General features: G+C 37.6%; 2 protein-coding genes across 13 annotated transcripts in view; one reads left to right on the top strand and one right to left on the bottom strand.

Moving 5' to 3' along the window:
- Nucleotides 1-44,948, bottom strand: part of LOC140163729 (E3 ubiquitin-protein ligase rnf213-alpha-like) — a 175,020-nt gene extending 130,072 nt beyond the window's left edge. Inside the window, exons 1-35 of the mRNA XM_072187044.1 lie at nt 44,843-44,948; nt 41,781-41,902; nt 38,088-41,048; nt 37,288-37,361; nt 35,051-35,139; nt 34,310-34,534; nt 33,858-34,054; nt 32,585-32,946; nt 31,637-31,890; nt 28,591-28,803; nt 28,115-28,328; nt 27,363-27,421; nt 25,168-25,495; nt 24,237-24,338; nt 23,084-23,200; nt 22,166-22,343; nt 21,434-21,781; nt 20,384-20,991; nt 19,465-19,624; nt 17,966-18,195; nt 16,417-16,554; nt 15,193-15,402; nt 13,378-14,186; nt 11,633-11,760; nt 11,112-11,186; nt 10,495-10,598; nt 9,719-9,854; nt 8,720-8,924; nt 7,750-7,990; nt 6,731-6,877; nt 5,995-6,115; nt 3,789-3,957; nt 2,010-2,187; nt 1,045-1,190; nt 1-114 (exon numbers count right to left, since the gene is read on the bottom strand). The exon at nt 1-114 is cut by the window's left edge and continues 81 nt beyond it. Of these exons, the coding sequence (XP_072043145.1) occupies nt 1-114; nt 1,045-1,190; nt 2,010-2,187; nt 3,789-3,957; nt 5,995-6,115; nt 6,731-6,877; nt 7,750-7,990; nt 8,720-8,924; nt 9,719-9,854; nt 10,495-10,598; nt 11,112-11,186; nt 11,633-11,760; nt 13,378-14,186; nt 15,193-15,402; nt 16,417-16,554; nt 17,966-18,195; nt 19,465-19,624; nt 20,384-20,991; nt 21,434-21,781; nt 22,166-22,343; nt 23,084-23,200; nt 24,237-24,338; nt 25,168-25,495; nt 27,363-27,421; nt 28,115-28,328; nt 28,591-28,803; nt 31,637-31,890; nt 32,585-32,946; nt 33,858-34,054; nt 34,310-34,534; nt 35,051-35,139; nt 37,288-37,361; nt 38,088-41,048; nt 41,781-41,883 (9,743 nt within the window). The 5' untranslated portion in view covers nt 41,884-41,902; nt 44,843-44,948. The remainder of the gene's footprint in view (nt 115-1,044; nt 1,191-2,009; nt 2,188-3,788; nt 3,958-5,994; nt 6,116-6,730; nt 6,878-7,749; nt 7,991-8,719; nt 8,925-9,718; nt 9,855-10,494; nt 10,599-11,111; nt 11,187-11,632; nt 11,761-13,377; nt 14,187-15,192; nt 15,403-16,416; nt 16,555-17,965; nt 18,196-19,464; nt 19,625-20,383; nt 20,992-21,433; nt 21,782-22,165; nt 22,344-23,083; nt 23,201-24,236; nt 24,339-25,167; nt 25,496-27,362; nt 27,422-28,114; nt 28,329-28,590; nt 28,804-31,636; nt 31,891-32,584; nt 32,947-33,857; nt 34,055-34,309; nt 34,535-35,050; nt 35,140-37,287; nt 37,362-38,087; nt 41,049-41,780; nt 41,903-44,842) is intronic.
- A 15,452-nt stretch (nt 44,949-60,400) lies between these two features.
- Nucleotides 60,401-142,691, top strand: LOC140164908 (zinc finger Y-chromosomal protein-like). 12 transcript variants are annotated; one of them, XM_072188292.1, is made up of 4 exons: nt 60,407-60,605; nt 92,526-92,708; nt 98,178-99,823; nt 101,685-105,378. In XM_072188292.1, the coding sequence occupies exon 4, from the start codon at nt 101,817-101,819 to the stop codon at nt 103,335-103,337; it is 1,521 nt and encodes a 506-aa protein (XP_072044393.1). In that variant the 5' UTR covers nt 60,407-60,605; nt 92,526-92,708; nt 98,178-99,823; nt 101,685-101,816; the 3' UTR covers nt 103,338-105,378. The 12 variants fall into 11 exon arrangements, with proteins under 12 accessions (XP_072044391.1, XP_072044398.1, XP_072044400.1 ...); XM_072188290.1 differs by lacking the exons at nt 92,526-92,708; nt 98,178-99,823; nt 101,685-105,378 and adding exons at nt 130,691-132,318; nt 140,557-142,691 and having other exon boundaries at nt 60,401-60,605; XM_072188299.1 differs by lacking the exons at nt 98,178-99,823; nt 101,685-105,378 and adding an exon at nt 118,063-120,228 and having other exon boundaries at nt 60,401-60,605.
- Nucleotides 142,692-144,179: the final 1,488 nt, after the last annotated feature.

The raw sequence follows: 144,179 nt of genomic DNA, 5'->3' as shown, positions 1-144,179 counted from the left end.
GCTTCAATGATGTTCCGTGTGCTGGGGTCTTTTAAGGAGCCATTAATGTCAATGTAAAAACCCATGAAGGTCATCGACACACGGTCATGGTTGAAGAAGATGTAAGGATGAAGGCTGTAAAAATAAATTGTGTAAGTATAGTTTGTCAAAATAAGATAGGTAGTATGATTAGTTGACTCAAGTTTGGTTTGGGTAGGATCCATCATAATACCGATAGGCCGAATCCTAGTTTACCAAATTTGTCAAATGTTGTTGCAGATTTCACCAATTTGGATAAATAAATGTTGGTATTTATACAGCGCCTTTCACATGTGAACAGGTACCAAAGCGCTTTACATTTATTCCGCCGTCATTAGAATATGTCACCTGCCATACAATGCCCAAGGTATGCTCATACCTTTGGGCGGCGCTCAATGGACAATATTCATAACAGCTCCCCATTTCACACCTGGGTGGAGAGGAGTAATCGAGATAAAGTGCCTTACTCAAGGGCACAACACGATGGCGTTGCCGGGGCTCGAACCCGCAACCTTCAGATTATGAGTCCTAGCCCGTTCCGCTCGGCCACCGTGCTCCCACAATTATACTGTGGTATTCTTTCCACAAAAAAAGTAAACATTTTGAAACAAAATAACCCACACAAACACCAAAAAACTCAATGATATACCAATATGCATACAATGATAGTGGCTGGCTAGAATGTCCACAAAAAAGTGAACATTTTGAAGAAAAAAAAGGCCCATCCATGCACCAAAAAAACAAGAACATTGAAAATATATACCAGACAACAGAAAAATTACCAATTTTTATAGTGTGTCCCTGTATGGCTATTTAAACTCTCCACAGATTTTAATTTGAAACTCTGGCACTGAAAATCACACTGGAATCTCACGAGCTACATAAAGAATTATATTATAGAAAGTAGCACTGAAATAATGCTGAAAATGTTCTTCTTTTTTAATCAGGCAGGATATATTAATGACTAATTGCCCATGCACACTGAAAATGGAATAAAACACCTCAATGTTATTTGCAAGATCCTACCTTGTTTCCCATCTTCTCCTCAGCTGGAATGCCTCCAACTCTTGTGGTAAATCATCTTCATCAGACTCTGCATCTTCTGATGTCTTGGTTCCAATGGCACATGATGGGTTTTCTTCACTCATATTCAGTGAGGGAGTTGCAAAGTCCTGTCAGTGGAAGAAAAATAAACAGGTTATTTTTGCACATTTATACAGATTAAAATTCTTGAAAGGTTTGTACATAAAGAAGCACTTTTTTACGTTCTAGTAAATAATAACAAGCATAAAAACAGAAGCCAACATTTATAAAAACAAATGAAGAACCTGTGAGCCATTAAGATGCAGAAGGACTACAAAGATTAGTTTTGAGTTTGAATTTTTAAATTATCAATTTGAATATCATACTGTGCCTAATTTGTTCAAGATGGTATCGGAGCGATTAATGCTCTGCATGCTAGCCATAGGCTTCAACATAAAAAGTCCAAGTTTTCAGATATTTTCTCAAAATATCAAAAGCTATCTTAAGAACCACTGAACCAATATTAGGCTTGTTTGTACTCATTTTAATGCATTTTTCATGCTGATTCCAAATATGGTCATGAAAATTAACATTTCTGAAATTTTTGACTTTTTAAAAAAAAATCGAAACTTGTCGTCTGCAGTCGACACTCGCGTGAAGAGAGTTAAGGCACACTGATAAATTTGAGGGTATGAGTCTCCACCACTGGGTTGATAGATTGTACACCGAACTCCCCCGGCACAAGGCGACCGCAAATAAATCTATGACACTTCCCACCTGGTGACTGACTTTCCCCAAATGGCCCCCTCAAAAGTCTAGTTACCACCACCATCTTGGAGAGGGCACTCTTCCTCTTGCCCCCTACATTATACCCCAATGTTGTCATCAAATTATTATAAACATCACAGATTAATAACTTTGCCATCTTTAGATCTTGCACAAGAATTCACTATGTAAATATTACATACCATTGCCATTTTAATCATAAATCTGACAACAAATGTCTTGAAACCCCTGAAGCCAGACTCTACATCATGGTAGGCAGGATTGCAGAACACTGAACTCTGACAGTCTTCCAGCTGGATGCTGAGGAAATGTGCAAAGTGACGAAGCTCTGACCATGACGGATCCTCTACCCCACAATGGCTGAAATCAAATAGAGAGAATCATATATTTGGTTGAGATCCATACCGCTCATTCTACAAAATCCGGTGCCAATCCACTGTAAAAATTGAAAAAAATAAAGTTGTTCAAAAAGACCTGATTTTTGTGTTTTTAAGCAAATGTATCACTACTTTCAGATGTAAAAGATTGTCAACACCACTTGTATATTTTTCTTTCAGGAAGTCATGATGTTTTTAACACTAAAACTCAATGTAATGTGAGCTACGTTACGGCTACAAAATGGGCTGGTTTTACTTAATCCAAGGTCATAAAAAGCAAACGAAAGATCACTTGAGTGAAATGTAACACCGATTTCACCATTTCATAGAAGTTTTGAAGATGCATAAATGAGTGCGTAACGTAGCTCACAGTAACGTAGTTCACGGGTTTTTAATGTTTTTGATGTGATTTGCGAACGTTAGAATGTTATGTCGGTTAATTCTAATATAAATGGGGTTCGATCACTGGTACCTATCACATATTATTAGGAAGTACTTGTTATACAAGTGCATACTATGGAATTCTGGTAACGTAGCTCACCAATCTTAACATGGTCGGTCGAAATTTCAATGTTTACAACATGTCTATGCCAAAAATGCTACAGCATCACGATTTTTACTGTTATTTTTAAAAACCTATGAATGTTTCCTTTCAAAAACCGTAAACTACGTTGGTACCTCTGTTTTACGTCTTTCCAATAACGTGTGTTAAAAAGGGGTAACGTAGCTCACAGCGTTTTGGTGGAAAGTGCAATTTATTTTAGAATTACACAAAGACGTTTTAATCACTAAAAAATAATGTTGATATGCAATATGATGGTGCCTTATCTAATTAAAAAACAACAAATATGTAAAGATATCGCATTTATTCAAAGAAAATATTAAGGATCAGATTTGACACTTGAGCAGTGGAAACGCAATTTTAGCGATTTTCGAGCCTTTGCAAGGGTTAATCAGGCTGAAGAAAGCATTTAAAGTATGGACAACTATATATGTCTGTGTAGATCTCGTTTAGATCTACCAGAAAAACAACATATTTGATGCCCTAAATGCTCGACAAAGTATTTGTGGACCAAAGAATGGAAAAAGGGCTATTGGCACCGGATTTTGTAGAATGAGCGATACACCCCCTGTGGAAAACATGACCTTAAACTTCCACACAGGAAAATGTCAAGTAGAGTTACCTATTTGGGAAACTCCATTTAAAAATCTACACCCCTTGTGCAGAAGATTCTGGTCAGTTTCCATAAGGGGGGTGTATGGATTTCAACTGGAATTGCAGAATGTCCAAATCTTTCATTCATATTCAATTAAGATGCAGAAGCCAAGTGTGAGTTGAATATTCAACTGGAGGGGCAATTATCCAATTTGAGAGCAATAATGATACAGATATTTATAAACTTCAGGGACTGCCTTTTGAAAATGATAAAAGAGCTGTAGAATGCTCTTCTGGTCTCTTCATGAAGAGGAGAATTTAACGAGTCATCTATAGGAGCTATAAATCGCTCTTACAAATGCTACTTAAGAAGAGCTGTAGAGGAGTGATTGCTCTCACTCCTCTCAAAAGGCAGTCCCTGAACTTACTTCAAGAGTGTAGTTAAGAATGACTTGTCATCACCCTCTGTGTTTCCTTTGAATAGGAAAGCATCCAAGTCAGATCCCTGGGAATGGCGTACCAAGTACTGATAGGCTCGTTGGAATGCAGCTCCTCTGAACTCTTCATCATCTACTTTTGGATCACAATCTTGCCAACCTAGGATTGAGGAATTAATATGAAAAATATATCAATGCTGCAACTCTTGATCAGACACATAATTCAACTTAATTACAACTATCCAACCTCTTCTATGAGTCAACAATCCAAGCGAAGAAAATTTGAATTTCCAAAGCTATATGGATGCACTTTCCAGTATCTATAATAAATTACTGAGTTTGGCGACTTGGTAAGGCTGCGACTTGGTAAGGCTAAAAACTCCTACGTTTTACATTATTTCGAAAACGGATTTTTTGCGTTATGTGAGAGTAAAGTTGTCCGCACCCCAATAAAACGTCCAATTTTGTTTTTGTTTACGTTAAGGGTGTCAAATAATGATAATTAGTTTCAAAGGCACTACCAAGGAACCTGCGAGCTAAGCACTGAGTAAATGCTGTTTAATATGAACACCCGCAAATCCTATGTCTGATCTGATCAATGCTGAGATTGGGTCACTCATACCATTACACAGGAGAATCTGACTTGAGTAATTAACATGCATTGTTTATTCAACTAATTTGTCAACATTATCATGTCAGTGTTCAAACTAGAACCTATTGTCAACAGTTAAATGTTTGTTTATTGAATTAGGAGTCTCCAAATCACCCAAATTAAACAGGGTTGCCAAACTTTGATTTAGTAGCCCAAATGCGTGACTTTTTAAGATCCCCCAACTTTTGACAATTTCCTGTCCCATAGAGACAGATGGTTAAGAAAAATGGGTGACTTTTTAGCAATGCAGGTACAGCTTGGTTAGGCTCACCGTAACTCACAGGTTAGCGGCATAATCAGTGAATTAGGTCAAAGTCTCCAAATCGCCCAAATTAAACAGGGTTGCCAAACTGTGATTTAGTAGTTAGTAGCCCAAATGGGTGACTTTTGAAGATCCCCCCAACTTTTGACAATTTCCTGTCCCATAGAGACAGATGGTTACTGAATTTTACCATGCTATGTTATATGAAACGGAGTGTAAGGATATGTGAATAAAATTGTTTCATCTGCACAGTGGTGTAGCCAGGACTTTTTCAGTGTGAGTGAGGGGGAGAAGGCAAATTTCATGGGGGGGGCAAATTGTCACAAATGGGCTAAAAAGTAAAAGGTACAACAAAATTTATCCAAAATGGGCTAACAAATAAAAAGTACAACAAAATGCATACAAATGCATACAAATCTTAAATATCAGTAGCCAGCATACCATAGGGGCCCAAGAGGGAAGTAAATAAAATTGTGTTCATCTGCTCAGTGATGTAGCCAGGACTTTTGCAGGGGGCAGCAAGGTACATCAAGGTTGGGGATGGACAAACTTAGCTAAACTTGGACGAAAATGGTAACAAATGGGCTAAAAGGTACAACAAATTTGTCCAAAATGGGCGAAAAATTAATGTATTTAACAAATGCATAAAAATGTTAAATATCAGGAGGCCCAGCATCCCACAGGGGCAAGACTTCTCACGGTGGATATGATATGGTGGCAAGAAGACTTCGATCATGATCTAATTGCAATTTCAAGCCATTGATTTATATGGAAAAGATACTAAATATTATATTTCTAAATGATAATCTCCTCTCATACCATTAATCACATTAACTAAAACATTTACATGTACAAAAAATATACAAAATTTACCAACCGCGAAAGACTCTGACCGCGAAAGACGGGTGACCGCTAGTTACACTAACAATAAAATCACAAAGCTTAGAGAATTTTTTTTCTTTGCACTCTTGAATTAGAACCACTTTATATGCATCCAGCAATTGGAGGTTAATGGCTATAATGGCAGCAACACATCAAGGTCACATAATAGAGATATCTGCTTCTAATAAAAAAAAAATGCAATATCATAAATTGAATTAAATTCCACATTCATATTCAGAGATAAAGAATTCTGGAATATCAGCTAAGATTTGATTGGCAAAGCTAACACCCTGCTGATGACATAGAAATTCTGTAGTGTAAATGTCTGAATAAAAAATATCCTCTTGAACATTTTTTTTTTACATGCTTGATGTATACTAATGGTATAACAATCCACTTACCATGTGGTAGTGTTCCATTTTCTTCCTCCAATTGACAGGCAGACAGTACTTCCTGTGGTGCTCTACAGGTGACACAGGGAAGGATGGAGTAGAATGGTAGAGAACCATGACTCTTGGAAACCTGAATAAAAAATCATCACACATATACAATTATTATAAATAGTGGTAAACTATCACCTAGTGAATATTATTCAATTAGGTGTAAAAAACGTTTTATTGGCATAACCCAACCAACCCTAAAAACAGGCGCTGCAGGTCTTGACACTAAGGGAGTACATATGCAGATAACTGTGCCCAGTATAAGGAGCAACACAACATTTCCCCTGTCAATGCTGGAAAAATGCAGGAGCAAAGTCATTATTGATGTGTTACAAAGAATTGATAGTGCTGTGCTCAAGGTGTCCATGATGAATATTCCAGCAAATCTACGGACATGTGTAATGTGGTGAAAAAAATTATATGTTTGAATGAGCTTTAAGAAATTAAAAAAATCAAAATTCCTACTTAATTTATTTTTGATCAACCCAATACTCTAATAAATAACAATAGGCCTATTTTGACTGCTTCGAATAGTTTGGCTAAATTATCAGCCAATAGTGTGATTGTGAATCAACTACATACAAACATTCTCCAACCCAAGCAACCGAGGGTTATATCATGCTGTGAACATTGATAAACATGTGTTGAAATTGAAAGCATAACACATATCAGGAAACATAAATTGAGAATAGCTTACAATCTTATTCCTATGTTGCAAAGCAAAGTCTGTGATTTCTACCACATAGAGGTCTTGTGGTTTACAACTCCAGACTTGTCCATGGCTATCACAGAGTCCTCCAAGGATGAGTAGATTGAACAGCAAGTGATCCAGGCCTTCATGAACCTGAAATCATTCAATATGGGGCAGAAATAATAATTATAATATGTTGTACTATATATTACAGTAATTTCTCCATTGTTGTCCCATGCCTTACAATATAGCACCCTTTACAAGTCAATTGTTATATTTCCCATTTGGCCATAGACCCAAAGTTTTCCACACTTCAATTTTTGTTATTATCAGTATTTTTGCATGTTTACCTGTTCGTTTCCATCACTGGCATAATTGAATACCTGAGAGGAAGAAGGGCCCAACTCCATCAAAATTGATTTTGATATATTAAGAAAAAACTTAAATATTTGGAAATCTTTCAGAGACATGTTTTCATCTTTAGGGGGCCTTTACATTATTACATACATGTGAAATGATGTATGTTTCCATAGCAAAAGTACAGGTCTTTTAAAATACGAGGTGGAGTTGGGCACTTCTTCCACTAATACAAGTCATGTGCCAGTTCCCTAAGCAGATGTGTTTAATGAATAGCTATATAAATTTGTTAACTATTTATTACTTGCGCAAGTAGAACCAAGTAATATGTTAACAAGAAAGTTTATCGCAGTGAAATGTAGATTTCATAGATAAACAAAACTCCACCATATTTACCCAATATTTGTGGAAGAAAGGCCCAACTCCATTTTTTTCCACAAATATTGGGTAAATGTACTTTGAAGACTATTTGGATAATGAATTTGGGTCCTTCTTTCAAACATAAGGAAGAAGAGTCTGCTTGCAATAAAATGCTGTGTATAACTAATTTTTGTAAAAATGTTGGGGGCTTCTTCCACTAAGGTATTCATTTTATTCTTTTTTCAGCTAGGGTGGATAACTGAAAGATAATATCTTTGTATGTCTGTGTTGTACATATTGAGACTTACCATTGGTGCAACATCCAAGTGATAAATTCTTGGTTGAGATGAAATGGATTCATCCTGGTGTGGTAACAGAGCTCTAACAATGGCATTCTTGTCTACAGCTGCTTCTTGTAGTGGTATTGTAACACATGCATCCATTTCTTCATCAAATATGGTATCTTGACACAGTTGCTCTCTGTATCGTTTGACCTTCAATGTCTTCCCTACACCTGGACGACTTGACACGATGACTTCTACATTGCATCTATAAAAAACAAGATTTTAAAGCAAAAAAATTTTAGAGCGAAAAAGTGATGAGTTTGTGATAAATGGACAGCAGATTGAGGTGAAGCAATTTGAATACCTGAGTGCTATGGTTAACAACACCTGTAATAGCACAACTGAAATTAAGAGAAGACTGGCTATTGCAAGGACAAAGTGTGCAAGGCAAGTCATTCATATGGAAAAGCCGAGGCCTATCCATTGACCTCAAGGTATGCCTACTTTGTGCAACCGTGTTTTCCATTGCTAATTATGGAAGCGAGTCTTGGACTATGACCAAGAATGACAGGAAGAGAGTTGGAGATGTAGTGTTCCAAGAGGCTTCTGTAAGTGATATGTAAGTAGACAGGAGAACAAATTCCTCGATCCTCTATAAGATAGGTACAAGTTAAACCATCAGAAATGGCATAATGGGAGAAAGCTGAAGTACTTTGGCCATATTGTCAGGAAACATGGAGGTGTAGAAAAACTAATTTTGCAAGGGGCTATGAAAGGCCGACGAGAAGGGGACATCCACCAACATCTTGGACTAATGATGTGAAACTTGTTTCTAATCAAGGAATGCATACTGAAACCCACTTGGCATCAGATAGAGCAAGATGGCGTCATCTATGAAAAATGGTACATTGGAAAATCAGAGACAGAGTACATGGCGAATCAACATTTTGAGCATTGCCCTTGGGAATTGTGAGACTTCAAATTTTCAACCTACCCATGATGTGTCAAAGATGCTGCAGTCTCAACTCCTTCTTCATTTTGCACATCATCAGCTTGCATCTTGAACTGTTCCTTCAGGTATTCCTGGATACAATGTCTGCTGCTACTAGCTGGCATCTCCCTTCTATACTGATCTAAGGCAGTCATGATGTGAGAACTGTCTTCCTTATCACTGCTACACACTATCACAAGGCGATAACCTGTCCAATATAAATTATCAAGAAACATACATTTCATGAGTTTTATATCTTCTTTTAGGAAAAATAAGTTCCTGAGACCTCTTTGTGGAGTAGAAATCAGTTCTTGTGCCCTTAATTTTCAGTTTGTGTGTGCTGGGGGAGGGGATGGATGCAGTTCCCAAGCCCCCATTGTTTTTGAGAATATCAATTCCAAGACATACTAGTGAAAATAATGAGTAGCAACATCATCAAAATAATACAGGTTAATGTCATTTTGGTCTATTTTACTGTGACACTTTTGTTAAACCATTGGCAAAAATATTGCTTGTATAACTACTTATTTCATAACAAAAAATACACTTGGGTCCTAATGGGACCAGGTCCAAGCATCTTGAGCAAGCTATGCTTGTCAATTATTTGGTTCACTTCAAGTTTGGTAGTGGCGTATGTGCATATTTCACTGGCCGCAGTAGTGAATGGTGCGCGTAAATTCAATCACACAGAGAGTACACTCACACATACAAGAGCAGTTTGTTGGCACGCTTGCGGATAAACTGCGTAAAAGCATTGACGTTAAACAAACTTGAAGTGAATCAATGTATATATGAAAAGGAAAGAAGCAGGACTAAATAGGTCTAAAAATAGTAGACTCTGGTACTCTTGACAAATGAATTTTATTATATGATCCCACTTTCACATCCACTAAATTTTAAGTATGTCTAACATTCATCTAATCTCCTGAATTCTAGTCTTAGATTTTACACTTTGAAATAACATGTTTTTATAACTATACTTTGATTTACTAATAGGCATACCTGTTTGTCCTTTCATGAGTTTTGCCAACTCTTGCTCAGCTTTGACACTGACATCATAGTTCAATAGATCTGCCCTGACCAAGCAGAATACTCTGCCTAGTTTATCACCAATAGCGCGACGCCATAGCAACACAACCTGAAAAAATATGAATAAAGCTTATTATTTATGTAAAAAGTATAATGTAAAGAAAGTATCATTATGTTTCACTTCCTGGAGAGAATTGATCAAAATTGAATTCCCTCCTGAGGTTCGTATCTGTCAATGAGTTGACCAGATCACAAGGATGTCATTATAGCTAGAGGCAGTATATAACACAAATGGGTCAATGAGTTACATAAAAATGACCTTGTGTGGTATTTGGTTCCCAGGAAGTGAGTTTTGCCTGAGGCAATTTGTGGTTAAATGTTGATCCCTCAGTACAAGAGTTATCACCGTTGATTTGGTTGAAAAAGGAGGTTAGACATGATCAAATCTCTCCAGGTAACAAAACATAATGTATCTCAACAAAATAGATGTTTGCTTCCTTGTAATTCCCCGTATCATTATTCAAATCATCCACTTAAGCATAAGTGGATTGGCCACTGTGGCAGTTTCCGTTTGGCCGCTTGATTTTGGTGCTATAACCAGGGCTGCAAAATAGAAGAAGTTAATAAAATGAGCCAGTTAATTGCAATTCCCAAGAGCAGGCTCAAAATGCCAATCCACCTTTGCACCCAAGAATGATTAAAACAATCACAAAACAAAATATTTAAATTCTACTTAGGCTTATTCTTACCTCTTCCAGGCTGGTATCAGGTGAGCAGACTAAGACTTCTTCAAATGATGGCAATTCACCAGCTTCATGCATGTACAGTGAAATGACAGTCATCAGTACATCACCTACAAAGAAATTTCATATATATTAAACTGCTAGAAACTTGACAAATTTGACTCTGCTATGTAAACTTAGCTGAACATTTATGTTGTATAGACAGTTCAAAATTGTTAAGGCTTCCCCCAATGCTATACAACCCTATAGGCCAGATTCATCCCCTTCACTGGGTGGGCAGGGCAGGAAACACATAGGACATGTCCCACCAAACCCTTCTAAAAGCTCCTTAAGGGTGTTAGGGTTAACTTAGCACCTATATGATCAAAAAGGTACATTTACATGAAGAGGCTGACATGATGCCGCTGGTCCAACCATGACAGAAATGACAACCAGCAACCCCTCCCTGCTGCGTATGGGCTGCAAGTCCCGTTAAAAAATTTCATCTGTGCATGCAGGCACCTCCCTTTTTTGCCCTGTGTCCATGCAAGGGGGCAGAGCCTTGCAACCTGGCTCAATTTGTCATCTTTATGAAAGGAAGTGCAGAAATAATGCAAGTCTTATGTTTGCAAACTTGTACCTACCTGGAGCCCTCACAACAAGATTGGGAACACCCTCCTCAAGTGGCTTTGGAAATGACCTTTCTGTGTGATCTTCATCTATTGGAAATAAAATTACAGAATTGTTTGATTATTCCCAATACAAGCACTGCACTTTTATACATTAGTCAGTACAAAATAGGTAAGCCTATAATAAGACATCAAGACTGGTTGATTAAATCATATAACAACTCATTTGCTGAACAAGCTGCACTGAGGACATCGCATGACCCTGGCCTGATCAGGTTCTCTTTACATGATAAACGGGCAAGTACCGGTAGTACTTCTCCGGTTGACACAGTGTAATTCCATTTTTTTTCCTTAAAAACTATTGTCTATGCAGCCAGTGCTGTCAACACATCGAGGCTGTTAGGCCTAAAAATATTGTTTGATTGGCGTAACCTGACCTACGCCAATCAAACAATTTTTTTAGGCCTTATTTCAAACATGTATAATTTATGTGGCATCTTTAAATGCGCCTGTGTGTACAACAGTCCTTAACTTACTGGCTTCAGCAAGGTGATGGAGTACAAGGCCCAGATGTTCCAAACTCAAGCAGTCTTCTACATCAAAAGCTTTCATCGAGTCCAGATATTGATTCCACAAATCAGTCAATTGTTTTTCCAATGTTTTCCTAATAAAGATATAAACCAATGTGAACACAACTTGTACCATATGGACAGAACATTTAATGATAACACTATGGTTTATAAAGATACGTGGAACAATGAAGAATGTACTTCCCAAAATGCTAAAACTTGTGTTCTTTCCTATTTGTTTTTCACTTCATAATATATTGTTTGGATCCTGTGTTCGCTCAGCCTGATTAACCTAACACACACTATTCAATACTGCGACCAGCGAAGTATTCCTGTGTCACTTCTGAACTTGAGGCAAAACAATGTATCGGCCTGGGTGTATCGTGACATTGGAAGCCATAATCAAATAGCAACTGTACATGTTTCCACTATACTTGGCACTGTATGCAACAGTTGTGACTTTTTCCTACTTTAAACAGGGTCTACGTCAAATATTAAGACTTTACTGCATTTTAAAATGACGATTTTACACAGGGGCGTAACCAGACCTGACCTTCCGGGGGGGGGGCAAGATTGAAAAATTTCCCAATTCTTGACCAAAAGTTGCGAGCGGCTTGTCGCGAAGCGTTAAACTCGTGGGGTCCAGGGGCCCGCCTTCTGACCAAGCAGAATACTCTGCCTAGTTTATCACCGATAGCACGACGCCATAGCAACACAACCTGAAAAAACATGAATAAAGGTTATTATTTATGTACGCTACAAGGAAAAGTATGAAACTCAATAAAATTTGTAAACGCTTTCTTCCTTACAATTATCAGTATCTTTATTCATATCATCCACTCAAGCAGTCAACATTAATAGGTAAATTTTCACGGGAAAATTTTCTGGACACATGACCAATGCATATCAATGTGAGTGTAACCTAGAGCCTGATCTCTGACCCCCGGCGGTGACCTCGCTATTCAAGTCTTAGTAATTTTGAATTGGAATAGTATTTTTGACCGCAATTTTGATAGAAATTTGTGCATTGCAAATTTATTGAATATTATGTTATCTTAATTTTTTCACAATATCATCAAAACGTAATTTCAAAAATATCTATCTACGGAAAAAAATACTAATAATATTATTAACTTACGACAAGTAACTTATTTTGCCTCAAAGGAAGAATTCTTCCTATTCAAATACATTGGAAGAACACCCGCTGTGCTCGGGTCACATTCCATAATGCTAATATATGTCTGCGCCCATGGGTGTCACGGGTCCAGAAAATTTTCCCGTGAAAATTTACCTATTAATTCTGACTGTCAAGCACTTAACTGTGGCAGTTGCGATAATAATAAAAAACAATCACAATGCAAACATTTTGAAATCTACTTATTCTTACCTCTTCCAGGCTGGTATCAGGTGAACAGAAGCTAAAAAATCAGTGTTTCAGAGTACAAATTTCAAATTCCCTCTTTCTTTCCCTTTTCTCTTCTCCCTTCCCTTTTCTCTTCTCCTTCCCTTTTCCCCTCTTTTTCTTTTCTTCTTTCCCTTTCTCTTCTTTCCTCTTTTCCCCTTTTTCTCTTCTCCTTCCCTTTTTTCTTCCCTCTTTTCTCTCCTTCCCCCTTTTCCCCTTCCCAATTTTTTGGTCTTCTTCCCAGTTTTTTGTGTCCGGGGCAGCTTGCCCCCGCCACCCCACTGGTTACGCCACTGATTTTACATCTTACCTTTTGCTGGTAACACTTGCTAGTAAGCTGTGAGTAAATTCATTAAGCTTCTGTGTCATACTCGGAAAACTCTTGAAATCCTCATCAGCTGCCATCAGGTCTTCATCTTGAAACAAATATGGTTCTGAAACATTCAGCTCTGAAAACAGCCTGTCAATTTCATCATCATCTTCGACATGAGCTAAACACCACTCCGTGTACGTATCAATGGATTCATCCAGGTCTTCATCTTGAATAGCAGCCCATGCAACTTTCTTCTCAAATCCAAATTCTTCACTCAGTTCTTTCACAATCTCAAGAGCCTTCTCTCTTCGTTCTGCTTCCTGACGTTCAGCAACACCTGCATCACCTGATGAAGATCTCATGATATCCTTGCTGGCTTCTTTCAGAGCATTTCTGACATCATCTGCATTACACCATGGGGTGACTGCAGATAATAGCACAAACACCTGCGATGGTACATCGTCTTCATCATCAGATATGGCGAAGTTGGCAAGATAGCGACGCAGCAACACCAGCTGCTCTGTCGTGAAGTAGTTTAGATGGTAGCACTCTGCTCTTCTTTCACTGACATATTGGTACCACTCTTGAAGGCATTTGTTCATGAATACCCGAAGGAAATTCAGCTCTGTAAGTAGAGATCTGGTGCCTGTAAGGACACTTTTCTTGCCTCCTTCAAAGTCTATATGTACAGACACATGATCCTGGTAGCCACAGTAGAGGTATGCCTTCCATTCAGAGTACAGGATATTTCCAGCTTGAGCCAGTTTCTTATATGTTGCTGCAAGTTGTTGAGCTGCAGTGAACACCTGTAAATGAAGGATGAAATTAGTAAACACCAAGATGTTGAGACAGCTAGTCAAGGAAATATGCTTTGAAAAAACAAAATCACCTGAGATGAAAATTCTCATCTCAGGTTTGTGAAGAAATAGACGGACGAATATTGATTTTGCTGCACAAATCATTTATTCTATTTCTACAATGTTCTACTACGATAGCCTCACGGCACGTTGGTTTATTGGTTTATATGAATCCTGGGGATTCATTCACGCGCGTACTCATACCCAATCAGGACCTAATCACTCACTCAGCCAATAAACCAACGTGCCGTGAGGCTATCGTAGTAGAACATTGAAGAAATAGACGGACGAATATTGATTTTGCTGCACAAATCATTTATTCTATTTCTACAATGTTCTACTACGATAGCCTCACGGCACGTTGGTTTATTGGCTGAGTGAGTGATTAGGTCCTGATTGGGTATGAGTACGCGCGGTGAATGAATCCCCAGGATTCATATCACAACAGTTTGCACCAAGGTTGGCCCTGCTACAGAGTATGAATGAGGGCTTCATACGTAATCTCCAAAGATATAAGCCATCACTGGCCATAAAGCTTGCAATTTAGTTGGTTTTTTTTAATTTGATATTGGCTATACATTATCTGGTGGTAGCATGGTACAAAATACATGTATGCCTATGTTTTGACCACCCATGTCACAATGTAACCATAACTTATATAAAGCCAACAAACAATGCTATGTGTCAATGCCCTTATACCAAATGTGAGTTTTCTTTTCTCTTAAGATTCTGTTTTTAAAGATTTTGAAATAATATGTCATTTGTGAGTATAAAGGTACACAGCATGCGAGTATCGATTCAAGTTCATTCACTTCAAAATATTTCTCAGAATTTCATGATTTTACGGAAAAAACTTTTTAAAAATGAAAAAAATGAATTTGCCGTTTCAGCTGAAAAGGACGCGCTAAGAAAAATGAATGTGTGTGGGTGCTTATCACAACCATTTTACACATACCTCCACAAAGTTGTCTACTTCATTCTGGCCTTCTCTCTCTTGCCTTATCTTGCCTGCTACAAGGGTAAGCTTACTCTGCAGATCTTTCAATTCATCTATGGTAAATGTTTGTTTCTTCTTTTTCTCATCACCACTCTTGTCTGGTTTATTCGATTCTGGTTTATCTGATGCACTCACTTCCAGCACCAAAATGGGGGTTTCTGTACATCCCTGAAGCAGAAATAAAATATAATTAAAGACAGGGATAAAAAGAATTTATCGCGTCTGATGTCACTGTCAATTACGATCTTTGATTGGTTTACACAGGTTAATAGCGCGTAAAAGGAGGACCGATCTATCTGGTGCTGATCGGAGAAAAGGAATAGCAGCAAATGGCGAAAAATTACGTACTTTTACAAGGCAAAAAGCAGCTTTTCTAGGCATTGTTGTCAAGGTGCCTTTGCCAAAGAAAGTTTCCTACTATCAAGACCTAACCTTTGAGATGTTTTGCATGTTTGAAGGTGCAAAATTAACAATAAGGCGCCCGGTTGTACCACCGCGTTCAGCAAGTCATCATCACAACACTTGTAAACAAACCGTGCTCGAATTTGATTGACAGATGACGTCAGACGCGATAAATTCTTTTTATCTCTGTCTTTAATTATAACACAACAACTTCTAAGTGCTAAGCTGAATTTATACGATGCACCGTTTTTGGAAAGCGATATGCAATCACCAAATTTTGCGATGAATCGCTACATGCTTTTGCATTTATACTAATCACAGCGATCGCGATTGCAAACAATTAAAACATTCAAAAGGCCACAAAATACATTTTTGGAACATCAGTTGCTGTCAATAATTACTTTGAATTAATTCATCTCTGAATGTTAATGTTCGAGAAAGGTTAATTAATTAGCAAAATAATAGATCCAGTTGATAGGAAATGATTGTTTGATGCATTCACATGTCAAACAAATTCGCTCGGGAGTTGAGATTTCTTCAACTCGCAAAGCGACATCATTTTTGCTTCAGCAATTTGTATCGATTGATCGGCTTGACGGAAGTAAACACTGAGCATGCGTGAGAATCACTTTTCTGCAAAAACAATCAAGTGTAAATTCAGCTTTAAGAAAAATAAATCAAGAAGAATCAATACAATCCTATAACCAAGTAGCCATAGTGTTCACTGTTACACAGCTATTTAGAGTTCCTTAGAGTTAAGCTTAAGTAAAATTACTATACCTCTTCTGGTTCCAACTTCCCAATAGTGTAAATCCCCCTCCTGTTAATAGTTTCTGCCAGCATTAGGGAAGATGTCTCCACATCACCCTGAGAATTTCTCACATTACGGAACCAGTAGAGCTCCTTCTGTGTATCAATCTGCATTGCAAATATTTTGAGTTTAAGAAATAAACCAGAATATGCAATTGAGCATCGATCATAGCCTAATGGTGTTCTTGCACTCTCATATAAAGCTATTTTCACAAACAAAAATATATTTATGAGCATATGAATACATGCATTACAAAACCCACCCAAGTCCATACTTTGGCCAAATTGAGTTAAGCATGGGAAATTGTTGCTATACATAGGCCTGTCATATGTATGAAAGAACAAATCAAATTCATCCTCTGTGCAGCCCTTGAATTAAGGATCTGAAGGGGCATGGCAACTTTTTTAGGGCAAGAGGGCAAGTTGATAATTGCCTTGGATCTTCACTGAAAAGGCAAGGCAGCATGGCAGTTTGTAATATTTCAAAAGGGCATCATGGCAACTGTTGAAAATTTGAGAAGGGCACCAAGGCAAAGTGAACAAAACACACAAAAACAGTCTGATAGATGATTTTATAATGAAGGGGCAGGGCTGGGGCACAGACAGCAACTTCATTAGAGGGCACGGCAAGTGACTGCCTTGGGTGAAGGACATATCTAGGGCATTACGGCAGTGGGGATGGGCACCCATGGCAAAATGCCATGGGTGCCGTGGGTTAATTCGAGGGCTGCCTCTGTGTCTATTGAGCATGTGAAAAATAGCATATATGAAAGAACAACCCAAGTTCATGATTTGAGTCTTGTAACACATTGATTGAAATCCAGTATCTATAAAAAGAACAACTTAACACATTCATTGCTGGAGAGTGACTTTTGAAAAAAAAAAATGGGTTTAATCAAGGAAAGTGTGTGGTTTATATTACATGGCAGTTATATGCTTATCAACATACATACCCGTGTGCTTTATTTTGTATTATCTTACTAGTGGTAATCTCATTCCAACATTGTTGTCTTTGTATATGATTCAAAAAAATACCCAAGCCCAGCATTTAAAATGAACCCCCACGAAGTCCCTGAAATGCTAATCGTCATACCTAATACAGAGTAACCCACTCATTTGCACGTAAAACTTACCATATTGACCAGGTAAATCTAACTGAAGGAATTAAAATGATACACATGTTTTTTTCTCAAAATCACTTCCCATGGACTTGGGTGGGTTTTGTATTCATCATGTTCATGGGTTCATATATGTATAGTTACTTTGGTAAGAATTCAAATGAAAAATACATTAAATTAGAAATCCATGCTGAAATTGGATAAAAAAAATGTATTTTTCCATATTTTTCACTGCAGTTATAGCAAAAGAAACTTGCCAAACTAGTCTTTTCTTTATATTATCATGATTCTACCATTATGATACTATGCTTTTATAACATTTTTATATCAATTTGTGGGGAAATAGAAAAGGCTTTTCATTCTCATAAATAGCAGCATATCAAATAGAATGTGTATCTTACCAACTCTTGTGATAAATTCTTGTCTTTCTCCAAAGCTTTCCAAACCTTCTTGGACACTTCCAAGAGCTCTTTGTAGCCAGCTTCACTACGGGCTTCACTGTCAAGGTCAAAGATGAAAGACGCATATCCAGTGACTGCCCTATGGAAGCAGGTCACCTTATCAACATCCATGGCTGTCTCACCGGCACTGTTCATGGCTAACTCTACAAACACTCTCAGTTGTCTCTCATCTGAAAGTATAAAGCAACGTTCCTGTTATTTAAGGGAACTGGAATGAGTGTTTTGAGCGTTTCGAGAGCATTTTTTGTGGGACATGAGAGCACATCAGACCATCGAATTGCATTCTGAAATACGAAGAATGTCTTTCTGATATCAAATATAATTTTCATTTTATGAAATTCATGATATAATACAAATTTTATGACAAATTATTAAAATTTGATATTTTTCACATTTTGGAGATATAACAGTCCTCTAAGTAAATTTTATAAATTTAATGATATAGTCTTAAAGTGTATGTAGCTGGGAGGAAAAGCCGATGATCAATTGAAAATTTTGACCTTTCATATTGAAGATATGGATTTTTTCCCAAAAGACCTAATTTTTTTTTGGTGTTTTGGGGAAAAAATCCATATCTTCAATATGAAAGGTCAAAATTTTCAATTGATCGTCGCCTTTTCATCCCACCTACATGCACTTTAGGTAGAAATCATCAGATTTATAAAGTTTACTTCGAGTACTGTTAAATATCAAAAATATCAATTTTTAATGATTTGCCATAAAATGTGTATTACATTGCGAATTTCAAAAATCTAAATTATTTGATATCAGAAGGCCATTCTTCGTATTCAGAATGCAATTCGATATGTCTGATGTGCTCTAATGTCCCACAATAAATACTGTCCAAACGTTCATACCCCTTGCCTTAAATGTGTAATCTGTAGCCACAATCCACATGATTGGGACTACAAAGATATAATTTATTTATTCAGAGGGGTACCATTTTAAAATATAGTTGGGCTGTTGCCCAAACTCCAGAAATGTAATTTATTAGTGCAGGCCTCATATGTATTTAGCATTATCACACTGTGTACAGACAAGCTGTACTTATTTTCTACTTTGGAACCTCAGAGTAGATGAGTGTATTTTTGAAGTACAGTCAACAGTACCAGAATGATTCCCTGCTCTTTTCAAATAGCCTAACTTTCATTAATGTGCACACTGCACTAATGTCAGAAATACATGTACACGGGACTGATGGCTTAAAGTGCACTCCGAAGTGCTAAGCAAGTAGAGTAAAGTGCCTTGCTCAAGGACACAAAGAGCCAGCCAAGCTCAAATGGACCTACTCAGATTTTTAACCCGGGACCCTGGGATTCACAGTCCAATGCCTTAACCGCTCGGCTACGCTCCTCTGATTTGAAGCAACTATACTAGCTAGCTAGCTACCTGTCTATCTGTGTTTTGGACCGGCAGTTTTACTGTGCTACTAAACATACCTTTGATTTCTTTTCTAATCCAGTTAATCAGCTCATGACACTTGGCTAACTCCTTCAGACACTGTATCTGATCACTGTTTACTGCCTGCATCTCCCTTGCTGCATGTTCAACATCCTTGTTGATGGCTCGTAGAGGTTGTTTCTTGAATGCCTCTGAATTCTGTGAATTGAAATAAGTATCATTTAAATGCAGTAGCATTCACACAGGAGATTTCAGCCCCATGTTGTTCAACAGTCAAGGAAATTGCTGCCCACTTGAGGAAATTACTCCCCCCCCCCCAGTAAAATTGTGTGCAAATATTTGTTTCAAGTTCATAAAGTCAAACAGGGACTAAATTTCAGTACAATAGATATCATTGTCAAAATATTCTCAACAATCTCTTTTCATCTCTGAGCAGGATAGTGGAAATGAATGAGGGAAAAGGAATTCATAGTGAACCTTCTTATTTTCTCTTTTGTAATCATTTAAAACCAAATGTACAGACAACATGCAGTTATCCAGAGTCAGAAAGGCTGATTAACTCTATGTTCAGCAAATTCCACAGCTTGCATGCCTCCTGGAACAGGACAACAGTGTTGTAGGCAGAGGGAGAATGACAACTTTCAAGGGGAGATTTTACCAAAAATTACAAAAAAAAAGGCATAACAATAATCTTAAATATCAGGGCAGCCAGCATCCCACAGCTGGGGAAGACCTCCCACCATCTGCCCTCCCCCTCCCCCATTTCCACCTCCCTTGACTATGCCACTACCAGGTAGGGCCAGGCCAAGTAACACAGAGGGCATCCCACCTAAATCATCCCAGCAGGATTATGGTAAATATTGTCTGCATGATTTTTCACCCTCAAGATCCTTCTACTTCAGCAGAAGATACTACCACATCCAATCCCTTAACTATTACAACTCTGCTTATACTAACCACTTCAGCAAGTGTCTCCATAGGTTCAAAATCCCCAGTCAACTCAAATGCATCCTTGATGTTTAGCATTTCCCCTGCTACACTAGACTGTTTCTTATACTGGTAGTAGTCCTCCATCTGTCTATGCTTTTCATCAAGAACCTCATCATCAACATCACCTTGAAGACTCATCAATCTTTGTATCTCATCTTGAAGGACTGATCCTTTGTCAATGAGATCTTTGAAGTACATATCAACTTCACCAAGTGTTATCTGACCATTTGTGAGTCTAACACTAATCTCTGACAGTTGCATGTCATACACTGGGTGCCATACATTTGTAGCTACATGTGACAAAGACAATACCTCCGATTGTCTAGTTTTCCTTAGTTTAGCCGCTTGTTTCCGCCAGAGTTTGTTGAACACACGACTGTCATGGATGTCACGCAAAGGCTGCAGCATTTCTCTTATGCATGGCTGGTGTTGGAAGAAATGTATGTCTGGAGCAGTCGGTGATCTTCCTTTTGGCAGCTTCTGCAGAGACTGGTGAGTTGCTGGGTGGCAGACTTTGTATAACTGAAGTTCATTGACATCAGCACGAAGACTCTGTTCAACTTTTGCACAGTCCACTACAAGTAAGAAGGCAGCAATGGATCAAATTCAGAACAAATAAATTCTTACTCACAAGAATAATAACATTTGCTGTACATTGTACAACATCATTAGTTTTTGATAATTATGCCAAAAGTACAAAATGATCCACAAATGCATCTTTAATTAAACAAATTTGCAGTTGAAGGATCGATTCAAGCTGGTGACATGTGTGAGTGTGTTATATTGCACTCACACAAAAATGAACACACCTAAGCTGCTAAAAATAGAGTGATAGCATCATTAAGGTGGATACTGAAATCTTGGAGGCATTTCTTATGAGTGCAATTATACTATTCTACCAATTATTCTATCTTGACTGGTTTCAGAACCCACATTCCTGACCTTTACACCATTTTTACAACATCATACCTTCAGCTATGATGGTTATAAATACTGGTTGTTATTATTTTTACATACCTGGTTCAATTTTTCTGCACATTGCCAAAAGACAAAAATTCAGGTTGTACTGCTCCTCGATAGCTTTGAGTTCACTTCTTCTTGCAGCAATCAGCCTGATGACATCTGTAGTCTTCACATTGTGAGAGCTTCCTTTGGCATCTTTCCCTTTGTTAGCATTTGCTATCAGATTGCTGAGTGCTATAAACTGATTGCAGCATTTGTCTTTGACGATGAGCTTCAGCCTTCCAATGATGATACTTCCATCTAAGACACTTTCACAAATATTTTCAAATACAGATTTTGCTAGTGCTAGTTTGTACTGCGCTTCTTCTGTAAGAATATTGCCATAGGCAGTCTTCTGATCACCTGCATAGATTGAACAAAACATACCACTTTGGTAATATCAATCAGACCAATGTGTACTCTTGTGGGAGTGGATTGGATTAGAATGGGTGTGGGGTAGGTGTGGAGTGGAGTATAGTGTGGAGTTGTGGAGGGGAGGGAAGGGAGGGGAATTAGTCGAGGGCTGGAGAGGGGATTGGAGAAGATGGGAGGAGTTGAGTTGAGATGAGATGAGACTAGAAAGCAGGGAAGAGAAGGTTCAAATAGAGCTGGGTGAAACATAAGAGAAGTGAAGTCAAGATGGGAGAGGCACACACAAAGACATGCAAAGACAAAGAATGCATCACAGGGACTTCCATATTGAGACATAAATAGATAATCAGAAATGTTGACTTAAAGATGACTCACTTGTGATCTTGAAGAAGTTGGTAAATGGTGCCCAAGTAAGCAGGTGCTGCAGCATGCTTTGCTCATCTTCCATTCCTGGCCAAGATTTCAGCAACACTTTTGATAACAAGTCGCCGTATTTGGCTGGAGTTGAAGAGCTGCTGAAAAAGCGATCCCACAGACCTCTTGCTTTGGTGTCCTGAAAATATAAATATGAGATACATTTATGGGAATTCAAGCAATAATTTTATATCTTCATTACTAATCCTTATTCAAGTAAACAAAATTAAATTGTCCTGCAACGGAAATAATAAGCTTACGCAAACCCATTTCAAATTCATATAAATGTGTGAATGGGGGCCATGGCCAAGAGACACAAAGGACAGAATTTAGTTAACTTTCCTTTTTGAAGGACCATTTTGGTGGATTTCTTTCCTATTTTTTAGAAATGGGCCATAAATTTATATCTAACCCTAGGTCCAGGCCAGCTCTTGATGGCTCTGATAACTCTGATCAAATGATGATTGTGACTTAAAACCATCACAATTATGTGTCTACTATTTTCAGCCCAAATACTTTAAAGGGGCATTTCGTGATCCACAGCCTCATCCCCCCACTTTTCCCAAAAAAAGTTGAGATTTTTACACCACTGGATACCTCTGGCTACATAATGTTTATGTACCAAATATTTCTTACAGATTAATTAGTTTAGCAAAAATATCGCTAAATTTGAATTTCGTTCTGGTGCACCAGAACGAAATTACAACACATTGTCTATGGAGCAGTGTAATACACATAATCATGCATAACTCGCAAACGCAAAATCGGAATCAACTGAAATTTTGGAAATAAGCTTTTTTCGTGGATATCTACTGAAAAATGTCATAAAAAGAGGATGCTAGGATCACGAAATCCTCCTTTAAGACCCGGATTACTCACATTGACAAGACTATCAATGGCAGAAAATGCAGCATCACTGAGACAATTACTGACATCAACCTGAAGGCCTGGATTGTCAAAGTTGCTGAACAACTCTACCTTTGCTGTGTCATGTAGCTGTGAAAAAATCAAAGAAATTAAACTCAATTTGTAGTACACAAAAATATGATGAGATAAGCAAAATGCACAGAAGCAAAAATTAGGGGTAAAATCTTATTTTTGACATACATGTAGTAGAATCTGCACAGATCAAGTAGTATTAAAATTACAAATTCAATTCAATTCAATTCAAGAAACATTTATTTCACAACTTCAAAAATACATAGTATAAATGACAAATGCCATAATTTTCAAACCAATTACATACAAAGCAAAGTAGTGAATCTGATCACAGGCCCTCTGATGACAGTCAAATGCGATCATGTAAGAACAAACAACCAATTAAAAGGCAAGAGACAGGACAAGAGTGGGCCTGAGACAAGATTAAGAGGGGCATCAATAATAAACCTAAAATAAAGTTGTGGGGCAACACGCGGGAGCAAGCTCGTGGTGCGGGTTGCCGACAAACAGTACAAACGAAAATACAAATACAAACAGGACAAGACAAGACATTACAAAAAATAAGATGTGAACAGGAGTCAAAGAATAATTACTGGTAAACCGGTTTAGAAAGCAAATTGCTCTTAAAATGATGTTTAAAGGAGCTTGTGGATGTGGCATTTTGGATGGAAATGGGAATGGAGTTCCAAATGTTAAAGCAATCAGTAATATTGAGGGACACATATTATACTTGACAAGAGTTTATAAATGTTTCACTGATACCTTTTAGAATATAACTAATAATATCAAGTTTCAAAATGGTAAAAAAATGGGGAGGAGGAATAAATTATCTTCTGAAGCAATATATCAAACTAGTTTGTAGACACCAGAGGGTATGGACATGCCAGTGGCTCCCCTTGTTTTTATGGTCAATTTGATTTCACTTTTAGTTTTCAGTTGTTTAAAATCAATGGTCGATGTTGTGAACATCATACTAAAAATCTGGACTTTCCCCATATAGATATGTATGAACTAATGGTGAGGCAAATGGCAGTGCCATACTTATATACTTTAAAAATGAAGCAACTGTGAACACTACATTTTAGCTCCATACCTTCTCAATCCTTGCATGCAGGGACCCTATCAGTTGGTTTTTCCACATTGCACCAAAATCTGCCTTGAAGATATAGGAGATACGCAACAGTTGATGCCAAACCTGAAACACATAAAAGCAATGAAAAGACAATTCAAAGATGAATTTTTGCTTTGTCAAACAAAGAATGTTGTTTGCAAAATATTCCTTCCTTCCCTATGATACAAACATACAAAATTGACTAATTATTGTAATAACCCACTTATTTACGAACCATTGGAGAAGACAAATTGCTTTTTTTAGTTACAGCGCATTAAGAATGTATTCATTCCCCAATAAGGATGATCAGAAGTACACTCCCGACTCTTTTTGCCCAACTCCAAATCTACCGAATGGAGGGAAGAATCTTAATTTCTTAATGTTAATTTTACTGGGCATTCGAAATACCAAGACACAATTTATCTTCCTTTTAGCCTGTTTAAGACCCAAGTTAAAGCCATAATGTATGATCTTTTAAAATGAGTTTGGTCAATTTTTTCCAAACCTGATCTTTTGGCATATTTGTAATGTTTATACATGAAAGTGTTGCATTTACAAATTGGATTCAGCCAATTTTCTTGACAGTTGCTACTATAAATGATATTTTATATTGGGCTAAGAATAACGAAATTAAAATTTGATTTAAATTGTATATTAAGGCTTAACCAAATTTAGTTTCAGACCCAAATTAACTAAATATAGCCCATTTTTATATTGAAACTGCAGATTTTTGCAATAAGCATGCATTTGTCCCAATAAATTCATTTTCGGAGCTGGTCAAAAGAATGAATTTGCATCTCCTCTGAAAATTTGTTCCCGCAGTATGCCACTGACCAAATGACAATGTTAAAGCTGAAAAACCCTGCACTTTTAAGAAGTAATCATAATCCTAAAGCAATGTAATTACACTAACTTCCATTTCATCTTTGTATTCCAACCGTTTCCCATCATAAGACAGTGTTCCAGGGAATGTCTTGTATAGCCAGCTGAGCAATGTAGTAAGAACCTTCTGTGCTTGCTGGTGGATGTTGTTTTGCACTTCTGAATTCGATCTAGTTGTCACTCCAGTTATATTAATTGCAGCTGTGCATGCACTATGACTTGCTGCAAATAGCTCACATGCTCTTGCTATGAGAGGAGCATATGCTGGTGTCCCGTGGCATTTATTCATTGTTGCCAAAGTAATATTTTGTACTACTGCAACAAGATCAACACAATCGGCAACAGTCACAGTTATACCACTGTGGGCAAGAAAAATAACATGTGTAATATCATATACTTGTTTTAAAATCATTACATTTGAAGCATACTTGATAGTTAACATAGACCATCAAAATGTTTTGATGGTCTATGACTGCAAAATTACGAGCATTTAAAATGCAAATTTTCGTATGGTTTTCTATTTTTAATAAATGGAAGAAATATAGAATTCAGTCCTTTATACTAGCATACTGTAAAAAGTAAAAAAATACATTTAAAAGAAAACATTTAAAACAAATTATTTCATTATTATAATAACAAATATGAAAATGAGACCCCTAAAAATAAAACAAATTGAAAAAAAAAGCAAATTTATTATCCTAATAACAAACATGGGAATTAGACCACCCCCCAAAAAAAGTAGCAGGAGTTTCTAACCACAGCCGACCTATTTTAGAATATCTCAAGTGAATCTGCCTATCCATTCAAGAGATACAGCATCCAGAGGGATATTTTCAGTGCAAAATGTGCAAATTAGCTCATCATCATAATAACAAGTGCACATATTACACCCAGAAATCCTAGAAATCTGAAGTCAATCCCCCTATCCATTCAAGAGATACAGCATCCAGAGGAATGGAGCTACGGACATTGCGAAAGCAGATATGCACGCGGTGGAGGCATACAAACAAATCAACAACAGCAACAATATACCAGTTGATATAAATAAATTTACATTGCACTTTTAACCTACCACACTCCCAGTGGTTGGAAAAATATTTTATTTAAAATCAAGCACCACCACTGGGTATGAGCGAAAGACATCAAGTGAATGTGAATCAGGTTCTATATCTGGATAAGTTCCCATCCTATGAATTGTGCCAGCCAATGAGGGCCACTTCCACAAAATCAAGGTTAGCAAGTTAGCTAGGACTGATGGCTTGATTGACATTTTATCAGCTGCAAAATAAAGAATATTGTTTGAAATTTTTGTCTAGTAATGTCGGTAGAATCCAGGTACATAAACTCTCTCATCCAAATTTGGAAAACCTACCTATTTTGTGAAAAAGCAGCGTAAAGTTATTTCTCAGCTACTTGATTGTATCATCATCCTTTCTGATTTAATCTAGGATTTGGTCTAGGTCTTTTCCCTGTTATTGAATTATACTACACTTGGAAAATAATCACAATTTCAAATCTGAACCATATTGGAATAAATTTGTTTTTGTAATAGATGCACGATGTAATCCTGCGCATTATGACAGCACATTGAATCCAATATGTCCGCAAGAAGTAAAGTTACAAGCAATTGAATAGGCGAAAGTCCAGTTTTAAAAGTGACAAACTGGCCTATACAAGGCGCAAAAAGATTCCAACAAGCGCAATAAAGAGACAACACAGTTCCTTCAATGAAGTTTTATTTAAAGCAGTTTTTTTCCTGTTTTTACTTCTCTGTACTTTTCATAACTTTCATTTAATTTGTCAGTTCTTTTGTTTCAGTTTTCTTTTGTTTTAAATTAAAGGCACGCATAAATTAGCCATTCACCACTCTCAAACCAGATGTCTTGAATAGATGTTTTGAATAGGCCAGATTGTCACTTTTAAAATTGGACCTTCATCTTATCAAATGCTTGTAACTTTGCTTCTTGAAGTCACATTGGATTCAATGGGGTGTCATAATGTGCCGGATTAGATAGTGCATCTAATAAAAAAACAGATTTATTCCAATACGGTTCAGTTTTGAAATTGTGATTATTTTTCCAAGTGTAACAATACTTTTTTGGCGCAGTATAGAAAGGAAACTCAAGTTCATAAGTTTGTAATAGAGCATTATCCATACTCATAAGCTGCCTTCTCAAGTAAACCCTGTTAGAGTAGAGTAGAGCAGGGCAGGATCGATTTACTTACTCAGGTTGATTTATGGCTGATAACTGTGGCTGCAAGATGTCCATGCACTTGTGTAGCTTCTGTAAAATATAATGAAGTAGCTTGAAGTGGTCATATTATAGCTGGGTATGGTAAATGGGCAAATGTAAATGGAACAATATGCTTCTTATTGCACTAAGACTAAAATATGTCAATTTTTCTGACAGATGTTATAAAGATGAAGTTTTGATAATAAGTAAATACCATAAAAAACTTGATAGTTAGCATATGTGCTTACTATCAAGCACTTTTAAAACATGCAAACATGAAGAGTCCCATCCACAAAAGTGAAAAGGGTTTTTTAGCAAATCATTGATACACATAGTTATATATATGAACAAGTAAACCTGCAAATGTGTGTCTCAACCTCATTAGCTCAGTTGGTAAAGCGCCAGACTTTGGTACAATTTCAAGTTTTCAAAAGCGCTTGATAGTAAGCACATATGCTAACTATCGAGTTCTTACGGTATGTGTCATTACCAGGGCTCATCTTGCAGGAGGGGGAAATAACTGTGGCCATAAGTACTTATAACCTCAGAATTTCTCAAATGTCTCAAGTAGAGAGCACCTGTAATTTCCAATATTCCAAAACAACACACACCTTCCAATGTTTATTTCATCACCTCAAGATACTATTCAAGAAATGGTTACTCAAAAGTGTACAAAAGACAACATTTTAAACCCATATACCTAACAAATAGAGAAAAGAATCACAAACAATTAAAATCACTTACTTTTATATCATCATATGACACATATTGATTTGAAAGAAGAATATGCAAAGCACAACATAGTAATCTGGGTGACGTTTGAGTCCAATGTGCTTCCATGTAGTGAAGCAGACCATTTGGGGTTAAATGCAGTCGTAGAATACTTCTTTGCAACAAGCAGTCAACATCAAATAGTGGCAGCAGCTGAGTATGAGCACAGTCAATATCTGAGTTTTGTCTAAAAATGAGATACAACCATGTTTATAATTACTTTGTTTTACAGCAATATGAGTTATAAACTTATCTATAAAAATGATTATCCAACTTAAGAGTGTTTTGGTTTCTTTCAGTACAAATTTGTTGTTGCATAAAAAAACACAAGTTCATCAAAAACTAGAATCTTTGGGTGGGTGGCATTTTGCAAACATACTACATGCAGTCTCAAACTAGTGCTTAATTTCACTTCATGGCATGAGATTCTATCAAAACTATATACACACCTTTCACATTCTGACAAGAACCAATTATCAATGTTGAGCCCATGTGTACCCCACCACTGTTCACTACTGAAGTAGTCCTTCCCATGTGCTGGCTCATATGGCTTGATGTCTTGCCGAAATATGTGGAGTAATGGTAGAGTGAGCAGGAGGTTTTCAAGTTTTCTTTCCTTGATGGCAAAATTGCAAACAGCTTCTATGGCATCAATCATCTCTCTGCAAGGGAACAAATGAAAAGTGGATGAAGTCCTAGTTATTTCTATTTTCCTTACAGAAGGCAAAGGAGAGGAGTCAGCTATAAAACTAAACATTTATAGGTCTGCATTGCTCTTTTGGTTTGTTCCCTAATAAATGTTGAGAATCAATAATTTTATTCATTTTATATCAGTCAGCACAATAAATAAGGTACAGTATTCATTCTAATAAGCGCCCAGGCGCTTAACAAAAATCATTTTGGGTGGGCGCTTATTTTTACCTGGTTTACCTAATTTTTTTTGTTAGGGGCGTTTATTAGAGACAAATTTATGTATGTTATAAATGGGTCCTGAGCGTAGTAGCTTTTTCTGATGTAGAAAATGTATTGGAAGTTTACACAGGACTTCTAGTCCTCCAGCTATTTCACTGTATCGACGTCTATCCGTCACTTCAACATTGATGGTACCCTTTGGCAAATTGAAAATACCCTGGGTGGGTGCTTATTGGGGCGTGGGCGTTTATTGGAATGAATACGGTAGTACTAAGGCCGTGTGTCCTGTACTCGCCACCCTTAGCGTTACATGACAAATATTATGAATTTTTACACCAACCGGGTTTCTAATTAGATTATCTCGACAATCATCAACCCTAAACTAGAAAAAGTATACATTTTTGGAAAGCTAAAGGCATAAGCAATTCAAATATATACATTTCAACTCATTATACAGGGTGACCTGCAAGTTATACAGGGTGGAATAAAAAGATTTTGACAAAAATGGGTCACTCAATGCATTGCTTATTACCAACTTACAGTAATAAACTGGAAGTAAGCAACATTCATTTGGTTAGAGGATATGGAGAGCCAACTGACTTTAGAAGAAACCAAAATCACAGCTGTTTGGTAATCTAGGAATATAGGGTGTCCAAAAGTATGTTAGATTTTTTTACAATTCAACATATTTTGAACCTAAACATTTTCCCCTAACCCAAAAAGAAAAAAATATGTCCATATTTAGATTCCTCGTCAAATTTCCCTTCAGAAAATCTATACTTTGACTATGATAGGATAAGTAATTAAAATTTTACAGTAACTTTTAGATTTTGAAGACATCTGCATTACTTACTACAGTGTTGAATATGACAACGGGTAGTTTTGTATGGAAAAGTTTGTATTTTCTAGACTAAACCAATCATAAATTATTAAAAACAATTAGTAGAATTGTTTAGCTGTACGGCCATGAGTGTTTTAGATGCTAAATAGAGTCCAAATCCAATTTACAGCCTTTACAGAAGCAGATTACGCACTAAAAATACCAATCCCATAGAGTTTGTATGTACCACATCCCCCACCACCCCATCCCCCACCACCGCCACCCTGCCCATTCTGAATTCTATGAAGCACAGTGTCAGTATTAAAAAAGTTCAAGTATTTCTTTTTACAGGGTTGAAAGTGCATTTTATTTAGCAATAAAATGAGACCACAAGCATGACAATACCTTCTTGCTTGACAGAGATATCATCATTTGTTTTGAGTCGACTTTGGCAAAATGTAACGTCGCCACCTTTTTTTGGTGGCGAGCTCAAGACACACGACCCTAATGAAACATGACATTATCACCAAGATGGGGATCGATTTCAAAAATCAAGGTGACCATAATGACCAAAATGATATTTTCTTTAATTTGAGATATCAGTGACAGCTAGTGACGCCAAATGATTAAGAAATAATCAAGTTATGATGCTAAAACTGATGGAAGGTACAAAGTCTACCCCACTTCTGTGTGCCCAGTCAGGGTAAATTGAGTTTCCAGTTTAGAAATATGTTAGGGTACAGTGGCGCTAGTGATGCGGGTTCTCTCTGACTTATGATCAGAAGGTTGCCTGTTCGAAGCCTGGATGTGCTATCTTGCACTTAGACAAAACCTATTATCATCTCTCTCTACCCAGGTGTATAAATAAGTACCAGCATATTGTACACTTTTATGTATAGATTTCTAAATAAAGGGGCTAGTTTTAACACAGATCATATTCATAATGTTGAATATCTTTTATTATCAGGCTTATATATATATATATTAGACAGGTAAGAGGATTTGTGATTAATGTGAGCGCTGGGCAGCTACTGCAGCAACTGACTGTGACCCTGACTGGCTCATTCACTCCCACTTGAAGGGGATGAAGTGGGCACCAGAGTCAAACTCAAGTAGTAATAAGGGGGTTTCCCCATCTGACGAGGTCACCAAGTGGGTCAAGTGGGCTAAGCGGGCAGACATGCACATGGCAAGAACCTCTCAGGAGGTCTCCAGTGGACTAAGTAGTAAGAAGGCCACTTGGTCAGACAGAGTAAGTCATAATTCCTCATAATCTAGCATAATAAGCAAGTTCAGCAAAAGTCAGAACATAAAACAAACAAATAATATTCTAATCTTCTTTATAATATATAATTTTGTAGCAGCTTCTTAAGATATTGATATCTTGTTTTATACTGGAAAGGTATATAATAAAAGTCAAGGAATAACAAACTTGTATCTGATGATTCTGTCAATCAAATTTCAGCACAGCTCATGATTGGTTAGTGTTGATAACATGGGGAAGTGCCTTCCCTAATTTGACTGACAAGATCATCAAGTGCGAACTTTTTTTTTTCAGACTTTTACTACATTAGAGACTCACTGTGTAGGCAGAGGAATGGCATCAACTTCCCACAACCAATTATTTCAGGAGAGTCTGGCCCAAATGACAAGGAAAGCGAGATGATATGTGCTTCAGCATTGCCCCTTTTAGACTTTACCTTGCCTAGCTTAGGGGTATCAGTCAAGGGACTCAAGCCTGACCTTTGACTAAATAAGCTTACCCCAAAATACTTTTGTATGTTTCCCTGATATTTTTGGCAAGCTTGGTGTACTCTGGCTTCTGCAGATTTGAAGGAACTCTCAGTCCTCTGAACAGATTACTCCAAAGTTGTTTGTTGGGTCTCAACCGGTGATGATGTATCACTTTACAAATGGCAAGTGCTGATATGATATGCTTCTCTACATCCTGGCTAGCATCAACATCAGATCCTTGACTGAATGAGTTGACTTTGTTTGATAGATACTTCATCAGAAACTACCAAAAAATCAAGAAAGGGGCGGACTATATGTAAATAATGGTAAAGATTTACTGTCATACTTTAAGAAATCTAATGGCTATTATAAAGTATAAATATTCTTTGTTCATTGATTGGTTAAAATATTAGAAATGCAAGGCTTTTATCATAGACATAGGCCTAGGCATATGTAGACTAGGCCTAGTCAAGGCTAGGCTGGCCTTGCTTTGATTAAATACACATGCATGCAGCACGCACACAGTAGCTCACAGTTGACTGGCTATAAAGCTTACCGTGAAAATGTTGTAACCTCTATGCAATACTGCTGTGAAACAAGCAACCATTTTCTCTGTTATTTCACCATCAATATTAAGATACTGATCCTGATACTCAACTCAGATTATGCCATGAAAACACCATATCTTAGCTGCAGTTCCATGCTGTTTGTGTGCTTCACAAGACAACATGACTTGCTACACATTAACACCTCAAAACCGGTACTGAAATCCTGCGCACGTGGCGAGTTGCACTGACCACTAGGAACTGCGATGCAGTTATGAGGTCATAAGAGTACGCCCAGTAGTATCCTATTCCCTCATCAATCGGCTTTTGAATGCTTTGCAACTATTTTTGGTCACATGATACTCCAACTTGTTTAACCAATTAATGAATGAGAATATATTAATGAAGGATATAAAATCAAAAATGACTTACAGCAGCTGCATCAAAACCATCTGGCTCCCATGCGTTGGTCTGGTAACCATTATTTTGAGCCACCTGTGGATGCATAACAGTCATGCAAACTTGGTCAACCTTATGGATTGCATCCACTGCTTCCATCTTGGCTGGGGTCTGTGTCTCAACAAATCCTTCCCACTTGGGCAGGTATGTCAGAGCAGCTAGTTGCCTGTCATGAACTAATCGTGACACTTGATTACTGTCCCCTTTGCCACTGAAGCCAAGAGTGGATGCCACTGATGACCATGCTGAAGTAACCCGTTTCCAAACTCCGGTATTCTGATTGTGATGACCTTTTATCTCACGCTGTAATACATCGTCATATTGATGCCAGATTGCTGAAATTATACATCAAAAGGTGAAGATATGTAAAGCAATGATTAATCATGTGTACAATCACATACAGGCTCTCATTGGCTCACATAAGTTGCTGAAACCAAGAGACATTTCTCTATGCTTTTATATTTTTTAAACTTTCTGTTTAAAATTCCATGACTTTTCCATGGCTAATCCAAATTCCAGACCAACATTACTAGTTATATTAGCATCATTATAGTATGGACAATATCATATGACACTGAGGGTACAACAATTTCCTATACCACATTTATGCTAAATCTGATCACTCTAAATATTTATATGATTAAGTTTTTAGACATTCTAATTGTTGCAAGGGAAACATTGCAAAATATATGGATGACTATTTTGAATCAAAATGGCCTGCCGCTACATCAAATATCATAACATATTTATATGGTGGATGGTCACAAATTTGGGATGTATAATTATGAGCATAATGCTCTCTTAATTTTATGTGCTTACTGGTTCGATATGAAAGCAGTATTCTATGATATTTCCCTTATGATCTTAGTAGTATGAGAAAACAAGATACTGAAAATCAGCCTTCAAATATTTCAAATTAATACAGGGTTCTTCAAATTCTAATACAGAATTTTGATTTCTCTTTTGAACAGATTTCAATATGTTTTCCATAACTTTTGAAATTGACTTGGCTTTTCTATGACCATTATCACAAGTTCGTTCCTTCTCTGAAATTTACGTGACCAACTTAAAATGTCATGACTTTGCCACAATTTACCCAATTTTAAAATTACATGAATTTTCCAGACTCAGTGCAAATCCTGCTGGCTGAATCAATAATCTTGCCACAACTGCAGATATTGTGAAAGTTCTATGATGCACTAGTGTGGTGTGATACACAACCTGATCACTTTGCAAAAAAACATACCTCCATTTACACACTGATGATCTGGTAAAGCAAAAATGTGGTTCCAAAATCCATAATGGCATGGCTTGTAAATAAAATCCCATATCACAGTTTCACCTTTCCTGATTTGATACTTGTACGGAATTTTCTTGCCCTTCAAGCTGGATAGTTGGAAGTGAGCAGAACCTGAAATCTGCACATAGCCATTTTGAAGATCTCTAGGATGCAAACATTGAACAAAAACAAAGGAAACATGGGTGAGAGTATAAAACTGAAACAAGTCCACTGTCTATTATTATACCTCTGTGTTCATTGATTTCTTCAAAGATATTCTTGGTTAAATTCTTGTCACTTGCATTATTACAAAGGTAATTCGAATTTTGTCACTTTTTAAGCTCAATCTCATTTGAATTATCTCAAAAACTATTATTTTTTGAAGAAAAAAACCTGCAGAAACAAACTAAATGGCTTACTTTTCCTTCTTGAGTTCAACACAGTGATACTTCCATTCACCAAAGTCCACACCACCCATAAGAACAACAACCTTGTCCTTCTTTGGATTGTAGTGGAATTCTGGTGAAACAATTGTATGGAAGTGAAGCTGTATTCCTTGGCCTTGGTCCACCCTGAGTGCAGGAGGGATAAATGGTCCTGTATGTGATTCATCAGTAGCTTGAGCTGGTGCTTGATTTGATCCCCTGTTAATATATGGAACAATTATAAAGTACTATTATCAAAACTTGCATTAATAATCATTTGTGATGTATACACAAAGAGACTATACCCAAACTGCACAAACTCAAAATTGCCCTGTGTGTGTTGGGGGACAAGATTTGACAAAAATGACCCATAGGCCAAAAAGGCATCAAAATCATACTGGCAGTAGTATCACTCAGGTGGGCAAGATTCTTAATATAGCCCTCCTTGGCTACACCACTGACACACAGTACACACATGAAACATGTTTATCTATCTTGTCAATGCATCAGTGGTATAGTGTCATAGGGGCACAGGGTGCAAGGCATGTGCTCCCCCCAATCGATTGCAAAAATGAGAAAATCCTATAGGAAAATTGCTGAAAAATGGCTTGTGCCCCCCCCCAATCAGACCGGGTGCCCCCCAATCTTGGTCGGTGCCCCCTCCATATGATGACCCATGCTACGCCACTGCAATGTATTGATGCAATTTTTATGTATATGCAACACAAGTCTTACTTTTTCTTGTTGCCTTTCTTCTTTTGGTGGTCCTTTGTACCAGAAAAATAATCCGCTCCTTTTGTGTTCTTTTTGTTGTAGGCAATAGGCTGTAAAAATACATAAATATGATTATCAAATACATTTAAAAGTTGATTGAAAGGAAGAAAAACCCTTAGCATAGGAGTTGTAGCATTATAAAGTGGGTTTTGAATGGCCATGCGTTATGAAGTGGGGTTTTGTTGTGTTTCATCAATAGATTGCAGAATGAGGAATGTACATCATTTTGCATTGAAACACTCATACTTTACTAAAGATTGACTCTACATTTTTCATAGCAATAGTAAATAACATTTTCTGAAAGGAAAATGTCCAATCTTTTCAAAAAATCACAACTTAATTTCAGTCTAGGCCAAGTCTTTGAAAGCTGGTGCAAATCCAAATATGCGTGAAAAAGTTGTCAAAAATAGCAACTCCTCAAAAATATGTAACATAAAAACTATATCACCTAATAAAAATCAATCTTATTGGTGCAAAGTAGAGGCAATGGCCTACCTGAAGATGTAGGCTACATGATTGCTCCTCATATGATGCACAGAAAAACATGTTGCAAAAATTTTGGTCAATATCTGAGGACATGCAATAAGTCAAATAAGGAATAGTTGTAACCATGTAGGATGTTTCGTTACCTAGGAAACATCACAACATAGGTTGTGGTCAATAGGCTGTAATGGGGGATTGATCTTTATGGCCAATGTTGTCAATAACAAAGCATTTCAGACAGTGCAAACAATTCCTTTTTTGACTTGCTTTTGCATGATGAGCAATTTGAGACCATTTGCGTTGAAATCGAGCATTTTTAATTTTTGGCCCTGTGTGGCCAAAAAAAAACTGACCACCGCTCAAAATTTGACTTTTTTGCTTATAACTCAAGAACGGTAAGTCACAGGTAGGTCAAACTATACTTTTTCTGAATCCTTGCAATGAGAGGAATAATTTGGTGTGCTTGTTAACCAGATTTGAGCAACTTTGAAATTTGACCACTGTGTTGACCGTTAACCTTGAATATGGCCGGAGTGCCAGGAAATATTTTTTGTTAACATCTTGAATGTGTTATAGGACCATAAAAGGAAGCTAAAAAAGTTGGTTTGGTAGAGTCCTGGGGGATCCACATTAAAACCTGGTAGATACCCGACTAATAAACTTTACATGTAAACCATATCCCAATTTTCGTAACCATATTTCATCACCCTCACCCTGTGTCTTCATTAACTTAATTACTTGCAACTTTCATTATAATAAAACCTCAGAACATTAATTTTGGTATTAAATAAAAGTACTTTGTATGCTTTAAAATAAATGCAAGTTTGATGGCATCGAAACAGACTGAAGTTGTTTACTTTAATTACAAATAAGTCAAATGAAACAGCAAATGTACCTAATTGGAACCCCAGTTCACAACATACAGCAAAATAAATAGTGAGCCCCTAATAAATAATGCTCAATATGTCCCAGCCACAATTATATAGCTAACACTTTAGTTGAAAAAAAATATGCTTTTTTATCATTTGTTATTGCATTTATGGCTCACTGTTCTGCTCATAGTACACCTAAATACCAAAACTATTTTAGAATCTGAATGGCATTTGAACTTTGAACATATAATTATGAATTTAATATCGTAATTCACATTAGAGAGTTAGACAGACCTTATATCTTTTGATCATAGGGAATCTGCAATATAGTGTATACAACTATACATAGTTGGGTTTAGGCCTAGCTATCTTAATATTCTCGGTGTATTTTATGTACCGAAAGGACTTTGAACCTCATTATGAGACTGTTGACAACATTTCAAATTAGTCGAACTCACTTTTGGACCAAAATTTTAATTTTAAAGGGCTGTGTAAATGTGTGTGTCCTCCATGAAGGGACTTTTTGGGTGGGTGAGCAATTATTTTGGCTGGCTGGATTTCAAAGCAATTTTGGAAAGTCAAAATGGGAAAACAATATTTTTGGCACATACCTCCCGAACTTGGCCTTCCCCCTATTATTGCTCCTCCCCCTATTATTGCCCCTCCCCAGTCAAAACCAAAAATCAAAGCAAAAAATGATAAAAATTACACTTTTTGGCAAAAATGCAATCTTTTTTTTAGATGACCCCTCACCCAATTGCACTTTGCCCCCTCTTCCCCATTGCCTCTTCCACACCACTGCCTTTTGGTACACCTTTTAATATTCTGCAATAAATAATTTACCTCATTCCTTTGGTTACCATTCTTATCTTTTTCTGCATTGTGTCCTTTGTGATCATCATGCTTTGAGTCGCCACCTGGAAAAACATCAGTAAAAATATGATCAAAATGCTAATTGTAGGCAATAATGAAACACTTCTGGGTACCAAGAGAGAACAGTGCCAGTGTATTGATTGGTCAAACACAGACTTGCTTCTCCATTATTCACATGACTGTGCAAAAACATTTTGAATGATGTGAAAATCAAGGTTCTTGATTTTTTTGTACTTGGTCCTTACATCAAATATCCTTAACTGCATATTTTGAATTTTACCATTTATCATAAATGTTTTTAAACATTTATTAACCTAGAATTAAAGTGCAGGTTTTTCACTTTCCAGTAATGAGGGTGTACGTAGGCATAGAAATTTCCACTGAAATATGACTGTTTTGTTAAAGGTAAACTTGATTTTTACTCTCTTTAGTTCCAAAAATCAACACACCCATCAATTTGCATCATGAAAGACCTCTACGGGGGTGGATGGCCTCTCAGTTTGTGTCATGAATACCACATGAAATTGGTTATTGTGCAATATGTTCAGTTTTCCAAACATCACACAAGCAGAGGATAACTCCTACGCCCCTGCCAACCACCCAAGTCACATCACAACCAGCTTCAGGAGAGATAAAACCCTACTTCGATCAAAAACTGAAACATTAGATTATCCATTATGATATGAGATTATCCGTAATGACATGTTGCAATTGATTGATACATAAACTTGAACACTTTTTTTAAATATTTAATTTTGTGTGTTACTCACCCTGTGACTGATGTTCTTTAGCCAAGTCTTGTAGTTTCTTCTTCCCATCTTTCTCATCTATCTCTTGACTTTGATCACCTGAAGATCCATTTTTGTCAACTCCTTCTGCACCAGTAGATTTCTCAGCACTTCCAGCTTTCTTTGTTGCTGCAGAATCATCAGGACGTACCTCGTCTTTACTCCCATCACCTTTACCTTCCCGGTCAGAAACAGCTTTTGTAGATTTTGATGATTCTTGTCTCGAGTCATTTTCTGTTTTCTTCTCTGTCTGACTACCATCTCCAGCTTTGTTGCCAGGAACCACTCGGTTTGAATTCCCAGTTTGCTTCACATTTCCATCACCTTCAGCACCAACAGCTACCGGTTTCTGTTTTTCTTGACTCTGGAGTGGTATTGGTGGACTTTCATTTTGTTCTTCATCATTATTTCCACCATTCTGACCTGCAGGTTTCCTTTCCATTGTCATGTTTGAAGTTTTTCCATATTGATTGTTGTCTTTCTGATCCATGCCTTCGGCTTTGACTGTACTCACATTTGCACCTGTTCCTGCAGGATTTCCCAGATCATCTACAAATTGACTGGATGGTGTCCTATTTTTATTTGTCCTGGAAACCTCTTTGGATCTTACAGAATCCTCAAAGGCAAACTTTGTTTGACCGTCAGGATGAGCCTGTTGTCCAAACACAGTTTTATATTTTGGTAGACTTTCCAGCTCGGCACTATGTTGTGGTGACTGATGTCCTGTCTTCTCATGTCCACCAAGTTGCTTGCTAAGCTGCTTCAGGTCTTGGTGAATCTGTTCCTTCTTGTGAACATCAACATTGTCCTCCTGTTGAGTATCCTCTGGTGTGTTAGCATACTGAAGGTTACTGTCAGGCATCTGATTTTGCTGGCCACCTTCTGCTTTTGGATCATTTGTTGCTTGCAGGGCTGGTTGTCCAATGTTGTTATTATTTTGCAATGGTACTGGCTGTTGCTCACTTCGTACATGTTGACTACTCACATTCTGATCAGAGTTGATGATTCCTCCTTGGTCCTTCAGTCCTTCTGCAGATTTTGGATCATTTTTTGTTTGCAAGCCATCTGTATACTCCATGTTCTTGCCATTTTCCAATGGTACTGGCTTCTGCTCAGGTCGTTTGTGTTGACTATGCACATTCTGATCAGAGTTGACACAAGTCTCTTGCTTGACTACTTGGTTCAGACCTGGCTGTGTATTTGAGTGGGTTTTTGGCAGTAACTCTTCTTGAGCTTTGGCTGTGATTTCTTGTGTAGTATTCCTCTTTAAATCAGAGTTGCTACTTTGAGAGTTATCATTCTTTAGCTTACTGCCTTCAGGTTTATGTTGCCGAGGATTAACATTTTGCTGCTGCTGTTGCTGAAGATCTTGTTGCAGCTGCTGAAGATCTTGTTCCTGATTTTGAACAGGGATCTGATTCTTTCCCACAGGCTCCATTATAAATGGTTTCCTCTCACTATGCTCTTCTGTATCAATTGTAGGACATTGACTTTGAAGTGGCGTACTCCCTGGCACCAGCTGTGATTCATTTTGTGGCTGATCCAGTAACTTTTGCATTCCCTCTGTAATATGTTCTAGTTTCATTAGCTCATCTTGAGTTTGCTGAGAACAACTAACATCACCAACAACTATAATTTCTGGTTCACTACTCTCCAATCCTGTCTCTGGGTGGCAGATATTTCTTTGCTGATTTTCTGGTTCAGCTTGTTTGACCTGTCCTTGCTGTTGGTTGAGATCATCTTGTTGGAGCTGCATTTGTTGGGGTTTATTGTCCTGTTGTACCACTGGTACCTGATGCTGTGTCTCTTGTTGACAATGAGGTACATGTTGATGCTGCTCCTGTGTATGAAGTTGCTGTTGTCCACTTGTTTGAAGTGAATGAAGTTGCTGTTGTCCACTTGTTTGCTGTGGATGAAGTTGCTGTTGTCCACTTGTTTGCTGTGGATGAAGTTGCTGTTGTCCAATTGTTTGCTGTGGATGAAGTTGCTGTTGTCCACTTGTTTGCTGTGGATGAAGTTGCTGCAGTTGTCCACTTGTTTGCTGTGGATGAAGTTGCTGTTGTCCACTTGTTTGCTGTGGATGAAGTTGCTGTTGTCCACTTGTTTGCTGCAGATGAAGTTGCTGTTGTCCACTTGTTTGCTGTGGATGAAGTTGCTGTTGTCCACTTGTTTGCTGTGGATGAAGTTGCTGTTGTCCACTTGTTTGCTGTGGATGAAGTTGCTGTTGTCCACTTGTTTGCTGTGGATGAAGTTGCTGTTGTCCACTTGTTTGCTGTGGATGAAGTTGCTGTTGTCCACTTGTTTGCTGTGGATGAAGTTGCTGTTGTCCACTTGTTTGATGTGGATGAAGTTGCTGTTGTCCACCTATTTGCTGTGAATGAAGTTGCTGTTGTCCACTTGTTTGCTGTGGATGAAGTTGGTGTTGTCCAATTGTTTGCTGTGGATGAAGTTGGTGTTGTCCAATTGTTTGCTGTGGCTTTTGATTCTCTTGCAAATATTTCACATCCATATGCTGGTTTTCTCCCATACCAGGGTCTTGTGAATTAGCCTTCATCTGGTGGCCACTTTGATTCTGCACATTTGTCTGAACTCCTTGTTCTGCTTGATGTGAGTATTCCGATGCATTAACTGTATCAGAATATTCCAGAGAAGGTAATTCTGTTATTGTGACATTCTGTTGGGAATGGAATGGCGCAGGTTGGAAATGTGGTGGGAATCGTACATTAAGACCCCTCAAATACTGAGCTTGCTGTGGTGTGATTGGTTGGCCTGGATAAGGATAGTAGCCTCCCTCCTGTTGTGGGATATAGAATCCCTGGTAATAAGGTGGTGGTTGGTAAGGGTAATAACTAGGCTGTTGTTGATGCTGCCGAGAGGGTGAAGGAACTGGTCCATTTCTACCATATTGCTGTTGCTGCTGGTGACGATGGTATTCACTTGGACCTGTAAATACAAATGTTATGAGATCGATAATATTTTCTTTACGTTTAATTTTGACTGGTGTGCAGACTCACACTTTAGTGCTGATGGGATGATTATATACTCACAAAAATGTCTAAATGTGTACATTTCATGCTTTACAGTAGGGGCCAGCAAAAAAAAAAAGTTGCTTGGTGGTCCTCCATCTCCTCCACCAAATTTTGAAAACTAGATAAAGGTGTTTTTTGTTCTTTATTGTACAAAAGAATATCCCTTATTTATAAGATTTCAGAATTTTTTTGTTCCTTTTTCAGAATTTTACTCATGATTTTTTAAAAGATTTTAAAACAGTCTGCTTCATTGGTAATTCAAGTTCTAAGCACTTTGGACTACATGTATGAAATTGTAATATAAAAGCTCCGCCTACTCCAGAGAATTTGTGGAAGACAAGTTAGACAACCAAACAATCTTTTTTTCTAGTAGCATGGATTACACCTTTATTTTGGTGGGGCTGTGCTACGAATTAGTAAGTACGTCTGACTGAAGTGACTTGGAATAAACTTTGAAAGGACGATGCGCACAGTCGTAATCAAGAAATTAACCAAAATTATTACAAGGGGGCCTATTTGGATAATTGGGTGCATACACATCTTTGGAACTTAAGATCATGAAAATTATTGTGGAGCTCACATGCCACACCCTATTACAAAGCCAAAGCTTTGCAATTCAACTTATAAACAGTTAACAAAATCATACCTTGATGGTGCGCTATACGTAAACCACACCCTGGACAAAAAGAAGCACCTGGAACGAGTTGTGCCCTGCATCTCAAACACCAACTTCCTTGGTTAGATGCCATATCTGTAAATCACAGCTTCCTCTGAATATTAAAAATAATAATAATAATACCGTACTTAAAATGTGACACGATCTGGTCAATGGGGGCCAAAGGATGCATTTTTGAAAATTGAGTTACGGTACTGTAGTACATTATACATACAATAGGCTATCATTCACTGAAAACAACAAAGGTCTAGCATACTTGGTTCTAAAGTTACATTGTTTTTTGATGTCTATTTTATTTTTTTGCCTTTTTTACTCCATGTTTTTACCTTTATCTCACTTTCAAATTTGCTGCCTTTGGCCCCCATGGACCAGATTGTGTCACAAATACTGTTTTGCACTCATTTCATTAAAAATTATTTTGATATATCTCTGTCACAAACCGCTCACTTAAACGATGGGCCACACTGAAGTACCCTGCGCCTTCTCAAGCCACGTCCGGTCCTGCCGGGACTCGAACCCACAATATTGGGATTAAAAGGTGAGCATGCTAGCGTTTAGACCAAAAGAGGACATCCCGTCACATCTATAACACTATCGCACTGTATACCTCTGTGACAATGCTCCTCCTCCTCGTAAGGCACGTCCTCGCTGTAACTCGTCGTACCGTACCTAGAGTTACAGTTCACTCTATTATTATCTTTTCCACGAATAAGAAACATCACAATATGTGGGCTCATTTTGGGCTCTAAGGATGCAGCTGAGGAACTCTCTCAAGGACAGTTTGGGCATGCATGCACTGACGATTTTAATCCCATTGTACCAGGGTTTGGGCATGCTTGGATGATTTTAATCCCACTGTACTAGTCTATACTCCCAAAGTTGAGGTAATTGATGCATCTTTTGGGTGGGTTCAAAATTCCCAGGGTTGGCAAAACCTGCAATCTTCATGGGAGTAATTTACTTAGTGCAAAAGTGGTCAAAATATTGCTCTGCAAAATGTCTTGATTTTCATGATTTGGATTTATCATATTGAGCAGCATTCTACTAGTGATATTTCTACACTGTGTAGAGAGGGTCTACAGCATCTCTGAGGTAAAACTGACAAATACAAGGTATATTTCTTGATGCTTGAAGTTTGGATTTCTTAAACGTACAGTGCATCCCTATGTACCGCTGCAAGACTTCAGGTCAGTAGATGTCATTATGTTTATGATAAGTCTTGCTGGCAGGACTAGACTGAGACTATGACCAACCGTGACAACTTTGAGGCTATACATCCACCTGCCTATGGAATGAATCTAAAGATGGTGTCTTTAAAGCGATGGACGATCATATTCCAACCAAGATCATCAAGAAGTGAGATTATAAACACCTATTTTTAGCGATTTTGCGAATTGTTTGCCCTTCAACAACGCCCCTTTTTTGGCTAAAACGCGAATGATATTTCTGATATGCCCTTTTCTGACAGAAACGTGAAATACGTATATTAATGCATGTGCACTCGTGGTTGTATCGTATAATCAGAATGTGAGGTGATCGATGTAGTTTGCACCAAATGGAATGAAATTGAGATGATTTGTGCATGGAATTCATAAATGAAGAATAATGAAACTACAATAATTTATATGATACGTAAATGAAGAGCAACCTTATTTCAATTTCGCAAACAAGTGGTATGAAAAATTACCACTTTTTTGTGTTTTGTGAATTTGTGTTTCTCTATCTAAAAATACTGCCTAATTTCATCACTATAATCAGATCCTAAACCAGTTCAAAACCGGGGTTCAAAAATTATCAACAGATACATTTTTGAATTTTTTTTATTTGGGGTAATTGTTATCCCTAGTAAAAGCTTATCCATGTATATTGGTCAGTGATAAGGTATATGTTTTATAATTTAATGATGTGCAATATCATGTAAATATCAAAATTGTAGGAATGCCAGGCAAACCTTAATTAACACATTTGCTAGTCAGCCAAATTCGCCTAGAACACAATACATATTATTAATTAACATAGAAATTTAAAAGAACAGGTAGGTCAAGGAAACCTGCATAAATATGTTGTATACTTCACTTGACCCAAATATATGATTTTTTATGGAGACACTCGCACATGGAATTTTAGAGGATTTTGATAGCAATTCCCCATAGAAAAGCTGCTATCATCATGACACAGTGTCATCGCCCCGATATCTTCATGGCAGAAATTGCCATGCATGGTAGGTTGAATCCACAGCCACGCATGGCCATTTTGTTCCGACCTTTGAGACGCATAATGAGCCGAGGGATATCCGCGACTAAGGCTACTGACAATAGCCTGGTAATTGACCTCTCTGTGTGTGAGTGAGCATGTATACGCCATGATGAGGTCAATGGTCATCTGCTTTTAGACTTCCTCTACGAATGAGTGGAGCTAGCCTACGCTGCGCTATAGTTCGGCACATATAAATCAGAATTTTTGTAAGTTTTGAGTTCAAGATGCAAGCTTCTTTATCAAGATGCAAACTAACGACTATCATATCCGTCCAACACATATATTCAAGTGCAAGGCCGGAACAAAATCTGGTTTCTTTAGACTAAATAAATTACGGGAGATATTCATCATTTTCTACCCCGGTATCCAAAGATTTATCGTCTGAATATCAAATCGTGCATAGCCCCCATAGCACATTCACGTGCATCGATCCCGCGGGTATTCATTTCAGTGTCTGCTGTATGATGTAATTATTAACTGGGCGATGTCGGTGTGCATGAGACTAAGATCTAGAAACACCACCGAAATGCTGTTTTGTGAGCTGAATCTTTTTGATGAAAGTCAATCTTTGACAAGATGTAACTTTGCTACGGAAAGTGCTATGACAAAAAGGTTTTCAGTTTTGGCTTACTTTATTCAAGGGCTTTAATTTGATATATAAAATGAATTAAATGATGCAGTTTGATGGCAAATTTGAATTCACCTGGCATACCTAAAAATTGTGAAACTCTAATTCTATAAATATTAAAAAGTAATAGGCCTATGAGTATACTCACCCACATGCACTAGAGTCTAGTCTTGGCTAGCTGTAGATGTGTGCATCTTGCATGTCTTGTGACAGCATTGAAGTCTGCGAATTTCATGAATAAGAGTTGAATTCTAGATCACACGGTACGTACATACAGTCAGTGGTACCAATGACATGTACTCATGACTCATGGCTAGAACCAGCTAGAACTGCATGCGTGATTCACAGAGCCTACGCCGCGCCGGTTGCATGAGATGTTCTTTACATGCAACACCACCCACATACAATTGGGCAATCACTTCATCAACCAGGGTCCACGATCTTCACGTCTGTGCAATCAATTTGCTCACGCTGAACACAAAAGGACACAATTTCCGGTTCATAAATTGCCCGATAAAATAGCCCCGATTGCATTTACTCGGGGAATTCCCAATCAATCAGCAGATATTCTAGTCTTCTTCGCCGCCAGTTTCATTCTGCTCACTCCACTGTCTTCACACAAAGTGTGCGCGGAATCAAACCGACGCGGCGGCGGAGGAGACTACAGCTAGACATGCATAAAATACGTAGCGCTTGTCACTTAATACTGCCAGCCATATTGCAGTTCATAATTTTTGGATCTTTTCTGATAATATAAGCCGTGACAGGTTCACGAGCCCTCTTTTGGGCGAAAAATGCAAAGCATTTTTGGGCGAAAAATGCAAAGCATTTTTCGTCCTTATTGCGATGGGTTTTGGCATACTTATTTCCTCACAGCGTTGCAGAATAAAAATAAAATAATCGTGCTGTCTATGTAATCAGCAAACTACAGCTACAGAGGCGATATACTGAAATGCAGTAAACCTTAGACGAGCGCGTAGTGTAAGGATACATCGCATATTTACTGCGTTGCACGCACTTGTCTCTGATTGGCTGCTGAGGCGATCTGTTGTTGCCGAGTGGAAATTTATGAATGAACTGTGCGCCGTACGCGTTGTTAGCGCCGAATTTGCAACATCACGGTAGTCGCGCTCGTAAAAGGTTTGCTGCATTTTAGTATAGTGTACATATCAAAACCTTTAGTAACATTTCAGAATCAGTGAATCCACGACAGACTTGGCCATTCAAAACGCAACAGAAAACTGGCTAAAAATGGCCTAATTTTTCTTTAAATCGCCGTCAATTTCGAACTAGTGAACTCAGAATTCTATTCCCACGTTTATATTACCTCGAGATATTCCTTAAGCCTAAAATTATTTTTTTGAAGCTGTAGGTGCTTCCATGAACCCGTCTGAATTTTTATTTATTCCATGTTTTCACTAAATTGTGTTCCTTTCCTGCGTGGAATCAAGTTTTTCTGGGTTTTCCTGTCAAACCTGCCCTGTTCCAACAGTCACTCTACGAAATAGCGCTACGCTATTAAAAATGTCCTCGGGTTAATCGACTGAATAGACATTTTCCCTAATGGTCATCTAAAAATGGTTATGATAGACCTGAATTTAGTCTCGCCGCATACAAAAAACTATGGGTAGGCCCTACCCCCTAATCAGAAGTCAGTTCTAGTCCCTTCGATAACTCGCTGGGTCTGCTAGTCTTAGTCACAGTCTATAAGGCACAGCATAATTCGCATTACAGTGAAATGCGACCAAGCGTAGACTTTGCGTAGACTATACGATCTATTTTTAGCATGACTCCACATAGCTCGCGTTCATGAAGGTCACTTTCGTTTTTCATTGCGCAGTGAATATTATTTTGGGTAAAAACATGTTACTTTTCACATAGAAAGGTTTTGATATGCATTTAAATTTGTCATTACTACTTCATGTTGATATTCAAACAGTGCTATAAAGTTGTCTTACCAAGGCATGTGTTTGTATTAAAAGAAATAATTGTTTTACAACTTGGATGAACTAGAATATTATTACCCGGATTATTACTTTTATGCAAATCAGAAAATTGCAACAGATATTTTTCATTTCTTCAAGATTTAACGGTATTGCCAGATTGTACGTACAGTTGGGCTACATTAATAAAGATACTTTAAGCATGGAAGAAAGAGATAAGAAGGAACCACAACGAACGCATTCACTTTGTCCACTCCCTTTACCGACATTTAGTTGACATTGTTATTCATGAGGATTTACTTTGATCAATACCCCGCGTTAAATAGGTGATTGGTATTGTATTCCATGTATTTGCATGTCTTCTGGAGCGTGTGTGAAGGATGATTTGAACTAATGACCTTCCGTGCAAGCACCCTATAGGATTTTCTTTGGTGACGTGATCATCGGTCATTGATGGCCTACATCTTTTTCTTCCATTTTGCCCAATTTTTTCCGAACTTTGATGACTTTTTTCTCAGAGTTGGCAGTCTTTGGCACTGAAACAAGGTAGCTAGTTACGATTATACACATATTAAATTAAACAGGTTTTATGTACCGGACTCAACCGGAACATTGTGCATTATTTAAGAACATTTTACATCTATTTTTCATCGAAAAAGTCACCAAAATCTTACCTTATTTGCTAAAGATGAAACTCAGCAAAAAAACGGCCGATTTTGATTACCTTTTCGATGTTTTTATAGGACATTTTCTACACAACACGATCAAGAAAACAGTTTGACTGTAGATCCCAAAACAAAGCTACTATACATGTTCAGAGCATCAGTGAAATTCCATAATCTTACTTCTGGGTAGCGGTTGTTTGTTCGTGGATGGGTTTGTTATAAATTTTTTCCAGTAATGATTTTGCCAAGCATCAATCGCGGTAAATGGATCATACATGAAAGTAAGTACCATTGATAGCTTTTCTTTTCATGCGTCAATAGATAAGAGTTCTATAAGCGGATTAAAACTTGGCCGATCGAAGTCGTTGTGGTTCCTTCTCATCTCTTTCTTCCATGCTTCAAGTGGAAGACAAGAGATGAGAAGGAACCACAACGACTTCGATCGGCCAAGTTTTAATCCGCTTATCTATTGACGCATGAAAAGAAATAGTCTCCACAGCAGCCAGTTTGGTTCCGCTCCTCCACACAAACAGTCTGCCAATGGTCACGAACTGGTCCTTTTGATTCGCTAACGGTTTTCTGCCGACGTCATCCAGCTTGACGTCAAACAAAGCTTTCAATTGGTCGATCGGCTAGACGGCTACTTTATTATTCATGAGCAAGTTTGACCCGCCATCTCGCCAGCTAGACTGAGGTCAATCAAGTTCCCGTATGTACAGCTCTACGGCTACAAACGTGTAGCCAATCAGAAACGGCGTTATAAGTGGCCATTGGCAGACTGTTTGTGTGGAGGGAGCGTAACCAAACTGGCTGCGGAGGAGACTAGAAAAGAAAAGCTATCAATGGTACCTCCTTTCATGTATGATCCATTTACCGCGATCGATGCTTGGCGAAATCATTACTGGAAAAAAACTATAACAAACCCATCCACGAACAAACAAACGCTACCCGGAAGTAAGATTCTGGAATTTCACTGATGCTCTGAACATGTATATAGTAGCTTTGTTTTGGGATCTACAGTCAAACTGTTTTCTTGATCGTATTGTGTAGAAAATGTCCTTTAAAACATCGAAAAGGTCGTCAAAATCGGCCGTTTTTTTGCCGAGTTTCAGCTTTAGCAAATAAGGTAAGATTTTGGCGACTTTTTCCGATGAAAAATAGATGTAAAATGTTCTTAAATAATGCACAATGTTCCGGTTGAGTCCGGTACATAAAACCTGTTTAATTTAATAGTTTATATGTGTAGGCCTATAATCGTAACTAGCTAACTCGTTTTAGTGCCAAAGACTGCCAACTCTGAGAAAAAAGTCATCAAAGTTCGGGAAAATTGGGCAAAATGGAAGAAAAAGATGTAGGCCATCAATGACCGATGATCACGTCACCAGAGAAAATCATATAGGGTGCTTGCACGGAAGGTCATTAGTTCAAATCATCCTTCAGACACGCTCCAGAAGACATGCAAATACATGGAGTACAATACCAATCACCTATTTAACGCGGGGTATTGATCAAAGTAAATCCTCATAAATAACAATGTCAATTAAATGTCGGTAAAGGGAGTGGACAAAGTGAATGCGTTCGTTGTGGTTCCTTCTTATCTCTTTCTTCCATGCTTTAAGCACACATCCCGGGCACACATCAATTAATTTATGTCAACATGTCCATTTCACGAGGCTGTGTTTATATAACTGAATTCATTTATACAAACACAACCTTGACTAAATTAAAGAGAGTACGGTACTTAAGGGATCTGGAATGGGCATTTCGATAGTATTTTTTGTGGGACATGAGAGCACATCAGACATATGGAATTGCATTCCTAATACGAAGAATGTCTTTCTGATATCAAATAATTTTCATTTTTGAAAATCACGATGTAATACAAATTTTATGACAAATTATTAAAATTTGATATTTTTCATATTTTTGATAATATAACAGTCCTCGAAGTAAATTTTATAAATCTAATGACATATTCTTAAAGTGTATGTATAGCTGGGAAGAAAAGCCGGTCAATTGAAAATTTTTGACCTTTTCCCAAGATGACCTAATTTTTTTGTGTTTTGGGAAAAAGATCCATATCTTTAATACGAAAGGTCAAAATTTTCAATTGATCGTCGGCTTTTTATTATTTTATATCAAAAGGACATTCTTCGTATTCAGAATGCAATTCAACATGTCTGATGTGCTCTAATGTCTCACAATAAATACTGTCTAAACGTTCATACTCCATCCCTTAAATGGGGAAACTTAGGCAGGCGATAAAGAGAAAATATATTTACTTTAGCACTTATAGATCCTGTCAATTGAGACTAAAATGTCTGTTAAGTGAGGGCTGTTATTTGAACAGTTATGGGATTAGTTAATAATATTATTTTGATAGATTTCAGGTGGTGGTCGCAGTGCATTCTCTAAATTCAGTAAATTTCCACCGTCAACCGTGTAATTGAATGGGATTATTTTGAAATTTTAAAACGCTTGAAATATCACAAACAAATAGGCCTATGTTAATAAATAATATAAATACAAGTTAAAACCGTTGGGGTTCGATAATGAACCCCACAAAATTAACCGAGTATATTGGAAAATGCCATACGGCCGGGCAAATTGTTATACGTTTATGAACATTAATAAATAGATGTAGGCCTATAGAGGATGTTACGCTTATGAACATGATTTTCAACATTGTTAACAATATTGCTAGTATGTCAACAAATGAAAGTTCTGTGATTTGTTGAAATTCTTCAATACTAAATTATTTTGAATGTCATCAAATTGTAAATCTCGAGACACATTTTCGATGTATTAACAGCTAGCTATGTAGCAAAGACGTTAACTTCATGTACAAAACATTAACGCTCTTATTTTGTAAACATTGTATACCCATAGCTACATTAATCAACAATAAATGTTCTGTAATTGTTCATTATCCTTCATTTCTATTAGACTTTCAAGCTGTGTTCACACATGCACTTATTACCGGTAATATTTTATCTAGGCTTATGTCCGATCGAATTAAATATTTCCGCTAATCCCTTAGTGCGTCCACATTTGTCGGCAATAGCGCTATACGCTGGCGAAGTTACGTAATAATCGGATTAACTACCATAGCAATAGGTGAATCATGCTGATTAGTTGCACCTGTAAGATTAGTATCTTTGAAAAGACCGGTATTGTATTCAATCTATGATTGCAGACATACAGGTGATGAGTGCAACCCGTGCTTGTAGTACAGCGCGAAATGTTCAAAATTGTTTTCACCTATTGCTATGGTAATTAATCCGATAAATGACGTAACTTCGCCAGCGTATGCCCGACGTGTTATGTCCGTTAAAGCCTATTACCGGTCATAAATCTCTTCTTTCTACATGAGCATCATCAGAAAATTTAACCCGATTTTAAATGTTTTCACTGAAAATTCACTTTCAATAAACGCCCTCTTTAGAACAAATTACAGACAATGCGGTAGGTATGTCATGTAAGAAAAATGCAAATTCAAAAGTTCCAAAATTAAGACCAATTTTGTATTTATGTAGGTTCTATTATTATTATTATTATTATTATTATTATTATTATTATTATTATTATTTTAGTTTGACAAAGTAGTCCCATTTTACAGTAGACTTAGCTCTATATCGCATTTTATACATGTAGGCCCTACTATGGTGGACATCTTTGAAAAAATGACAAAAATAAACAAAATTACACTGACTCCCATCATCATGCTATTTTTTTTCTTGGTGGGGGTCCCAAATTTACAAAAAGTCGGTTTCAATAAAATTGCGACCTCCCTATTTCGGCAGCAAATATTTTATGACCCCCCCACCGTTTACACACCCCCAAAAAAAAAAAAACAGGCATCAGTCTTTTGAATAAAATAAACACACTATCTGTAGGCATGCTGTGTTGTGACTCCCTACATTTTGGTCATCAAAATATTTTATGACACCCCCTATTTTTCTTTCCGTATATATTTGGGACCCCCCTAATCATCTTATAAAATGCAATTGCATGCCTTTCTGTTATCATGCTTATGGCTTAATAAATTTCATCTCCATCTACATCCAGGGCCATACTGCCCCCCCTGAACCCTCTGGGGGTTAACATTTGCTACCCCCCCCCCAAATCCCAATAGGATGGTCAATTGCTCCTGCGCCTGAATTTTTCACCCGATCATGGAGGGTGCGATGGAGAGTTTTCAGTGCCTTTATCACTACAGGTATCTGCTCCCCGACCGTATCGGGACCCCCCCCCCCCTGTCATGTAATAGCGTGGCTATCTCCTCCCAAAGCTTTTTTATCCCAGAAATACTTTCCGTGTCTCTCCAAATTTTGAGTATTGCCAATGTTTCCTTGTCATTCCAATTGACCCCTCTATGGAAACGGGAAATCACAAGCAGCAAATAAAAAAGAAGCTAAAAGGGAAATGTAAGAAAGAACAGATTTTAATGTTCATTTTCAATGATTCTACCTGTTCAGTAATTCTTCCTGTTATAGTGAACGCTCCCATTTACTCATCTAACGGTGATGTCCGAAAAAAATAATCGCATCCCCAGGCCTTGCCGTTTGAGGCGAGCGATCGCTCTCGCTCGCCGCCGCTCGCCCAGACTCGATTGTTTTAGTGAGCGATTTTCCACTCGCCATAGACACTAAATATCACTCGCTGCGAATCTCCCAAAATCAGCCACTGAATCAGCCATTTCAGTATTTAATCGATGCTGTACTCCTCCAAGCGTAGAAAGTGAATGTTAGCGCGCTTCGCGCGCATTTCAACATAAATGTACATAAATACCGTGTCAAGACAGAAACTCTACTTGATTATTTCCTAAATAAGTGATATTTGTGAAAATTCGACCACTCGCCTACAATCATGCTAGCGAGTGATTAACCACTCGCCTTTAAAATCTAAACGGCAAGGCCTGCATCCCGCTAGTTTATATTAATATTTGCAGCTGCAGCCATAAATTACTCTGCTTAAAATTTTCCGCGAGTGATATAGGCCTACTCACAATTAAATCCGACAGCCCAATAGTGCTGCGTGTCCACACGTAATTACTATTACCGGACGTAACGTTTCGATCGGTCTTAACAGCTCTTAACTCTGGTCATCTTCAGCCTTAAATTGTTGGATTTAAAGCACATTACGTCGGATATAGTAATTTTTTTTATATCCGACGCTCATTCACACTGCCACTTATATCCGATACTATTACCGACGTAATTTAAGTCCGGTAATAGTCCGACTGTGTGAACACGACGATTCGGCAATAGCTCTATGTCCGACGTGTTTATATCCGAGCTATTACCGGTCATAACTAACCGGAAATGGTCAGCAGAGCTAATGTCTCCTTCTCTTGCCAGTTCATTCCTCTATTGCGTTTGATATTCGCACCTGCATCCATGATGATTTTGTTTTATCTCTCACTGGTCACACTATTTATACTCTGCTTCAAATCAGTTGCGCGAGTGATTTAATTTAACCCGGAAGTGTTCTTCACGCTGAATCACGCAGAAAGGTGAAAGGTCACAGTTATATCCGACAGCCCAAAAGCGCTGTTCAGTGTTCACACGTAATTACTATTACCGATCGTAACGTTTCGATCGGTCTTAACAGCTCTTAACCCTGGTCATCTTCGGATTTAAATTGTCGTATTTAAACCACATTACGTCGGATATAGTTATATCCGACGCTCATTCACACTGCCACTTATACCCGATACTATTACCGACGTAATTTAAGTCCGGTATTAAGTGGTTTAAGTCCGACTGTGTGAACAAGGCTTCAGTGTATTGGCAAGTAGATGTAGGCCTATATATTATGTATGTATAACATATGTTATTCGTTTGTAAACAATGAACGTTCATTGACTGTTAGGCTAAGTAAACGTTACAGGATAATATGTAGGCCTATTCAAATTCTGCCTCACGGTTCGGTGACATCCCGCTATCTCTAAGGTCCGCTATCTCTAAGGTTCGCTATCTCTAAGGTTCGCTATCACTAACGTGTAAAGTCTATGGAGATCAGAATCCCGCTATCTCTAATAGAGAAAAGGGTTCGCTATACCTAAAAAAAAGGTCCGCTACTTCTAAGGTTCGATATCACTAATTTAGAATAAGGTTCGCTAGTTCTAAGGTTCGATATCACTAATTATAAATAAGGTTCGCTATCACTAATTTAAAATAAGGTTCGCTATCACTAATTTTGAATAAGGTCCGCTATCACTAATTTATTGAAGGTTCGCTATCTCTAAGGTTCGTTATCACTAATTCCAATAAAGGTCCGCTATACCTAAGGTTCGCTATCACTAATTTTGTTTCAGGTTCGCTATCCCTAATTAATTAAGGTTCGCTATCTCTAAGGTTCGTTATCACTAATTTCGATTAAGGTTCGCTATACCTAAGGTTCGTTATCACTAATCTGAAATAAGGTCCACTATCTCTAATTTTAAATAAGGTCCGCTATCTCTAATTTCAAATAAGGTCCGCTATCTCTAATCTTAAATAAGGACCGCTATAGCGAACCTTATTTGAAATTAGAGATAGCGAACCTTATTTAAAATTAGAGATAGTGAACCTTATTTAAAATTAGAGATAGCGAACCTTATTTGAAATTAGTGATAGCGAACCTTAGAGATAGCGAACCTTAGAGATAGCGAACCTAAGAGATAGCGGACCTTATTTAAAATTAGAGATAGCGAACCTTAGGGATACCGGGATTGTTAAAATTAGAGATAGCGGACCTTATTTTAAATTAGTGATAGCGAACCTTAGAAATACCGAACCTTTTTCAAAATTAGTGATATCGAACCTTAGGTATAGCGAACCTTTTTCGTAATTAGTGATAACGAACCTTAGAGATAGCGAACCTTAGAGATAGCGAACCTTAGAGATAGCGAACCGTAACCCAAGGTTCCTGCTTAAATTGTGTTCAAGAATCAACTAAGATTTATTTGGCCCACCTTTTGCCAGTAAAGGCTGTCATGAATTATCCAGTGTATTTTTATTATACGTGCCCGGTCTTATCACTTGGTACACAATAGCTCACCAATCTGAAAGCCTGTTTTAATCACAATGGTCAGAATTAAATAGCCAAAATGATTAGACAAATAGGCTACACTGTCCATACACTGAGTACAGTCTCATTGCAAGATCATAGGCTAAGTACCGTAGTTCTTGTCATTTGAGGTACGTAAAAACATACTCATTATGATCGATGCGAATTATAGAAACAGTTCAAAATATAAAATAACTACACCTTTATCTTGACACTTCCTCATTTGTTCGCCCTGTTCCTTTTTAAAGGAATTTTTATCTGAGTCAGGCCCTGTTCTGAGCAGATTATAATCTGTGTTCTGAGTCAATAATTATGATTCCCAGTAGGAGGGTAAAATTGGGGTGGGGGGGTGTGGGGGGGCAGCCAAATGTGCACATTTTCCTGCTCACTGTTTTCACAATATATATATCTAGATCATTTAGGGGGCTGTCATTTTCTTCGGAAGGGGGGGTGCCAAATATGTCGGTGACCGGAGTCAATTTTTTTATGACCCCCCTATCACGGCCAATTTTTTTTACGACCCCCCCTCCCCATCTTGGGTCGAAAATTTTTATGAATCCCCCCTTCCACCTACACAGACTAGAGACAAATTATTCATTGCTGGAACTAAGGCGCGGAGCGCGCCAAACATTACGAGTGAAGAATGTGCGCAGAGCGCGTTAAAATTTTTATAGAGGCCGTCAGCCTTTCGCCATCTTGTGGGTATTTATTTATTTATTTATTTATTTATTTATTTGGAAAACGCTTTTATAACAGCGGCACCCACCGTCTTGGTGGTGCATCCATATAAACAAAAGTTAACAAGAATTAAAAGATGATACTGAAAGTATTTACAAAAGTTAACAATACAAACAGAAATACTAAAATACTAAAGTTAAAATACTAAAAAGAATACAAAGTTGGCTTGCATTCATCGTCCGCCCGTGGGTCAAATGAAGTGAGGAAAAAAGAATGAAGCAAATAAAGCCAGCATCAAAAGCCAATTGGCCCCTGGATGGAAGCTGAGTGCCAGCCACTTAAAAACTACATCAACTGGATATATACATTATACAATAGACAAGATTGTATTCAGTGTGGTGAAGAATTAATTACTTAAGGAAATCATTACGTGCCTTCCATGTTCTTTTCAGTAAAGATTTACATGTGACATCAAAACAAACATTAGCAGTGTGAACTAAGTCACTAGGAAAAGTTGGTAAAAATTGGGTGCAGTCACCCCAAGCAAGATAAATAATTTCTCATCAATGTTGCTTGTAATAAATAATTCCCATACATATAATAGACCATTCCTTTCTAAACTTTCCTTCAATCTTTTGAACTCATTAGAACGAATATCATTGTACACTCGGCAAGAAAATATAAAATGCCTAATATCTTCTATATTACTATGACACAAATCACATAAACCAGAAGTTTTACTATTATGCCAAGAGGCAACTCTACCATTTAGAGGCAGTGTATTTGATCTTGCCTTAAACTTTAAGCTGGCACCATAAAAGTCCAATTTATCTTGAAGATAATTCTCCAGGTTGGGCTTATTCTTAAAACGTATGTAATCACACAATGAGGATTTATTACAAGCTGTATTGTACCAACTTCTATTGTAATGATCTTGATTTGCATCTTGAAACAATCTAATCCACGATGGTTGATGAATAGGCCTATACACAGACCGAAAGATTTGGGTGTTTTTTGGGCGGATTTTGGGCGAATTCTGATTTTCAGTATTTGGCATATATTATGGCATAAAAATCAACTTATTTAAGTCATATATTGCATTTAAAGGCTTTTATATTATCATTCCAAACTTTAAATACACATTAATATGAACTACCTCAAATATTGAAGAAATGTGTTCAAATGTTTAAATTTTTGGGTGTTTTTTGGGCGGATTTGTGATCTGTGTGTTCATGCGTCGGACACTACGCGCAGGGCGCAGCTTGCCACGCAGCTGTTATCACGCGTCAACGCGATGATTTTGATGTTCACGCACGGGGATCGAACGACCATCACAGCGTGTACCCACAAGATGGCGGCATATGACGTCACGCTGACGGCCTCTATTGGACATAAGCCTAACTTCAAAGAAGGCGCGCGAAGCACGTAAAAATTTTGCATTATAGGTTGTATGCACATTTTGATTGTGAAATTATAGAATGCACTCGCAGCTCGCGGAAATTTTGAGTCATCAGTTAATAATTCTATAACCCCCGCTATTTTGGGTGTTAAAAATCATCAAGTAGAAAGGTTTCTACAGTGGCGTAGCTGAGATTTTTTTCCAGGGGGGGGCAAGCCTGTATGGGGCTGGGGCGGGAGCCCAAATCCACCAAACAAAAATGGGGGTAGGTGCGGGTGGTGCGACCGTGCACCCCCCCCCCCAATCGAAAAGAAAGTGTACTTTCAAAGAAAAGTACACTTTGGCAATTAAAAATGGTAAACTGGGTTATTACTTTTTCAAAGAAATTGCGCGCTCCACAAGAAATATTTGCTTTGTTATTAGGTCCTACTAATTTGTTCTTAATAATTCTTGCTAATTTTCTGGTTTAAAGTGCGCGCTAAAAATTTCCAATTTTTTCGAAAATTTTAGCCCAAAAATAAGGTAAATTTTATATACGTAAAGGCCAGTGCGCGCGAAACTCGCACAATTTTGCAATGTTACCATATTTCATGGTGTTTGGGGGAACATACCTTAGGCTATTTTAGGGGCCTGGACCCAGTACCCATCTAGTCTAATTGTAAATCCGGCCCTAGTTTGAAATAGCTCAATGGTAAATGACTAAATCGGCCAATTTTGTGTCGATACTGAAAATTTTCGGTTGGGGGCATGTAATACAAGAGCTTACAAGAAACATGTCGGAGTCGGACACAGCCTTCTTGACCACCTTTTTCGACTTTTCTTTTTGGGTTGGCCCTTTTATAGTTTTATTTGTTTTAGTCAATATACTGCTCCTATAGGTGCTTTTGTGCAATTAGCATTTCAAAAGATTTCTATTTCTTTGTCTTCAAGAAGTCAAGTATATTGTCGAGTATATTGATAATAATCGTATGGCACTACATATCGTATTAGCCTATGGATTCCCTCTTTCTCTTTCCCTTCTCTCCCCCTCCTTTTCCTCTCTCTCTCCCCTTTCTCTTTTTTCCCTGCACTACTAGGGGGGGAGGGGCCCAAATAGACAATTTTTGCCAGGCTTATTGATAATAATCGTATAGTAGGGGAGAGCGGGGAGTGTTCGCCCTATTTTTTTCTGACCAGCCTAGCGATGTCAATTTTAAGGTTAGGGATGACCTGATTAGCCCATGTGAAAACCCTATGTCTTAGCTATATACGGCCACAATCCCAGAACTATAGGCCTTACAATAGCAACAGGATAGAGCAAACAAAAAAGTTTAGCAAAGTGGCGAACTTGCCCCATATTGGGGCAGGTTCGCCCATATGGTGGGGTAAGTTCACCCTAATCACAAAAAAAGATTTAAACATTGCATAACAATAACATATTCAATGCAAACATATAGCAAGAGTATACAGGGCATTCATTCTCTTCTAGGGAGTCACTAAATTTGTTACAGGGGTCGGGTCATGTTAAAATGTAGGGGTCCAAAGTGAGCTGAAACGTATCATGTTTACAACTTCGGGGAGATTATGGATTAGGACATAAACGGTGGTATGAGTAATACTGATACCACATAACTTTAAAAAACATGCTTTTCAGTAGTTTTACCTTATTTAATGGTATAATTATCAATATTTTGCACAATACGCTGCAGGTCCGCCCTCCAGTTTGGGGTAAGTCCGCCCGGGGAAGATATAGGGCGAACATGCCCCATCCTCAAAAGGGCGAACGTGCCCCTTGTGCACATTTTTGTATTTTCTTCAGGGTATGCAAAATACAAATCGAATAAGGAGTTTATAACGTTTATAACTGCATTAAATCTTTGAGAAATCCCATATGTTCCCAACACAGATTTCCATTAAAACCATCTGTATTTATGTATCAATGATAATACAACATTATTAATGCAACAAAAAATTACGTTTTGGTGTAATTTTTTTGTTTTGGCTGCAGTTCGATGAACACGTCCCTATATGTCGCGTAGCTAATATGAGAAGTTTATAATGACCTATGTCACCTAATTTTACCATCACCAAATCCCCCGATAGCCGTAATGCTGAGAGACAAGGGGTGGGCGAACCTGCCCCTAGGGCGAACACTCCCCGCTCTCCCCTACTGTATTGCATATCGTATGGATTCCCCATCTCTTTTCCCCTCCTCTCCCTCAGGCTTTTCACCTCCTCTCCCTCTTTTTTCCTTGCGCTAGGGGGCGGGAGCCCAAATAGGCAATTTGGGCAATCGCCCCCCCTGCCCCCCCGGCACTCGGCTACGCCACTGGGTCATACAAAAACGATTCTCTTATAATGCGCATAAGAGCTCTCAAGCAAGCAGTGATTGTCTCCACTACAGTCTTTGATTATACACTACACGGTTGACTGCATGATTGAGCATCGAAGAGCTATGGAGCTTCTAGCTGCAAAATGGGCCTCTTTGATTGGTTTTTGTCGAAACCTCAAGTGTTCCCTTCATCCCAATCAGATTTTTTTAAATATCAATGAAAGCTATAAACACTTCCCCCTAAAAACACTAGGTCAACAGATAACGCAATTCAATGTTAATGTTTAATAAGGCGAATGTGGTAAATCTGTTGAAAACTACCTATCCAAGCACATTTTTTTAAAAGTCAAAACATCAAGTGTTCCTTACAATATTTTTCAAATTTTATGTCATTAAATGAAAACGCACACTTATATTGTCCATATACTACTAGCGTCACTATAGAATGAGCAATGGCCAATTCTCTTTAAATTGCGAATCTTGTGCAAAAACTAACTATTTTTCGCTTGTTTGCATATTAACTATTTTATCATTTTAAAAGAAAAACACTAGGTCAACAGATAACGCAATTCAATGTTAATGTTATAGAGCTATATATAAGGCGAATGTGGTAAATCTGTTGAAAACTACCTATCCAAGCATATTATTTTTAAGTCAAAACCTCAAGTGTTCCTTACAATATTTTTCAAATTTTATGTCATTAAATGAAAACACTTATAGGCTATAACATATACTATAGCGTCACTATAGAATGAGCAATGGCCAATTCTCTTTAAATTGTGAATCTTGTGCAAAAACTTACTTTTTTTCGCTTGTTTGCATATTAAAGGGGCATTTCGTGATCCACAGCCTCATCCCTCCACTTTTCTTAAAAAAAGTTGAGATTTTTATATCACTGGAAACCTCTGGCTACATAATGTTTATGTACAAAATATTTCTTGCAGATTAATTCGTTTTGCAAAGATATCGTGAAATTTGAATTTCGTTCTGGTGCACCAGAACGAAATTACAACGCATTGTCTATGGAGCAGTGTAATACACGGTATTCTAATACACATAATCATGCATAACTCGCAAACACAAAATCGGAATCAACTGAAATTTTAGGAATAAGCTTTTTTCGTGGATATGTACTGAAAAATGTCATAAAAAGAGGATGCTAGGATCACGAAATCCTCCTTTAACTATTTTATCATTTTAAAAGAACATTAAGACTTATTTAGCTCAAAATGGAAGGTGAATTTTGCAAAAGGCAAGTGCGCCGCAAACTTTTGCTATTTTTTTTTTTTATAATAAAACTTTAAATAATTTTTATATCTACTCTGCACAGATTTGACCACATGATGTTTGCGATTTGAGACATACACAAAACTAAAATAAATAAATAAATAAATAAATTGTAGTCACATGATGTTTAATACACTTACTCTCATGGCCTTTGTTTTTTACTCCCGCTAGGGTTATATATTTACTTAAAACTAGTCTCAGAAGGGGTTTCCTCCAGGAACTCCGGATCTAGCATGGGTATCCAGAAAATCCTTGTGAACACCCACACCCCCACGGCCCCACCCCACCCAGCACCCCCACCCCATCCAAATTCCCAACTTTCTTGGAGGGAGCTTGTTCTTTTTAAAGGACTCTTCTTGTTTAACGGGCAACCCGGAAGTGAAAATAAACAGTCACGCCATTGCTGATGCGGCATTCTGATTTCATTTCGACAGAAAAGGTCCCGGACAAAAGAAAATACAGCGTAATTTATCATCATTTCATGCAGTTTTATAAACAATATTTTTGCCGATGCACTGTGTATGATCAAGTTGACACAATGGCAGATAGGCCTACATGGTTAAAGAAGTAAAAAGGTAAATATTATTGATGTTTTCATGTTTTATAAATTTATTATTTTATTATATTAAGCTTTCCATTGCATTGACATACATGTGTAATACTAATAGAGGCCTATATCTGGTTCCATACAGCAATACGCAGTATTGCTGTCTGGTAAGCAGGTACGAATTGAGACGTTGTGAATTGAGACGTCGGAGCCGGTCAAACACAGAGGACTAGCCTACATCCCGTATCCTACTATCACTCAAACAAGCAAATCTCTTCACGAATTCACTCACCTCCTTGCGATCCTACATTATGCCTGCCACTTCCACATACTAATTAGGTAACCTAGGCAAACCTTAGTTAACACATTTACTAGTCAGCGAATTCGCCGAGACCGGGGCCCCAACACAATGCATATTTACATAGAAATTTGAATTTTTTTCGAGAATAGGTGGGTGAAGGAAACCTACATAAATATGTTTTCTATACTTCACTTGACCCAAATATATGATTTTTTATGGTGATAATCAAGTCGCACATGGAATTTTAGAGGGATTTTGATAGCAGTTCCATTAAAAAAAGCTGCCATCGCCATGAGACTAAGATCTAGAAACACCCCGAAATGCCGCTTTTGGGGAATTTTGCTAGCTGAATCTTTTTGTTGAGAGGCAATCTTTGACAAGATGTAACTTTGCTACGGAAAGTGCTATGAAAAAAAGGTTTGCAGTTTTGGCTTAGTTTACTCAAGGGCTTTAATGTGATATATAAAACGATGCAATTTGATGGCAAATTTGAATTCACCTAGGATACCTATATCATACTTGTGCATAATACGGAAGGTCGATTTGTGCCCATAAATGTTTAGGCCTATGTTAAACTGTATGTTATACAAATTGTACAGCTATCATTTCTACCCTATGACGAACCGACATACCTGTAAATCAAATAGCCCACAAAAACTGGTCATCGCTGGTATTTTTCATGAAGAAAACGACACTTTTTTACGCGGAACATGTCCAAAACACGCCAGCTGACGTACAAGCCTCCCCACGCATGTACATAAACAAGCCGTGTTCATTGTTTAATTGTCACCTGCAGCTGTTCGCAAGAAAACTTTCTGCATAAAATTACCTGGGGTCGTTATCAGGCCTGAGACACACTGGCGCTAGTTTGAGGACAGTCACTATGAGTTACTAATGTCGGCACATGCATGCAGAAAATGTGTGATGGGTCGCCATTTTGTGACTCGTGCAAGCTAACACAAACAAATTATTGGACTTAATAATCTTTTCAAGTTTTAATAAAACGTGCATCTATCATGATAATATTACATTTTATTATTTGAAATACATAAGCTATGTCAATTTTGTGTCCATGTTAATTTTTATATGGATTTACCTGTGTTGATTTTAAACTGTTGTGAACGTGGAGCTACGCAAATTGGCAGGCGATTACCCACCATGCAATGCGAATACACGGAAACGATCCAGTTTAGGATGCATCGCAGTTCCTGTTGTGTAAACCAGGCGTAAACCGCCCATCCAACCTGATCGTGTGCACAGGATTTGTGCTGGAGGCTAGTTAATGCGCACAACCAATGCGCAGAAGAAGACCTTGATACTAGGCGGAGCTTACGTTTCACAAGAATGATTGACAGCTGTGAGTAAGTGAAATTCTGTTCTGTGATTGGTACAAAAATATGGTTCTCGTATAAATGAATATATTATCCATGGCTTCAAAATTAGGAACCGCTTCTTCCACAGAGCCCTATATAGGGCTCTATGGTCTCTACTCATCATACACGACCGTAGAAGATCTGGCCAGCGACGACGCTTGCCAATCAGGCTAGCTATTTGTACGGCGTGGCCTCTCATGCTTTTTATTATCTCTGGTCTTGTCACGCTGGTAGATTCGCCCACCTGTGATTACTGACCTGGATCTGACAGAAGATTGTGGAATTTACGATTTTCAGCAGCAGGATTTTATGAAACTGCCAATATTTGCAAGTATTCTGAAGGATCGGTAATAATTAAAATATTTTTCATGGTGTCGGTAGTGCAAGTTGAAGTTAGTGAATTTGTGGTTTTGTATGTTATGTGCAAGAGTGTTTTCAGGAAGCGTAAATAGGCAGGCCGTTATGCTAAGCTCTCCATCTTATATGTAAGTTCGGCGACGAACTGGACACATCACACGGTAGTGTGATGTGTCCAGCCTGGATATAATCCTACATCATCAGTTGAAACAAACATCTAAGTTTCCAAAAACAACTTTGTCATTCCTCAAAACTACAAGTAACTTCATTAATAAAAAATTGAAATCATACTATTACCCGTTATTGAAAATTTTGTTCGATTTATGTGAACCAAAAGAACGCATACGAGTCGAGTTCAGTTTACCAAAATGGTAGCTCCTGCCTCCTGGTCACCTCAGATATGACGTCAGTATCAAGCTGCTGATTAAACGGTGGATCGGATTGGTTGAAATCAACGCCACGTCTTTGACCTTACAGGGGTCAGAGATATGCATATTCATGTATGAAAACAGCGATGCGGATATAGTATCATCACCGAGAACTGAGAATTGCGACATTTTCGATGTTTGTACCGGGAATTTCAGACACGGAGACGCCATGGAGATTTCAAAAAATTCGTCCAAAGGTAACCAAAGGGTTGGGGATCGCATTTTTAACTATCACTAAATGTTTCGGAATTGAGGTCGGCTAATTAAAAAGTAGACAGTTTCGGGGACTGTAATTGGTGTAGATGTCACATTTTGAACAGTGAGCGATAAGTGACCAATTTCATGCTCAGCACAAGTGACTATCTTTACACAGGGTAATAGAGGCCGTCAGCCTTTCACAATCGGCTAGGGGACGCAGGGGTAACCTTGTCAATCAATGGTTATTCTATTGTCCTCCAAAGTTAAGCTTATGACATCATCAATACGTTTATAGCCATGATCAATCCAATCGATAGGCAATTATCCCCACAGGACCACTCACCACTGTGCGAAATATACCAAGTTTAACGTGTACGGGCCCGCTACTTTTGTTTGCATGGAATAAAAGTTAAATAATTATAAAATATTTAATACAATTTGAAATGAAATAAAATTTATAATAATAATGAAAAATCATCAGAATGTTATAAATAATGAATAATAATAACTTTTATGTTAAATCACAATATAAAGCTACCAAGTAATCTACATTTTAATGTGAAGGTCTGAAAGGCCATCCCGGCAAACACAAAACGTTTTTAAAACGTTAAACAGGTTAGGCCTATAGTTTTAGGTTTTGGTTTTAAATGTCGGGTTAAATAAAGGTCAGGAAAACATTTTAAAACGTTTTGTATGGAAACACACTACAAAAATATTTTTTAAATGTTTTCAAAATGTTATTGAAAAATATTTTCTGCAAACTTTTTTTTGCCAAATATTTTGTCACCACTTAAATAATGATATGTTTGACAATATTTGCAGTAAGTTATGAAAAGGTTATGAAAAAGTTTTATTCCCTTTATATAACCTGACATTTAACATTTTCTGGCAACCTTTTCTAACTTTTTGCGAATGATGTCGAAAATTCAAAAGCATTTTGTGTTTGCTGGGATAATTGAACATAATTCAAAATTGAATAACACAATATAGGCCTATAAATAAAAACAAAAATAATACTAATAAATATGTATTAGGCCTATACTCAAAAGACGCATTCCTATTTGTATTATACAATTTGAGAATTATTAAAGTGCTCAGTTTTAACCAAATAAAAAAAATCACAAAGCGCATTTTAATCAGTGCTGTACGGTGCGACCAATTTAGGCGCATTGGCAACTAGATTTTTTCTGATGCGACTAAACCTTCAATCCTTGGCGCCAATGGCGACCAACTGTTGAAGCTTTTATTCGCCAGCAAATGCAAAACGTGTAAATAATGTAGTGTTCAATAGTACAAATGAGCTCAAATGTACGGCTATGAATATAATGACATCTCAATGGGGACTTTCTGGAAAACATATCTATAGGCCTACACTGTACATGCTGTGTATGGAGTATGTAGATTGAGTACAGCAGCTATGATTCATTCAACGCAACATGTGGCTGTGACACGACAGGGAAACCCCCTTAAAATTTAACGTACAGTGTAGATATAAACATTGTGGCAGAATGACTTCGATCGAGAAAAGTTGGAATACGGTGCGTTGGCGCCTCAGTTTTTTTACTTGGGAGCAAAATTTGGGCGCCTAAATTTATAAAGTTAGGAGCCATTGGCTCCTCAATCAGTTTTTGCACCGTACAGCACTGATTTTAATATAACATTTTTCTGCTAAATTGAATTGGTATTTGTATTCATGTTAGGCCTACATTTTATGACAAGCTCTATAGTCATGCTGTTCGTGCGAATATTTATAATGAATATTATAACGTTACGAATTCATATTTAGGCCTATGATAATGATACAAAAAATTATAAAATTCTTTAATAAAAAAAATCTTATATACCTTATATTCTTATATATAATTGCTTATAATATTAATATTATTATCATTATTTTGGGTTGTTGAGTGCTGCTGAATCCAGGTACCTGGCTGTATCACCTCGTAAAAGTATTAGGTGCGCTGCCAGTAGCTTAATTCCATGATCTTGATCCTACTGTTATCGATATACATCGATCACTTATCGGATTAAGTATTGGACACAATAGATGAAGTATTTGATTGACAAGGTTACCCCTGCGTCCCCTAGCCGCTTGTAGCCTTTCGCCATCTTGTGGGTACAAATGATACGCGTGTAACGGCGTGTTCATGCGCAGGGCGCAGCTTGCCACGCAGCTGTTTTCACGCATCGGCGCAGTGATTTTACTGCTCACACATAGAGATCGAACGACCATCGCAGCGCACAGTGTCATCGTCCCGATATCTCCATGCCATGGTAGAAATCGCCATGCCCATGGTAGGTTGAATCCACAGCCATGAAAGGTCATTTTATTCCGACCTTATGAGACGCATATAATTAGCCAAGTGACCTGACTAAGGCTACTGACAATAGCCGGGGTAATTGATTTTTCGCTGTGTGAGTAAGCTTGTATACGACATTGCGGTCAATGGTCATACATACTGCCTCCACTCTGAGACGAATACCTATGCGAGCTGTAGTCCATACAGGACCAACGCAATATAAAATTAGCGATTTTTGTCAGATTTTGAGTTCAAAACCAGGGGTGGAATTTCGACGCGAGTCCGCGAGTCGACTCGCGCCGAGACTCCCGTAAAAGTCCTATTGCGCGAATCCCTTCAGTCAACTTGCATGCTTGATCGGCTCATTCACTCGGCAAATTTTCATTCAACCCCGACTTGCCATCGCGAAAACACAACGCTGATTTTTAACAACAAAGCCAATTATTAATCAATACTACCGATTTTATCAATAAAAGTTTCTAACCAATGCAGTGATTTGATATTTACCCATCAACAACAGGATAATCAGCCAATCATAACTGGTTTCTATACACGACGGCACTGTGACCCGAGTCTGCAAAGCCAGCCCCTCGCCCATTTTACCCATAATTCTTTTTATAAGAAATAAAAAGCCAAAATCGTGTGCTCACTTCCGGGTATTGATAAATATATTGAGCAAAAGAAGCGGAAAGTAAGGCCGCCGGCCGTATTCTTCTGGGGACAGAACTCGGCAGCTACATTGTATGTCTATGATTATTGCTGTGTTGTGTTCGTAGTTCGTTCATAAAAAAACCTTTAAAGGGGTGTGTAGTGATAGACAGTTTTTTTTATAGTCTGTGCAATGCAATGTATAAAAATCGATCTACTTATTTCTTTTTTGACTAAATGATTGATATACTCGTTTTTTTTTCATGGGCTTACCGGCTAGTAATTATTGGGGGGTGCAGCCGGGTGCCCAAAATTGGCTATCATCCGAAAAAGACATGGTTCAACTTGAAGGGGGAAAAAAAAAAAAAAACCTCCTTCCCGCCTCACTTTTCAAAACCAGGTTATGTTCCAATACATTAAACCTTGACTTCAAAGTGTTTGGCATCTGTTTATTAACAACCATGTTAACCTTGATAATGCAAAAGTAAACATTGATGCAAAATTAATAATTTAGTCCCTAATAAACGAAAAGATCGCCGGCCCCATGCATGCATGATGAAACAATCAACCATGCAACAACAATAGAGGCCGTCAGCGTGACGTCATATATGCCGCCATCTTGTGGGTACACGCTGCACACCGACATCGCCTGGCTAATAATTATTTGGTGCAGAATGAAACAAGTGCATTGGGTGGCAAAGATTTGTAGCGTTGAACAAAGAGGGTTTTATAGCATGCAACACGTTTTAGGTCTTCTAGTCCAGTGGTTTTTACAATGGTACAAAAAATGAATATGTACCGTATTGTAGATAATTATCTTGTCTCTAGTCCCAATTCCAGACAAATCCAATCATAATTTTTGCGATTAACAAAATATTATCCCACTTTGCTAAAAAAACAACTCAATGGTCGGCACACCACTAGTTGGGTGATGAGTGCAGCGGTCTCGCAGGGCCGGCAAGATTTTTTTTCGTACATCATTTTTATCTGGCAACACTAAAAACATTGTGCACAATGTGTACAGGCCTTGCAATTTCCCACAATGCCTTGCGAATTTCCAATTTCGAATTTTCATGCTGCAATCAGCTGCATGTGACGTTTCGATAGGGAAAACTGAGATATGGAAGTCACATTTTGCATCAAACAGCCGCAAGAGTGAATTATTCTAAAGGATCGGTAATGATTAATAGTTGTCCTTGTTGGTCTGAAGTGCACATTGAAGTTTGTAAGTTTGTGATTTTGTATGTTATGTGTAATAGAGATAACAGGAAGCTTAAAATGCCAAGCCGTCCTCGAGGTAATTGGCTGTATAAACCAGTTTGGCGATTTAATAGCTGGGCACATCACACCAGATGTGTGATCTGACCATGATCAGGGTTATAGCTAGCCCAAGTTGAGTGCCGGCTAATTTTACTATCCAATTAGAGGGCTGGCTCGGGCACAATCTTTTTAGCGAACACAAGGGACCGGGGAATAGGCTAGGGGGTCCACCCCAAATTTTTTTTTTTTATTATTATTATTATTTTTTTTTTTAGTGCCGGTTACCCCCGATCGGCGTGGCTATAACCCTGGTGACCATGCTGGATATACATGTAGCCTGACCCTTGCTCTATCAAATTATTTCAATTATACCTTTGGGATACCATAATGGAAACTTGGGGAAAAAAGGGTTTGTCTCAAAGCTCACAAGTGGTTTGAAAACAAATGCGAAATACAATTTATTTATTTATTTATTTTTTATTCCCTACTTGGTATTTTTATGGTATTTTGAGAAAAAAAAGTTCCTGAATTTTTCCAGAAAAAACTAAAAAAAATTTGAAATAAAAAAAAAAATTCCGCATTTCTTTTTTTCTCAAATTGTGCGATTTTACAAATGCGCGTGCAAGCATTGAGACAAACTTTTTTTGCCTAGTGAATAATTAAGTAGTTGCCTCTTAAAGCGTACACAGTGCGCAGTGCTGTGTGTCTGCTGCAGGTATATGCATGCCTTCAAAGTCGGCACAATGTGTGTGTCCGCGTCGGTACTTTGTACTTCAGAGTAAACTTGCTGTAGTTTTGTATTTGCACGCGATAGTTACACATTTGATCCTAGAGTCATTGCTATCATTTTTCTGTTGGTCAGCATTGACATATTTTACAACGGGTGTTATTTATTCTGTTTGTAAAAATATTGAAATTTGGATGAAAGTTATTTTGATGAGTCAACTTTGTATCTTTTGAGTAAAGGTTGCCTATTTTGAACAGTGCAATTTTAGCAATATTTTTGATCCTGACTGAAAAGTCTGTCCAACTGTAAAACTGGCTGCCTTTAAAAGGCAATCCTTTCTGTCCCAGTTGGCATAGGGCTCTGGTTTTTTTAACATGTATCAAAAGTGTGAACTGAGAGGGTAAAAATGAAATTGACAGAAGACACTTAAAATATGTCATTTCTCAAAGCAGATGACTTGAATTTTATGAAAATACAAAACTTGGAGCTTAATTCTGTTCATTTGGTCTGTAAACTTTGTAGACCCTTTGGCCAAATGAGATTTTTTCATAAAAAAGCAACTTGTTGCCAAAGCTAGATATTGCTTATTGTAATGCCCATTAGTTATTAAATTAGTTGTCATAGGAAAATAATGAGTCCAAGTTACTATTGACCAAATATGGCCATTCTGCGATCACTTTTAGGTAACTTTTCAGGCATATGAAACTGGAAAATGGGCAAAATAGCAGGTTTGGTGGTCAAAAATATGCTCTAAATGTAATTAATTTCATCCACATATATTGCTAATCCATATGTGAACAAGGTAATGATAACCAAGTACTGACATATCAAAATAAGTTTGATAATGCCTTTATAGTAAAAATGTAACTCTAGATACTCGTGGGTTTCGGATGTTACATTATTTTGTTAACATGCATGATTTGCAGGTATCTGGCCCTATTTCTAAGCACATATTAGTTCAAAAATGTAAATGATAACTAGAGTCAACAGACGCTGATACAAGCCGCAATTTGACCCCTATAACTTGACCCCTGGGTTACGGATGGGGTCAACTGCTCTTGCATTGTGCTTAGGAGGTCATAAGAAATATTCCTGGTGAATTTCAGCTTAATCGAACTTATACATGGATTTTGATTTTTGAAAATTTTGATTGACCTTTTGACCCCTTAATGACCTTTGACCTCAATGAAAAAAAAAAACCTTGTGTACACCGACAAAATGCATTGTTCCAATTTTAATTAAAAAATTCTAACATGTTTAGTTCTCGAGATAAAAATTCTTGAAGTTATTCAGCTAAAAACAGGAAGTGACCCCTTAATGACCTTTGACCCCCAAAATAAAAATCCCATGCATACATCAGGGAACACTTATTCATGTATGTTGGTTATATTATTCTGGTCTGTTTACATTTTGAGATAAATTTTTTTTTTTTAAATTTTTGATAATTTTTGATCGGAAGTAACCCCTTAATGAACTTTGACCTAAAAACTGTAGGCATCCTAAAGACCCTGGTTAGTAGCAATGCATGTGTGTTAAAGGCGACTCTCTGCTATATAATTTGTAAAGACAGTGATTTTTTGAATATTTTTAGCTTTCAGACTTTCGGAAATGACCCCTTAATGACCTTTGACCTCAATCTTTTTTAGGAAGTTTTAAGCACTGCCACATGTTGATTCATATGCATGAGTCACATGATCATTGCATGTAATTTGTGGAAGGAGTAGCATTTTTTTGTGAAATCACATTTTTGACCATTATAGCTAGGTCAAAGGTCACAGCGAGGTCAAAGTCAAATGGAAGGTTTGGCCTAGCCCAATGGTCATTTGGGTCAACTTTGGTTGAAATCTGTCAACCCTTGCGGAGCTACATGCAGTTGATTGCGGTTGCCAGAAGAAAGAAAGAAACTAGAGTCAACAGACGCTGAGTACAAGCCGCAATTTGACCCCTATAACTTGACCCCTGGGTTACGGATGGGGTCAACTGCTCTTGCATTGTGCTTAGGATGTCATAAGAAATATTCCTGGTGAATTTCAGCTTAATCGAACTTATACATGGATTTTGATTTTTGAAAATTTTTGATTGACCTTTTGACCCCCTTAATGACCTTTGACCAAAAAAAAAAAAAAACCTTATGTACACCGACAAAATGCATTGTTCCAATTTTAAATAAAAATTCTAACATGTTCAGTTCTTGAGATAAAAATTCTTGAAGTTATTCAGCTAAAAACAGGAAGTGACCCCTTAATGACCTTTGACCCCCAAAATAAAAAATACCATGCATACATCAGGGAACACTAATTTATGTATGTTGGTTATATTATTCTGGTCTGTTTACATTTTGAGATAAAAAATTTTTGAATTTTTTTGATAATTTTGGTTTTTGACCGGAAGTAACCCCTTAATGACCTTTGACCCCAAAACTGTAGGCATCCTAAAGACCCTGGCTAGTAGCAATGCATGTGTGCTAATGGCGACTCTCTGCAATGTAATTTGTAAAGACAGTGATTTTTTGAATATTTTTGACAAATTTTTCAGATTTTGACCGGAAATGACCCCTTAATGACCTTTGACCTCAATTCTTTTTAGGAAGTTTTAAGCACTGCTAAATGTTGATTCATATGCATGAGTCACATGATCATTGCATGAAATTTGTGGAAGGAGTAGCATTTTTGTGAAATCACATTTTGACCATTATAGCTAGGTCAAAGGTCACAGCAAGGTCAATGTCAAATGGAAGGTTTGGCCTAGCCCAGTGGTCTTTTGGTTTAAGTTTGGTTGAAATCTGTCAATACCTTGCGGAGCTAGAGCATTTTGATTGGTTGCCAGAAGAAAGAAAGACTAGAGCAACTGTGCCCTTTGCAAGGGCACAAGGTAAGTTAGGCGGATGACTGTGACGATCTGATCAAGCAGCAACACTGTGCTGGATAGTATTAATTTTAAAAAGCTGGCATTTTGAAAACTTGACCTTTGACCTCTGTATGCCCCCCTTACTGACCTTAAATGAATTTTAAAATATTTAAAACGTGTTAAGAATGTCATAAGGATCATTGCATTTAAATTTCAGCTCAATTGAAGCATTTTAGTAAACTTGACCTTTGACCCCTTTATTGCCCCTTAATGACCTTAAATGAATTTTAAAATATTTTCAACATGTTTAGAATGTCATAAGGATCATTGCATTCAAATTTCAGCTCAATTGGAGCATTTTGGAACACTTGACCTTTGACCCCTTTATGACCCCTTAATGACCTTAAATGAATTTTAAAATGTTTTTAAAATGTTAAGAATGTCATAAGGACCATTGCATTGAAATTTCAGCTCAATTGGAGCATTTTTAAAAACTTGACCTTTGACCCCTTTATTGCCCCTTAATGACCTTAAATGAATTTTAAAATATTTTCAACATGTTTAGAATGTCATAAGGATCATTGCATTCAAATTTCAGCTCAATTGGAGCATTTTGGAACACTTGACCTTTGACCCCTTTATGACCCCTTAATGACCTTAAATGAATTTTAAAATGTTTTTAAAATGTTAAGAATGTCATAAGGACCATTGCATTGAAATTTCAGCTCAATTGGAGCATTTTTAAAAACTTGACCTTTGACCCCTTTATGACCCCTTAATGACCTTAAATGAATTTTAAAACATTTTTTAAATGTTTCAAATGTCATAAGGATCATTGCATTTAAATTTCAGCTCAATTGGAGCATTTTGATAAACTTGACCTTTGACCCCTTTATGGGCCCCTTAATGATATTAAATAAATTTTAAAATATTTGAAACATGTTTAGAATGTCATAAGGATCATTGCATTTAAATTTCAGCTCAATCGGAGCATTTTCGGTTAAAATGACCTTTCTTGACCCCTGTGACCCCTTGGATGACCTCTGACGTTAAACAACACATAACTTTTGTAGCCAGCTACCCAATACTGCTTGTGACCGAGTTTGGTCGAAATCCGATCAAGGATGTGGCAGAAGAAGCAAATTGTGAGAAAGAAGAAAGAAAGAAAGAAAGAAATTACAGCCCAATTGGAGCAACTTCAAATTTGCATTGACCTTTGACCTCACATGACCGTTGTGGTTTAATACTCCCCAAGTGTCAGGGATCATTTCCCCCGACTTACAGCCCAATTGGAGCAACTTTAAATTTGACCTGACCTTTGACCTCACATGACCTTTGTGGTTTTATACTCCCCAAGTGTCAGGGATCATTTTCCCTGACTTACAGCCTAATTGGAGCAACTTCAAATTTGACCTGACCTTTGACCTCACTTGACCTTTGTGGTTTTATACACCCCAAGTGTCAGGGATCATTTTCCCCGAGTTACAGCCCAATCGGAGCAACTTGTAATTTGACCTGACCTTTGACCTCACATGACCTTTGTGGTTTTATACTCCCAAAGTGTCAGGGATCATTTCCCCGACTTACAGCCTAATTGGAGCAACTTCAAATTCGACCTGACCTTTGACCTCACTTGACCTTTGTGGTTTTATACTCCCAAAGTGTCAGGGATCATTTTCCCCGACTTCCAGCCTAATTGGAGCAACTTCAAAATTGACCTGACCTTTGACCTCACTTGACCTTTGTGGTTTTATACTCCCAAAGTGTCAGGGATCATTTTCCCCGACTTACAGCCTCATTGGAGCAACTTCAAATTTGACCTGACCTTTGACCTCACATGACCTTTGTGGTGTTATACTCCCAAAGTGTCAGGGATCATTTTCCCCGACTTACAGCCTAATTGGAGCAACTTCGAATTTGACCTGACCTTTGACCTCACTTGACCTTTGTGGTTTTATACTCCCCAGGTGTCAGGGATCATTTCCCCCGACTTACAGCCCAATTGGAGCAACTTTAAATTTGACTTGACCTTTGACCTCACATGACCTTTGTGGTTTTATACTCCCAAAGTGTCAGGGATCATTTTCCTGACTTACAGCCTAATTGGAGCAACTTCAAATTTGACCTGACCTTTGACCTCACTTGACCTTTGCGGTTTTATACTACCCAAGTGTCAGGGATCATTTTCCCCGAGTTACAGCCCAATCGGAGCAACTTGTAATTTGACCTGACCTTTGACCTCACATGACCTTTGTGGTTTTATACTCCCAAAGTGTCAGGGATCATTTTCCCCGACTTACAGCCTAATTGGAGCAACTTCAAATTTGACCTGACCTTTGACCTCACTTGACCTTTGTGGTTTTATACCCCCAAAGTGTCAGGGATCATTTTCCCCGACTTACAGCCTAATTGGAGCAACTTCAAAATTGACCTGACCTTTGACCTCACTTGACCTTTGCGGTTTTATACTCCCAAAGTGTCAGGGATCATTTTCCCCGACTTACGGCCTCATTGGAGCAACTTCAAATTTGACCTGACCTTTGACCTCACATGACCTTTGTGGTTTTATACTCCCAAAGTGTCAGGGATCATTTTCCCCGACTTACAGCCTAATTGGATCAACTTCGAATTTGACCTGACCTTTGACCTCACTTGACCTTTGTGGTTTTATACTCCCCAGGTGTCAGGGATCATTTCCCCGACTTACAGCCCAATTGGAGCAACTTTAAATTTGACCTGACCTTTGACCTCACATGACCTTTGTGGTTTTATACTCCCAAAGTGTCAGGGATCATTTTCCCCGACGTACAGCCTAATTGGAGCAACTTCAAATTTGACCTGACCTTTGACCTCACTTGACCTTTGCGGTTTTATACTCCCCAAGTGTCAGGGATCATTTTCCCGAGTTACAACCCAATCGGAGCAACTTCAAACTTGACCTGACCTTTGACCTCACTTGACCTTTGTGGTTTTATACTCCCCGGGTGTCAGGGATCATTTCCCCCGACTTACAGCCCAATTGGAGCAACTTTAAATTTGACCTGACCTTTGACCTCACATGACCTTTGTGGTTTTATACTCCCAAAGTGTCAGGGATCATTTTCCCCGACTTACAGCCTAATTGGAGCAACTTCAAATTTGACCTGACCTTTGACCTCACTTGACCTTTGCGGTTTTATACTCCCTAAGTGTCAGGGATCATTTTCCCAGTTACAGCCCAATCGAGCAACTTGTAATTTGACCTGACCTTTGACCTCACATGACCTTTGCGGTTTCATACTCCCCAAGTGTCAGGGATCATTTTCCCAGTTACAGCCCAATCGGAGCAACTTTAAATTTGACCTGACCTTTGACCTCACATGACCTTTGTGGTTTAATGCGGTCATATTTCAACATTTTACTTACCCCTCACCCCCTTATTCACCATTATTGCGTCATCTGTAGAAACTATATAGTGGGATTATTGATTTTCATAAATGCATCATGGGAAGGCGTGATGCAGTTTTAGCCAAGATATCACCCCACACACACACCCCCACACCCTATAGCCATCAGTGGAAATGATGTAGCTGTTTATATCTAGCATACAGGCATCACATCACAAGTTACACTCAAGATATGTAACAAAATTGGCATCTGAACATACCTCAGTTTGTTTCGTGGTGAATCGCCCACTTGGGGTTTCATACACTCCAACTGGGCTGTTCCAGTTGAAATTCATACAACCTCTCCGAAGACATTATCTTAATCTCCCACACAGGGCGTGTGAATTTCGAATGGGCCTACCTCAATGGGTGACTCCGTTTGTAATATTCACTCCCTGTGTGGACGATTCCAGTCATGTCTTGCATGAAGGGTGTATGGATTGCAGTTGGAATAGCCAAAATTTACACGTTTTGATGTATGGATTGCAGCTGCAATAGCCAGGCAGCGACTGGTATGATAGAGCCGGCAACTTGTGAAACCGCCCGGCCGTATGACATTTTCCACACGGTTGACGATGGAAATTTACTGAATTTAGAGAATGCACGGCACTCACCACCTGGCACTAGACGCGAATCCAGACGAAATTTTACACGCTTTGAAGCACAGACAGCAGAACCATTGCCTGTGTTTATCGCTTGTTTATCAAAACACTAGACTAGATGTCTCCATGTTTTGCCCCTGATTATACTGGGGGGTGCGGCACATATGAGGCAAAAATGACCATTTTGACCCCTGTGACCCCTGGATGACCTCCGATATTAAAACTTTTTAAGACTTTTGTAGCCACTTACCCAATACGGCTTGGCTATGCGTTTGGTCCACATCCGATCACGGATGTAGCACTAGTAGTCAATTGTGAGAAAGAAAGAAAGAAAGAAAGAAAGAACTAGAGCAACTGTGCCCTTTGCAAGGGCACGAGGTAAGATAGGCGTATGACTGTGATGACATCATCACGCAACAATACTGTGCAACGTTAAATTTGACCCGACCTTTGTCTTCGGTTCACCTTTTCAGTTTCATATTCGAGCAATGTTACATTTGACCTGACCTTTGACCTTGGATGACCTTTTCGGTTTTACACTCCCCAAGTGTTAGGGATCATTTGCCGCAAGTTGCAGCCTGATCGAGCAACTTTAAATTTGATCTGACCTTTGAACTTGGATGACCTTTCCAGTTTCATACTTCTCAAGTGTCAGGGATTATTTTCCCCGAGTTGCAGCCCAATCAGAGCAACTTTAAATGTGACCTGACCTTTGACCTCGGATGACCTTTGTGGTTTAATACTTCCCAGGTGTCAGGGATCATTGTCCCAAAGTTACAGCCTCATCGGAGCACCTTCACATTTGACCTGACCTTTGACCTCACATGACCTTTGTGGTTTTATACTCTCCAAGTGTCAGGGATCATTTTCCCCGACTTAGCCTAATTGGAGCAACTTCAAATTTGACCTGACCTTTGACCTCACATGACCTTTGTGGTTTCATACTCCCCAAGTGTCAGGGATCATTTCCCCCGACTTACAGCCCAATTGGAGCAACTTTAAATTTGACCTGACCTTTGACCTTACATGACCTTTGCGGTTTCATACTCCCCAAGTGTCAGGGATCATTTCCCCCGACTTACAGCTCAATTGGAGCAACTTTAAATTTGACCTGACCTTTGACCTCACATGACCTTTGTGGTTTTATACTCCCAAAGTGTCAGGGATCATTTTCCCCGACTTACAGCCTAATTGGAGCAACTTCAAATTTGACCTGACCTTTGACCTCACATGACCTTTGTGGTTTCATACTCCGTCAGGGATCATTTCCCGACTTACAGCCCAATTGGAGCAACTTTAAATTTGACCTGACCTTTGACCTCACATGACCTTTGGGTTTCATACTCCCCAAGTGTCAGGGATCATTTCCCCGACTTACAGCTCAATTGGAGCAACTTTAAATTTGACCTGACCTTTGACCTCACATGACCTTTGTGGTTTTATACTCCCAAAGTGTCAGGGATCATTTTCCCGACTTACAGCCTAATTGGAGCAACTTCAAATTTGACCTGACCTTTGACCTCACTTGACCTTTGTGGTTTTATACTCCCCAAGTGTCAGGGATCATTTTCCCCGAGTTACAGCTCAATCGGAGCAACTTGTAATTTGACCTGACCTTTGACCTCACATGACCTTTGCAGTTTAATGCGGTCATATTTCAACATTTTACTTATCCCCCCCATTATTTACCATTATTAAGGTCATCTGTAGAAACTATAAAGTGGCATTATTGATTTTCAGAAATGCATCATGGGAAGGCGTGATGCAGTTTTAGCCAAGATATCACCCCCCCCACACACACACACACACACACCACCCCCCCACCCCAACCAGTTCCGATACATTTCTTCAAGAAAGAGAAAAGTATGTGTGTGCAGTACCAGTGCAGCACAAAAGCTTTTATAGTACTAATACCACTGCATCACTAACCTCACAATATTCAGATCAAATCTGATTGAATGAAGTCATTTCCCACAATAGCCTATTTCACAACCACATGTAATAGCTTCTAATACCATTGCCATCTCTACATGTACATGTACATGTACAAACAACTGCAATCACACCTATTTAAAGATATGACTATCTCAAGCAATGCATAATAATGTTGTAGCTGTTTATATCTAGCATACAGGCATCACATCACAAGTTACACTCAAGATATGTAACAAAATTGGCATCTGAACATACCTCAGTTTGTTTCGTGTGAATCGCCCACTTGCGGTTTCACACACCCCAACTGGGCTGTTCCAGTTGAAATTCATACAACCTCTCCGGAAGACATTATCTTAATCTCCCACACAGGGCGTGTGAATTTCGAATGGGCCTACCTCAATGGGTGACTCTGTTTGTAATATTCACTCCCTGTGTGGGCGATTCCAGTCATGTCTTGCATGAAGGGTGTATGGATTGCAGTTGGAATAGCCAAAATTTACATGTTTTGATGTATGGATTGCAGCTGCAATAGCCAGGCGGCGACTGGTATGATAGAGCCGGCAACTTGTGAAACTGCCCGGCCGTATGACATTTTCCACACGGTTGACGATGGAAATTGACTGAATTTAGAGAATGCACGGCACTCACCACCTGGCAATAGACGAATCCAGACGAAATTTTACACGTTTTGAAGCACAGACAGCAGTACCATTGCCTGTGGTTATCTCTTGTTTATCAAAACACTAGACTAGATGTCTCCATGTTTTGCCCCTAATTATAATGGGGGTGCGGCACATATGAGGCAAAACTGACCATTTCGGACCCCTGTGACCCCTGGATGACCTCCGATATTAAAACATTTTAAGACTTTTGTAGCCACCTACCCAATACGGCTTGGGTATGCATTTGGTCGAAATCCGATCACGGATGTAGCACAAGTAGTAAATTGTGAGAAAGAAAGAAAGAAAGAAACAGCAAGAAAAAAATAAGTTAGGCTGCACGCCTAACTTAAAGAAAGAAAGAAACTAGAGCAACTGTGCCCTTTGCAAGGGCACGAGGTCAGTTAGGCTGATGATTGTGACGATCTGATGAAGCAGCAATACTGTGCTGGATAAGATAAGGATCATACTTCCCAAGTGTCAGGGATCATTTTCCCCGACTTACAGCCTATTTGGAGCAACTTCAAATGTAACCTGACCTTTGACCTCACATGACCTTTGTCGTTTTATACTCCCCAAGTGTCAGAGGTCATTTTCCCCGAGTTACAGCCCAATCGGAGCAACTTCAAATTTGACCTGACCTTTGACCTCACATGACCTTTGTGGTTTTATACTCCCCAAGTGTCAGGGATTATTTTCCCCACGTTACAGCCTGATCAGAGCAACTTCAAATTCGACCTCACATGACCTTTGCGGTTTCATACTCCCCAAGTGTCAGGGATCATTTTCCCCGAGTTACAGCCCAATCGGAGCAACTTCACATTTGACCTGACCTTTGACCTCACATGACCTTTGTGGTTTTATACTCCCCAAGTGTCAGGGATCATTTTCCCCGAGTTACAGCCCAATCGGAGCAACTTCACATTTGACCTGACCTTTGACCTCACATGACCTTTGTCGTTTTATACTCCCCAAGTGTCAGAGATCATTTTCCCCGAGTTACAGCCCAATCGGAGCAACTTCAAATTTGACCTGACCTTTGACCTCACATGACCTTTGCAGTTTCATACTCCCCAAGTGTCAGGGATCATTTTCCCCGACTTACAGCCTGATTGGAGCAACTTCCCATTTGACCTGACCTTTGACCTCACATGACCTTTGTGGTTTTACACTCCCCAAGTGTCAGGGATCATTTTCCCCAAGTTACAGCCTGATCAGAGCAACTTCAAATTTGACCTGACCTTTGACCTCCACATGACCTTTGTGGTTTTATACTCCCCAAGTGTCAGGGATCATTTTCCCCAAGTTACAGCCTGATCAGAGCAACTTCAAATTTGACCTGACCTTTGACCTCACATGACCTTTGTGGTTTTATACTCCCAAAGTGTCAGGGATCATTTTCCCCGAATTACAGCCTAATTGGAGCAACTTCAAATTTGACCTGACCTTTGACCTCACTTGACCTTTGTGGTTTTATACTCCCCGGTGTCAGGGATCATTTCCCCCGACTTACAGCCCAATTGGAGCAACTTTAAATTTGACCTGACCTTTGACCTCACATGACCTTTGTGGTTTTATACTCCCAAAGTGTCAGGGATCATTTTCCCGACTTACAGCCTAATTGGAGCAACTTCAAATTTGACCTGACCTTTGACCTCACTTGACCTTTGCGGTTTTATACTCCCTAAGTGTCAGGGATCATTTTCCCCGAGTTACAGCCCAATCGGAGCAACTTGTAATTTGACCTGACCTTTGACCTCACATGACCTTTGCGGTTTCATACTCCCCAAGTGTCAGGGATCATTTTCCCAGTTACAGCCCAATCGGAGCAACTTCAAATTTGACCTGACCTTTGACCTCACATGACCTTTGTGGTTTAATGCGGTCATATTTCAACATTTTACTTACCCTCACCCCTTATTCACCATTATTAAGTCATCTGTAGAAACTATATAGTGGGATTATTGATTTTCATAAATGCATCATGGGAAGGCATGATGCAGTTTTAGCCAAGATATCACCCCCCACACACCCCCCCCCCACCCCCCCCCCACACCCTATAGCCATCAGTGGAAATGATGTAGCTGTTTATATCTAGCATACAGGCATCACATCACAAGTTACACTCAAGATATGTAACAAAATTGGCATCTGAACATACCTCAGTTTGTTTCGTGTGAATTGCCCACTTGGGGTTTCATACACCCCAACTGGGCTGTTCCAGTTGAAATTCATACAACCTCTCCGGAAGACATTATCTTAATCTCCCACACAGGGCGTGTGAATTTCGAATGGGCCTACCTCAATGGGTGACTCCGTTTGTAATATTCACTCCCTGTGTGGACGATTCCAGTCATGTCTTGCATGAAGGGTGTATGGATTGCAGTTGGAATAGCCAAAATTTACACGTTTTGATGTATGCATTGCAGCTGCAATAGCCAGGCAGCGACTGGTATGATAGAGCCGGCAACTTGTGAAACCGCCCGGCCGTATGACATTTTCCACACGGTTGACGATGGAAATTTACTGAATTTAGAGAATGCACGGCACTCACCACCTGGCACTAGACGAATCCAGACGAAATTTTACACGTTTTGAAGCACAGACAGCAGAACCATTGCCTGTGGTTATCTCTTGTTTATCAAAACACTAGACTAGATGTCTCCATGTTTTGCCCCTAATTATAATGGGGGGTGCGGCACATATGAGGCAAAAATGACCATTTTTGACCCCTGTGACCCCCTGGATGACCTCCGATATTAAAACTTTTTAAGACTTTTGTAGCCACTTACCCAATACGGCTTGGCTATGCGTTTGGTCCACATCCGATCACGGATGTAGCACTAGTAGTCAATTGTGAGAAAGAAAGAAAGAAAGAAAGAAAGAACTAGAGCAACTGTGCCCTTTGCAAGGGCACGAGGTAAGTTAGGCGTATGACTGTGATGACATCACACAGCAATACTGTGCAACGTTAAATTTGACCCGACCTTTGTCTTCGGTTGACCTTTTCGGTTTCATATTCTGAGCAACGTTAAATTTGACCTCGGATAACCTTTTCGGTTTTACGCTCCCCAAGTGTTAGGGATCATTTGCCGCAAGTTGCAGCCTGATCGGAGCAACTTTAAATTTGACCTGACCTTTGAACTTGGATGACCTTTCCAGTTTCATACTTCTCAAGTGTCAGGGATTATTTTCCCCGACTTGCAGCCCAATCAGAGCAACTTTAAATTTTACCTGACCTTTGACCTCGGATGACCTTTGCGGTTTAATACTTCCCAAGTGTCAGGGATCATTTCTCCCGACTTACAGCCCAATTGGACCAACTTCAAATTTGACCTGACCTTTGACCTCACATGACCTTTGCGGTTTCATACTCCTCAAGTGTCAGGGATCATTTTCCCAATTGCAGCCCAATCAGCAACTTTAAATTTGACCTGACCTTTGACCTCGAATGACCTTTGCGGTTTAATACTTCCCAGGGATCATTTCCCCCCACTTACAGCCCAATTGGAGCAACTTCAAATTTGCCCTGACCTTTGACCTCACATGACCGTTGTGGTTTTATACTCCTCAAGTGTCAGGGATCATTTCCCCCGACTTACAGCCCAATTGGAGCAACTTTAAATTTGACCTGACCTTTGACCTCACATGACCTTTGTGGTTTTATACTCCCCAAGTGTCAGGGGTCATTTTCCCCGACTTACAGCCTAATTGGAGCAACTTCAAATTTGACCTGACCTTTGACCTCACATGACCTTTGTGGTTTTATACTCCCCAAGTGTCAGGGATCATTTTCCCCGACTTACAGCTCAATTGGAGCAACTTTAAATTTGACCTGACCTTTGACCTCACATGACCTTTGTGGTTTTATACTCCTAAAGTGTCGGGGATCATTTTCCCTGACTTACAGCCTAATTGGAGCAACTTCAAATTTGACCTGACCTTTGACCTCACTTGACCATTGTGGTTTTATACTCCCCAAGTGTCAGGGATCATTTTCCCCGAGTTACAGCCCAATCGGAGCAACTTGTAATTTGACCTGACCTTTGACCTCACATGACCTTTGCAGTTTAATGCGGTCATATTTCAACATTTTACTTACCCCCCATTATTTACCATTATTAAGTCATCTGTAGAAACTATAAAGTGGGATTATTGATTTTCATAAATGCATCATGGGAAGGCATGATGCAGTTTTAGCCAAGATATCACCCCCCCCCCCACACACACACACCCCCACCCCAACCAGTTCCGATACATTTCTTCAAGAAAGAAGAAAAGTACGTGTGTGCAGTACCAGTGCAGCACAAAAGCTTTTATAGTACTAATACCACTGCATCACTAACCTCACAATATTCAGATCAAATCTGATTGAATGAAGTCATTTCCCACAATAGCCTATTTCACAACCACATGTAATAGCTTCTAATACCATTGCCATCTCTACATGTACATGTACAAACAACTGCAATCACACCTATTTAAAGACATGACTATCTCAAGCAATGCATAATACTGTTGTAGCTGTTTATATCTAGCATACAGGCATCACATCACAAGTTACACTCAAGATATGTAACAAAATTGGCATCTGAACATACCTCAGTTTGTTTCGTGTGAATCGCCCACTGCGGTTTCACACACCCCAACTGGGCTGTTCCAGTTGAAATTCATACAACCTCTCCGAAGACATTATCTTAATCTCCCACACAGGGCGTGTGAATTTGAATGGGCCTACCTCAATGGGTGACTCCGTTTGTAATATTCACTCCCTGTGTGGACGATTCCGTCATGTCTTGCATGAAGGGTGTATGGATTGCAGTTGGACTCGCTAACATTAACATGTTTTGATGTATGGATTGCAGCTGCAATAGCCAGGCGGCGACTGGTATGATAGAGCCGGCAACTTGTGAAACCGCCCGGCCGTATGACATTTTCCACACGGTTGACGATGGAAATTTACTGAATTTAGAGAATGCACGGCATTCACCACCTAGCACTAGACCAATTGAGACGAAAATTTACACGTTTTGAAGCACAGACAGCAGAACCATTGCCTGTGGTTATCTCTTGTTTATCAAAACACTAGACTAGATGTCTCCATGTTTTGCCCCTAATTATAATGGGGGGTCCGGCACATATGAGGCAAAACTGACCATTTCGGACCCCTGTGACCCCCTGGATGACCTCCGATATTAAAACATTTTAAGACTTTTGTAGCCACCTACCCAATACGGCTTGGGTATGCGTTTGGTCGAAATCCGATCACGGATGTAGCACAAGTAGTAAATTGTGAGAAAGAAAGAAAGAAAGAAACAGCAAGAAAAAAATAAGTTAGGCTGCACGCCTAACTTAAAGAAACAAACAGCAAGAAAAAAATAAGTTAGGCTGCACGCCTAACTTAAAGAAGAAAGAATTGGAAGAAGACAGAACAAGCCGACATTCGTCGTCGGCTTGTAACTAGAGTCAACAGACGCTGAATACAAGCCGCAATTTGACCCCTATAACTTGACCCCTGGGTTACGGATGGGGTCAACTGCTCTTGCACTGTGCTTAGGATGTCATAAGAAATATTCCTGGTGAATTTCAGCTTAATCGGAACTTATACATGGATTTTGATTTTTTGAAAATTTTTGATTGACCTTTTGACCCCTTTAATGACCTTTGACCTCAATGTAAAAAAACCTTATGTACACCGACAAAATGCATTGTTCCAATTTTAATTAAAAATTCTATCATGTTCAGTTCTTGAGATAAAATTCTTGAAGTTATTCAGCTAAAAACAGGAAGTGACCCCTTAATGACCTTTGACCCCAAAATAAAAATACCATGCATACATCAGGGAACACTAATTCATGTATGTTGGTTATATTATTCTGGTCTGTTTACATTTTGAGATAAAATGTTTTTGAACATTTTGGTTTTTGACCGAAGTAACCCCTTAATGACCTTTGACCCCAAACCTGTAGGCATCCTAAAGACCCTGGCTAGTAGCAATGCATGTGTGCTAATGGCGACTCTCTGCTATATATTTTGTAAAGACAGTGATTTTTGAATATTTTAGCTTTCAGACCGGAAATGACCCCCTTAATGACCTTTGACCTCAATTCTTTTTAGGAAGTTTTAAGCACTGCCACATGTTGATTCATATGCATGAGTCACATGATCATTGCATGAAATTTGTGGAAGGAGTAGCATTTTTGTGAAATCACACTTTTGACCATTATAGCTAGGTCAAAGGTCACAGCAAGGTCAAAGTCAAATAAAAGGTTTGGCCTAGTCCAGTGGTCATTTGGCTCAACTATGGTTGAAATCTGTCGAAGCATAAGAGAGCTAGAGGCGAAACGTGGCAAGTCACGCAAAATGTCACGAGTTGCCAGAAGAAGAAGAATTGAGAAGAGACAGAACAAGCCGACATCCGTCGTCGGCTTGTAATCAACAGACGCTGAATACAAGCCGCAATTTGACCCCTATAACTTGACCCCTGGGTTACGGATGGGGTCAACTGCTCTTGCACTGTGCTTAGGATTTTTTTGAACATTTTTGGTTTTTGACCGGAAGTAACCCCTTAATGACCTTTGACCCCAAACCTGTAGGCATCCTAAAGACCCTGGCTAGTAGCAATGCATGTGTGCTAATGGCGACTCTCTGCTATATATTTTGTAAAGACAGTGATTTTTGAATATTTTAGCTTTCAGACCGGAAATGACCCCCTTAATGACCTTTGACCTCAATTCTTTTTAGGAAGTTTTAAGCACTGCCACATGTTGATTCATATGCATGAGTCACATGATCATTGCATGAAATTTGTGGAAGGAGTAGCATTTTTTGTGAAATCACACTTTTGACCATTATAGCTAGGTCAAAGGTCACAGCAAGGTCAAAGTCAAATGGAAGGTTTGGCCTAGTCCAGTGGTCATTTGGCTCAAGTATGGTTGAAATCTGTCGAAGCATAAGAGAGCTAGAGGCGAAACGTGGCAATTCACGCAAAAATGTCACGAGGTTGCCAGAAGAAGAAGAATTGAGAAGAGACAGAACAAGCCGACATCCGTCGTCGGCTTGTAACTAGAGTCAACAGACGCTGAATACAAGCCGCAATTTGACCCCTATAACTTGACCCCTGGGTTACGGATGGGGTCAACTGCTCTTGCATTGTGCTTAGGATGTCATAAGAAATATTCCTGGTGAATTTTAGCTTAATCGGAACTTAAACATGGATTTTGATTTTTTTTAAATTTTTGATTGACCTTTTGACCCCCTTAATGACCTTTGACCTCAATGAAAAAAAAACCTATGTACACAGACAAAATGCATTGTTCTAATTTTAATTTAAAAATTCTACTATGTTCAGTTGTCGAGATAAAAATTCTTGAAGTTATTTAGTTAAAAACAGGAAGTGACCCCTTAATGACCTTTGACCCCCAAAATAAAAATACTATGCATACATCAGGTAACACTGATTCATGTATGATGGTTATATTACTCTGGTCTGTTTACATTTTGAGATAAAAATTTTTTGAACTTTTTTGGTTTTTGACCGGAAGTAACCCCTTAATGACCTTTGACCCCAAAACTGTAGGCATCCTAAAGACCCTGGCTAGTAGCAATGCATGTGTGCTAATGGCGACTCTCTGCTATATAATTTGTAAAGACAGTGATTTTTTGAATATTTTTAGCTTTTAGACCAGAAATGACCCCCTTAATGACCTTTGACCTCAATTCTTTTTAGGAAGTTTTAAGCACTGCCACATGTTGATTCATATGCATGAGTCACATGATCATTGCATGAAATTTGTGGAAGGAGTAGCATTTTTGTGAAATCACATTTTGACCATTATAGCTAGGTCAAAGGTCACAGCAAGGTCAAAGTCAAATGGAAGGTTTGGCCTAGTCCAGTGGTCATTTGGCTCAACTATGGTTGAAATCTGTCGAAGCATAAGAGAGCTAGGGCGAAACGTGGCAAGTCACGCAAAATGTCACGAGGTTGCCAGAAGAAGAAAGAAAGAACTAGATCTGGTTACAGATCTGGACCTAGCCGGGCCGGAAATGCCAGTCTTAACTTAAAGTTTGACCTTTGACCGGCTATTATGGACATCTCACACCATTAATGGTGCATCACTGTAGCATGTAGGGGCTTTATCCGTCTTCCATAGGCTGAGATACAGCTACTTTTCCCTAACTTTAAACATTCAGTTGCAAATTTGACGTTTTGACCTCCTTAATGACCTTTGACCCCAATATAAAAAAAACCTCGTATACACCGAGAAAATTCATTGTGACAGTGTAAATGAAAAAAATCTACTATGCTTAGTTATGGTGATAAAAATTCTTGAAGTTATTTAGCTTAAAACCGAAAATGACGTCTAAATGACCTTTGAAAAAAAAAATAAAAAATACCGTGCATACATCGGGTATCACTAATACATATATGAAATTTATATTACTCTGGTCTGGTTACGTTTTGAGATATAAAAAAATTAACATATTTGATGATTTTTGGTTTTTTTTTCGGTAGAGACCCCTTAATGACCTTTGACCCCAAAACTGTAGACACCCCAAAGACCCTGGTTGGTAGCAATGCATGTGTGCTTATGACAACACTCTGCTATGTAATTTGTAAAGACAGTGATTTTTTGAATATTTTTAGCTTTCAGACCGAAATGACCCCCTTAATGACCTTTGACCCAAATTCTGTGAATAATTTATAGGCACTGGATATAGCCGATGCATATGTGCAAGTGACGCCATTATATGATGTAACATGTAGGAGAAGAAGCATTTTGAAGATATTTGGTTTTATACGAAATGACCCCTTAATGACCTTTGACCCCAAATTTGTGAATATCCTATAGACACTGGATATAGCCGATGCATATGTGCAAGTGACGTCATTGTAGGATGTAACATGTAAGAGAAGAAGCATTTTGAAATTTGTTGCCAGAAGAAAGAAGCAGAAGAAGAAAGAAGAAAGATCCGATAGCATCACAAGACCTAGCCGGTGTCCCGCTAGGTAACTAGAGTCAACAGACGCTGAATACAAGCCGCAATTTGACCCCTATAACTTGACCCCTGGGTTACGGATGGGGTCAACTGCTCTTGCATTGTGCTTAGGATGTCATAAGAAATATTCCTGGTGAATTTCAGCTTAATCGAACTTATACATGGATTTTGATTTTTTGAAAATTTTGATTGACCTTTTGACCCCCTTAATGACCTTTGACCTCAATGAAAAAAAAACTTTATGTACACCGACAAAATGCATTGTTATAATTTTAATTAAAAAATTCTAACATGTTCAGTTCTTGAGATAAAAATTCTTGAAGGTATTCAGCTAAAAACAGGAAGTGACCCCTTAATGACCTTTGACCCCCAAAATAAAAATACCATGCATACATCAGGAAACACTAATTCATGTATGTTGGTTATATTATTCTGGTCTGTTTACATTTTGAGATAAAAATTTTTTGAACATTTTTGATAATTTTGGTTTTTGACCGGAAGTAACCCCTTAATGACCTTTGACCCCAAAACTGTAGGCATCCTAAAGACCCTGGCTAGTAGCAATGCATGTGTGCTAATAGCGACTCTCTGCTATATAATTTGTAAAGACAGTGATTTTTTGAATATTTTTACAAATTTTTCAGACTTTTACCGAAATGACCCCTTAATGACCTTTGACCTCTATTCTTTTTGGGAAGTTTTAAGCACTGCCACATGTTGATTCATATGCATGAGTCACATGATCATTGCATGTAATTTGTGGAAGGAGTAGCATTTTTGTGAAATCACATTTTGACCATTATAGCTAGGTCAAAGGTCACAGCAAGGTCAAAGTCAAATGGAAGGTTTGGCCTACCCCAGTGGTCTTTTGGGTCAAGTTTGGTTGAAATCTGTCAATCCCTTGCGAAGCTAGATGCAGTTGATTGCGGTTGCCAGAAGAAAGAAGAAGAAAGAATTGAGAAGAGACAGCACAAGCCGACGTTTGACGTCGGCTTGTAAGAAAGAAGAATTGAGAAGAGACAGAACAAGCCGACATCCGTCGTCGGCTTGTAATCACTGTCAGATGATTAAACCTATCACTTGAAAATCTAATCATCATTAAATGATATTTTCATCTTACTGAAGAAATTTTTTAATTTAGATGTGTATACGTCACCGTATACACATCTGAAATTTAAAATATATGTAAAGGGCGCCCTCAGACCCTGGGCCTCAAGGAAGAACAGATGATTAATTGTGTTTTCAACTGATTGAGTGTCCCAGGTTAAAGAAGAAATAAAACAAACAAACAAATACATGTACTGATATGGCATTTATTCATATACATTGTTACCCACATCCTTAATGTAAATGTGCACTGGACATCATAATAAACCAAATTAATTAGCTCCCTGAAGCAATAAGTTGATAATACAAAGGGCTAAACCTTTCTTACAATCATAATCAGGTTTTCTTTTACGTCTTCCCAACCTAAGAGTGTTTCGGATGTTACATTACGTTAACATGCAATTGCAATCTAATTGAACTTATTGAGGGAAACATTTGGGGCATTTCATTATTTTAGCATAATATCAATCACTTTGAATCAGAAAACAAGTTGAAATTATTCAAATGATTCAAAATATGTACAAACATGTGTATAATTTTAAGGCAGTGATTCGGATGTTACATGATGTTAACATTTTTACAAAGTTTGATGGTTGGAAGTTGAATTAACAAACATGAGATCATTGCATATACAACAGGTATGTTGCCATGATGGACACTCAGAAATTTTTTAATGCAAGGCACAATCATTTATCATTTGCACACATATAAAATATGCACAAACTGATCGTATAAAAACAGCTCATAAGTCTGTGTTAACAAATAATTCCCATGAAACTTGTTCTGTTGTAAGAGTATTTTTCTTAGTGGTTAATTTGTTTCCATTGATAATTTATTGTTTTATCAGACATAATGAAGCTGTATGAAGCATAGTAAGTATTTCTCCTGCTTCGTTTCTGGTATAAGTGCATAGTGATTCCGATATAGCCCTAACACATGTACATACTTATATATTTTATGTTAAAATTATCACTTTTTTTATGAAAATGCAGCTTTTTTCAATTTTGAAATAAATGATTATGACAAAATTGCTACTTAATTATTTTCAATAAGTTTTAGATATCATCTTATGCTAAAATATTATAAAGTTTATTGAAATTACAACTTCATTCTGGACTTGTTAACAAAAAATGGGTAACATCCGAAACACATTTTAAATCAAAGTATTTTCCTAGTGTAATGGAGAAATATTCAGTGTAAGTTGCTTTTCAAATTTAAAATAAATTTCTTAGGACATGTGTATATGTCAGTAATGAAATTAATTTGAAAGGAGTGAACCAAATTAATTATGTTGCTTTTTATCTTATGTGTTATGCATAGAGACAATAGATATTGTAGAGCTAACAACTTGCAATTTTTTCCACTAGCAAGGTTTACAATGGTGAAATGGAGACAGCAATATTAAGAAAATGAGGATGTACACCATATTTACTAGAAATTCACATTCATTTAAGTGTATATTCTAAAATCTTCTTTTAATACCCTGTTTTGGGCCTCACTTTCCGTTAACATTTTGCCTTGTAACATCCGAAACAAACTTGACATGTTAACGGTTTGCACACTCAAAGAACAAACCTGGGTACGGTAAAACATATTTCTACTATGGCCTTCCCATGATTTCCAATCCATTTGACCTTTTTATTTCCCCTCTAATTAAATTTCTTCAACAAAATGTCACTCTTTCTGTCTCGGATGTTACATTTGATTCGGATGTTACCATTGTTAACGGAAATGTTGTGTGGCCAACATTTTACATAAAGTCAAGAGGAAGTGAAATCATTTTTCAGTTAGATACTTGTTGTCATGTCTACTTCAACTTAATAATGAAAATTCAAAGCTGGTATTGTTCTTCACATAATTATAAGACATTATGTATTCTTTCGGATGTTACAAAACTGTTAACGGAAAATGAGACCCATTTAAGTAATGCTTCACCATAATATGAAAACATTCAACCGATACAAAATTTGCACTTGCAATTATTTATATTGCCCTGAGGCAAACATTTAAAGTATTTGTGTATGTTTTACATGATAAAACAATCACTTAGACCATGTTAAAAATAGAGCAAGATTGTTAACGGAAAATGTAACGTCCGAAACATAATTTTCAAGTGCTCAAATTTTTTTCATGTTAGAAATTATTTAGGTAAATCTTGGATTTCTTGGATCTTGTACTAACATGTGTTCATAAAATATTGAACAGAATGCTCAGAGCTGATCTGGTTTTATTTTGTAAACAAAACAAATTAGTCACTTTTGTTAGGTTGACAAATTTCCGTTAACAATTGGACATTTGGTCTTGTCACAAGAAAAGAAAGAAAACTGGGACAAATTTTGTTAAGCTATGGGAGATTAGCCTAGGTCTACACTTCATAAAAATATAAAAAGTTATCCGGAAATAGGTCATGTGTTTCTGCTGGGGTCTCCTAAAGTGTCATTTAGCCTTTTGATACATGTTAAAAAAACCAGAGCCATAGGTTAATATGTTTTAAATATTGTAAATTTGATTCAACATTGGCATACCGGTATCAACCTGTGCCCATTTGGGTTTAGCACCCTCACTATATCAGGAGCTCTGCTTCACTGACTTCTGAGGTCTTCCTTATTATAAAGGACAGTGGGCATGTGTGGTATAACTTATAAACAAAAATTGTGCACAAAAATACAAAATGCAAGTAAACATGAGTAAAAAGTAAAATTGCAAAAAAGTTATTACTGCCATCAACGATGTTCTGAAGGCTTGCAGGGAAAGGGATGCAGCTGGTCACTTGCCAGGTTGATCCAATCATGGATTGTTTCAGCGTTAGAAATAGGGCGGTCAGCCGCCATTGGCCTGTAACTTTTGGCCTGGCGGTAACTTTTCTGACTGGCATCTAGTTGCCGGCCGGGTGGCCGGTAACTTATTAAGGTCAAGCCCGGCTGGCCTGTAACTTTTTGAGGCATATTTCGAACACTGGATTGTTTGTGAAAATACTATTTTTACTAACTAGTTAGAATATTAAAGATGACAAAACATGTCGATTTCTTTTTATCTTACATGTATACTATACGGTACCCATCTTTCATCAGATGAAAATGTTTTTTATGCCTGTGCTCCTACATGTACACACCGGCTCAAAATAACAGGCTTTTACCAGGAGCTACTTACTTAGTAGCTCCTGGTTCACAGGGATTTGGTGAGGACCGGGAGCTCATTTTCTTCTACCGGGAACCAGTTTTTTAAAATCTTTGTTCGATATAAGCCTACCTCCATGAATAAATACATATTTATTGGACTGTTGGAATATAATCCAACATAATTGTAAGTTTCAGTGAGATTCTGTGAGAACGAGAGATTTTGTTGGCCAGGGAGCCTTGTTTGAATGTTTTGAAATGCCACGAGCCAGGCGGCGGGAATGCAAATTTGACCGGCACTTGGGAGTTCCAGGTCCTAAAACTCGGGGAACTATGAGGCTCTGATACATATCAGCAAACTGGTGTACTGTTCACTTGTTATCGAAGTATAGCGAAGCTGTTTAGCTGAACCATCAGTGAAGGCAGCAAAGCTTGGATGAGCTCATCAGCAAACCATTTTGGTTGTACTCCCGTAGGGGTACTTAATAGAGGAGGGGCACTAATTAGGTTGAATACATGGTAATAATAATAATGTGAGGCATTCTGGCAAAACATGCAGAGCTCAAAATTAGGTAATATATCAATCCGACATATACACATGTTATTGTAAGTTGTCATCAAGTTATGGTTGTTCTGAATGCAAATAGGCACAAAATTGGCCAGGGGTGTAGTACCCCCTTAAATGTTGAATCAAAGCCTCTGCTCCTACATGTACACAAGGCTCAAAATAACAGGGTTTTTACCAGGAGATGCTTTTGAAAAAAGTAGCTCACAGGTGGTTCACAGGGATTTGGTGAGAACCGGGAGCTCATTTTTGTCGACTGGGAACTAGTTTTTATAAATTCAAATAAGGCATAAATCTTTGTTCAGTATAAGCCTACCTCACATGGGTTAATACATACAGTGTATTTATTGGACTGTTTATAATCCAACATAATTGTAAGTTTCAGTGAGATTCTGTGAGAACGAGAGATTTTGTTGGCCAGGGAGCCTTGTTTGAATGTTTTGAAATGCCACGAGCCAGGCGGCAGGAATGCAAATTTTACCGGCACTTGGGAGTTCCAGGTCCTAAAACTCAGGGAACTATGAGGCTCTGATACATATCAGCAAACTGGTGTACTGCTCACTTGTTATCGAAGTGTAGCGAAGCTGAACCATCAGTGAAGGCAGCAAACCATTTTGGTTGTACTCCCGTAGGGGTACTTAATAGAGGAGGGGCACTAATTAGGTTGAATACATGGTAATAATAATAATGTGAGGCATTCTGGCAAAACATGCATCGAAATTAGGTAATATATCAATCCGACATATACACATGTTATTGTAAGTTGTCATCAAGTTATGGTTGTTCTGAATGCAAAGTTCACATTTATTATTCAAGAAATGTCATAAAATGAATTTTTAAGAAAAGGGTCTTTACGTTGAAAAAAATTCTTGAAGTGACCACCTGCTAAAAATCATTTTTCTTCCATATTTTTTATACCAATTAAAATATATAATTTCTAATTATATTATAGATAATCAATAAATCAATGCACTTGCCAGAATGCCTTGCATATTGACTTACCTGTTGTGTATCTCTCTCTTTCTTTCTCTCTCCCCCCCCCCTCTCTCTCTCCATCTCTACATGCACATCTCTTTCTGTCCCTCTCCTTTATCCTTTAGGATAAACGTAACCAGCAAAAACCTGTTGAAGAGCTCAAGTTCCAGAACACCAACAACTAAGCTACATGATAAAGAATACAGTATCAGAACACTCTGTGGTCATTCTCTACCTAACCTGAAACTCGTAACAACCAGTTTTCTGTATCATTACTGGAGGAAACAACAAAATGGCAGCACCAGCAGGTAACTTATATTTTTGTGATTCTTGCGCAGACAAGCGTGTGCGAGAGGTGAAAACAGAACTGGAACGCTTATTCACAAAGAAAGAAACAGATCCTCGTAAGTGTGGAATTTGCTGTAGTGAAATGAAAGTGGAGAAAGTCCCTATCGAGGAAAGAAATGAAAACCAAGAAGAATCGCTGCAGTCAGATAGGATCATGAAAGTGATTAAAACAGAATCGGATGAGTCGGTGGTAGAAATCCCAATTGTGGCCAAAGACGTATCGGTGTCTAAAGACGATAGTGATGGCGATCATGAGGCCAACAAAGACGCTGATTATATGCCATCAGATGTGTCCGATGATGATGGAGGCGATACCGGCTCAAATTATTCTGATGAAATTGAAAGCAAAGCGAGCAAGTCTAAATCAACCAAAAAGAAGGGTAAAAGAACTGAGAAAACGGAAGGTTCGGTCAGGATGAAAAACAAACTAGAAATAACCGATTTGAATCCCGAATTTAAAGACCTGATATTAGAGGGCAGTATAACGCCAACACAATTTGCATGCAAAACTTGTCAGAAAGAGTTTAAATGGAATGGAGACATGATTGTGAAGTTTTCAATACATCTAAGTGAGCACATGGAACAAAAGGACATACCAAAGCCATTCAGGTGTCCATTGTGTACATTGTGTTTCAGTCACCTTCACACTTTGAAAAGGCACACTCAAGATCATACTAACCCACGGTATTATGATTGTCCACATCCCGACTGTGACCGTAAGTTTAGGCAGAAATTAAGTGTCCGCAAGCATGAGGAATTAGTCCACAGCGGTATTGCTAAGGAACGCAAGTCCTTCGTGTGTCAAATCTGCGACACTGTCTTTGAACATCAATATAGTCTGAAGAAACATCTTCTAAGTCATGAAGATTTTAAGCCATTCAAATGTATCAAATGTGGAAAATGCTTTATTGATAAGAAAAATCTCGGCAGGCATCAAGAAAGACACAACGATGCAAAAAAGGCCATATGCGATGTGTGTGGCAAGTTGTTCGTTGACCAACGTGATTTAAAAATTCATCGTATAACCCACACCGATGAGAGAATATACCAGTGCGAGTATTGCCCGTACAGAGCTAAACGTTTAGGGAATCTACGAAATCACATTAAAAACATCCATACGGAATCGGATCCAAACAAATGCAAATGTAATTTTTGCGGTTTGACTTTCTTATCAGCAACTGCTTGTACAATGCATGAAAGGAAACATCAATATGGTGTAGCGCTTGCTGAAACGTTGCTGAAGCCGTACAAATGTCCAGATTGCGGGTTTCGTGCGACTAAGCCATGTAAAATTCGCCAACATCAACGCTCACATACAGGAGAGAAACCTTTTAAGTGTGTCCACTGCCAGAAAGCATTTGCATTTAATGGACAATGTAAGAAACATATGAAAATTTGCAAGAAGAAATGAGGCACCACTGCAAGAGCTAGAACTTAATCACATGGACAAAATGTGAGTGATGTACACATTTCATTATACATTGTACATGTATGGAAGCAGGAACTTTAGAGAGTGTGTACAGTACAAATAAAGAGCTCAGCTATGTTCTCCCATGTATATATCCCAAACACATGTCAAAACTAAATCCAGCAGCCAATATGTGTAGTTGTGTACACTTCAGCTCTGATTTAAGACCTTATTTGTTGAAATGGGTTGAGAGTTCAAGAAACGGTGATCTAAAATCCAAGGAAGAAACAAAGTCGAAAGTTGCATCTTCCTTGGGATTTTAGGGCTCATATTGAAATACCCTACCACGTTTTCACACAGAAAGAAGGCAGGATTCCCCTCGCTAAGTGCGCGCCTCAGGAAAGCTCGGTCATAAAACGGATGGATTATATGCATCAGTGATACACCCTGCCCAGGATTTTAACAAAAGAAGGCTAGCACAGGAAAGCTGCAGGACGGCGCAAACCTTCCTGTGTAAGGGAATTTCAATATGAGCCCTTAGATCATTGAGTCTCTATTTCACCTAATTGCAACAGATGGTGTCCTCCGAGCTGAAAGATGGCAGCTATATTGGCATATCTGTTATGACATATCTGTCTTTGTTTAGAATATACAGCCAGGTGAAAATAACTGGTACCTTTAATTCATTTGCTGTATTGTATAGCATATTACTTTGTGTGTTTGCTTGATAATATTGGTAATTTAATATTTACAAAGAAATATCGTAAAACATTTTATTCGGATGAATAGTTTATTCATTAAAATAGAATAGAATAAAATGAAATATATTGCAATATTAGAAGTTATGTAAAGTGTGCTGAGGCTTGTGGATCAACATAGAGGCATTGTGCCTGTGCGTAGAAAAATCACTGCGCTTTTTATTACACATACATTGTAGCAGCTTTTAGATATACAGGTACATACATATATCGTCGGCCGTATCACATACTGACGTATTCGACATTTTTAACATTTTTGAGAAAATTGGTATATTAGTTTGTTATGTTCTACTCAAAGTGGCTTAATTAGTAAGATATTAATTAATTTAATTATGTCGTATTTACAAAACCTTGAAATGTTTGCATCACATAACGATGTATTTGCCGATCACCTATAATTTGAAGAATTTGTCGTTTCACAAACATGTACTGACGTATTTGAGCTACATATTTGCTTTGCGTGACTCTGTCATTGCACTGCAAAATTGCTGTTTTGTCTTTTTCACATACTGACGTATTTGCGCGACATATTTGTCATTTGAACAGCGAAATTGACAGTCCTTATCACATAGTGACGTATTTTATTTAATATTGACTTTTTGCAGAATAATATATAATATATGCTCTGATAATTCACTTGATTCAATATAATTCACTTAAAAGTGAATTATATTGAATACAATGTACAATGTATATGGTATATTTGCATTACTGTTAACCTGGTTAATCGACAATTATATTTTAATTAAGATTATGCAGCAAATGAAAATTGCTAGCTTTTTAAGGCTGATTTTCTCGAAATGCGTATTTTGCAAATGCGTCAGTATGTGATCTGAACTCTTATTTGTTAATCTTAACTTATGACAAAATATATATGGAAGACTGACTGCCAAGGGTGAAAATAAGCAGGATACGGGCCTTATTTCAGTACGGTGCCTACTGTTTTATCATAACACCAGGCTACACTTTTTGGCCTGAACCATAGTCCATCACCATACAGTCTATATACATGTATGTTAAGATACCCAAGAAAAAGGAAGCAGTGAACCTAAATTGGGTTTCTCGGCAATGTGAGGTCAGAATTTGAGCTGTTGGTGTTATTGGTGAAAGTAGACTTGATATGCCATTGGATATTAATTGGACAATTTGGGCTTAAATTCTGAAGGTTACTAAACAAAAGTGAGTTCTGTTTAGGCTAACATGCAGGCTTTGTCTTTTGAGGCGAGTGAGAGTGATCACTCACCTACATTTGGTGTAATAATAATACAAGTGATTAAAATCACTCGCCTACAGCTTTGAGGAGAGTGATTTGTCACTCGCCAGCAATTTTCAAAAGACAAGGCCTGAACATGAGTCCTGGTCCTGACTAAATTCAGGTGACCGGGGCTTACTTTTTTCCCAAACTGAGTCCTGGTACATGTAGGACACCTATTATTTTCATCCTTACTGACTGCAATATTTTTCACCTGGTCCAGTCATTGATGTCAATGTGTCAAAGCAGCTGTTTGCAGACATATTCAATATTCATGTGGTGTCTGAAATGCGCATACATATTTGTACTCCAGCATTTCAAGTGAAAGCTTTGCGATTTGAAGCCGTGTACAAAGCGCTATTCAGCAGACCTGCCAACTGTCCCTCATTTTGAGGGACTGTCCTTCATTTGGGGTTTACCAAAGTGAATATGAGGGACAGTCCTGTTTTCTGAAAATTTCAGTGATGGCAAATTTAAATGTAAGAACAGAAAATGATGAAAATGTCACTTTAAAATTTGCTACAGCATTCTCTTTAGTCTATTGTGATAAATTTAGACCTGCAAAACCTTCTCTGAATTCGAAAGTATTGCACACCTCAAGTCTTTGAATTTGTCGGTACCTGGTTTGTGTACATGTACAAGGTTTTGGTCTCAATGTCCCTCATTCTGACTTCGGTAGCACTATGGACCACAATGGCCTCATCCCAATGGCATAGTTCAATAACCTCAATTAAACAATCACAGTGTAAAATTTGAACTCAAGTTGCAGCATATGAGTTTTTGTACCCAAATTTTCCAAGGTCATTCAATAAATGTACAAATGTATTGAGGTTAAAGAACTGTGCCTTGATAGATGAGCATGTTGTGGATCCTAGTGTAGGTTGGCAGGTCTGCAGTTGAAATATGATCTTAATCTTTCACAAATATAACATTAATTTCAAATGGGGGTTGCTGTAATAGTGAATGGGTGACTCCATTTGAAATCTACTTCCCCTAATGTGGCCAGTGTGAGAGATTAACATCATGTCATTCATAGGGGTGTATGGATTTCAACTGGAATAGCCATGTGTAACGCGCTCTTTTAAAACCAAGTGATAAAATACTACAAAATGTATAGTGGGAATTCCAATTGAATGAACGCAGCTCTCAATAGCGTGACGATTTGTTTGCGTACACTGAGTGATGTACGCCAGCGTGTATTGTGCGTGAGTAACGCGGAAGCGAATCCAACCATGCCAACATACTCGTGATTGGTTAGCATTGTATGATTGTATCCAAGGTTGTGCGCTCGCGTTGTAGTTTGAATTACACAATATACGATCGCGGTTGGATCGAGTACAGCTGTTGAAAGCTGCGTTCATTCAATTGGAATTCTTACTATAGAGTCACTTGTACCGGTAATTGTAAAATGCATTTTTCAGTTGATAATACAAATGTAGAGTTTATGTACATTATGTTAATTTTGGTTCTACATTATTAAAAGGGAATTTCGTGATCCACAGCATCATCCCCCCACTTTTTTTTTTTTTTTTTTTTTTTTAAAGTTGAAATTTTTATATCACTGGAAACTCTGGCTACATAATGTTTATGTACAAAAAATTTCTTGCAGATTAATTCGTTTAGTAAAGATATCGTGAAATTTGAATTTACAACACATTGTCTATGGAGCTGTGTAATACACATAGTCATGCATAACTCGCCAATGCAAAATCAGAATCAACTGAAATTTTGGGAATAAGCTTTTTTCATGGATATCTACTGAAAAATGTCATAAGAGGATGTTAGGATCATGTAATACTCCTTTAATAAAATCTGAACAATTATAAGATAAGTTTTATTGCTGTTTTTTGTTTTTTCTTTGTATAATGTCCCCTGATGATGTCATCGATTTGCAGGTTGCACAGATGCTTCACAGTAAAACACAATTGTGTAAAATAAAAGTACAAAATGTATATTAAAACTTTGTGTACTTCTCTCTCTCTCTTCTACCCTTTCTCCCTTTCTCCTTTAGGACGATCCAAGCTAGCAAACAACTCCAGTAGAGGCATTTCCAGCTACAAATGATACAGTACAATTCTCTACCGAAACATAAACTTATAGCACCATGTTTTCGGTATTATCACTGAGCTAAGGAAAATAAAAAATGGCAACGGTTTTATATTTTTGCGATTCTTGCGCAGACAAACGTGTGCGAGAGGTGAAAACAGAACTGGAACAATTATTCAAAAAGAATAAAACGGATCCTCTTACGTGTGGAATTTGCTGTGGGGAAATCAAATTGAAGAAAGAGCCTGTTGAGGAGAGATTTGGAAACCAGCAAGAATTGTTGCAGTCAGACGAGATCATTGGAGTGATTAAAACAGAGTCTGATGAGTTGGTGGAGGAAATTGAAATTACGGGCAAAGATGTACCAGTTTCTGGCGAAGATGAAAATCTTGAGTCGAATGAAGACAATATTTATATGCCATCAGATGGCGAAGAAAGTAGCGATAGCGGGTCAGATTCTTGTTATGAAGGGAAGGCATCAAAATCTACCAAAACAAGTGTGAAAAGAGAAGGTCCGGTCAAGTTGAAGAACACATTCCAAATCAACGATGTGAATCCAAAAATTATAGAAATGACTTTAGAAGGAAGTATAACTTCAAAACAATTTGCCTGCAAATTTTGTAAGGAAGAGTTTAAATGGAATGCAGCTATGATGATAAAGTTTTCAGTACATCTAAGTAAGCATGTGGAACAAAAGGAGTTTTCAACACATCTTAGTGACCCCATGAAACAAAAGGAAGTACCGAAGCCCTTTAAGTGTTCATTGTGTACATCATGCTTCAGTAGCTTTACTACTTTGAAAAACCACACAAGAGATCATACTATCCCCACATATTATGATTGTCCACATCCTGACTGTGGCCGCAAGTTTAAGGAGAAGAGAAGTATCCGCAGGCATGAGGAATTAGTCCACAGCGGTGTTGCCAAGAAACGCATAAAGCAAATAAGCATCGTGTTTGTCAAATCTGCGGTGTTGTCTTAAAACATACAAGTCTGAGGACGCATCTGCTACGTCATAAAGGTCTTAAGGCATGCAAATGTAGTGAATGCGGCAAGTGCTTTATTGATAAGGCAAGTCTCGCCACGCATCAAGAAAGACACAAAGATACAAAACAGAACATGTGTGAGGTGTGTGGCAAGACGTTCGTTTTGTTAGGCGAATTGACTTCTCATCGTAGAATCCATACCGATGAGAGAATATACCAGTGCAAGTATTGCCCGCATAGAGCTAAACGTTTGGGGAATCTACAAAGTCACGTTAAAAACATCCATACGGAATCGGATCCGAACAAATGCAAATGTAATTTTTGTGGTTTGACGTTCTTATCGGCAACTGCTTGTACAAAACATGAGAAGAAACACCAAGAGGGTGTAGCACTTGCTGAAACGTTGCTGAAGCCGTACAAATGCCCAGATTGCGGGTATCGAGCGAAAAAAAAGCCGTGTTATATTCGCGTTCATAGACGTTCTCATACAGGAGAGAAACCTTTCAATTGTTCCTACTGCCAGAAAGCATTTGGATTTAATGGACAATGTAAGAAACATATGAAAATTTGCAAGAAGAAATGAGGCACCACTGCAAGAGCTAGAACTTTATCACAGGGACAAAATGTGAGTGATGTACACATTTCATTATAGACGAATCCAATTTCACGCAGTCCTATACCTCAATGGCTGCCAAAGTTGGGTCCCTGTCGACTCAATTTCACCTAAAATGTGAAATAATGCGACCTTGGAGGGCATTTTAAACTGCATTATATCACCCGTGTTACAAGTAGACAAAAGAATGATGACAGTTTACAACACAAAAGAATGTAACATCGATTTTTAAGCGGGTTTTTGGTGTTGCGGGGATCCAAAGATGGCCGACCAAATCCTGACCATGACTTGGCTCGTTGGATTCGTCTCGTACATACGGAAACATGGAACTTTAGAGAGTGTGTACAGTACAAATGAAGAGTTCAGCTATGCTCACCGCTGTATATCCTAAACAAATACATGTCAAAACTAAAAGCGGCAGCCAATACATGTACCCTTTAGCTCTGATTTAAAACCTCATATCCTGTGGATATCTTTTACTGCATTTTTAATGTAAAAAATTTGAAATCCGAAGTAAAAATTGAGATATATTTAATTTTGAGAATGACAATTATACTTTATAGGTATAAAGGAACGCGTTTAGCCCATTTAGTTAAGTTCCAGGTGCACGTCCTATACAACACAATGCATATGTAAACTTTCTTTATCTGTGTCAATAATAGAATATTGATTTCAACGGAGTATTGAGCTGTATGGAAAAAAATATTTATAATACAGGGTGTTGACACTGTGTGAAGTCTGGTGGTTCCAGACGCAACATAGCAAAGTTGCAAAAAGTAAGTTCCAGTATTTGATTTAATTCCAAAACTCTATTTGAAACTATTGGATGACTAAGAACATTCATTCATAAGTAATGAAATACTTTTACACTTATGACATTTACTGGTAATTACAAAATGCATGATTCAGTTAATAGCATGAAGTTTATGTACATTATTGTCTTACACCCGAGGAGTAAGACCATAAGATCAGCTCTGTCTGTCCGTCCGTCCTTCAGTGTAAAATATCACATTCTCAAATTGTGTTTGTAGTCACTATTAAACAGGAATAAATGTAATAAATTTGGTATCATTGTGTGACGTTGTTGTTAAAGTTTGTACAACAGAAATATTATATTGGATTATGTTTTACTTTTGATGTTATTATCATTTTGTTAATGGTTTTAATGCCTTTAAGTTTAGAAACCCCAGCAAAAATATACTGTTGATAGGGATAGCTGGCATACAGAGGAGATATCTTACCCTTCCCAGAATCCTTTGCAACATAATACATCCCCTCATTTTAACAAATGATGCTCCCATTACTTCCTGTTTCCTTTGTTTTCATTGTGAGAATAGACTGGCTGAACAAGGGTCGCTAGTCAAGAATTTAAACATATTTAGCAGGATCTGGATGTGCTCAGTTTACTGAGGTATATTTTGTCGACCCGTGGCACAGCATAGCAAATCAGTACATAATATTGCAATGGAAGAAATGCATTATGGGAAGTGTAAGATAACTTCTCTAGCTAGCCACCACAATGTTTCTAGTTTTTCAATTAACACATTTACTGCTACAACATTTAATGGTTTATTGGTCTTGCACAGATCCTGTACACTGTAAATATAAACCCAGAAATGTGAGGAAAATCGATTGACTATTAGCATGGAAGAAATTAATGTCCAGACTTTATGTCTTTTAAGATACCAAGATATTTGCCATTGTAAAATAATTATCATAGTGTGATGATGTCATCAATTTGCAGGTTGCACAGATGTTTCACAGTAAAAACACATTTGCGTAAAGTAAAAAAAAGTACAAAATGTATATTAAAACTTACCAGTTTTGTACTTCTCTCTCTCTCTCTTCTTCCCTCTCTCCCTCTCTCCTTTAGGACGATCCAAGCCAGCAAACACCTCCTGTAGCAGCACTTCCAGCTACAAATGATACAATACAATTCTCTACCGAAACGTAAACTTATAACACCCTGTTTTCGGTATTATCACTGATCTAAGGAAAATGCAAAATGGCAATGGTTTTATATTTTTGTGATTCTTGCGCAGACAAACGTGTGCGAGAGGTAAAAACAGAACTGGAACAATTATTCAAAAAGAATAAAACGGATCCTCTTACGTGTGGAATTTGCTGTGGGGAAATAAAATTGAAGAAGGAACCTGCTGAGGAAAGATCTGAAAACCAGCAAGAATTGTTGCAGTCAGACAAGATCATTGATGTGATGAAAACAGAGTCTGACGGATTGGTGGAAGAAATTCCAATTGTGGCCAAAGATGTATCAGTTTCTGGTGAAGATGAAAATCCTGAGTCGGATGAAGACACTATTTATATGCCATCAGAGGGCGAAGGAAGTAGTGATTATGGGTCAGATTCTTGTGAAGAATTGGACAGTGAAGGGAAGGCATCAATATCTGCCAAGTCCGAGGCTAAAACAAGTGAGAAAAGGAAAGGTCTGAAGAACACGCTCAAAATCAACGACGTGAATCCGAAAATTAAAGAAATGATTTTAGAAGGAAGTATAACTTCAAAACAATTTGCCTGCAAATTTTGTAAGGAAGAGTTTAAATGGAATGCAGCTATGATGAAAATGTTTTCAGTACATCTAAGTAAGCACATGGAACAAAAGGAGTTTTCAACAGATCTTAGTGATCTCATGGAACAAAAGGAAGTACCGAAGCCCTTTAAGTGTTCATTGTGTACATCATGCTTCAGTGGCTTTACTACTTTGAAAAACCACACAAGAGATCATACCAACCCCAAATATTATGATTGTCCACATGCTGATTGTGACCGTAAGTTCAAGCACAAAAAAAGTATCGGCAAGCATGAGGAATTAGTCCACAGCGGTGTTGTCAAGGAACGCAAAGCAAAGAAGCCTCGGGTATGTCAAATCTGCGGTGCTGTCGTAAAACATACAAGTATGAAAACGCATCTGCTACGCCATGAAGGTTTGAAGGCATTCAAATGTAGTGAATGCGACAAGTGCTTTATCGATAAGGCAAATCTCGCCAGGCATAAGGAAAGACACAGCGATACAAAAAAGACCATGTGTGAGGTGTGTGGCAAGACGTTCGTTCTGTTAAACGAGTTAAACACACACCGTATCACCCATACCGATGAGAGAATATACCAGTGCGAGTATTGCCCGTATAGAGCTAAACGTTTGGGGACTCTACAATCTCACATTAGAAACATCCACACGCAATCGGATCCGAACAAATGTAAATGTGGATTTTGTGGGCTGACTTTCTTATCAGCAACTGCTTGTACAAAACATGAAAAGAAACATAGAGGTGGATTAGAGCTTGCTGAAACTCTGCTGAAGCCATACAAGTGTCCAGATTGCGGGTATCGAGCGAAAAAGCCATGTTATATTCGCATTCATAGACGTTCTCATACAGGAGAGAAACCTTTCAACTGTGCCTACTGCCAGAGAGCTTTTGCTCAAAATGGACAGTGTACAAGACACATGAAAATTTGCAAAAAGAATGATGCATCACTGCCAAAGCTAGAGCTTTATGGACAGTGTTAGTGATGTACATGTGTATGACAATATGGAAAAAGAGATTGTGTACAAATGAGGAGTTCAGATGCTGTTTTTTAATACTAATATTAATAATTTCAATTTTTGATAAGGAATGTCATAATTTTCCAAATATTGAAGATGAATAATGGATTTATTCATTTTAGAATATCCATAAGCCCACTAATAAAGAACAAAGCCCTCAAAAAATATCGGAAAAATTCAATTTATTAAAGAATTAACACAAGGCACACTTTGTGTTTTGCATCTGAACTCTACAAAATGCACACTTACAAATTTATAGAATATGAAAAATGCATGCAAGATTGCAATATACACTATCAGATTCCTATTGCTACCGACTCCAGAGGTACACTGCTGCCCAGCTACTTTGTGGCTACTACAAAGTACCAGTGCAGTCCCAATCCAGACTCCAGAGGTACACTGCTGCCCAGCTACTTTGGATACTACAAAGTACCAGTGCAGTCCCAATCCAGTACCAATGTGCGTACAGTGTACTGTACATGTGATTCCACTGTGTACCTCTGGGGGTGGCAGCAATAGGAAAAGTATTGTATGATGAGTAGTACATAGTATTTTTATCTGGGTCAGTCAGTAACATCAATGTGTTGAGACATGCTGTTTTGCATGCATATGCAGCATGTTGGGTGTGTACTACTGTGGCTCTGACATCATTGACTGGACCAAATGATAGTCGTTTGAAAATGACAGTTATTGTATATGACATAATTAGTGCCCCTCTTCCAATAAGCACCCCTCCAGAATTTTTTGGTTTGGTAGCAGCTACCAAGCACCCCTTTCAAAGCAGCAGCAAGAGTGAGATTGGATTAACAATTTCTTTTCTCTTCACCGAAAGGCTAACAGTAAATTGTTTGCTTGATTTGTTGGGAGTGCCCTCCCTTTCCACGATCTTTATCTCCAAATTTGTGTATATCTTTTCTTTCCATTAATGCTTCTAAATCTAATTATAGGTTTTGTTTGAGACTGGTCCCGTTAGAACCAAAGAGTGTTTCTGCACGGGGTAGTTGTTTTAGCATTGAACTAAAATCCAGCAAATGTTTTAATAAAATAAATCCTTTACAAATATGCAAAAATCTGATTTCCAATGATTTCCAGATTTAGCGAATTGAATCACTGAGTTCTTTTGGCACAGGGGTAGCAGTGTTATAGAAATGTAGAATACAGTAAGGCCTAAAAAAAATTGTTTGATTGGCGTAACCCGACCGACCCTAAAAATGGGCCCGACCCTAGACTTTTTTTCATACTTTTTACCGACCCTAATTTTTTATGTTATACGCCAATCAAACAATTTTTTTTAGGCCTAATTGTAGAATGTCTTCACTTGTAAATAACATAAAATTGTAAATGACATTTTTGAGTCGGACCAGTTATACATATTGATCTTACAAGTTTTAAGACTTGGACAATTATACAGGCTGTCCCTGAAAGAACTGTATCATCAGAAACTTTTTTTGTTGGTATTTTAATGCATAAACCAAACATAACTAAATAACCGATGTGGTTGAGGAACATATCAGCTATCACATACTTTTTGAATTTTCACAATTCACCGCTCTGTTTTTGAAGTAAAAGAATTTTACGAAACTACCTCATCCGTTCCACGGAGTCAAATATCTGTCAATGATATAGACACCTCATGCACTGATAATGCACAGTGATTAGCACCAGTAGCGTAGCCAGCGGTGGGGCAGAGTGCCCCCCTGACAAAAAAAATGAAAGAAAAAAGTACCCCTCTGACAAAAAATAAAAGAGCAAATCAGAAGGGCAAAAGAAAAGTAAAAGGGCAATGAGCCCTTTTCTACCGAAATTCAGCCCGATCATGGGCCAAAATAGTGTAAAATGAACGCCCATTTTCATCCTGATAATGGACAAAAATAGTGTAAAATACCAAATTTATGTCCATGTATTATGATGCAACTGTAATCTTTTCGTCTGTGCCCCCGAAATTGTATTTTGCCCCCCCCCCCCCAACCAAAACACTGGTTACGCCCTTGATTAGCACCCCTAATGCAGATCATCGATTGATATTTGAATCCTTGGAAAGGTTTGAAAATGAGGGAGTTTTGTCAAATTCTTATCATCAAGAAAGGTGTGGTCAATTGTCAAAATTCAAAAAGTATGTTGTAGCTGATTTATTCCTCAACCACACCAGCTATGATTTATGTTTAGTTGTGGCGTTAAATATTGTGGATATTCATACGTAGTGGTAGATAATATGATTAAAGGGTTTAACTTCAACACTACACTATTTTTCGCTCACCTGGAACGTTTTCACTAGTTCGACTAGTGTCTTCAGCAGATGGTGATGCTGTGATGATATATCTTGTCTACAATGGGGATATCTCTCACTGATGAAGTCATATGATTGACAGGATGACGTCATAGGATGTCAATCATATGACGTCATCAGTGAGAGATATCCCGATTGTAGACAAGATATCATCACAGCATCACCATCTGCTGAAGACGCTAGTCGAACTAGTGAAAACGCTCCAGGTGAGCGAAAAATAGTGTAGTGTTGAAGTTAAACTCTTTAATTAATTTTAATTTAATTTTAACTTAAAAGTTTCCCATGGTACAGTTCTTTCATGGACACCTTGTATGATATATATGTTTTTGTTCTTTGCCGATGTAGAATAATGGTTGTAGTATATACATGTATGTATGAACAAGGTTGTATTGATAATTAATGTCCACGGTGTCAGTTTGTAGGTTTTACAAATCGTTTATAATAAAAACACATCTGTGTAAGAGTATATTTGAATTGTAATGAGTTTTTTATTTCTCTCTCTCTCTCTTCCTCCCTATCTCTCTCTTTCTCACTCTCTCTCTCTCTCTTTCCACATCTCTTGTAGGGTGATCCAAACCACCAAACACCTGTTGAAGAGCTTGCAGAATGTCATCACACAGTTATAATTGATACAGTACCAGTACAGGGTACACATGCACTGTCATCATTCTCTACCTGACCTTAAGCTTAACAGCCTATTTTCAGTATTGTAACTGAAGGAAGACACAAAATGGCAACAGTTTTATATTTTTGCAATTCTTGCGCAGACAAGCGTGTGCGAGAAGTGAAAACGGAACTGGAACAATTATTCACAAAGAAGGAAACAGATCCGCGTAAGTGTGGACTTTGCTGTAGTGAAATAAAATTGAAGGAAGTTCCTGTTGAGGAGAGTATTGAAAACCAGCAAGAATTGCTGCAGTCAGACAAGATCGTTAAAGTGATTAAAATAGAATCCGACGAGTCGGTGGTAGAAATCGCAATTGCGGACAAAGATGAATCAGTGTCTAGAGAAGATTGTGGTGGAGATCATGGGATGAACAAAGACACTGATTATATGCCATCAGATGATGATGGGGACAGCAGCTCAAATTATTCTGATGAAATACAAGACAAAGGGATGGCGTTACAATCCACCAAAAAAGAGGCCAAAACAAGTCAGAAAAAGGAAGGTCCAGTCAAATGGAAGAAGACGCTCGAAATCAACGATGTGAATCCAGAAATGAAAGAAATGATTTTAGAAGGAAGTATGACTTCAAAACAATTTGCGTGCAAATTTTGTAAGAAAAAATTTAAATGGAATGCAGATAAAATGAAAAAGTTTTCAGTACATCTTAGTGAGCACATGGAACAAAAGGAAGTACTTAAGCCTTTTAAGTGTTCATTGTGTACATCATGCTTCTGTGGATTTGGTTCGCTGAAATCACACATAAGAGATCATAAAGAACCGCAGTATCTTAATTGTCCACATCCTGGTTGTGACCGTAAGTTTAAGTACAAAAATTGTATGAGCAAACATGAGGAATTGGTCCACAGTGATGTTGCTAAGGAACGCAAACCTTGCGTGTGTCATATCTGTGGTACCGTCTTAAAACATAAAATAAGTCTGAAGAGACATCTGCTACGCCATAAAGGACTGAAATCATTCAAATGTAGCGAATGCGACAAGTGCTTTATGGATAAGTCGAATCTCACTGCGCATCAAAAAAGACACAGTGATAGTGATGTTGTGAAAATCATGTGTGACGTCTGTGGCAAGATGCTGAGGGCCCATGCTTTAAATGCCCATCTTATGACCCATACAGACGAGAGGAAATTCCAGTGTGAATATTGTCCGCATAGGGCTAAATTCTTCGGGGCTCTACAAGTGCACATAAGAAAAATCCACATGGAATCGTCTCAGAACAAATGCACTTGTAATGTTTGCGGTTTGTCTTTCTTATCAGCAGCTGCACGTACTAAACATGAAAAGAAACATCAAGGTGGATCAGAGCTTGCCGAAGCTTTGCTGAAGCCATGCAAGTGTCCTGATTGTGGGTATCGAGCGGCTAAGCAAAGTGAAATTCGCATTCATAGACGCTCTCATACAGGAGAGAAACCTTTCAAGTGCATCCACTGTCAGAGAGCTTTTACTCAAAGTGGACAATGTACAAAACACATGAAAATTTGTAAAAAGAAGTGATACATGAAATCCATCAATGCCAAATGGGTAGTGTGAGTATAATATACAAAATGTACACTTGAACAACTCTACCTATACCTTTGTATATGGTCATTTTCACGGTAAAGGGTGTAACTTTGGATTTTTAACATTTTAATCCGTAGTGTTCTTATAAAGCCACAGAATTCCATGATTTTTGGCCACATAAGTCATCTAGTTAGCAGCTACCTTGGGTAGCATAATCAGCTTTGGGAGTTACTGCGTTCAGTTTTAGCAGGCTTAAATGTACTTAATATTGCCATTTTGAAAAACTATAAAAAACAGTAACATTTTTGTAAAACCCTGCGTTTTCTTCAGTTAGTTCATGGATAATTTTTCTTATCCTGAAAGTACAGTCATATGTTCAGTAAACACTGCCACATTAGATTTAATTGTGAACGGCCCTGTATTTTTGAGAACCGGACTTCGATATTTGTTGTTTCGAGGCTTCATTTTCCGTTAACAATTGTTAACAAACTTTGTGGGTGTAGCTTTGGTTCATAATTCTTGGTTATTTCTTCACTTCTTCTTGATTCATAACAGTTGTTATCTTAACTTGAAATGGGTAACAAAAATTAGTCGATTTGCAAGCTTTTAAAATTTTTATAAAATCTTGACTTCAAAGAGCCGTTTTTCCGTTAACTTTTTGAAGCCTCCAAACAAACTGTTCAGCAAGCTTGTGCAAATATAAATAAAAGAGCTCATCCAATCTATTTATCAAAATGTAGCAAAGTAGATCCTCAAGTCACATGTTTTTAAATCGTGGAGATATATATCACCGTTTGAAAATGGGACCCAATATGAACTTTCCGTTAACAATTGAAGCCTCCGAAACAAATGAAGCCTCCGAAACAACAATAAGATTAATTATCATCTATGCATATCTAAATTGGTGTGTTTCATACTGATATCTGCATTGTAATTATTACTTGATATGTGCAGAATGTCATAAATTTTAAAAAAATTTGACATTATGGTTAATGTTTGAAAAATATACTGATACCCAAAAAAGCCTGTTTCGGAGGCTTCACATGCAAAAAACACCATACTTAACAAATGGGTGAAAAAATTAACAGTGATAAATCTACAATATCTGCCACATAGAATAATTGATTCAATACACACAAGAAAATAACAGCTTAGATGATCCCAACACTGTTGTTTTCAAAAAAACTACTTCTGCAATGTTTAACAATTGTTAACATGAAGCCTCCGAAACAAAAAAAATGACTTGCTGTGATAATTTAATTTTTGTCACAACTGAAATTCAATACTTAGAAGCAAAGCATGAAAATAGGTAATTGTGATATTTTTTACCTATTGTTTTATGTCAACTTGTAGTAGTTAGCCAAATATTTTACTTTTATGATCACCTGTGTTGTTAACTGAAGCCTCCGAAACACAAATCGCTTGAATTGCCATTTCTAAAAAATAACTCCAATTTCTGTGAAACTTGGCTGGGAGGTTCCTTTCATCAAGTAGTATTTGTACATGAAGTTAGACATTCAAATTATTTTAGGAACCCAATTAAAACTTAAAAAATATGTTTAAGGTTGGGAAATTTCCATTGTAAATGACACTTGATGTTAAAAATTTCCAAACCTGCAATTACAAACATAGCAAAACATGGTATAAAATTTAACTTATATCTGTTGACTTACTTTGGAATGGGATTTCACATGTATTCCAGCTTTCATGTCATAATTTTCTGAGGTTATGTAAAATACATTTTTTCTTAGATTTTAATCAAAATGTTATGGAAATGTCAAATTTTTATTAGAAATCAAAAGGTTTAAGCCTTGAAACATTATTTTACTGGAATTTAAGTTGCTTCTATGCATGATTTCAGTAAACAGAAACATATTTAAGTGGTTTGAAATTTTGACCCAAAAATCAAAAGTTACACCCTTTACTGTGAAAATGACCATATGCATGATTCAACTGTTTAAAATTGATGATAAATCTACACTTTTACAGTAGCATATATACACATACTCAAGTTAAAGGCCGTGCACATACGTAAAATTTGTAATGCCTGGAACATGTGGGTATGTTACAAGCTAAGGGGCTAAACATTGCTGTTTTATTTATGTAGTTTTATTGCTGATATCAAGAGAGAAATCATCAATCTTATTGTAATGATGTGTGACAATGACTAACTGACATTCTGCCTGAAATAATCATGTGAATTAGATGATCTTGAGCAAGTTTTCATTGTTGAAAGGAATTCAATAATATTTTACCATTTAACAACTCATGTCCAGCACATGGTTTACTTAGCTCATGCAGCTATAAAGCTGCCCTTGTGAAGTAAACCCAAGCCTGGAAATAAGCGGGCGCGGGGAGCAAATTTTCCCCCGTAAAGCCACCAATTGCTCCTGGTTCTTGTAAAATTCACATGAACCAGGAACAATTTATTTTTGAAAATTGGTTCCAGTTTTTACGTAGTGCTGGAATGCTATATTGTATATGCAGAAAAGGATTTTCTATTTGAAAATTGCTCCTGTTTCTTCAAATATTGCTCCTGTTGCTTGTAAAATCCCAGTTAACCAGGAGCAATGTTCAAAAACAAATTGCTCCTGGTTCCAGTCTGCTTATTTCCAGGCTTGAGTAAACCACACAGAAAATGCAGACGTGTCATTGTTAAATGGTGAATGGTGATGAACAATGTTGATACATTATTGAATCCCTAAATGTACAGTAATATCTGACAGATGTGCTCTATACATGTATATGGAGGTGGCAAATTTAAAATAGAGATATTCAGTAAAAAACAAAACAATAAAATACAGAAGAAAACAGTCATAAAACTTAAGTATATGCTAGACCTTGGTGTTTTGTATAAGGTAATAATTATAGTAACTCATTTGTCAAAAATGCCTCCTTTGGCCTCCATGGACCAGATTGTGTCACATACATGTATACATTTTATAATACATGTACAAATTACAAGTTAAAAAAGTTGTTAAACAAAATATAAAAAAGTGTTATATGCCAATGATGTATAGTTTTTAAAAAATTATTACATATATATAATGATGTATATATATTCATGCGTAGCAGTAAATGTAAATAGAAAGAAAAATAATACTTCTGCGCTACTCAAATTTGAGTAGCGTAGAAGTATTATTTTGCTTTCTAATTATTACATGTATTGATATTTTAAATGTTATGAAGAAATATCACAATAAAACAGTAACCAAATATCAAGATGAATATTGTATTAATTTGAGAAAATCCATTAAGGGCTCGGATAGCAACGTTTGCAGTATTTTTTGTGGGACATGAGAGCACATCAGACACATCAAATTGTATTCTGAATATGAGGAATGTCCTTCTGATATCAAATAGTTTTGATTTTTTGACATTTGCGATATAATACACATTTTATGGTCAATTATTAAAAATTGATATTTTGATATTTAACAGTCCTCGAAGTAAACATTATAAATCTAATGATATGTACTTAAGTGTAAGTAGCTGGGAGGAAAAGCCATTCATCATTTGAAAATTTTTACCTTTGGTATTAAAGATACATTCCCCCACCCCAAGACCTAACAATTTTAGGTCTTATGGGGAAAGAAATGTATATTGCGAATTGCAAAAAAATCAAAAGTATTTGATATCAGAAGAACATTCATTGTATTCAGAATGCAAGTTGGTGTGTCCATAGATTATATGGTGTGTCTGATAGTGATATGCTCTCAGGTTCAGAAAATGTTGAAGCAGTTTCAGAAAATAATAATGTCATTGCTACAAGTTTCCATCCCTAGTTGTAGACCCATTCAGTGATCCCAGCGAAAGTGTAAAAAAATTAAAATTGTTTATAAATTGCTTAAAAGTGAAGGATAAGTCGTTCAAATTGTCATTTGGTATTTTTGAAATAATGAAAATGTTGGAAAACACAAAGAAGGCAGCATATTAACGAAGTTGAAGACCCATTCGAATGCATGTAGCTAATTTAGATACTGTCAGTATCTAAATTACAGATTCATGTAAATTCCTTATTTTTGTCTTAAATACACAGCTTTCGGCTGAACCACTAGCAGGCTATGTTAACACATTTATGGCAATGACAAAAACTACCAAAATCTGAATTTTGATGTTTTTTACGATCATCAGGATCAGCAAATCACTGAATGGCCTTTAATGCATGTGTATGTACATGTACATGTATTTCTGACATTGAAAGTGAATGCTTGTGATTTGAAGCTACTTATGGTGCTCTGACATGGCTCTCTGGACCAAGTGATACAAATTAAAATACTACAATGTAGTAGCTTGTAATTGACAGTTAATTTTAAAATGCATTTATTATGTATGTGTGTATATATTGGTTTTACATTTTTAAGGCAGGGGGGGGGGTGTGTGTCTCAGAGCTTGTGAAGATTTTGAAATTCAATGTGGAATGCATTTTTTTCTCTTTTGTTTCACTCAAAATATAAAATTAAAGATGCTCAACACTGTCAAAGCTGACATTCGTATATATACATACATGTACAGTAAGCCAAAGAATTAAGGTACCAGTTGTGTTCACCCCTGTATCCTATATAAAGACAATATGTCCAAATTAAAACAAGCAGCCAATACCTGTACTCGGAGCTCTTATTTAAGACCTTATTTGTTGAAATTGGTTGCGAATTAAAAAAAATGTGATCCAAAACCTAATGAAGAAACAAAATCAAAAGGTGCTGTTATATGTGTTCCAAGCAATGAAAGCACAACGTTAGTTTTAATGTGCTTATCAACGGAAGCAAAGCGTTAGTTCTCTTGTTCGCGAACACATTGTGTACATATCAATAGGGCATGCAATGGAGCAAACTGCAACTTTTAAATCGACATCTTCCTTGGGTTTTTGAATAGTTGTGTCTTTATTTCTTGAACAATTTCAACGAATGAGGTCTTAAATTTGAGCTAAATGATGCAATTATTGGCAGCTGGTTCTAATTATGATTTGTCTTTTTTAGGATATACAGGGGTGAACATAACTGGTGAACATAACTGGTACCTTAATTATTTGTCTGACTGTATAAATATACATTTGTACATAAAATATATTTTCACTAATTTAAAGTGTTTGTCACATAATTGTGAGTGGACACTACGAATGAGCCGTAAACTGTAAATTGTATTCTGAGATACTGTGCAAAATGTGTGTGAAGGTTGTATTCATAGGTGTCTCAATTAGGCGTGACATGTTTCTCATTTGGTAGCGTTTAAACCAATCAATAATCCTATTGCTGAAGAGAATAATAATCTTCTACATATAGACTCATAGCTCTAGTCTTTGTTTGCTTTGGCTAAATCCTGTTCAAGTGGTGGGTTACAATTGCATTGTATTTTCTGAACCTCGTTGACTTGTGGATGATTTGAATTATGACTTTATTACCAGCAATGTGGAAAAGGAGACCCATGTAGAACCGAAAAATGGTACCATTTTGTTGAAGGGGCAGAGTTCAACAATCCATAGCCCCGCTTCTGGATATCGTTTGAAGTCAAATGATTTACTATTTTAAAGCTTATGATATATATTTTCTAAACACGAAATAAAACAAAATTGACTGGGGCCGACTTTACGGCTGATACGTAGTGTCCAGTCACAGTTATTTGAAGATGAGGCTTTTTTTTATCATATTTTGTGCAAATATTTTGTTAAAAAAAATTGGGCCAAATTGGCTAAATTCTGTGAGGCAAATGTACATTGCAAAACAATCACACCCAGCAGCTCTGATACATCTTTTTTTGCTATTAAAACATGGAGAGTCATGTGGTGCTTTTCATTGCTTGGTTTGTTTTGGTTCCTTTGTTTTTTGGTTCACACTTCTTTGCCAATGAAAAGTACATAATATGAACAAAGTGATTGATAGTATTGCTAATTAATGTACCCTGATGACATGCCAATTTATAGGTTGCACGGGTCTTTATTCTTCGGGGCATACGAGGGCGTGCATAAATATGGGTATCATTTTCAGCCTTTTAGTATATCAATGACCCTTTTTCAAAGCCTATTTTGGTATATGAATGGGTCCTTTTTCAAAATTTTCTCAATTTTTTTTCGAAAAAATATAGCCCAATTTTTCCTTAATCTAGCCAAAATTTTCCCAAATTTTGGGAAAATTTGTAAAAACTAAGACAATTTGGGTTAAATTCTGACGAAAATTTTGACTTTTGATATATCAATGGGTCCAAAATTCTTGACAAATTGGTATATTTATGGGTCCACTTTCAAATTCTCAGCGCACGTCCCTACCAAAACCAAACTTGAGTACCCCCGGTCTTTATTACTGTGTAAGAGTATATTTAAACTTACCAGTTTTGTATTTATTTCCTTCTTTCTCTTCCTCCCTCTCTCTCTCTCCTTCGCCTTTAGGACAACCCAAACCACCAAACACCTCGTGTTGAAGAAGAGCTTGCAGAACAACAGCCAGATATTAGCAATACAATATTATATCAGTACACACTGTCATCATTATTTACCTATCTAAGGAAACACAAAATGGCATCGATTTTACATTTTTGTGATTCTTGCGCAGACAAACGTGTGAGAGAGGTGAAAACAGAACTGGAACAGTTATTCAAAAAGAAGAAACTGAATCGTCGTGAGTGTGGAATTTGCTGTGGTGCAATCATATTGAAGAAAGAGCCTGGTGAGGAGGGAATTGAAAGCCAGGAAATTTTTTTTCCATCAGACAATATTGCAGTGCCAGTGAATAAAACAGAATCCATTGAATCAGTGGAAGAAATTGCAATTCTGTCCAAAGACGTATCGGTGTCTGGAGACGATGGTAATGGAAATCTTGAGACGGTTGAAGACACTGATTATATACCATCAGATATGTCAGATAATGATCAAAGTGATGCCGGCTCAAATTATTCTGATGAAATTGAAATCAAAGCGAGCAAGTCTAAATCCACCAAAACGAAGGCTAAAACAGAAGAAGGTCCAGTCAAGAGTAGGAGAACTCTGAAAATCGACAATGTGAATCCAAAATTGAAAGAAATGATTTTAGAAGGAAGTATGACGTCAACACAATTTGCGTGCAAATTTTGTGAGAAAAAATTTAAATGGAATGCAGCTAGGATAAAAAAGTTTTCAGTACATCTTTGTGAGCACATGGAACAAAAGGATGTACTTAAGCCTTTCAAGTGTCCATTGTGTACGTCATGCTTCTGTCGCTTAACTGCTTTGAAAAACACACTCAAGCTCATAATAACCCCGTGTCCCGCCCCGTGTATGAGTGTCCACATCCTGACTGTGACCGTAAGTTTAAGAACAAAAAAAATATCAGCAAGCATGAGGAATTGGTCCACAGCGGTGTTGCTAAAGAATGCAAAGCAAAGCTTAAACGTAAGTCGTACGTATGCCAAATCTGCGGAACTGTGTTAGCATCTGCAAGAAGTCTGAGAAAACATCTGCTACGTCATGAAGGTTTGAAAGCATTCAAATGTAGAGAATGCGACAAGTGCTTTATTGATAAAATCAATCTTGAAAGGCATCGTGTGAGGCACCACATAGATACAAAAAATGTCATGTGTGAGGTGTGTGGCAAGGCTTTTGTTCTATTAGAGCAATTAAAAATTCACCGTATAGTCCACAGCGAGAGAGCATACCAATGCGAGTATTGTTCGTATAGAGGTAAACGCTCGACGGATCTTCAAGCTCACATAAGGAGAATCCATATGGAATCGTCTCAGAACAAATGTACTTGTAATGTTTGTGGGGAGACTTTTTTATCAGCACCTGCTTGTACAAGACATGAAAAGAAACACCAAGATGGATCAGATCTTGCTGAAGCTTTGTTGAAGCCATACAAATGTCCAGATTGCGGATATCGAGCGAGAAAGCCATCTGAAATTGGCATCCATAGACGCTCTCATACAGGAGAGAAAAGTTTCAAGTGTTCCCATTGCCAGAGAGCTTTTACTCAAAAGGGACAGGTAAACAAACACATGAAAATTTGCAAAATGAAATGATGCATTACTGGAAACGCTTTATCATATGGGTAGTGTGAGGTGTGAGTGACATACACTCAACAATACCTTTGTACTGGAGCCAACTAGGATGTTATTTAGCTAGTCACTGGTCATATTGAACAGGCAGTTTACATCTGGGACTGGCAAAATTAATGCTTGTAATAATGCTAAATTCTAAAAATAAGACTTGAATAAGTTCTGTGAACTCAAAACAAGACCAGACAAGTAAATCAAGGCTATAGCAAAAGCTATTTGAACTGACTGAACCCCTAAGGGCTGGAGTCTGATGTATGTTTTCAGGGTAAAGTATTGGACTGGCTTGTATAAAGTTAAGTTAAGTGTTAAGTTTTAGTTCAAAAGGTGTTTTTGGATTGTAGTTATTGAACAAGGCCAAAAAAAAAGTAAAAGATTAGTCTCAAAGCTCATGAGTGGTTTGAAAACAAATGCGAAATGCAATTTTTTTTTTATTCCCGACTTGGTATTTTTATGGTATTTTGAGAAAAAAGTCTGATTTTAGCCGAATTTTTCTGGAAAAAAATTTTAAAAAATTTTTGATATAAAAAAAAATGTCTGCATTTCTTTCTTTTTTTCAAATCGCGCGATTTTACAAATGTACACCTAAACTTTGAGACAAACCTATTTTTTCTTTGGCCTAATATATATAACCTGACAACAAGCCAGGTAGTAGCTTGTAATTGACATTTAATTTTACAAATGCATTTTTCAGTCGGTACAGTTTTTATAAATGTGTATAATGTTAATTTTGGTTTTTAAAACATGTTCACAATTGTTTTGTGACTTTTAAGGCCAGGGGCAAAAGTATATGTCCCAGATCTTAAGAATATTTTGAAATCCATTGTGGAATGCGCTTTATTTTCCATTTTGTTTTTCAACCAACTCAAAATGAGTCAAATATGTTTGAGATGCTCAAAAATTTCAAAACTGGCATTCTTGTACATTTGCAGACCATTTTGAGGGACTGTCCCTCATTTGGCGTTTACCAAAGTGAAAATGAGGGACAGTCCTGTTTTCTGAAAATTTCAGTGATGGCAAATTTAAATGTAAGAACAGCAGAAAATGAAGAAAATGCTATAGCATTCTCTTTAGTCTATTGTGATAAATTCAGACTCTGCAAAACCTTGTCTGAAGCCTGAAAGTATTGCACACCTTAAGTCTTTGAATTTGTTGGTACCTGGTCTGTGTACATGAACAAGGTTTTGGTCTCAATGTCCCTCATTCTGACTTCAGTAGGTTGGCAGGTCTGCTTTTGTGCAAATAAAATATTTTCACTAATTAAAAATGTTTGACACACAATTTTTGAATGAAATGCTTAATATTTTCATAATTAATAAATTGGCCAATTTTCCTACATGTAAATGCGCACTGTAAAACGAACATGCCTGGCAGCCCTGACACAAACTTTTTTTGCCTAATGAAAATCTTGACAATCATGTGATACTTTTTATTGTTGTTTTTTCGTAGTTCTTTGCCAATATAGAATAATTAATGGTCTAGTATTAGGGATTCAATCATATTTCATGTTCCTCACCGATAAACAATGATGTGGCCACATCGTCTGCATGGTTTGCTTCGCCGATGGATTCTCCTTAAGTGAGCTTGTAGATCTGTCAAACTGAACGAAGTAAACCACACAGACGCGCCAGAAGCGAGTTGTTAATCGGTGATGATCAACGGTGAAACATGATTGAATCCCTTTTAACAACGAAAACAAGCCTAATATGCCTAATCTTATCAGAAGATTTGTGATTTCGCTGTTGATATCAGCAATAAAGCTAATGAATAAAGCGGTAATGTTTAGCTGCTACTTCCAACATAAGAGAGTGTGTGTTTACGCATAAGTTCCAGGCATGACGATTGACGAAATTTAACACGCTAATGTGTAACACGCACAAGTAACCTTGCGTTCGCGCTTTCGCTACTGGACTGTGGATTCATCACCGATTAACAATGCTTGGACCCTGTACAAAGCTATAGGAAGAGTTGTTGAATTGTGAATTGATAATTAATACTTCCCTGATCAGTTTGTAGGTTGCGTAGATCTTTCACAGGAAAAACAAATTACTGTGTAAGAGTAAATTTCACTTAAATCAGTCTTGTATTTCTCTTCCCCCTCTCTCTCTCTCCTACTCTTCCCTCTCCTACTCTCGCCTTCTCCTTCTCTCTCCCTCTCCTTCTCTCTCCCTCTCCTTCTCTCTCCCCCTCTACTTTAGGACAATCCAAGCCACCAAACACCTCATATGGAAGAGCTTGCAGAACAACAACCAGATATTAGCAATACAGTACCAGTACACACTGCCATCATTCTGTACTACCTATCTGAAGAAAACACAAAATGGCATTGGTTTTGAATTTTTGTGATTCTTGTGCAGACAAACGTGTGAGAGAGGTGAAACCAGAACTGGAACAGTTGTTCAAAAAGAAGAAACTGAATCGTCGTAAGTGTGGAATTTGCTGTGGTGAAATCAAGTTGAAGAAAGAGCCTGTTGAGAGAATTGAAAAGCAGGAAGAATTTTGTCCATCAGACAATGTTGAAGTGAATAAAACAGAGTCCAACGAGTTGGTGGAAGAAATTGCGAATGTGCCCAAAGATGTATCGGTGTCTAGAGATGATAGTGATGAAGATCTTGAGATGGTCCAAGACACTGATTTTATACCATCGGATGTGTCTGATGATGATCAAAGTGATGCAGGCTCAAATTATTCTGATGAAAATAAATTGAAATCGAGCCAGTCTAAATCAATCAAAAAGAAGGACAAAACAATGGAAGCTGCAGTCAAGTGTAGGAGCAGATTGGAAATCAATGATGTGAATCTGGAAGTTAAAGAAATGATTTTAGAAGGAAGTATAACGTCAAAACAGTTTGCATGCAAAAAAAGCAAGAAAAAATTTAAATGGAAGGCAACTATGATGAAAAAGTTTTCAGTACATCTTAGTGAGCACATGGAACAAAAGGAAGTACTTAAGCCCTTCAAGTGCACATTGTGTACATCCTGCTTCAGTCACTTTGCTACTTTGAAAAAACACACTAGAGCTCATAATAACCCCCTGTATGATTGTCCACATCCGGACTGTGACCATAAGTTTATGTATAAAAAAGCACGAAGCAAACACGAAGAATTAGTCCACAGTGGTCTTGCTAAGGAACACAAAGCAAAGCTTGGTGTTGCCAAGGAACATAAGTCATACGTGTGTCAAATCTGCGGACTTGTCTTAAAAACTGCAAGAAGTCTGGAGAATCATCTGCTACGCCATGAAGGTTTGAAGGCATTCAAATGCAGCGAATGCGACAAGTGCTTTATTGATAAGAAAAGTCTCACTAGGCATAAAGTGGTACATGCCGATGCAAAAAATGTCATATGTGAGGTGTGTGGCAAGGCTTTTTTTCTATTAGAACAATTAAAAAAACACTGTATAGTCCACAGCGAGAGAGCATACCAATGCGAGTATTGCTCGTATAGAGCTAAACGCTTGAAGGATCTAAAAGCTCACACAAGAAAGATCCATGTGGAATCGTCTCTGAAATGCACTTGCGATGTTTGTGGGCTGACTTTCTTATCAGCACCTGCTTGTACAAAACATAAAAAGAAACATCAATGTGGATCAGATCTTGCTGAAGCATTGCTGAAGCCATACAAATGTCCTGATTGCGGATATCGAGCGAAAAAGCCATCTGCAATTCCAGTCCATAGACGCTCTCATACAGGAGAGAAACCTTTTAAGTGTGCCCATTGTCAGAGAGCTTTTACTCAAAGGGGACAGTGTACAAAGCACATGAAAATTTGCAAAAAGAAATGATAAATTACTGACAATTTAAAAGCTTGATCACACGGGTAGTGTGAGTGACATACATTTCAACAACTCTTCTTATACCTTTGTATTGGAGCCCTCGGCCAACCGTTGTTAATTGGTGATGTATCTGCAGTCTTGCAGTAGTGTATACAATACATGTATGCGAATGCATGCACATGTTTACATTAACAGTGAGCACCTACACATTTGTCGTGCATAGAACTTATGTGTGTATTTTACAAGCTGCATGCTCAATTCATTATTTTGGAAGAAGCTGTTTAACATTGCTGCTTTATTATGTAGTATTATTGCTGATATCAATAGAGAAATCATCAATCTTCTTCTTTGAGTGGTAATGACAAACTGATATTCTGCTTGAAATAATCATTTGAATTAGACAATCTGTATAGCTTAATTGTTTTCATTGTTGAGGGATTCGATAACAGTGGCGTAGCCAGGATTTTTGAACCGAGGGGGCACAACTTGTAAATGTACCGACGGAAATATTTTTTACCGACGGAAGTTGTGATTTGTTGGCCCAAAAAGTTTTTGCATGGTTTGAAAAAGTAAAGAGCAAAAAAAAAAAGGGCGCTACTAACATAAAAACACATTATTTTTATGTATAATTCACAGTTTGCATCATTTTTTACAATTCTACCCTTTTTCTGTCACCCTGGTTGAAAATTACTCTATTGTTAACCCAATTTTTTTTTTACCAATTCCTTCCGTCTGCCAATGGCCTTACATGAACCGGCCAGCCATGACAAGCAGGGGTGCACGGCCCCCTGCCCCCCCACTGGCTACGCCACTGTTTGATAATGGTTCACATCTGGGTGGTTTACTTGGCTCTGGCAAAGGAAACTATGCGGAGGCATCATTGTTAAATGGTGATGAACAATGGTGAAACATAATAAGTGTACAGCCATATATAATGGAGAAAGAGATGGTGTAGAAATAAAAAGTTCAGATGCACACAAAAACCCTGATATTGCCATAGATTTGTTTTTGAAGAAATATCGCATCAAACATCAAATATTTAAGACGAGTAATGTATTCATTATATCCATTAAAAAAAAAAAGAACTTAAGCAGACAAAAATATTAGATACAGAAGTAAATTGCAATATTAATCACAGAACTAAACACAGGGCACCTTTGGGAAGTATGAGACCTGCTCTCACAAAATGAGTGTTTTAAAAGTTGCAAGAGAGTTCCTGGTTGCTGAGTTGATGTTCTTTTATATTTAACGGCTTAACGCCCACCAGTGCAAGCTAGTAGTATGTCCTTTGTGATTGCTCCATTCACTCGGTCGGACATCCGGGAACATTGTCCCCTTTGCACAAGCGCGTGCATAGCAACCAGCTCGAGAAAGGGGCGCTGCACATGCGTACACTGGTTTTACAAGGCTATTTCCCCTTTGTGACGTCAGCCCGATCAAGAGAATTGTGTATCCTGTACTCACAAAGGATATACTACTGGCTTGCAGAATGTCCCATTCAAAAACACATATTGCTTCATAAAAAGAACACCGACTCGCAAGCCAAGAGGTCTCAAAACTACCAACTTGCAACTTTACACTCATTTTGTGGGAGCAGGTCACATATCGTGTTGTATTTGAATTCTACAAATGGGTATACAAATAGATAATGGGCTATTCCAGTTGAAATCCATACACCCCCTATGAGAGATATGACCTTAATCTTCCACACAGGGAGTGTGAATTTCAAATAGGGTTACCTGAATGGGTGACTCAATTGAAATCTACACCCCTGTGTGGGAGATTAAGATTGTGTCTACCGTAGGAGGTGTAAGGATTTCAACTTGAATAGCCCGATGAAAATACATCTGCTGATTTGTATAGGTATATTCATGTTGCATCTGTTATGTATTTGTGTGTACTCCAGCAATTAAGTGAATGTTTGTGATTTGAAACTGCCTATCGTGCTCTGATGTCACTCTTTAGTCTCTATTTGGACCAAGTTATATAAAGTACTATACCCAGCAAACAAAAATGTTCTTAAAATGTTATAAACGTGTTATAAGTGTGTTTTCATAGTATTCAAAATGTTTTGCATTTAAATGCCAGGTTATATTAAAGGTTTTTAAAATGTTTCATATGAAAAAACACTACAGCTACATTTTAATTATATGTGACACGATCTGGTCCATGGGGCCAAAGGCAGCAAATTTGAAACTGAGATAAAGGTAAAAATATGGAGTAAAAAATAATAAAATACATAAGAAAATATTCATCAAAAAACTTAATAACTTAAGAACCAAGTATGCTAAACCTTTGGTGATTTCAGTAAATGATATCCTATTGTATGTATAATGTAAAAATTACAGTAGCTCAATTTTCAAAAATGCCTCCTTTGACCCCCAGATCGTGTGCACATATCAAAATGTTATTATAAAAAATATTTGTCAAACCTTTCTTGCAAAATATTTGGTCAATTCTTTAATAACATTAATAACATTAAGTTAAATTTATTGATTCTTGTTTTCAAAAGGTGTTTTTGGAACGTTATACGCTGGCGAAGTTACGTAATAATCGGATTAACTACCATAGCAATAGGTGAAAACAATTTTTGAATATACCGCGCTACACGCGGTACCTCTGCATTGAACCATATCATGCTGATTTCTTGCACCTGTAAGATTAGTATCTTTGAAAAGACCAGTATTGTATTCAATCTACGATTGCAGACATACACAGGTGATGAGTGTAACCTGCTTGTAGTGCAGCGATATGTTCAAAATTGTTTTCACCTATTGCTATGGTAATTAATCCGATTAATTACATAACTTCACCAGCGTATTAAATCGTTTTATACCCTTTATTTAACCTGACAAAATGTTTTCTGTAAAACATTTTGTGTTTGCTGGGTAGTAGCTTGTAATTGACATTGCATTGTAAAATGTATAATTCGGTCAGAACAGGTTTTATATACATGTATAATGTTAATACTGTAAAACCTCATCGACAAGCATATAGAGTGCTTTTGATGAAAGCTAAATTAATCCAGGCACCATCCATCGACAAAATTATAACATTTTGTAGTTTTAGCAAACTAATTACAGATACATGTAAATACAAACAAGTACTATTGTTAGACCAATAGTATTGGCATATTTGCGGATGTTTCATATTAATTTATCTTTTAACAAAAATACTCTTTGCTTGTAGATGAGGTTTTACTGTATTGGTTTTTACATATTTTAAGGGCGGGGGCAAAAATTATGTCCTTGTGAAGATTTTTAAATTCATTGTAGAATGCACGTTTGACTTTATTTTCCTTTTTTTTTCAATCAACTTAAAATCAGTCAAAATATGTTTGAGATGTTTAAAACGTTCGAAAACTGACATTCTGTTATATACATTTTGTGCAAATAAAATTTTCTCACTAATTTAAAATGTTTGTTGCACAATTGTTATTTTGAATTAATTTAATTTAATTATTTGCAGTTTTCATTCTGAATGAATGCCATTAACCCAAATACTCATTCTGCAAAATATCACACTAGAATTTCAATCTGGTTTGATATGAGAGCTGAAGTGTGATATTTGAATCCTAATATTGGTCAACCAAAACATGTCACTGTTTCGTTCATAAAATCCAGAGTAAACGCCTCAAATTTCACAGGGTCAATGAAAAAAATATGAAATTTCTTCTGGTACCAAAATTTATACTACTTCCGGTAAAATGTAGGGCCATGGGGATGAGGCTATTGGCGATCGGACCATGTCCCTTTAAAATGTTTTTACCAATATTTTCAAAATAAATAAATTGACCAATTTTTCTAAATGGGCACTGAAAATCGAACATGCCTGGTAGCTCTGACACATACTTTGTTTTGCCTAATAGAAACCTGGATAATCATGATACTTTTGATTGCTGTTTTTATTTTGTTGATAATTAATGTCTCCTATTGACGTCATCAGTTTGTAGGTTGCATAGATCTTTCACAGTAAAAACAAATGACTGTGTAAGAGTATATTAAACTTAAACCAGTTTTGTATTTCTCTTCCCCCCTCTCTCTCCTTCTCTCTCCCTCTCCTCTCTTTCTCTCCTTTAGGACAATCCAAGCCACCAAACACCTCATGTTGAAGAGTTTGCAGAACAACAACCAGATATTAGCGATACAGTACACACTGCCATCATTCTGTACTACCTATCTGAAGAAAACACAAAATGGCATCGGTTTTGAATTTTTGTGATTCTTGCGCAGACAAACGTGTGAGAGAGGTGAAAACAGAACTGGAACAGTTATTCAAAAAGAAGAAACTGAATCGTTGTAAGTGTGGAATTTGCTGTGGTGAAATCATATTGAAGAAAGAGTCTGTTGAGGAGAGAATTGATAACCAGGAAGACTTTCTTCCATCAAACAATGATGAAGTGATTAAAACAGAATCCATCGAGTCAGTGGAAGAAATTGCTATTCTGCCCAAAGATGTATCGGTGTCTAGAGAAGATAGTGATGGAAATCTTAAGAGGGTCAAAGACACTGATTTTATGCCATCGGATGTGTCTGATGATGATCAAAGTGATGCAGGCTCAAATTATTCTGATGAAAATGAAATCAAAGCGAGCAAGTCTAAATCAATCAAAAAGAAGGACAAAACAATGGAAGCTGCAGTCAAGTGTAGGAGCAGATTGGAAATCAATGATGTGAATCCGGAAGTTAAAGAAATGATTTTAGAAGGAAGCGTAACATCAAAACAGTTTGCATGCAAATTTTGCAGGAAAAAATTTCAATGGAATGCAGCTATGATGAAAAAGTTTTCAGTACATCTTAGTGAGCACATGGAACAAAAGGACGTACTCAAGCCCTTCAAGTGTCCATTGTGTACATCATGCTTCAGAGGCTTTACTACTTTGAAAAAACATGCTAAAGCTCATAATAACCCCCTGTATGATTGTCCACATCCGGACTGTGACCATAAGTTTAAGTACAAAAAAAATATCAGCAAGCATGAGGAATTAGTCCACAGCAGTGTTGCTAACGAACGCAAAGCAAAGCTTGGTGTTGCTAAGGAACATAAGTCATACGTGTGTCAAATCTGTGGAGTTGTCTTCAAACATGCAAAAAGTTTGGATATTCATCTACTACGCCACAAAGGTTTGAAGGCATTCAAATGCAGCGAATGCGACAAGTGCTTTATTGCTAAGAAACATCTCACTAAGCATCAAGTGATACATGCCGATGCAAAAAATGCCATATGTGAGGTGTGTGGCAAGGCTTTTGTTACATTAGAGAAATTAAGAAATCACCGTATAGTCCACAGCGAGAGAGCATACCAATGCGAATATTGTCCATATAGAGCTAAAACCATGGGGACTCTACAAGCTCACACGAGAAGAATCCATATGGAATCGTCTCTGAACAAATGCACTTGTAATATCTGTGGGCTCACTTTTTTATCAGCAGCTGCTTGTACTAAACATGAAAAGAAACATCAAGATGGATCAGAGCTTGCAGAAGCTTTGCTAAAGCCATACAAATGTCCAGATTGCGGGTATCGTGCAAAAAAGCCTTGTTTAATTCGCATTCATAGACGTTCTCATACAGGAGAGAAACGATTCAATTGTGACCATTGCCAGAGAGCTTTTACTCAAAGGGGGCAGTGTACCAAACACATGAAAATTTGTGAAAAGAGATGGGAAACAAATGTACATTGACACATTTTTGGAAAGGTGAAAAGACTGCATTTTGTGTTGATACTGTACTGCTTGCTGTTGCTCATGTAATTTTTAAATTACTTTTAATTGTAAAATGCACATTTCAATGTTATAAGTGTTATACATTATATTGTGTTTGATTTTACCCACTCCCCATTCCAGAAAATTACAGCACTAATTTTTTTGGATTAAAAAAATATTACCGTTTTGCCAAATGAAACATAGCTAAATCCTAATCCTTTAGTTGGTTCTAACTGGCAATACAAGTCAAATTTTAATAATGTTTGCAATTTGAGGGGAAATGGTCCGAAAACATGTAATTTTGCATGTTTACTTACAATATTGTAGTCACAAAATTGTAAGACTTGGCACAATTCTAAGCGTTCAAAATCTTGAGTAAGAATTAGCTCACAATTTTAACATTATACAATTATTTCTGGTAATTGTTCATGAAAAAGATTGGAAAATGTGTTTTCCAAAAATTAGAATGCATAAATTGAAATTAGTCTTTGTTCAAGTCTTTGGGCTTGATTGTCACAGAATACGAAAAAGGTCGAAAAATTGCTGGGTGTTATGCTGATGTCTTGGGGAGGTTGTACTTTGAAGTGGGGATGGTTATTTAGAGAGTTCAAATATGGTGAGTTGTCATGTCATTGGGAGAGTTCAAATAAGGTTGTCACATCATAGTGGTACGTTTGTATTGGTTTTAAAGTTGGGATGATTTTTGGGCAATGTTGATGTATTGGGGATGTTTCTACTTTGAAGTGGGGGAGGGACATTGTAGAGTTTAAATGTGGTGAGTTTTTACCAGTCACCAAATTTGAAGTGCTTTGGTAAACTTGGGGTGTGGTGTGTTCTGTTGATGCATAAATTGGGAGTGTTTGTATATACTTTGAAATGGGAGGAAGGTAATTTGGAGAGTTCAATGCACCAGGATGTGCACTAAGTTATCACCTACACTACACTGAATTGAAAGAGTTATATCCGGGAGTTATATTTTGTAAAGGTTGCAATGTGGTATATGTCATGTTGATGCCTTGGGGATGTTTGTACTTTAAAGTGGGGGGAGGGTCATTTGGAGAGTTGTCACCTTCTGCATATTGGGAGAGTTGTGTAGATATGTTATAGGATGTGGTTTGTAAACATAAACTCTTCCAATATGCTAAAGGTAGCTATACATATTTGAACTCTCTAAATTACCCTCCCCACTTCAAAATAGAAACCTTCCCATTACATTGACATAGCACACCACATCCCAACTTTACAAACAAAACATCCAATATGCTCAAGGTGACAAATCGCCACTTTGGAACTCTCCAAATGACAACTCACCATAGTTGAACTCTCCAATTGACAACTCGCCATATTGGAACTCTCCAAATGACAACTCACCATATTTGAACTCTCCAAATATCCCTTCCCCACTTTATAACACCCCAAGAACATCAGTAACACTTTTCACCTGGGTGTATTCCAGTGGCGTAGCATGGGTCATCCGATTGGGGGGGGGGGGGCACCGACCATGATTGGGGGCACCGGGTCTGATTGGGGGGCACAAGCTGTTTTTTGCAATTTTCCTATGGGATTTTCTAAATTTTGCAATCGATTGGGGGCATGTGCCCTATGACGCTATGCCACCTGTGCATTCCGATCATGGCAATTGGGGGAATTTCAATCTATATCATGCATGAGGCTAAAGTAGAGAAGTGTGAAGTCTGGTTAATATTTCTGGCTAATATTCTGTTTAATAATTCCAGTTAAAATTCTGGCTAATTTGTTCTGGCTAAAATTTCAGGCCTGACATTAAAATTTCTGGCTTATCTCATTTAAATATTTCGGCCCTTTTTCAGGTTAGAATCAGGCCTGATTTCATTTCTGGTTAATATTTCTGGCTAATATTCTGTTTAATAATTCTAGCTAAAATTCTAGCTAATTTTTTCTGTATAAATCTTTCTGGCTAAAATTTCAGCCGTAACATTTCTGGCTAATCTCATTTAAATATTTCGGCCCTTTTTCAGGTTAGAATCAGGCCTGATTTCATTTCTGGTTAATATTTCTGCCTAATAATTCTGTTTAATAATTCTAGCTAAAATGCTGGCTTATTATTTCTGGTTAAATTTTTCTGGCTAAAATTTCAGGCCTGAAATTAACATTTCTGGCTTATCTCATTTAAATATTTCGGCCCTTTTTCAGGTTAGAATCAGGCCTGAATTCAGTCATTATTTCAGGCCTGATTTCTAGCTGAATTCAGGTTTAATTCAGGCCTGACACTTTGGTAAGGGTGGTTGAATCATTCTTTAGTGTGATGCTAGGCAAGCTGTGGCTTCATTTGGACTTTCAAAGGATATACTAATACTACTGGCTTGCAGAATGCCCCATTCAAAAACACATTTACTGTCTTGAAAAGGTGTGCATCATATAAGAACACCAACTTACATGTACAAGCCAGGAGGTCTTGAGAGTCAAGACTACCAACTTGGCAACTTTACCCTCATTTCTTGGGAGCAGATCACATAATCGTGTTTTGTATTTGAATTCTACAAATGGGTAAACAAATAGATAATGGGCTATTCCAGTTGAAATCCATACACCCCCTATGAGAGATATGACCTTAATCTCCCACACAGGGAGTGTGAATTTCAAATAGGGTTACCTGATAGGGCAACTCCAATTGAAATCTACACCCCACCTGTGTGGGAGATTAAGATTATGTCTTTCATTGGTGTTTGGATTTCAACTGGAATGAAATGCATGCACTTCCATGTGCAAAGAGACCGCTGATTTGCAGCATGGAAGTGTTTGTACATGTAGGTATTACAGCCTCAGTGGCAGTTGAGATTGGATTAAGCACTTCCTTGCTCTTGACTGACCCAAAGGCTGACAGTAAAATTGCTCACTTGATTGTTTGGAGTGGCCTTCTTTCCATATAGGCCAGCATGCTTATATAGGCTTTTTAGCCTGGCTTGAACATTTTGAGCCTGATCCCACCAGGACCTAAGCGTGTCTCCACATGGAGCGACCATTTAAACAAGGCTTTTTAAGGCTTGTAAGGCCAGGGGGCAATAAAAGTATGTCACAGAGCTTAAGAAGACTTTGAAATCCATTGTGGAATGCAGTTTATTTTCCATCTTGTTTTTCAACCAACTCAAAATCAGTCAAATATGTTTAAGATGCTCAAAAGTTTCAAAACTGACATTCTTATATACATTTTATGCAAATAAAATATTTTCACTAAATTTAAAATGTTTGCTTAATGAAAACCTGGACAAACATGATACTTTTATTGCTAGGTTTTTTCTCAGTTCTTTGCCAATGTAGAATAATTGTTTTATTATTTTGTTGATAATTAATGTCCTCTGATGACGTCATCAGTTTGTATTTTACATAGATCTTTAACAGTAAAAACAAATTACTGTGTAAAGCTGAATTTATACTCAATCGCTTTTGCAGAAATTAAGCAATTTGCTTGCTCAGTGTTTACTTCCGTTTTCAGACTGTTAAGCTGATCAATCGGTACAAATCACCGAGGCAAAAAATGTTGCTTTTGTGAGTTGAAGATATCTCAACTCCCAAGCAATTTCGCTTGACACATGAATGCATCAACCAATCATTTCATATCAACTGGATCTGTTATTTTACTACTTAAAGCCATATTATAACATTTGCTGTTGAGGACGCCCTCACTGATTTTTTAAAATTCATTTTTTACACGATTATATTGTACTTTATTAAACCAATATACCCTGCAAAAATCAAGACTCTAGGTGCTGTAGTTTTGTCAAAATCCGAGATTTTGAATAAAGCGCCGGAACCGGCGTCTTATTATTACGATGGAATTATTAGTCGAACGCATACACGATGTTCATAACACACAGTACTTACACGGCGTATGGGAAGGTGATCTACACAACAAAGGGTCGTACCATAACATGACCGAAGGAGTGGTACGTATTGGCGACATCAGTGCTGGTAGTAAATTCCAATTTTCTTTGCTTTGCCGTAGTTGTTCGGCTCCAAAATAAAAGGGGATATATCTGACAGTAAAAACTAACATTTTATGTCAAAGAATTGCTAATCTATTTTGTAAGATAATGTTATAATATTGCTTTAATTTGCCTTTCTCGATTATTACCTTTCAGAGATGAATTAATTCAAAGCTATAATTATTGACAGTAATGGATGTTCTTTAAATGTATATTGTGGCCTTTTGAATATTTTATTTGTCTTCTGCAGTCCCTATCGCTGTGATAAGTATAAATGCAAAAGCAATGAGTGATGCATTGCAAAATTCGGTGATTGCCCATTGCTTTTCAAAAGAGATGCATCACAATCACTCAGCGATCGAGTATAAATTCAGCTTAAGAGTATATGAACTCCTCAGAAAAAGTTTGGAAACCTTCCAAAACAGCTATTTATCAGAAATAGTCGAAATCTATTTCCATATTGTTTCATATCAATAAAAACATTGTTCTTTCCTGTCAAAAATGACACCATGCAAATTTGTGACCATAACTTATTTCATGGTTGAGTAACTGTCTTTGAAAGACAAGGAGGTCTCAAACAAAATTGCCAAATCTGTTATTGTTCGCGTCATTTGTATCAGTAAACATGAGTAAGGAATATCACACTTTTTCATTAAAAACGGTTTCAAAGTGCTGCCAGCCTGATGTACCGGTCTTCTGCAGCCGTTGTATTTCTTGGGCGGCCACTTCTGGGTCTGTCTTTGACATCTCCAGTCTGACAAAACCTGGCTTTTTAGCTTGGAGATCATACTGCGGGAAACTCCAAAAGTTGCCGCAACTTGAATCTGAGGTATGCAAGCCTCAAGCTGACCAATAGCCCGAGCCTTATCCAGATATGATTATCGCACCATGGTTGATTAGAACTTTCTTGCAAATGACCACTATGAAGAAGCGACCAGTAAGAGAGATTGACTTGCGTTGATCCATTTCGATCCACCTGTAGAACTGTTAATCCCATCCTGGCATTTTTCATTCAAAATGACATAATGCAAACTACTTTTCATTCATTCTTTTATTCATGCATTAACCCACTCATTCATTCAAAGCAATGAGATGAATGCAGACAATGGTCAGTTTGGCACATTTTCTTTGAGACCTCTCTGTCTTTCAAAGAAAGTTACTCAGCCGTGGAATAAGTTATAGTCACAAATGAGGTGTCATTGCTGACAGGAAAGGACAACGTTTTCACTGATATGAAACAATATGAAGATAGATTTTTAAAATTTCTTATATACAGCCATTTTTTAAAATTTCCAAACTTTTTTGAGGAGTTTATATCCAGGGGTTTATATAAACTTACCAGTTTTGTATTTATTTCCCTCTTTCTCTCTCTCCCTCTCCTTTAGGACAATCCAAACTACCAAACACCTCATGTTGAAGAGCTTGCAGAACAACGACCAGATATTAGCAATACAGTACCTGTACACACTGCCATCATTTTGTACTACCTATCTAAAGAAAACACAAAATGGCATCGATTTTACATTTTTGTGATTCTTGTGCAGATAAACGTGTGAGAGAGGTGAAAACAGAACTGGAACAATTATTCAAAAAGAAGAAACTGAATCGTCGTAAGTGTGGAATTTGCTGTGGTGAAATCATATTGAAGAAAGAGTCTGTTGAGGATAGAATTGATAGCAAGCAAGAATATTGTCCATCGGTCAATGCTGAAGTGAATAAAACGGAGTCTGACGAATTGGTGAAAGAAATTGCAAATGTGCCCAAAGATGTATCGGTGTCTAGAGATGATAGTGATGGTGATCTTGAGACGGTTGAAGACACTGATTACATGCCATCGGATGTGTCCGATGATGATGAAAGTGATGCCGGCTCAAATTGTTCTGATGAAATTGAAAACAAAGCAAGCAACTCTAAATCAGCCAAAAGGAAGGAGAAAACAACGGAAGGTCTAGTCAAGTGTAGCGGCAAGTTCGAAATCAATTATGTGAATCCAGAAGTTAAAGAAATGATTTTAGAAGGAAGTATGACATCAAAACAGTTTGCATGCAAATTTTGCGAGAAAACATTTAAATGGAAGGCAGCTGTGATGAAAAAGTTTTCAGTACATCTTAGTGAGCACATGGAACAAAAGGAAGTACTAAAGCCTTTCAAGTGCCCATTGTGTACATCATGCTTCAATCGCTTTTCTACTTTGAAAAAACACACTAGAGCTCATAATAACCCCATGTATGATTGTCCACATCCAGACTGTGACCGCAAGTTTGTGTACAAAAAACATATCAGAAAGCATGAGGAATTATTCCACAGCGATGTTGCCATGGAACGCAAAGCAAAGCTTAGTGCTTCTAAGGAACATCGGTCATATGTGTGTCAAATCTGCGGAGCTGTCTTAGCATCTGCAAGAAGTCTGAGGAAGCATCTGCTACGTCATGAAGGTTTGAAGGCATTCAAATGTAGAGAATGCGACAAGTGCTTTATCGATAAGCAAAGTCTCACTAAGCATCAAGTCACGCACAGCGATGCAAAAAATGTCATATGTGACGTGTGTGGCAAGGCTTATGTTACATTAGAGCAATTAAAATATCACCATATAGTAGTCCACAGCGAGAGAACATACCAATGCGAGTATTGCCCGTATAGAGCTAAAACCATGGGGACTCTACAAGCTCACACAAGACGAAACCATATGGAATCGTCTCTGAACAAATGCACATGTAATGTTTGTGGGGAGACTTTCTTATCAGCAGCTGCTTGTACAAAACATGAAAAGAAACATCAAGGTGGATTAGAGCTTGCTGAAACTTTGCTAAAGCCATACAAATGTCCAGATTGCGGGTATCGAGCAAGAAAGCCATCTGCAATTCCAGTCCATAGACGCTCTCATACAGGAGAGAAACCTTTTAAGTGTACCCACTGCCAGAGAGCTTTTACTCAAAGGGGACAGTGTACAAAGCACATGACAATTTGTGAAAAGAGATGGGAAACAAATGTACATTGACACATTTTTGATAAGGTGAAAAGACTGCAGTTTGTGTTGATACTGTACTGCTTGCTGTTGCTCATAAATTACTTTGAATTGTAAGATGCACGTTTCAATTTTATAAGTGTATATACATTGTTTTTATTTTTACATACAAATTATTATGATTACAGGGTCTCATGCACATTTGGTTTCAGTATATATATGTAGGGACATGCCAATGAGAATATTAAAGTGGACACATATTTATACCACTTTTTAAGAATATTTTACCAATTATTTAGTACACCTGAGCTCCAGATTTTATCCAAATTTAACACAATTTTACGACAGTTTTACGAAATGTCAATATTTGTTTAGAAATTTGGGTTCAAGTTGGGTTGAAGACATTTGTTATTTGTGCAAGAAATTTGAAAAAAAAAACCCAACCAAAAAACAACAAACAATTTTCATACCAAAATTGACATAGAAGGGGACAATTAACCAGAATAATCCTTGTATGGTCATTTATACTAAGTACTGGTTTGTGTGGTCTATATTTGGAGGGGTGTTTTTTGAGGATGTTATATACAGGCTGTATCAAAATGTTTGGTACCCATCAGTTTCTATTAATTATGGACAAGACTACTACAACAAAATGCAAAATAGGAGGTACCTTATAAATGAATGTTATGAAAGGTCATAAAACTATAAATCATGTGCATTTCAAGAGGATCCAATGCTGCATATTGAAGAACAGGCTTGTCAATAAACACCAACAAATTATGGGTACCAAACATTTTGATACAGTCTGTATAAAGATTTCAGATGCAAAAAGCGATATTTCTATCCAGATATAGACAAATAAAAATTGTCAAATATAAAGAACATAATTAAGAAGTTTTTTATCGTAGTTTCAGAAGTACATTGAATGTACTCAATTTAAAGCTAGCATTATAAAGCAGAATGTTGTTGGCCTTAACACACAAAGTTTGAAATGGCATATCAAGTTTCGCCTCTGAACTCTTCTTCATTATGTAGTTTGAACAAGATACTTGATTCAATTTGGTTATCTCTTTACTTTTTATTGGATATAGTGCACCAACCATTGCATATTCGTTATCGTGGTGCACGTTAGAATATGGCCATTGTTAGGTCAACTGGATCACGCTTTCTTTGTTACGAACCACTGATCGAAATGATCACAACGCAAAGCCTATGGCATATCAAAATTCGGAACAGGTGTATGATGAGCCCAGGCTTGGACTCAGTAACCGATGGTTACTAACGTGCACTACAACCGCGAATATTAGTTGAACAATGTTATATGTACACCAGGCACAAAAAGAAACTCGTCAGTTATATTCATCCTCGCTGTTCAATAACTTGATAATTTTGGATTATTCTGAAATATACATTTTGTTAATTGGACTTTTCTTTCTCATTTGACACCCTGTTTGTGAACATTGAGCAAGAATTGATCAAGATATGCGCCTCCAATCTCTCAAACCCCAAAATGAAAAGTTGCAATTTTAACGATTCAATTGTGCCTGTTACACTGTGTGCTTTGTTGATTGGCCCGTGGTGCTTGTGTGCAATACAACGATGCGTTCCCATTGAAAATCGTTGAAAATGCAACTTTTGATTTTGGGGTTTGAGGCTTTGGAGGCGCATATCTTGGTCAATTCTTGTTCGTTTTTCACGAACAGGGTGTCAAATGAGAAAGCAAAGTCCAAATAACAGAATGTATATTTCAGAATAATCCAAAATTATCAAGTTATTGAACAGCAAGGATGAATATAACTGACGAGTTTCTTTTTGTGCCTGGTGTATATATTTCTCAGTGTTCAAGTCATAGAAAGAGGATAAATTGCTACAAAATTGTAATATTTGTATAGCATTGTGTTTTAAATGTGTAATTTTATGCAATATCAGCTCAAATGTGCTCTAGCTTCTGCCTGCAAAATGTTTCTGGCTGGACGTAGTTGTTAGGATCATATAAATTAGGCTATTCAAGTTTGAATCCATACACCCCCTATGGAAAACATGACCTTAATCTTCCACAGAGTGTGTATGAATTTCAAATGGGGTTACCTGAATGTGTGACTTCATTATCCTAACTCAATGAATTTAGCGGATTCCATTCAAGTGGAAGTTTGGACATGTGTCAACATTACAAATATGTCAAAAAAAAAAAAAATCCAGTTTGAAAATAAAGTAACCAAGTTTATTCGAAAAGAAAAGATTGTACATTTTGGAATTGAAGAAATTGAGACAAACCAAATTTTTCAAATGTATCACACATTTTCATTATCACACATTTAGAACATACTTTCATCAGGAATTGATAGCAACTTTCAAATAAATTTCTATTCACATATCTTGTTTGTTCTTAAACACTTGCACTATTATGATATAAAATTGGATCGGTTGAGCCCATATTTATTGGTCGAGCTATGAGTTTTAAAATATTAGACGAGACGTAGTCGAGTCCAATATTTTAAAACTCATAGCGAGACCAATAAATATTGGGCGTAAAGCATCCAATTTTATCATTATTGTCTCGCCTGATAAGGCAGGAGACTATATAATCACTTTTCCGTATGTGTGTATGTATGTGTGTGTGTGTGTGTGTGTGATGTGACAAATTTGGTTAAAGTTTTGGTTAAAGTTTGCCTTCCGCCTATTTTCTCGGAGACTAGGGGTTGCACGTTCCTCAAACTTGGTGGGTGGGTGCATCTTGACCCGAGACAGAACCGGTTTGTATTGGTTAGTGGGTCAAGGTCACTGAGGTCATCTAGGGTTCATCCGAGGTCAAATTAGTAAAAACTGTCGTATGGGCATGAAACTTGGTGGGTGCAGTCAACATTTAAAGCCAAATTTGTGGAAGGTCATTTCAAGGTCACCAGGGGTCATCTGAGGTCAAATTAGTAAAAACTGTCGTATGGGCATGAAACTTGGTGGGTACAGTCAACATTTAAAGCCAAATTTTTGGAAGGTCATTTCGAGGTCACCAGGGGTCATCTGAGGTCAAATTAGTAAAACTGTCGGATGGGCATGAAACTTGGTGGGTACAGTCAACATTTAAAGCCAAATTTTGGAAGGTCATTTCAGGGGTCACCAGGGGTCATCTGAGGTCAAATTAGTAAAAACTGTCATATGGGCATGAAATTTGGTGGGTGCAGTCAACATTTAAAGCCAAATTTTTGGAAGGTCATTTTGAGGTCACCAGGGGTCATTTGAGGTCAAATTAGTAAAACTGTCTGATGGGCATGAAACTTAGGGGGTACAATTAACATTTAAAGCCAAATTTTTGGAAGGTCATTTCGAGTCCACCAGGGGTAATCTGAAGTCAAATTAGTAAAAACTGTTGCATGGGCATGAAACTTGGTGGGTACAGTCACCATCAGCCAGATAATCGTGCCCAGCCGATTATAACCGCCAAATTCATTTACCTCTACCAAAGTAATCGCAAAAGCAGGCGGTCACGAAAGCAGGCGAGACTCGTGGTTCGAGAACCGCCTTGTTATGTTTTGGATCCAATATTATCACAACTTGGATCCATCAAAACATAATAATGTAATATATTGTGTGATGGCCATATTCATTCCATTAACCCCCATGTCCCTATAAAAGCACATCCAGCGACTTTACTACGCACCCAGTGGTGTAGCAACAGGGGGCACTAATTCAGCATCGATTCTGCGCCCCTCCAAGTGATGAAAGTCAAAATTTTTGTTCGCTTTGTGTGCATTTCAGCACAAAATCATTATGACCCATATTTAACTTCATTGTAACCAAAATTAATTAGCGGTTGACCCTAATTGTCACGCGCACCCAAATATTGGTTATTAGAAGCTACAATTTGAGGGGTTTATGGAAGAAGGTTCTATCTGCTATATCAGGTATCATCTTTAATGTACAATATACATGTAGAATGCGGAAATTGCCTATAAGGCAGCTATTGGAAATACTTCTTGCGCTAATCCCCCAATAGAGGTTATCCGTGTTCTATAAGCTGCATTTCCTATCAGCGACTGCTATACCTTGTTTAGGACTTTCAAAAGAAGTACCTACACGTGCAACCATGACTGTTTCAAAATAGCCCGCCAAAATCATGCAGGTAATTCCGAGGTCGTGCATTGAATTGGTTTGAATGAGGAATACTACGGGAACCAGCGCCTTTTGTTAGAAGTCACACATGAGTAAAGTGGATAACCTCTATTCATTCTATGAACTGGTACATGTACTTATATCACATTGGATGGCTTTGAGTGCGATACGAAAATATACACCGCATACCGAACTCGCCTTTGGCTTGGTTGGTATTTTCATGACTCATGAGGTATATTCTCGTATCATGCAAACTAGTCTTTTACTAGTGTGATAATTTTCATCATGTTTGCCAGCTGTACATAACAACAAACTGTGGAACTCAATTACAAATGTATATTCCATGAACTGGTATTCTGTTTTAACTTGAGCTATATGTTGATACATGTATATACACTAAGCCAAAAAAGAAACTTATAATTTTTCACAAGGTCGTATCTTAAAATCCTGCCCATCAAAATTAACCAAAATGACACACATGATTGCCTTTTTTGGCTTAGTGTATTATATTTACAGGGTTGCCAACTTTTACTTATTTGGGAACTTTCTCATAATCTCATGCACTCACGCCAAGGTATTCAAATGTACCAGGTAGTAATATCTTATGCCATGATAGTAAAATCTCATGCATGGTCAAAATATAGTCTGAGAAATTGTTTTGTTTTTCTCCCTATCCCCCTCCCACCCACTTTTTAGATTTTTGAATACCCGGGTGAATAAATAAGGGGTCAAATAAAAAATTTTAGTTGTCAAACAATATCCAACAATATCGCACACCAAACAATTTTCAAAAAGTTGGCAACCCTGTGTAAATTCGGCAATTGTCTTGTTGTAATCCGTATGAAACTCGGGGAGCTGATCTTGGCAGCGATGGTTATTTGTGGAATGTCTAGGGTGTGCGCTCTTGTAGCAGCAAAGTCCCTGAATTTTTGTTATGGTTTAGGGAATGATGTGGGGCCGTACGGTAGTGGTCAGTGACAACCTGTAAAGTGTGCTGAGGCTTGTCAATTTTTTTTTATGTAGAGCTCCATGGTTAGGCCTCTAAATAAGATTTGTATTACCCTTTCTGACTGACCCTAAAATCTGAAAATAGGGTGGTTTTTGAAGAAAGTGTGTGAAAAGCATTAAGCAGCCCGTTCCACACTATTCCACTTACTCTTTTTCATGTTTGAATTTTCATATATATTTGGTATAAAATTCTCTAAATGTTTTGCCTTTTTGTAATTGTGCCACACAAGTCTGGTATATTAGGAAAAAAAATTGTGGCAGCAAAATATTTAAAAAAAACAACTTTAAAGTTAATACAAACTTTTAAATACTTTTTTAGGCCTTATGAAGCATACCATAATGTACATTATGAAACCAACTTTTATAGTAGGGTAAATCAGATCTAAAAGAAACTTGATTCAGAATTGTCATGTAATGTTTTAGTTTTACTTGAAAAGAGAAGGGCTGCATGGCAGCCTGGGCATGGCAGCCTTGCCAATCATATAAAATTTGTCTGGTATTTGTTATTATTTATTTTACAAGAAAGCATAAGCTAAATGGAAAAGTTATATGATTGGGTTATTCTATTTGAAATCCATACACCCTATGGAAGACAAAACCTTAATCTTCTACACAGGGAGTGTGAATTTCAGATGGGGTTACGCACCTAGATTTTTTAAGGCTAGATGAGTGGTTGAATCATTCTTTAGTGTGGTGCAAGGTAAGCTGTTAACAGCATTCATTTGGACTTTCAAAGGATATACTAATACTACTGGCTTGGCAAGCCAGGAGGTCTCAAAACTACCAACTTGCGACTTGACGCTCATTTTGTGGGAGCAGGTCCCCGGGAGCAGGTCACATTGTGTTTTGCATTTGAATTCTACAAGTGGGTATACAAATAGAAAATGGGCTATTCCAGTTGAAATTATTACAGCCTCAGTGGCAGTTGCGATTGGATTAAGTACTTCCTTTCTCTTGACTGACCCAAAGGCTGACAGTAGAATTGTTCACTTGATTGTTGGGAGTGGCCTTCGTTCCATATAGGCCAGCATGCTTAGAGGCTTTTTATTAGCCTGCCTTGAGCATTTTGTTTGAGCCTTGTCCCACCAGGACCTAAGCGTGTCTCCACATGGAGCGACTGTTTAAACAAACAAACAAACAATATGTGACCAACTCCATCAAAACCGGAACAAGTCGCCACTGCCAGACATGTTTTTTGAGTTATAGGCCTTTAAAGATTACATTCTCCCCAAAAAATGAAATTTTGGAATTCATGGTATTTGACTGTGGGACTAAGTGGACTTTCAAATCCTTGAAAGTGCTTTTTAAAAACAGGTTTATTTAATCAATAAATAACAGCTGAACTATGATAATCCCTATTCAATCCTATGTAAAGCAGGAAACAAATTGGCCCATTACTTAGAATAGCAATTTGCCAGATTTGGGGGAAAATATCAAGGCATCATTTACAAAATTATCCATATCTTGAAAAGTATTGATGCTATTTATATAAATTTGGTATCATTTTAAAGCTTGTTGTCTAGTGCTTACATTTTTATTCAAATCATGAAATGTCAAAAATGTGACTTGTTCCTGGTTTTGTCAGAGCGGGTCACATATTCATGTTGCGATCTGTTAACTTTGATGTATGTGTGTGTACTCCAGTAATTTAAGTGAATGCTTGTGATTTGAAGCTTCATATGGTGCTCTGATGTCACTCTTTGGACCAAATGATTTTAAGTATACTACCCAGCAAACACAAAAATGTGTTCTTAAAATGTTATAAACATGTTGACATAGTATTCAAAATGTTTTAATAAGATTTATATGTCGGATTATATAAAGGTCATGAAAATGTTTTTAAAACGTTTTATATGTAGAAGCACTGCAACAACAATTTTTAAATGATAACATTTTGACATATTAAAATATGTCAAAATGTTATCATAAAATAGTTTTTGGCAAACATTTTTGCAAAATATTTTGGCATCTCTTTATAACATTATGTTAAATTGTTTTGATTCTAGTTTTCAAAAGGTGTTTTTGGAACATTATTAAAACGTTTTATACCCTTTATATAACTAAACAACAAGCTGGGTAGTAGCTTGTAATTGGCTTTTAATTTTAAAATGCATTTTCAGTCAGTACAGTTTTGATCAAACCTGGACAATCATATTTTTCTCAGTTCTTTGCCAATGTAGAATAATTGTTTTATTATTTTGTTGATAATTAATGTCCTCTGATGACGTCATCAGTTTGTATTTTACATAGATCTTTCACAGTAAAAACAAATTACTGTGTAAAGCTGAATTTATACTCAATCGCTTTTGCAGATGTGATTCTCATGCATGCTCAGTGTTTACTTCCGTTTTCAGCGTGTTAAGCCGATCAATCGATACAAATCGCCGCGGCAAAAAAAGACGTCACTTTTGCGAGTTGAAAGAAATCTCAACTCCCGGGCGATTTCGCTTGACACATGAATGCATCAACCAATCATTTCCTATCAACTGGATCTATTTTGCAAATTAATATTCCTTTCTCGATTATTAACTTTCAATTATTGACAGCAATGGATGTTCTTTAAAGCCATATTATAACATTTTCATACAAAATAGATTAGTATTTCTTTGCCATAAAATGTTAGCTTTTACTGTCAGATATATCCCCTTTTGAGCTCAAAGGAAAGAAAATTGGAATTTACTACCAGCGCTGATGTCGCCAAACTTATTACTCCTTCGGCCATGTTACGGTACGATCCTTTGTTGTGTGGACCATTGTCCCGCACGCCATGTACGTACTGTGTTATGAACATCGCGTATGCATTCGATTAATAGTTCCATCGTAATAATAAAATGACGGTTCCTGCGTTTTATTAAAAATCTCAGATTTTGACAAAACTACAGCTCCTAGGGTCTTGATTTTTGCAGGGTTTTAAAAAAATATTGAGGGTGTCCTCCTCAGCAAATGTTATAATATGGCTTTAAATGTATATTGTGGCCTTTTGAATATATTTATTTGTCGTCTGCAATCGCTATTGCTGTGATAAGTATAAATGCAAAAGCGATGAGCGATGTATCATAAAATTTGGTGATTGCCAATTGCTTTTCACTCAGTGATTGAGTATAAATTCAGCTTAAGATTATATATAAACTTGTATTTATTTCCATTCCTCTTTCTCTCTCTCCTATATAGGACAATCCAAACTACCAAACACCTCATGTGGAAGAGCTTGCAGAACAACAACCAGATATTAGCAATACAGTACCAGTACACACTGCCATCATTCTGTACTACCTATCTAAAGGAAACACAAAATGGCATCGGTTTTGAATTTTTGTGATTCTTGCGCAGACAAACGTGTGAGAGAGGTGAAAACAGAACTGGAACAGTTATTCAAAAAGAAGAAACTGAATCGTCGTAAGTGTGGAATTTGCTGTAGTGAACTCATATTGAAGAAAGAGTCTGTTGAGGAGAGAATCGATCACCAGCAAGAATTTCTTCCATCAGCCAATGATGAAGTGATTAAAACAGAATCCATCGAGTCAGTGGAAGAAATTGCTATTCTGCCCAAAGATGTATCGGTGTCTAGAGAAGATAGTGATGGAAATCTTGAAGACACTGAAACTATGCCATCAGATGTGTCTGATGATGATGAAAGTGATGCCGGCTCAAATTATTCTGATGAAATTGAAATCAAAGCGAGCAAGTCTAGATCAGCCAAACGGAAGGGCAAAACAGTGTCAAGAGAGGATAGTGATGGAAATCTTGAAGACACTGAAACTATGCCATCAGATGTGTCTGATGATGATGAAAGTGATGCCGGCTCAAATTATTCTGATGAAATTGAAATCAAAGCGAGCAAGTCTAGATCAGCCAAACGGAAGGGCAAAACAACGGAAGGTCCAGTCAAGTGTAGGAGCAAGTTCGAAATCAATGATGTAAATCCGGAAGTTAAAGAAATGATTTTAGAAGGAAGTGTAACATCAAAACAGTTTGCATGCAAATTTTGCAGGAAAAAATTTCAATGGAAGGCAGCTTTGATGACAAATTTTTCAGTACATCTTAGTGAGCACATGGAACAAAAGGAAGAACTTAAGCCTTTCAAGTGCCCATTGTGTACATTATGCTTCAATCGCTTTTCTACTTTGAAAAAACACACTAGAGCTCACCCCCTGTACGATTGTCCACATCTGGACTGTGACCGTAAACGCAAAGCAAAGCTTGGTGTTGCTAAGGAACATAAGTCATTTGTGTGTCAAATCTGCGGAGTTGTCTTAAAATATGCAACAAGTTTGGAGAATCATCTGCTACGCCACAAAGGTTTGAAGGCATTCAAATGTAGCGAATGCGACAAGTGCTTTATTGATAAACCAAGTCTCACTAGGCATCAAGTGACACACAGCGATGCAAAAAATGTCATATGTGAGGTGTGTGGCAAGGCTTTTGTTCTATTAGATCAATTAAAAAATCACCGTATAGTCCACAGCGAGAGAGCATACCAATGCGAGTATTGCCCGTATAGAGCTAAACGCTTGAGGACTCTACAAGATCATACAAAAAGAATCCACATGGAATCGTCTCTGAACAAATGCACATGTAATGTTTGTGGTTTGTCTTTCTTATCTGCAGCTGCACGTACTAAACATGAAAAGAAACATCAAGATGGATTAGAGCTTGCTGAAACTTTGCTAAAGCCTTACAAATGTCCAGATTGCGGGTATCGAGCGAAAAAGCCGTGTTATATTCGCATTCATAGACGTTCTCATACAGGAGAGAAAAGTTTCAAGTGTTCCCATTGCCAGAGAGCTTTTACTCAAAGGGGACAGTGTACCAAGCACATGAAAATATGTAAAAAGAGATGGGAAACAAATGTACATTGACAATTTGGAAAGGTGAAATATTCAAAAGACTGTATTTTGAGGTGATCTGTACTGCTTGCTGTTGCTCTAAAGATGCTATTAATTTTGAGATGCACACATGTATATCAGTTTTATCCATTATGTATATATTTTTAGTTTTTGCTTTTACATTATGTTTTAAGTCAAAACTTTCCAGGACAATTATAACCCGATGGTATATATATGAAGAGTTCAGATGCAAAAAGCAATTCATTTTCCTCAATTTGAGATATAGACAAATATAACTTGTTAAATTTACAGAAAATAATAATAAGTATCTGCTGTTCTTTATCGTAGTTTCAAAAGTACATTGGATGTACTAGGGTGTCAATTTAAAGCTAGCATTATAAGGCAGATGTTGTTGGCCTTAAAGGAAGTCTCCGGCAATCACAACATTATGCCTTATATGTAAGAAAAATAATTATCAAGCATGGATCATGTGGTTTTATTTAAAACAAACTCATAGTGACCAGAAAAACAAATAAAAACATGCATCTCTCAACATGCGATATTCAAAATTCCCGGGCACCGAAATTGTCGAGTGCAATGACGTCGCAGTAATACAATGAAGGCTGACGACAATTGAACACAAATAACCATTACGTCATTGCACTTAGACAATTTCGCCATGGGAATTTTGAATATCGCGTGTTGAGAGCCGACTGTTTTTATGGTCAATATAAGTTTGTTTTAAATAAAACCATGTGATTCGTGCTTGATAATTATTTTTCTAACATATAAGGCATAATGTTATGATTGCCGGAGACCAGGGTTGTCAACTTTTTGGAATGGCTAGGCGTGAGACAGAGACGTACCGGGATTTGCCGACTCCAATGTTCATTTTGAACCACGATTATTTGAGCCACGGCGCTCGAGAATATGAAAAGCGGGTCGGGGGTAGGAACAACAAATTATTCATGATGATGCGTGAGATTTTACTCATTTCCCGGCTTTTTGCGTGAGATTTACTACCTAGGCGTGAGATTATACTACCTTGGCGTGAGACCGTGAGAAAGTGACCCAATCGCGTGAGACTCACGGCCAATGCGTGAGAGTTGACAGCCCTGCCGGAGACTCCCTTTAACACACAAAGTTTGAAAATGGTGTCATCACATTTTGCCTCTGAACTCTTCATTATGTAGTGTGAACGAGATAATTGTTTCAATTTGGTTATCTGCTTAGTTTTTATTGGATAGTGCACCAACTATTGCATAATTATATGTGACTGTCCACCACAAACCAGCCGTAAAGTCGCCCCCTGGTCAATTTTGTTTATTTTCGTGCTTAGAAAATATATATATCATAAGCTTTCAAATGGTATATCCTTTTGACTTCAAACGATATCCAGAAGCGGGGTTATGGTTTGTTGAACTTTGCTCCTTCAACAAAATGGTACCTTATGCCGGTTCTACATGTGTCTCTTTTTCCACATTGCTGGTAATAAATATCAAATAGTCATAATTGGCGGTAATTTCAAATCATCCCCAAGTCAACAAGGTTCCGGGATGTTCTGTCATTGTTAATACATACCTAGACAAAATACAATGCTTTGTAACCCCCACTTGAACAGGATTTAGCCAAAGCAAACAAAGACTAGAGCTATTTAAGAATTCTATAGACACAGGTAGAAGCTTATTATATCCTTTTTAACAATAGGATTATTGATTGGTTTAAAAGGTGTTTGACTGGCACTAGCAAAATGAGATACATGTATCACCGACTTGAGGTACCTATGAATACAAACATCATGCACATTTACACTGTAACTCAGAATAAGATTTGCAGACTTTAGGGCTGGTTTGTGGTGGACGGTCACATACGTTAGTTCAACAATATTACATACATATTTCTCAGTGTTCAAGTCATAGATAGACCTGTAAATAGAGTACAAATAGTTACAAAATTGTATAGCATTTC

The sequence above is a fragment of the Amphiura filiformis genome, chromosome 11, assembly GCF_039555335.1.
Source record: "Amphiura filiformis chromosome 11, Afil_fr2py, whole genome shotgun sequence".
Classification (NCBI taxonomy): Eukaryota; Metazoa; Echinodermata; class Ophiuroidea; order Amphilepidida; family Amphiuridae; genus Amphiura; species Amphiura filiformis.
The sequence above is the reverse complement of the archived record's forward strand: the minus strand, read 5'-3'. Positions and strand labels throughout refer to the sequence as shown.

What these genes read in the sequence shown, in the direction of transcription:
- LOC140164908 (XM_072188290.1), top strand. Translation starts at nt 140,679, where the DNA reads ATGGCATCGGTTTTGAATTTTTGTGATTCTTGCGCAGACAAACGTGTG.